Source organism: Copidosoma floridanum, unplaced genomic scaffold, assembly GCF_036245765.1.
Source record: "Copidosoma floridanum isolate Cflo_tuat_1 unplaced genomic scaffold, Cflo_Japanese_pri ptg000001l, whole genome shotgun sequence".
Lineage (NCBI taxonomy): Eukaryota > Metazoa > Arthropoda > Insecta > Hymenoptera > Encyrtidae > Copidosoma > Copidosoma floridanum.
In genome coordinates, this window is record NW_028321878.1 from 5473201 (window position 1) to 5617031 (window position 143831).

A 143831-nucleotide genomic window follows, 5' to 3' on the forward strand; every position below is an offset into this window, starting at 1 on the left:
CGCTCCGATACCACGTGATGGCCAAACGGCAAACAAATAACGTGATTTTCACCGAAGCAAGGATGCATGCGCCATTCTCTCGTCCACGCGAGTACCGGATCCAGTGGGGGAGATCGAATCTCGATTCGCTTCATGATCGGCGGGGTTCGGTTGCATTTTTCCGGAAAATTTCGCAGCCACGCTGAAAATCTACCAGAGGCATGTACATAAAATTAACGTCGAATAGCACATCCTCCGCGGGCGCCGCATCAGCGCCTACGTTGTCGCTAGTTTCGATTTCGTAAATACCGAAAGTCAACTTCATCATGCTGGTACATCGGAGCGTTCTGTATTTTTTCATCCTTGGTCAAGTCATACTCAAACATAGTTCATTTTTTGGAAATATTAAGATTTCCAAGCAAAGTCACCGTGCTCGGCACGAAACGATTTATCTGTTATGCAGAGAAAAACGTCCAGTGCCAAGTCCAACGGACAATATAACGCCAGCCAAAAGTCGAGAGAGCAATACTCGATGGAATGAAATTAGTACAGTCTAGATTGCTTACAGATACAAGTTCTGCCCGAGGAAGTGGACTGCATTACTGCAACTCTGGACACCGGCCCGAGAGATACATCCGAAACCACTGAGCAATGAAAATGGGACCGGCGATGAATATCAGTGCCTGTCATACGCACGCGTTATTGAACGCGTCAAAAATTACCAAACTCGTTTTTTCGACAATGTATCTACGAGTGTGTATTTATTAGGAGACCCGCCAACGCTCGAGGTCCTGTTTTGCACTTCAAAATCCGCAGCATCCCGAGCTAACTTCGACGGGGGCCAATTTTCGCGGTGCGATACTTCTCACGTGCTGCAGCGAATCATCCCCCATCGAAGAGGCTCTTATACTCATGATGATACTTGCCCTGCGATTTTGGATGATTGCACGTCCGGAGATTTTTTCTTCCATAATTTTCGGGTCTAAAATAAAGAGGAGGGGCCCAAACACGCACGCGCTCATTTTATTTCCTTACGAACGCCAACTCGATCTTTGGTCGGATAAATAGAGTTTTGTTTAACATATATATTGTTCTCCATCATTCAAAGTACAAGTCACACACTTTTTGCAGCTCCGTCCGTGCAATTGTACACACGTAAACTTGATTAGAATCTCGTCCGCGGCGCTTTCTCGCATAAATCGTCCAACCGGCTTATTAGAGCCTCCCATACAAAATGGCACTCGCGGGCCAACTTATTTTCAAGCCCCCGGTGCACTCGCATTCATCGATAGCACAACGTCACAGGAAATCACCCCGGTATACACACAGCCGTGTCGTATAGAGATCGGCAAGGATAATGCAGAGATCGACAAGCCCGGGGGCACAATTTGGCTGATCCGCAACACGTGTGAGCTCCCCCCGTTGCCCTCGTAAATTAACCAGCGTCGCTCGCGGAGACGCAAAATCTCTGGGGCTGCGTAATCCAGCCCGTCACGCTGGAAAAATGCAGCGACCGACTGACGGAAGAGCCGGCGTAGCTAGGAATGCGCCTTGCTCCGGAATGCGCTCGACTGCTTTTCCTAACGGTAAGTGCGTCTTTTTTTTCCCTATTATTTTATTACCTCGCCTATGCGGCATTGTCGTTATAAATGTATCTACTGTTTTATTTGTGCCCATCGCGCCTTGCCAATTAAAAAGCACCAAAGGTAAGTTTTGGGTGCTATGGGGCATCCGAAGCTTTGGAAAATATATACATATACTTATGAGATTCGCGAGAAAGGGGTGAACGCGAATTAGCATCGAAACAAAACGGCAGGATTAATCTGGGCCGTGCGATCGTGGATCCTCGGCACATCCGGCCCCGTTGGTCGGGGAGGAGACGTTGGGCCCCGAAATTCTCGAGGCGCGCTTGATTTACGGTGCCCCGATCGAGCTGTCCGATCGGAGGTGCACCGATTTTCGTTGTGCTCGAGCTTTGCCGCTGATGATTACAGCGAGCTCGTGTATCGGGTCTCTGTACCGAGAGAGAAAAAATCGGTATAATTGCGATTTTCGAAAAACCGAGGATTTTCAGTCCCAGAGGGGCGAGCATCGTTAGGAATCTGCGAGAGGCAGTGCCAAGGAATTGCAAAAAGAAGGGGGATAAAAATAAAACCAGCCGACAGGTATGTAGCAGCAACAATGACAGCTAGCAATGCGCCGCACTCCGGGCGAAGGGGCGGCTTTGTAATAATGGTGTAGGGATAGCGATCAGGTGCTCGTTTTATTGCCGACAGATGCAATGGGGGGGAGCTGCACTGGTAACAGCAGGGGCAGCCCCGCAGCTTCTTCTCTCGGCTTCTCTTGTATGGGTAATGGCCGAGGCTTCGGTATAAATGACTGGGCTTTCTGTAGTGCTCTTCTCCAGGTTTTATTATTTTTACGGTTCTTTTTCGGGCTCGTGGTGATGATGTATCTGGCGCAGCGTGAGCCATGATTATTAGGAATTTAGACGCATCGCACTATCTTGTGATTTTTAGGGGGGAGATATTTTGATTTTTTTAGTTCGACTGGGAGAAGTTTAATGGATGATTTTGTTGCTTACGGCCAAACCCCCTGCAGGAATGTTCTTATCTCGTAACTTGATATTGTTACTTGTTATTACCGGTTTAGAAGACTCATGATAATTTTATGATAATGTTACTGTTTTTGGAGTAGGAGCTGGTGAATAAACTTTACAACATTTATACGTATATTTTTTCAAAACTTTTTGTCTTTCTTACTTGTTTGTTTTTTTTTTTTTTTCTAAGTTTATTATTTTTTAAAAAAAGTTTGTGTACATTAAAATGATGTTGTAAACAAATTCTCTACAAAAGATTATCAAACGTCTATAAATTGTCACGAAGATCACAGTATACGTATTTATTATTTTCGAATAGTATTCCTTATCATATCTATAGTTTATTGTTACAAACACCAAGTGCAGTACTATTGATTTGAAATACATTTTAAGTATAATTATTACGAATGTTATTCAACAAACTAGTGGTATTATCTAGCTATGATTTCCCCATTTATCTTGCACTAAACATTCCTTATAGGCAATTTTTAGTTAAAGTATTATGCTGTTTAGAAGGTTGGTAAGTTATCTTTGAATTGTTGAATCGTATCCCAATAAATAGCCAACTCAATGAAAAATATGATTATTTTAGCTACTCAATGTTTTCTGTGCTTGTTCGACAAGCTTTCATTTTTAGATGATCGTTGAGATGGTCAGAATCAGCGAAACTTGTTAAGCAAAAATGACACTTAGGATGTGCGGCCATGTGATTCCAAAGTACATTTTTACTGTCAAATTTTTTTTCGCATAATTTGCAGCTAAAGTGTGTTAACCTGTGGTCCTCGAGACTCTTCTGATCGACAAAAGTTTGCGTGCACACATTGCAGCGTACATGATTTTGTACATGATTATCTAGTTGAATCTTACTACCAAAAGTTATGTTACACATAATGCAGCGGTAATCGTTGCCATCTTGGGTGTTTGACGTCAAACTAGTGGTAATATTTGAAGTTTCTGTATGAGGGTTAGTAGGTTCCATTGTTTGAGAGTATATGGTAAACTTGTCATCTAAGGTAATAGCAGCTCTGTGATTTTTATTGTTGTCGTTAACTTCTTTGATTTGCAGTAGCTCTACGATTTGGGGTTGAAAACAGCTCGCTTAAGAAATTCTCGTCCTGTTGAAAAAAGTACTTATTTGAAACTTTATGAAAAAACATGTTGTTAATTGTGTTATTAAATAATGTTTATTATCCTAAAAATTTCGGGTTATTCAATATTTCAATGTAAAATACTATTCCAAAAGACAATCCAAAGATAATTTGCCTTGAAGGAAATACTACACCTTTTAGATCATAAAATAACTCAACAAACTCGGACTTTCCTGTAAAAATACTTTAACTGTGAAATTTGTCCACGCAACAATACTTTTGCTCCACTAAAAATTAAATTTCCATCGAAAAATTAAGTTTACTTTTTCCCTAGGTGCGTGATTTCTTGTTTTCTTACCTGTATTTTTCGAATTTTCTCGTACCGGAACTACTTCTAACATAAATTTTTATAGTCATTTATTGAAAGTTACCACTGTACTTTATTATAGTGATTTTTCATCATAACACGCCGAAAGAGGACACTACACAGGACTGATAAAAAATAGTATACAACCCACGGGAGGAAACAAAGAACCTCTCTGATCGCATGCTCAGTTATCAATTGTCTGCGATCTGAGGCATTTTTTGTTTTTCCTCCCGAGGTAAATGATGTACTATTTTTGATTTTGCAAACAAAAATATAAAAATATGAACCCCTTTGTTCGATATCAAAGTAAGAAGATATATAATGGTAAATAAAATTCTGTAAGCAAAAACCAAAATTTCGTGTCTCAAAAAATCTCCATCGGTATAGAAAGATATCTGACGAGTAACTAAATCTATGCGTAGTACTTTTAACATCAATGGATATTGTTGTTACATGATAGTGTGCCAAATGATTATCAATCATTGGGTAAATGTAAAATATAAATTTCGTGTACTCGTACCTACACCCTCGAGAGAACAAGTCTTACAATTTCCCACGTAACAGAGTAAACTATAATGCACTTACATGTTTCCTGTCTCGAGAAGTTGAACAAGTTATTTCAACTTTTGTCATTCACATAACCCCAACGTAACTGAACACATGAGTCACAGAAATTAGATGATTATGTTCTGAATCAATGTTTCACGGAGGAATAAAAAATCATGATTCATACGACCAAGCACTAAGAACTTAAGCGAACCTATAATAGGTATAGCTTTTATTTTTTTAACGACGTTGCGTATCTATAGTCTACGTTAATTAATATAATGATTTGGGGTGCTGAGAGTGTCTCTGTCAGGTAACTTGAGTTGTTTTTCTTAAAAAAAAAAAAAAAAAAAAAAAAAAAAAAAAAAAAAAAAAAGGAGAGGGGCGTTGCAATAGCTTAGTATAAAATTAATCGTTTCCAATAGTTTCTTTAATTATTTTTCTATCTCAGAAGATTAATTGCCATATAGCTGATACTGATTAATTTTTGAGTGATTGGTTGAAGTAGATCAGGTGGTTTTTAAGGGCGGGTAAATTTGAAATATTTATTTGAAGAACAATGGAAAAAAATTGAGATTGAAGAAAAAATATCGTGATTCAAAGTCAAACACTGCCAAGGAACGAGGATTTTTAAATTTTGTTTACTGTTTATTCACAAATAATGTGATGAAGATCAAGTAAGCGCTGATTTAGAAACCTTCCTTTGTTCAATATAATTTTCATCAATGGTTCTTGAATGAGTTGGGATTATAATTTGTAGGACCTAAAAATTAATGCATTTTTTGCATTACATACTGGCGAGGTCATTTACTTACGAGCTTAAGGAAAGGAAATTAAATAGCGCTTTTCAGGTACGGGTTCCAAAGTTCTTTGGGATTAAGTAATGCCTAAGATGACGTTTAAAAAAAGGTTGAAAAAAAAAAAAAAAAACGTTTTACGGTCAAGAAATAAGCTTTTAAATTGTATACTATTGTTAAAGGAAGTAATTCTGAAGCGGCAAAACAGAAATTAGATTCACCATGCAAATAGCGATTTTCCTAATTTACCAAGAACGCAAGATGTGTGTTGCTAGTACAACTCAGATTTTTACATTTGTAGTAAGATTAGGTTCAGTTCTCTATTCGGGTTTTTCCCGAGCTACTAGACATATATATCCATATTTCTGTGGTCTAGTATAAAACATAGATATAAATTTACATTAACTTGGAGTCAACTTAAATGCATACTCTAATTACTCTGCCAGGAAATATCGGTTCTGTCAGTCTTTGTTGGTAGTATCAGTAGGAACCTTGTTGTTGGCTACTCATGCAGGAGTAACTCACATGTATTTATCTGTTATACTATATAGTAATAGATAAACTTTTGAGTAAGTTCTAAAAATAACTATTCCTTGTGTAGGTAAAACATTGGTGTAACTTCAATTTTCCAGAAAGTATTAAAAACACATTGATTTGTTTTCGAGTTTGGACACTTGGGTCAGTTTTTTTACATATTTCACAATCACGCACGTTCCAGGAAAGCCTTTTTTTAAGTTTTACAAAAAATTATTCAAACTTTGGTTTCTTTGCTGAGCAAGTCTTATACTGAATTTTAAAAAACCTCATATATGTAAAATTTTTAGTTATTAAAATGTATTATTGATTGTTCGAGTGTAATAATTTCGAAATACAACTGCTTATGACCTACCCCAAGAAAATCTTTATTCCAACTTATTTATTATTACTTTCCGGCTTTCGAAAAATTGTTCTTTGTTTTTTTTGGTGAAGAATTTTGCTCTTATTCCTGCATAAATTATTATTAGTAAGAGATTGGATACAAAATAAAAGAGATCAATAATATGAACATAAAAAAACAGTTTAGTTAAACATTAAAATATTTAATTAAACAAATCGATTTATTTTTTCCCTCAATACATTGAAAGGCGCAAAGCCCAAATGTAAAAACACACAGATTGAGACTTGAATTTAGTACCCCTGGATTTTAAATTGCCTTTTTTTATCATCCAAACTGACGTGGGTGAAATCTTTTTCTTGGCATCTTCTCAGGTGGACGTTGAGACAAAAGGTGTCGAAAAAAGTTAGTAGGCAAATATGACACTTAGGATGTATAGACACGTGGTGCCGAAGAGCCTTGTTGTTGTCGAACTCTCGAGTACAATATTGACAGCCAAAATGTATTTTTCTATGATCTCTGAGACTGTTATTATCAGGGAAAATTTGCGTGCACACGTTGCAGCGAAAATGAATAGACATGTGATTTTGCAGTTGAGTTACACCCGTAAAAATTCTATTGCACTCTTCGCAACAAAAAATGATGCAGCCCTCCATTTTACTCAAGTCAAACCACTGCTCGTGATCTTCAAATATTTTCTGATATTTATAGCAACAGCAGCTTAGGTTTGTGGTTATCGTTGCGGTTGATTGTGTGAGATCGTGTTAGTCGTCCTACAATTGAAGGACTAGGGTGTCATCATAAAAAGTTATTCTGTTGGCGAAAGAAGCAAGATGAATCGTCTTGTCTGCAAGTACTTGATTTTGAGATGGATTTACTTACCTGTATGTATTTCTCTCTCCACCTATACCTTTGATAGTTTGAACGAGTATCTTTCCAAAAATCAACTGGTAAAAAACAAATTCAGCTCATAGTAACTGCTACGATCAACCGTTAAAAACTCGAATACACCTACAATTGGTACTAGTGATGTGTATTTAAGTTCTTTGGTTGTAACTTAAGAATAAGTTGAAACCTTGTACATATATACATCACGTACAAATTAAAACATCATTTTAATAGTGCGTGAGTCTTTATCTACTCGCTTTCGAGGGGAGTGTTTAAAAATTTTAAAAATAACATGTCAAACATTAAAAACAGAAGGATAAATAATATCTCAGGTTACCTATTTATTTTACAAACATCTCTGATGATAAGCAAAAATATTAATTTTTTTGCTATGATGTGTATAAAGTTAATTTTGTCCCTTTGTTCGGCACAAGTATGATTAATATTGCCTCCTCAGCAAAATTTTACTGAAAAAAGATAAATCATTTTTAAAATTCATGGATTTCAATGCGGATGAAGTGAACTAAAGTGAGTTTCTGCAAAATTATTACATGATCGAACACGACCATGTGTGCTTTACGTAAGAATTTAAATATTTTGCCAAATCAAAAACAATCACAGTTTGGAAGAGGAAAATGGCATTGGTCATGCTTAAAAAAACGGCCCCAACGCTATTAAAGTCGCAATTAAAATTGTCGCAAGATGGCTCGGCAGAACATTCAAATGGCCTGTTAAGTTCTCGCTACTGATTCATATGGTACATGGAGCCTAACTACAATCCAAGCAGAATCGGTACGTAGGCATTGCAGAGACGAAGGAGGATTCCAGGGTAATTGTAGTGCAGCGCTTGCTGCTTTTATATTCACCAGAGAAAGAGAAAAAAATATATTCCGAGGCGTTTGCGCCATTCTTCGAACGCTAGTCTCGGAAGCACTAACCCGTTGGAATTTCCTCGGGCCGGCCTCCTTTCGCTCCTCACTTTTCCTTCATCTAGTTATTTTTCTTGTTTCAAACCAAAGCGTCCTTGCACGGCAATGCTCAGGATGATGCTGCTCGAGAAATATGATAAAACTCGGATGTATAGCTCGAGTCTCGCCCGAGGGAAGACGCGGAATCTGTATCCTGTGTAATTTTTATCGAGGACGTAAAAAGATTGTTTCGAGTCGCGGATTCCGTATGGAATTTCCCGTGTAAAAGGCAAACTATGTGTTGATATGATTATTTTTTTTTTTTTTTTAAGAAGAAACAGAATGAAAACATATCCGGAAAAAGACGTAGGAAGCGTCTCGGTCGATCAGTTATTATTCAAATCCCTCGGCGGAAGTGGATAATGAGATTGTTCAACTTTTGCATGAGAGTGAAAAAAAGGCTGCTGCTGGTTTTAAAAACTTGCATCGGCGCTGCCGCATAATACTACGGAGACACGCTCTGGAATCGATGTTTGTTTGCACATTTGCGTTCTGTAAAAAAAAAGAGAGGAAAAAAAATGGAAATCGTTGAGAGGAAACACGTGTGAGGTGTTACGATTGCGCAGCGCTCACCAACGCGTTCTCGTTTTTTTTTTTTTTTTTTTTTTTTTTCGTTAGCCTGTAGCACCTTATACCACCAACATTGACGGAAAACCAAGAGAAAGCACACTCCGATAAGTGGATTGTTTGCTCTCGCGTTTGTGGTCATGACTGCGTGCCAAGATCTCGCACGTACCTATACACATCGGCTTAACAACAAATGCGCTAACGATCGCACGGCAGCCGAGGATATTTAGAGCAAACTCGCTAAGGAGAGATAAAGCCGCGTGGAAAATTGTGCGAAGCTCCGGTGCGGGGCAAGGTCAAGTTCTTTATACTGCCTCGTATGTACCTTGACTTATCGATTTGAAACAGCGTAAGAGTATACCCACACTAGGTAGTACCCGTTCAACTGCGAAGCTATACGATATACGTAGTGTATCAAACGTGGTTCTGTGAACGCACGTAATGACCATTTTTGGATCTGCGTGTACTTGTATGGAAAAAAAAAAAAAAAAAAAAAAAAACCCCCAAGAAAAGAAGACACCGAGCCGAAGCAGGGTAAGAGACGAGCGTGGGCTGGGGGCACGGGCCGGCACGCTAGCCTTGTCGCGAATTAGCAATTTCAATGTTCGCGCTATATAAGTATACGTACGGTACAACAACGCCCGACTAACAGTATATGTGTGTGTACAATAAGGTATAGTATAGGTACCCATACTGGTACACTGGTGCTCCTCTTACTCGTTCAGAGTTGGGGTGTATAATACGGGGGGGCCAAATGAAACGAGAAGAGTTCCGAGTCCTGTGCAAATTAGCATCGCTTATGCGCTCCTCGAACAGTAGCCGTTTCCTTCGTCCTGTTGCGCCCGATCGGCCGTACGGATTAGCTCCAGTTAGCGAGTTTTACCTTTTTATCCTCGCTCACCAGCTGTACGCTCTCCTTTAAACTTTTTTTCCGGCTCGCTTTTTTTGTTTCTCGTGCCTCGTATACTTTGCTGCAGTTCGCTGCTTTTCGAGATTATGCACGGGCGACAAAGGGAGGAGCGTTCGGGACGACGGAATGGCCTCTTTTTTGCCACCTTCGAGGACAGAGAGAACCGGGACGTAACTGTGCTCGGAGCAATGGGAAAAAAATGATCGTCTAAGCGTATCGCCCGTACACCTTACACCGCGGGAATTTCGTTCTTTTTTATTTTACTTTTTCGTCATCTCTCGAGGTGTACCTATGGTGTCGCGCTAAAAAGAAAAAAAAAGGGGCCATTTGCCCGAGTAAGGGTGTGCACGTGTAAGCGCGAATCGGAAACACAGCCGGGAATAAATTAAGCCGGCGGCAGATACGGAGTCCCTGTGGCGATAGGCGGAGAGTATATACTTTTACTTTCGGCCAGCGACGACAACAGCGACACTTGGCGGGTTAATTGCTACGTCGTCAAACTGGTTCCGAAAATCGTATCGCAGAGTAGTGTCCTTTTTTCTTCCCCATCGACGTCCAGAGCGCGCTATAACGTATTCGCCGCTTCTGATTGCTCGAGAAGAGAGAAGTATTCCGCTGTTTTTTGCCCGCGATATCACCGTGTATGTATATTATATTTGCGCTCATTATATCACCAATACGTACTTTCTCTAGCTTACGTTTCTTGGTGCAAAATTTTAGTCATGTACATACACGATTGAAAAAAGTTATATTTATCGGTTATACATATCTGCATTTTCGAGGGAGCAAGTGCCACATCTGGTGGATTGATTTGTCGTTGCTTCATTGTTCCTTGCTTACTAGTTTTTTTTTTTTTTTTTCCCCAAACATCTGAAAAACCTTGAACAATAAAATGCTTCCGAAAGTATAGTGGAGAAAACCGAAACGGTAGATGCGCCAGCAAAACGTGAGAGCAAGAAAGCCATCCTCTCCGTCTGACTAAGCTCTTGATAAGCCAAACAGTGTCACAGGAGCTCTTTCGCCCTGATCGCCCGACTGTTCTCGAAATCTTAACGGTCACGGTCTCCATTGTATAAGTGGGTGTGCTGCCGTACTTGCTACACGTAGCGATGTGCCGAAAAAATTTTTTACCAATTTCAAATGAGAAACGGTGAATTATTGATGATGGCGAGGGATTTAATCGAAGCAGCGATTGCGCTATCGATGCTGGTGCACAAAAGCCGAGCTCTAGATGATTATATACATACGCGTGTGTACGAGCTTGATTACGCGGCCTTTTTTGCTGTTGCTGTACGTCGTACGGAGAAAAATTTACAAAACTGATTAGGCATTACGAAACCCTAAACCGTTTAGTTTCTCTCTCTTTTTTTTTTCTCTTTGCCTCTTTTCTTTTTCCCTTTTTTTCTCTTTGCGTGACGCATGGCCAGTCGGACAATTCGCGGGGCTTGTAACGATAGCTGTTTCACGAAAATAAACAACTGATAAAGAAAGTCAAAGTATCGGCGGGCTGAAACAGCTTACCACTATGTTTGAATTGTGTTTTATAAAACATGCCAGTTATTGTACGACTGGTGATGACGAGACATTTCACCGACGGACCTTTTCTTAACACTTTAATTGTAGTTGCACAAACATTGATTCGTAAGATGATTTTTTCATGCTTTATTTCTTCAATGATATAGTATATAGTTCATGCAACGAATCCTGAAGACAACGCTACCTAATTGATACAAATTTTTTCATATAGCTTCTAACGTGCTAATAATATTTATCCTAATGTTGTTTGTTTCCGCAAACATTTAAACATTTTTGATGTACTTGTTACTCATACGACATACATTTCTAAAACACGCACTTGCGAAGAAATTCCAAAGGTCACATAAAAAATTACGAATAGTTCAAAATGATGATCCATGAATGACATTGTGGTTCGACGATTCGCCGAGTGATGCAGCGGTACCTCTAAATCCGACGCAGTTTAACGAGAAATCAATTAAAAGATTTGCAACTGTGTCGGTGATTAAGATACGAGACGTTGTGCAAGGCGCAGTTTAAGGTGAAGTGACGCTGCGGAGAGAAAGGGCGCGCGAGCAGTCGATACGTGATCCCCGGTGCAAACAGCCAATTCGCTAAAGCGCACGTAAGCAGAGAAAGAGAGAATGGGACGATTATTTTGTAAAATAAGACGCCCAATCGGTTCCATGGTTGGGTCCACGAGCCACGTATACGTGGAAGCGACGGGTGGACAAACAAAATCCAATTTGATTTTAATAAAATGATGAAGCAACGGGGGCTTTATCGCGTGCCAAAAAATATGCAGACCGGTCGGCCAAAGAGCAAAACAAACCCAGTGGAGGCGAGGCCCGTGTTTGTAAACCAGCCGGTCGATAAGGGCAAGCGCGCACTCGCGATAACACGCCATATATATACTCCGAGCTAGCCCGAGTGCGATAAAACGCGAGGAGGCTTCGCGCCAAAATGTACGAAATTTTATTTTAGCCCGTGTATCGGAGCCGAAAAAAAAAAAGAGAGAGAGAAGTCGATTTATCGATTTGCAAATTTAACGATAGCGACGCTTTCGAGGCGGAGCTCCTCGAGGAGTGTTTCAACGCTATCGGCCGCGAGAGCTGATAAGGAGGAGAGAGAGAAATCTATTTTCAGCCGGGAGATTTATGTGGCGCGTTAGCTCTCATAACTCCACACGCGCGTGGTGTCGATGAGGACAAAAAGACGAATCGATAATACTCACATCTTCCGAGCTTTTCGCCGAGAAATCGCCTGTTCACTTTCAGACGCTCGTGGGGCTGTGTCTGATCGACGGGAATAAGTCATATAATGTCAAATGATTCGAGTGATGAGGCTCACCTTCATTTCGCCAATTAAAGGACAATCAACCAAAATGAAAAATCATTTACAATCGACTGCAATTGGCAACTGTATATGTATTATCAGCATCGACAAATTGCTCAACCAATGGCAATTGATATATTCTTACTCGTTTCTTCATTGGAAAATCCATCGAAATGCTTCTAATCGTCGGATCGAGATCGCTATTTCGCTCAAGGTGGAAAACGCATACTCTGCCAATGCACGCGCGTGTATAAAATATACATAATATAATATTATTGTACATGTGTATCGCGAGTCTCGACATTCCGCATATACGTCGCAGCTAATAATGCGATCAAGGATCAATGATATCACCGCGAGGTACGTGTGGTTTCTACGTGTGTGCTCGCAGAGCCGAGATTCATACAAAGGAATCCATTTCTCCCGGTACAGCGAACAGCTCGTACTGTAACATGTTACGATCAATTGAATCGAAACGCAGAGTACACCGACGAGTGATCGTTGAACTATTTATCATTGTAATCCCTTGAAAAATTTTAATTGGAAGACTCCGTGACCCACAAGAGCACGCAAAGAGAGCGGGTCCTCTGGCTCAGCGTTGTATAATATGATACACGAGAGACGTCGAGTTGATTTAGGCGGGCATTCCGCAACGAGTTCACTCATTAGGCCACCCGAGACGTAAGTACAATGCGAACAGGCTCCAATGAAAAAAAAGTCCTGCCGAGCCGTCAGAGTTGGGAGTCGACGTCGCGCGGTCCCTCGTTGCGGTCGCGCGCCATCCTACACGTGCAAGCACGCGAAAACCAACCGCGAATCATCCGAGTGGTTGGCTCTTGCGGTGGGGGGTGAAGCCGCGACAAGAGGGAGCGGCCGATGGGAAACCCTCCCCCTTTCGCGCCCTGACCCCCTGTGGGTCTTTATGCTCCACGCGCTCGAGGAATGCGCGTACATCTACATACGGTACGGACGCGCGGCAGATCGTTTTAAAATCCACTAGTTGGAGATAGTGTTTTTAATTCTCTTCACTTTGGGGCGTCCATCGATCGGGAGGGAGTGTTAAGTTTTGGGAGAACACGGTCATGCTTCAAACTTCTTACTGGATCGATTTGAGGCGGGGATCGCCCGGTTCTTCCCTTTTTTTTCTCGAACTATGTCCACACGTGTGAGTCGAGGGTGTATCTCGATACCCCGGGAGGTATAATCATATATTATCGATCTATGAGGGATCAGAAGAAGAAAAACATACCGAAACTTTACCCCATCAGTTACCTATCGCTTGCTTTTTTCATTTTCATCGTAGATTCCAATGGATCGCGTTGTTGGCAAATTATACCAGCTCACGACTATCGATCTTAAAAACCGTTGCGCACCACGACCCACGTACATCCGATACAAATTCCCGGGCCTACGTTGGTTCTCTCGTAATAACGCGTTTCCCCGACCATCGACCATTGGCAAACTCCCGCAGTTTTCCGATCTCCCGCTCCACGATCTTCCCCCGCAATTGGAGCGCATTTTTTGTGCGTGTATTTTTTTCGTTCTCACGCGCAGGTGTATAATATGCGACAAATCATGAATATTCCGCGTCTGTCATAACCAGCATTGCGGAAACACCGACTGAAACTGAGTATAGGCGGGAGAACGAGTGCTTTATATTTCTCCCCCTCTAGATCGGTATACGCCTCTGTGCAAAGCGTCGTAAGGTATAGAGTACACATTTGGTGTATATATTTCGAAGCCAGAGCTGGGAAAACTCGCCATGACCCCTCGGCCGACCTTTCCTCTTTAGGTAAAAAAAAAAGCTCCCTCGTGTATACCCATATACGCATGCCGCAGCGGACATCAAAAGCTCCCCCCCCTATATATGTGCATGCACCGATAGACCGCACGATCTCGCGTACGAAAATCCCGGCGCATACCAGAAACGGCGCATCGGCAGGGGGCGAGGGGAAAGAAAAGCACGTCCGCGGGATACCGCAAGGTGCATCGCTGCCTATATATACCCTACATGTACACTCACGTATACATCGTGGAGGAAGGAATTTCGCGCGCTGCTGAAAAATCTCGGCTCGTGCAGCCTTTCCTCCCCCCCTTCGCTCGAGTATACCTAGACGCGGTGCTTTTATATATATACACAACTCGCCGAGCTATGCGATCGCTCGATCGGGAAGTTACGATCTCGTGCGCGCTCTCCCTCGCTCTTCTTGCTCGTCCATGGGAATAAGGTACGGAGCAATGCTACTTTGTTCCGGGGCTGGCTGCTTCTTGTCCTCGATGGGGAATAACGCGCGTGTGGGTTGATTTTTAAAAAGACGGAAGCGCGGGAAAAATCTGTCGTTTCCGATGTCACGGTGAACCGCGAGGAATGAGGGGAAACATGCATATTGGCCGGTGATTGACGGGTGTAAGCGTTATTGGTACGCGTAATGTATGCACGGGGGCTCCGATAATGTGTACGTGCGTTGAGAAGGACTGGTATGTAGATGTGCGTGTACGTACTTTTATTGCCGATAATCCGGATCGAGAGGATACGCGTTCGAGTGTACCTACCTGCAACGCGCATCGATCGGTTCGCGGAAAGGACGCTGTGGCTATTGGATACCATATACATATATGTGTATAACATCTGCACAAGCGTAATTGTCGGACTGATTGTCGTAGTTGTCGGACGTGCCGAGTAATTTGTCGTTTGCAAATTGCACGAAGCTGTAGCGTTAAAATGGAACAAAACAAAAAGTCATAGCCGAGCAATTCGTGTCGGTGGTGTGTGTGATACGTGTATATATATGTTACTGCTGCCGTTGTCGCGAGTGCATAAATCATCATAATGACAATGCAATTACAAGAATCGCGACGAGTGCAAATAGCGCAACTTGTGGGTAGTAGATCGCGTCGACAGATTTTAATTAAGATAACATATGCACTATGGATAGTTTGGTTTTCCATTAGGGTTTTGATTTTCCAACCACACGTGCACGCCGTTTGTGTACCCAACGACTCGTTGTATCGGGCTATTAATTTACCCATATGTTGCTTCCAAATGGTTCAGTCGAGTGTGAAGGGAAACAGTGTGTCTTTATTTATACGTAATATTACACAATACGATTGTTCATCTTTTTGACGATGTGAAATATCGCCATGCGACTAAATGCCAATAAGCACGCTTTTCTCGAGCGATGCTACCCTAGAGACATCACCCATAACAAACGCTACCGATTCTTCCGAATATTTCAATCTCAATCCACACTCTGAGGATAAAACGGATGATCCGTGTATTCTAGAGCAGCCCAGCATGCGCCACTTGACGGTATTATTATATTGTGTGCATTGTGTAGGTGGAGCGCGTGAAAAAGCACCAGCAAGGCGCTTAAGAAAAACAGTACTGTCTCGGGCCGGTTTCGCGGAAAAGTCCCGACAACAACAACGTCGATCCCAAATGCGAACGGGGGGGAAGAGTAACTTTTAAAGACTTTCAAATGGCAGAAAGCAAAAGAGAAGCACGCCCTGATCTTCTTTCCATTCTCTGCTCGTGACTTTTGTCATAGCCATCGTACACACACATGACCCGCAGATCGGACAATGGGTATCGATTACAACAGAGTCAAAAACGCGCAGATGTACCTACACGCGTCGAGGATGCTTTCCACCCGCGTGCTTCTCTTCCTCCTTTCATTTCTTTCTTTTTTTTTTTTTTTCTTTTCTTCTCTCTCCTGACGTTGGTTGTCGCCGGTCGACGGGTCTATTTCTGTCCGAGCCTCTCGGGTATTTGATTTTCATACACGTACTCCCTCGCTCGGCGCGCGGGGGTACGTAGCGAACGGAAGTGATGCCCGAGAGAGACAGAGCCGGGGATGCACCGGAATTTCAATCAGCTGGATAAATCTTTGACGAAGCGTCGCACCTTTTTCATACCGATCGATGCGCCTACGCACCGGGGCTCCGTCTATTTTTAAACGCACGACCTATTTTCCCTTTTAAATTTTGGCTGTGCGCTGCTCGCGGCTCTTTCGGCCACGCGTACACGAGGTAATGGAAAGTCGTTGCGCAATTCGGCGCGCCTATCATCATCGCGCAAATCGAGTCGTCATCGGAGCATCGCGCGACGCTCGAGCGACCGAAAACATCATGCGATTTGAAATTTAAACCACCACCCGATGCAAATAAACTTCAAACGAACGCACACCTTTCAGAAAGACGGACTCGTAATGGAAATTTAAAAAAAACTCCGCGGCGCTCGGGAGGAAAAAAAATTGACAACGCCGAAGCGACGATTAAACTACAAACGAGTTGGGACCGTTATAAATCCACACGTCGGGATACACTACGTGCATAATATATATATGCAACATTTTATATCGAGTGATTCTATACCTATGAGTGCTAATTAAAATTTATTGTATTAACTCGATTCGAGACGAGTGGGCGCTAATAAAGCCTCCGAGGATACCTGTACCCGCAAGAGAGAGAGCTACCTATAGTAAATATCGCGCGAGTCGCGTAAAATCGATTAAGTCTGCATTAGAGCCCTGGAAGAAAACCGGTAGCGCGTGGTCGGGCGTATGGAACATCTACATGTATACGTACTACACCGAGGGACCCCCGAACTATGTGTGTTTATGTACAGACCAACGATTGGCCATATATATCGCCGGGCGTTGGAGATGCGCGTCGCGGCATCTGGAAATTTGAGAGTAGCTCCTCTCCGTATACTCGAGTCTTGGAAACGAAGACGACGAGGACGACGAGAAGGAGAGAAAAGGACGAAAGGAAAAAGGACGTGTATATACCGAGCTGTTCTCCTCTAGCTCGGCGTGACTGTGCGCGATGCTCGGGGCAGGCAAAAGGAGGTGCGAGATGAGCGAGAGTGGAGAGGAGGGACGAAGCTCGAGGAACCGGTTGTTTCCTCACGAGCACGGAGAGAAAAAAAAAGAGAAAAAAAAAAAAAAAAAAAAAAAGTGGAGGCCGAGAGAGGTATAAACACGCGATGCCGATGTATATCCCTCCAGCGTACGTGTGTATATACCCACAGCTCTCCTCACGAGCCGAGTGCTACAGACTTCCTTTCTTCCTCTCTCTACACTTATCATAGGTACGTGCTCGTTCTGTTTCTGTCTCCTTGCCTATACCGATTTTTAAAACTCGCTCTCGGCCCGATCGATCGTACATTATATAGGTGCTCCGTTTTTTGCTCCACTTTACGAAGGAAACAACAAATTCTTTTGACAAAGCCAAATTTAACTCACTTTCGTACACGGATTTTTGTAAATTGACTTTGAAATGGTCTCTTCATCGCTGTAGTGTGTGCCTACTTATGCGCGGCTAGTGGAAGCCTCACGAGGAGCGCTACCGATGCCACCGATATCGCCAAGTAACTCGAGCGAGTCGTCCGCACGTTTGTCCGATTCCACCGATCGCCGTCCCGGTCGGTTTGGCACATGCCTCTTTGCGATCATGATCGGCAGAAGAGCCGCTAAAAACAAACATGACCCATGGGTTGCCGATCGGTAAAAATCGAGGCGACAGAAAGAGGGGCTCCTCCAGCCGCAGATTCAAATTGAGCGTACCTGCGTATTTTTTGCGCGGTCAGTCGTAACATTTGAATAAATTTCACGCCTCACCGCGTACTCGTGCGGATACACTCGATCAAAATAAGCTGGAATGGACGTTAGCTCAACCGAGTTTTGGTTGTTTTTCGAAAAAGCCAGTTCATTGCTTATGCAACAGCTTGTATTATACATATATGTATAGGCAAATTCCACGCTTGGACATGTAGGCATATTGTGTATTACCCTCGAGCGAAAGACAACACCTCCGCGTCGTGTGTTTTCAATTACATTGTCCTCCTCTGTCGTTGCATAACCAAAGTGCATCGTGATATTGTACAAGAGATCACACATGATGATTGGTGCTACACTCATCTCCAAATGTGAACAAGAGAATTGACCGATTTTTGGGTTTCTCTTACATTATAATCACAAATAGGTATATCTTTACTTCTTTGTTGGATACTGTGGAGCTAATGAATTATACATTATCCGACGTTTTTTTCCTCCATCGTTGCGTGGTAAAAAGTTGTTGTTTTCGCTGCTACTTTGATCTTTAAAAATACGTTTCACCTCCGAGCGTCGTCGATGTATACATGTTGTCATAACGCGCGCGCAATCACCGTGCGATCGTCGTCTTTTGTTTGTATGTTTATGCTTATAATTGCACCAAGCGAGAACAGGTGCGTCAGTTAGTTATTTTCCTCCATCACTTCGACGTTGTTGTCCAGAAAAAAAGCACATCTAATGTCACGCGATTCGATGCGCTTGGTGCATTATTTCGCGCTTCTGCTGTTGTGCACAATGATCGGCTGCGGAGGTGCTTCGCAAAAGGGTGAAAGCGACGATTCATCGTGATCCCTTTTTTTGGCTTTGATCGAAAGTTGATTGCTCCGTACCCCCCTTCCCTCGTCTACGTAATCGCTAATGAAGCGGTTCAACCGATTCGAGCATCTGATCACACACGCACGATAAGAAATTAATGGGTGCGGTGAGATTTGCAAGTATACGTACAGTATGCGGTCAACAAAAAGTCGTTTTTAAGAAAAGCTCCTCCCCCTCGAAATGATTAAAATAAAAAAAAGTAAAAAATAAAACTAGCCGCATTTGTTGCAGCTACTTGTATATTTGTCTCTTTTTGTTCTCTTCTGTACGAGTATAAGAATAAGCAGGCCACGCGATTTTCGATCGGCATCGCGATCGGCTCTATCGGGAATACATACTTGGGGAGCGTGTATGAAATATCGAAAACTCGTTCCAAGCAGCTCAACTCGAGAGCCAATTCGTCCTGTGGTGCCACGACAGTAAGGAAAAGCCCCGCGTCATTGCGTGAGCTCCGGTACTCTAGAGAGTATAGGTACGTGCACGTGGACGTGGCCGACGAGAGAGAGGGAAAAAGGTAAAAAGAGAGAATCCGGTACACGAGTTGAGCCACTATAGAGTAAGAAAAAAAAGTTTGGGTACAACTATACACACATAGATATACCGCCAAAGGATAACAAACACACATGACTTGGGTATTGGTTCGTCTCGCGAGTGGTATGCTCCACTTATTCAAATATTGGCTGTTTTAGGGAGATAGTCGAAGGACTCACGTGGGAAGCTCGGCTCGTAGGTTCGTAGACGATCGGTCGAGCAAATAAACTGGAAGATGATCGATCGCTGGAACGAAATTTTTTTTTTTTTTTTGCTTATCTTGCACCCAACCGATCGATATTTCTCCGTGGCTTCTACTCGAGATCGAAATCGCGTCTCGCTCTTATCCTTTTCTTTCTCTCATTAGCTTAGAATACACTGGTTGTACATTTGGCAGTTTAAGAGTTAAAGGAAATCGCCGATGTGAGAAATAAAAAATAAAATAAAAATAAAAGCCATATTCATCGCACGAAAACAAAGAGGGGAGAGAGAAATCATCCATCAATTGAAAACTTGTCATTCCCTCCTTGCCCTCGACTATCCATTAATCATCGATTTCCTCCCTTTTTTTCCCCGCTTCGCTCTATAGCCGGCGATTGCATTTTTATTCCTTTTGTTTTACTAATCATTTCCTCCCTCGCATCCGGAATCTGTCGTTCCGAAATCTCGAGACCATACCCATGTTTTTTTTTCCCCCCAACATGTATCCAGCCACGCATACTGATTAGACATAAAAATAGGGAGGAACGAGAAAAGGAGGAGAAGTGTTAAGTAATTAAAACATCAAACCCGAAACAATGAGGCAGGAAGAGCAGCGCACACTATTGAGTACCGCATTATTTGGTCGTGGTGGACTCATACGATGCAAATTAGTTGTCATGCATCGATCGGCACCACACCTTAGTTATCATCTCGAATAATCGAGAAACGAAAAATGACTTTGATTTGCCAAATAATCACCGCGAAATCACTCGTATACGCGTAAAGCTCCAGCGTTCATTTTGGAAAAAAAAAATCAGCTTCCAAACAGCCAAGAGAGAGGTATCGGTAACCAAAAAAAAAAAAAAAAAAAAGAAAAAAGAAAAATCTCCACGTACAGGTAAACCAAAGAGACGCAAGCGAAGGAAGCAGGGGCACGATATTCGGCTCGCGTCCTCATCTCCCATGCAAGATCGGTTCGCGCGCGACGAAGACAAACGCACGCCGGGAATATTCATCACGGCGTGTAGCAGGTAGCCCCGCACGTATGAGCACTTACACGGAATATCTCCCCCCGCAAAAGCGTATACACGCCGTTTTGTAAGTATCTCCTCGTGTAATTTCGCTCCAAAGGTCGCGCGATAAGTGGACCAAAGACGCGTAAATAATTACAGTCGCTGGAAATAGCGGCTGGCGTTCTCGAAGAGTAATTTACGGCACAGATTACCCCGCTGGTGGGGAAGACCGGTATAAGGGGTTGAGTAATGGACCTCTCGGGCTGGAGGCCGCGAATTATATACTCACGGGAGCTGATTTTTTTTTTCTCGCGCAAAATCCATCCCAAATCCTGGTAACGGTTACCATCGCTTAGGTACGTGTGGTGTCAAAGTTCATTGCTCGGCTTGTTGTAATTAAAAACCACTCGGCCAACTGTCGGTGATGAGCTTGCGATCGAGCTTTTTATCGATAATCAGTCACAATTAATAATTTGAGTCAACCAACACTGTAATTGTGCCTGTGGAATGCCAACTCGTCGTCATTATCCTCCAACAGTATATGTACAGGTATCTCTCATTATTCTCGGCAAACCGGAACGAAAACCAAAATTCAAATTTGCCACGGCCAGTGAAAATAACAGTGATTACTAGACCGTGTACACCGATACACGTGTATATACGTAAAGCATATTACAATGTCCATCAGATATGACAAAAGTCACACATGTGTCCCTCTCGCACTTGGCACTGGACCTTGATTAGCACAAACAGGCACACGTACATCATAAATATGCTCCTCTTGGCTCTCCCGTGGCACACACCATTAACGGTCCGGCATCAGCAGAGCAGCTGTGGCTATATCCTTTGTCGTAACCTTGTACATCCGGCTCCCCCCCCCCCCGTGTATATATAGGTACGCTCCGCATCTCGCGGAACGGAAATACCGGAGCAGAGGATCTCGCTCGCGGCCACCCTCGGCGAGCGAACCCCTCCTTTCTCTTTTTTTTTTTTCAATCACCAGCTACAATCAGGATACCTCTCTCTCTCTCCCTCTATCTATGTCTACTTTGGTTGCTCGCTGCTGTACCCCACAACCCAAGTCCTCCCATCTCGCTCGACCGATCGAAGAAAACAGTAATTAGAACAATCCCAATCGGAGCTTTTCGCTAAACTGCACTTGGACGCGGACATGTATGAATATTTATTACTCATCCGAGATATGAAAGAGATTCTCTTACCGCCCAACGAAGCCTTAGTACAATTAAGTACTTTATTCATAAAACAAAAATATTACTTATAATATAATAACATCTCGTTTGAGTGTATACCATGCACTGACGCCCACTCGCGTGACAATTAAAAAACACTCGATCATGCATGAGGCTGTAGGAAACAGAGAGCATAATATAATATATATATACATAGGTATACGTGTAACAAACGATCTCTCCTCTCGCACTCGTTATAAACAACGAGGACGTCCCGCGAGGCGTGTGCGTGTATACAAAGAATAAAACAATAACGCGCTCTTCCTCGATGCGTATAATATATATGTACTGTAATTGAATACGATAAGCCCTCGTTGTTTTCCTGCTCGATTCAAGATCCCGTGCAATCTTCGCCTCGATTCTCTCGCCCCTCGTGCGGTATAATTCTGGAAAACCCGCGTGAGGGAGGGTACGGCGATAAGAGCACCATGTCCTCGCTACGTGCACCTATATAATGCAGTCCGTGTTGTTTCTCGCGAGGCGTCTACATGTATATACTATAACACTGTAGCCGCGCTCTTGGGTGCAGTTGCCGGGGGCTGTGTCTTCCTCCTCCTCCTCCAACAACTAGCTCGTGCAGCTCTCCTGGACTTTTTTTTTTCTTTTTTTTTTTTTTTCACATTTTTCATTTTTCCAACTCTACGATGCTCGTGGATGTTCCTCCCCCGGCTCTCTCAGTTTTATCGCTCTCTCATCCTGGAGCGCACAATAGTCGGTTTTGGCTCGCCAACAACTCTGCAGTCACGAGATCGTGGCGTACGTGCAGGCCCGTTGTATCCGTGCCGGGAGAGGTTCGAAAGGATTTAAAAAAAAAATCATCGTACGAACGATGCAACCGCCAATCCAAATGTACCCGGATTCATTGTCCTTGAGTTTTAAAAAAGCAGTTTTTTTTTCTCATACGAGTATAGGTATAAGTTATGGTGTCCCTCCTACGAGTGAAATACCGTGAAATTGTATGTAGTCCTGCACCCACGAGAGCCAACCGCGGTTGGGTATAAGAGTTGTTTGCGCCTCTGAGCAAAAATCTCGAGCAAACTCCGTCATCGATCACCGCGCGCGTGTGTAATACACTTATATCCCCATATACACGTATTGGGTACACACCCACTCGGCGATTGTTTACCCCCTCGGCCCTTCCGATATTATAGCCCAACCTGTGTAGGTTTGTACGACAAACGCTCACACTCACGAAACACCGGTTGGATACAATAACCCGACGCGGTCGGTCAGAGCTTTCGATTTGGGTCCTACTACTTACATGTATATACATGCACGCGAAAGCGAATCAAGAGACGGAAGAGAGATCGGCCCACGTGAGTGCAGCTCCGCGTGTATCGTATGCGTTGAACCACTTGTTGATCCGGCCACTCTTACATATACCGCCGCCGCGCTGTCTAGAGCTCCGTGTAGCCCCTCCTTCTTCCTCGTTCGATTGATTTTCCGTACCGGTGGGATACATCCGTCGGTTTTTGTTTATGATTTTTTCCTATTTTTGACAGTTGTTACAACGCACCTCCGTTGGGGCAAAGAAAAATCGCGTATTCTTGGGTGTTTTTCCCCAAAGTAAACATTTCCAAGCAAAGTTGGCGAAAACATGTTTTGATCCTCGTTGACGGTTGATTTTGATCCTTCGGAGAGAGAGACGAGTGTTTGTCGGGACTCATTGGAAATGAAACCTGTATGCGACTCCCGAGACTCGAAATAACGTATGATTTACGGTCAACTCTTTCGTTTCGGCTTAGCGATTTTCCCATCGGGTGTACGCGGAAACACTCAGGACCAACCGGGCAATATATTAACAAATCCTTATCGCCCAGCGGTTTTCACTTCCAGGGCCCTTTGGGGAAAAACATTTTGCGGCCAGCCTTTACGACTTGTAGTATACCTACGTGTGGATATATATACCCTCGAGACTTGCAGGTGTTGATCATCGAAAGAATGCGCACGTGCAGTTAAGGGGGAACATTGTTTGTTTTGAGGGGATATTTTGGTCGAATAGTAATAAAACGAAGAAAAAAAAAAAAAAAAAAAAGTAAATAAATTCGAGACAAGGCGCCGTGGAATTTGGCCAAACTAGCGTGTAAATACATCGCAATAAATGTATTATGGGATGAAACTAAAATATAAACACCCATGGCTTTTCGAAAACTCGGGGCATCTCCAACACGTGTATGTATATGTATGCGTGTCGGCATAAATTACGAATTTCGGTAACAGCGGGAGTTGGCGCCAGGGGTGGTGCCCAACTTCTCTCCTACCCTTTTTTTCCCCCTCTAGTGCCCTCGTACCGCACAGAAAAACAACAGCACAGATGCAGGTATGTGATACACCGCGGTCGAAGTGAATAAACGAGCCAAAAGCGTATTTTTTTCTCCACGAGCCAAGGGAAGATTGATAGCTCGGGCCACCTCGGGCGGGGCTTAAACGAACAGTTACACAGTCCTGTGCATCCCTTTTGTCTATACTGTTATTCGTGTAATTGCGCTCTGGATGCCGAGACAGACGGCAAGCGCATCGTCTGCGATGCATAGTTTAGGGTGTATAGGGGAGTGAGGTGAAACAAAAGGTCGAAAGTTAGTAAAGGGGTGCAGTGTCGGGCTTTTCCAATTTTCGATATTTGGGACTAGTTGGGAAAAACAAGTCCGTATACATTTTTTACAATTGCTGATAAAACTAAAACAAAGGCTGTGCGCCAGCGTGTATACAGTAACGATTTTATCCACCCCGTGCGCGCGATTTTTTTCTCTCCTTATGAGTGTCGCGTTACTCGTGCGGTGATTTGTTCGAGGACCATAAATCCGAGGTGAAAGTTCCCTATGCCACTTACTCTGGAATGCGCTGTTACACTAACAGCCCCTCTCTCCCCCATACGTTGGACGTAGTAGAAAAAAAAAAAAAAAAAAAAAACGAAAAAAAGTGTGATACATGCGTGTACGAGCACGTTATGTGGCAGCTATTGAATCGTATGTACGGGGAGATCTCGGAATAGATTTTTAACTCTCGCTTGATGTATATACTCGAAATGTATTTCTCATGCGCCTGGCTGTCATAATTTCAGTCGGACAAACGTATGAAATAAAAATGAGCCAATATTACGCGAGAGTCGTGTCGTGCGTGCATTACGGATGGACTGTATGTATACGACGAAGCAACGCTGTAGGTAGATTGGACACTACAACATGCATACATATAGTGGCGTTAATCCAAAAAATCGAATTGTACTACAACACAAGGAGTGTATATGCATCTCGAGTCGATACCATAGGCGTCCAGCCAACTTGAATAATAACATCTTGCACGCTCCAAAAGCCACGGTCTTCCGTAAGGAGCATTAGAGCCTCTCGAGAGAGCCACTCCACCGGTGCAAACCACGTATACCTCAACATAATGACATTTAAAGTATCCATCTCAAGTGGTGGTGTTGCACACCGGAGTGTATTATATACATAAGAACGCAGTCCTGGGAGACAGGACAAACACATGCCGCGTATAGGTGCGGTCGCGCGGGTGTACATGCGACCTTAGCACCGAGCGCTGTCGTCCTATTGTGGCGCGTCTTCCCGAAGGAGCTCTTCCAGCGTCGGGCCTCCCGCTGTGGGCCTAACAAAGGAGGGGGGAGGGGGGGGCTAGAGTGTGCTCAGTCTCTCGAGGAGGAAAAAAGACTCCTGACAATGGGCGTAGGACCGTACAACCCTCGGGATGGATTATTGTGGGGATGTGTGTGTGTGTTTGCTGCCGGCACCTGCTGCCGCCGACACTGCGATACGTTGCTCTATGGAAATCCCCGTGACTTTCTCGCTGGCGAAAATACAGTTTTCCGATGGAATCTGATACAGCCGAATAGAGGGAGGAATGACGGGTTTTTCTTACATTTCCACTCTCACTTCTCTATATGTACATACATTTTCGGCTGTTTGGACCGGTGTTTACATTTTTTTCTTTTCATTATATATATATTCGACTTTTCGTAGCATTTGTAATTTTTTTATTTACAAAACTATACTTTAGGAAGAAAGGAAAAAAACAAAACCTAGAGGCCAGTGCTTTCGGAAAAGCTACTCAGAAAATATTGTAAAAGTGCCGATTGGCCTGAGAGTTACAAAGTAGTGGCAACAGGAGTCGAAAGGGCACTTGTTTTCGAAAATATTTTTGTTTTGCCGGGCGACCATATTTACCAAAGGGTCCCAAAATAAACGTACTCAGCCCGGGTTGGACAGACACGCCGTATATATATACTTGTTAATTTTCCCGTGTATAAATGATAAGGACAGCGGCATCGATTTCCCACATAGGTTTGGAGAGCACAACGCTGGCATCGAGGGCTGGTCGGAAAAGCCCCTTGGCCCAGCAAACTGCAAATACATTATGAGAGAAGAGGGTAATAAACCATAGTATACATATATATATATATATATATATATATATATATATATATATATATATATATATATATATATAAGCGTAGGAAAAGCACGCTTTGTTTGGCCGCTCTCTGTGTGTGCCCACCGACTCGAGTACCACGAAGAAAAGCCATCGCTGATTTTCTCATATTTTTCCCTCTTCTTCTCCAAGTGTACATTATACGCACCTACATAATATACCTGCTCGCTGTGTATGCTCTCTTGACTCACGTCGGTCGATGCGATCCCACATGTACGCGGTACCTGTATGGGTGCTGCCGTGTACATCAGGTATGGCCTGATGGAAAACCTTACCTTTTCACGGAGTGAGACCCAAAGGCCGAGCGGGGGAGGGTGAGAATAACCGAAAGAGCATCGACAGCGGGAACGATCGCTCATTTCGGAGTCAATTGTTACAACGGGGACCATCGGCCATGCAGGTGATGTACCTGCCCGTGTCCTCACTCACGTATATATACACAGCCAAGCCTATATGTATGTATATATATGTATATATACGCACCCTAGCGCCCCGACACTCGAAATTGATACACACCCGCAACGGGCCCCTCTTCCCTTTCATCTCTTCTCGGGGCATTATTCCGACGCGCTGTTTCCCTCCATTGTTACTCGGGCCCTTTTCTCCGTAACAGTGCCGTACACCTTCTGCGCTCGGCGCTTTTCTCGCTCCATCATAGGCTCGCTGGTATTATTTTCATCCCCTTCGCGCGTACAACCCATGCTACATTCTCATGTATATATGACACATGTATAAATAAATAAATGCATGCGTGTACAAATAAAAAAAAAACATTACATTTATATATTATATCCCACGTAGAGCAACTCGTTACGTTCGCGGAAAAATCTCTTGGCATGTTTTCACGCCGTGGCTCGCGCTTACGTAATCCAGTTGTCGCTGCGCACTTTAAGAGCCACGTATGCGAGTGTGTATAAATGTATATCGTACGTACAATGCGAGCACAATTGTGTTGTACTGCGGAGCGATATCGCGTGTCGCGCGTGATGGCTGCTGGTTTTCAATCTTCGTCTGTACCGCGTACAGTACACTGATACGGGCTCTGCTGCTACTGCACGTAAGTATGTATATGTATATATACACCCGTTTGAACAGTCTGTCGCTTATCGGGCTTTTTTCGCGTTGTAACAATATTCTGGAAGATCTTTTTTTTCCATCAACATTCTTGGAAATATCTCGAGAAGCGCTTCTTACGTACTAGAGATGTAAAAAAAAAAAAAAAAAAAAACACATCATTGTTAAGGTACATGTGGTTTAAAAAGGCCAATATTTTGTTCTCCGCACTCATCACCTCTCGATTTACAATTCCTCCCTGCAACGCGAGTGGAAAGAAAAAAAAAAAAAAAAAAATTGCAGCGGAGAGCGACACCTACACCTCCGAGTGTCGACCGCAGCCAGTATACGAGTAAAAAAGTAGAGCGGCGAACGAAAACCAGATCAATTTTTCTCCCGCGTCCAACGCACGCCCGCCCTCCTGTGATTTTTATTCCCAATGCGTCGAGCATACAAAGTGTATACAACTCTCGGGCCCCTCCGCGAGCGGTTCTCTCCCCTTTCGAGGCTGCACCTCCGTGTGGATCATTAATTTTTCATCGCCTCCCGTCCCCTCTCGCATTGAAATCGAGTGATATTGTACTCGCGCGACGACTTACCTCCCGGAGGATCCTGGCCCAGAGTGTGCGTACGGCCGAAGGAAATTAGGCAGATTTATTCGGTCGTACACGAGAAGGGGACCGTCGATCCGCACCACACGTGTGTACGCTCAATTTGTTCCTCGGGTATAGAGAGAATCACGAGTTTTCGGGTGTGGTTTGGGAATGCTTGTGTAAGTACTCATTGAAAAGTAATCGCGAATGAGCTTCTCGAAAAGGTAATTTGGAAACACAACGAAAAAAAGATCATATTTCCATCACGGGTGGATAAAAGCACCATTGTTTACGGGCCAACACTCGCCGGTGCCGCAAAAATCCATATATCACCGGGAGCACTCGCAGAGACACCCTATACACCGCACGTTTCTCCGCCTGCGGATCCATCATCGTTCACTCGAAGCATATTATAGAGAGCGAAAGAAACAAGAGCCCGATTCCGCGAACAAATTATAATCACCGGGACAAAAGAAGCGTAGGTTCCCCCTCCGATCTACGACACCTCGTCTCCCTCGTGTATGTGTGTGCATATTCTAATCTGGAATACAAAAAAGGACCATCTTTGGGCTCTTTCTGGGTAAGACCAGTGTATATATGTATCTCGAGTGCGCGGTCCCCGAGAGATCGGGAGGAAAAGAAGAACGCGTCGGAGAAAAGACGAGAAACGAGGGGAATGAGAAGTCAGGCGTCCAGGTATATATTATACACTTGGACAGTATTATATGCTGCGGTGGGGATGTTTTGCTTCTACACCGTATCCTTCGAGCCAAAAGGACTACCTATAGATGGCATAGAGAAGAAGATGCTGCACATTTATACAATACACGTTATACCTTAGTAATGTACACACATGCCAGCACCTCGTATATATGGCACTGATGTTGGGACCGCAGTAGGTATGTGGAGATACCCGTGTAGAGCAGGGGCCCCGTGATCCTGGAGAAGGACAACACGGTGGGATGGGAGAGAAAGGTGCCATCAGCAGCTCGATCGCTGCTTGTGCCGGTGTGCCGGCATCATGATGTATATTATATACACGCGTGTACAGGAGCGACACAGGAGAGCGCAGGGGAGGAGCGCCAGGACGACGGAGGGGAGGCTCTCTCTCGGTGGACCCAATGTATAGTTACGGTATATGGTATAGTACGGTGCACCTACACACTTGTAGAGAGAGAGAGAGAGCGTGCGTGTGTGCGAGCGAGAGGTATAGATAGGAGAGGTACCTGTGTAGAGTGTAGAGAGAGACGGCGAGATCCCCGCGAGACCCGTTCCGCAAGGTGAGACGAGCGAGCGAGATTTTTCGAGCGGCGTGAGCGCGCCAGTCGCTCCCCGACACTACTCCGAGCGCGGGGCCCTATACGCACACTTTTGCCTCTCTACCGCTGGCTCTTTGGAAATCGGGCCCCATTATACACCGTTGTTGTTCTTTTCTTTCCTTACATATTTTCCTTTTTTTTTCGGTTCGTTTCTCCGTGGCTTCAGCTGGTTGTGGTTCGGTTGTGCATCGGACTGCCGGTCGTGGATACCGATCTCCCGGTTATCGGTATTCACCATACGCCACGGTGCGCCCCTGTTGTCGTGATCAGTTGTTGTTGTTGCTGCTAAAGTTGTTAATGTTGTTTTTGTCGAATTACAAGTGTCCGTCCGTCTGTTGTGCCGTTGGTGGTTCAAGTGTTAATGTTACAATGTGCAGTGGCAATAACTCTGCAGAGTCGAGTTGAACGGCTGTACACGCATCACCGCTGATCAGCTGTGCGGGCCATCGATCGGTGAGTCTGGTGCATGATGCTTTCGACATGAATCGCTCCTCCCGTTCCCAAATACGATCGCGATCGGCAACGATAAATCGGTAATTTATGGCACAGTTCGGCAACGCGGATCGCTCCGATGACGCGAAGCAAAGTTCCGTAGGTGTCCAATGGGAGTTTTGACACGTCGACCGTCCCGATGCTCGTGCGTGTAATCTAACGTGAACATAAGCGCTGGCTTTACAACATAATACATGTACTTGCGCGTACAGTTGTTTTAACGCTTAGCACGACTCGTTGGAGTTTCACCGAGGCCCCAGCATCATCAGACCCACGAAAACGCGTACCGTTGTGGCAACCAATTTTCAAAACAACGCGCGTCCGCGTGATTTATCACGATCAGCTGGCAACCGAGCACATACTTACGCCGAAGCTGGTGTATACACATATGTACTCACAGGGAGAGCGCTGGAGCCGCTAATGGAGGTGTTAGAAAGGCACTCGAAGGAGACGCAATTGAGTTCACCGGCGCGTGTGACTTGTTAGCGCCCATTAGCTCTTGCTGCTTTGCTTGCACGTATATATGTATGTATACACATCTGAATCGCGGGACCTTTCTCGCGCATTTTCGCGAATTTCACCGGTTTCGCGCTCAACGTGTGTGTACGTGTGTTAGAAAGCGCGCTCGGTTGAATAAAACAAAACAAAAAAAACATCGACAACATTTGCCTGTAATTGGAGAAATCGGTAAGCTCCTTTTTTTCGAACTATTTTGACACACGGCATGTGCATAGGACTCGGGAAAACGCTCACCGGTCTATGAGAGCCCCTAATATTCCCGTATGAAAAGTAGTCAGCTGAAAAACAACTTGCGACTTTTATCGTCGTAAACAATGACCGATGGAAGATTTTTCATTTCATACCGCAATCCTGTTCCCTGTTTACTCGCAAAAAAGCCGTGAGGCTTAGTCAACTGTTTTTTTTTCTCTTTCCCAAAATATTCAACGAGTCAGTGGTCCCGAGGCACTCTCTTGCCGTAACAAAAATTCTAGCTTATACACCGATCGGCAGTGATCGGTAAAATCTCTCCTTCTCTTTCGTTTGCTCTGATTAATTTTTTTTTTCTTCCAATATGCAAATCCACCTCGCAGCTAACTGCGTTTACCATAGGCATCATAGTTTATTTATAGTTGCTGGTTCATAACGCGTTTGAGTAGGTATATGCATCGCTAACCACTGACGTGACAGAGCGCCGTTTCACAATCGTCACGTACATACCGCGGCTCTATAGAAACACCATCCATCAGCGATCGAATTGAGACATCGTAGCGCTACCGAGTCACGATAACAGGTAGTCTTCCGCTTGTTCGCTCCACGTGCGCGTATCAAAGTTATTTTCGTCTGGCTCGATGTGCTTTGTAACCAAAATCATGAAACAGGTAGCTGATGGGGGGAGGGAGGGGGTAAAGAGGGTCTTATGTTTACAGTAATATAATTTTTTTTTTTTTTTTTTTTTTTTTTTTTCTTTTAAAGCTGTACGCATGCAAGTACTTTTGAATAATGTATCAAAACAGTTTTTTCATAGCCTTTCGAGAATTTATAGTCGAAACTCCATCAGCGCGAGATAAGATAACAAAGTGGATGAAACATCGCGTATCCACATTTTTACAGCTGTACTCAAATATATGGCCAGAAAAGCTGTATAGGTACACCTTGGCCCACCTGCCATAAGTACGGGCCCACTCGTGTATGCAGGTACAATAATTATACAGCCGTAGATTGAAATTCAACGATACATGTATAGGAATAAAAGGTGTAAGAGGATGAAAAGAGAGTCGTGTATATGTACCTATACGTACAATATGTATAAAAGAGCTGGTGCTCCGGTGCCGGTTGCACACGCGTGTTCGACTACACGGTGGAATTATTACGCAGGCCAGGAATTTCTTGGGGGCTCTCTCGGGAGGAGGAGAGGCGAACAACGAGGGAAAGAGAGGATCTCCCGTATGGGGGGAGTTTGCGAGCGTGTGAGGGCCGACGTTCACCGGATGGCTAGTACGGGCTCCGAGTGACTTGAACGCCCGGCTAAGAAACCGGCGAGCCCGGCTGGCCTATTGACCGTCTCGGAAACGTCCGTCCCATGTTGTGTCTTTGGGACCTATAGCACCGACGTCACACCACCACCAGCGGCAAGATGCAGCTTGTATACATATACGTACACGTATATACCTAAGTCCCGGGGCCTTGTTCGTTTTTCTCTCTGTTTTTTTTCCCTCCGCGCTTCTTGTCCTTTCGCTTTCGCGGCTCTGCGGATGAAATTTTCGAGACCGCGGACCTCGGGTGGGAGTAACCGGTAAACAGCTCCCAGGCTGTTTTGACACGTTCGTCTGTCCTTATTGTTCTGTTTGTCGATCGAGCAAGGAAAAAATCGGTATCGCCAGCTTGCGATTCTTACCGATCGCGGGTTTTTTGTCGCGATCGCCATGCGGAAAAAGACACGAGTTGGATGTAAAAATCGAGAGTTATATTGTAATTGCGTACCCAACCCTCGTTGCAGCTCCTCGGAGGCGGGCGCGAGAACTGGGACGACAATGACGACGGGCCGTCTCATTGAATTTCCCTCTCGAGATCTCCACGCGAGATGCAAAGAAAAAAAAAAAAAATGCTAGCAAAGTCTCTCTCTATTCTCCTCCTCCGTTTTTTCTCCTTCCTAGCCCCCATGAATATCTCATGAAGTTTTCGGGGGGATACGTATAGGTATGGGTTTGAGTCACGTGCGCGACTCCTCCTTTTCTCTTGTAATAACTTGCATCCTTTTATTTTTTCCTTCGACGCAACTTTGGGGAGCTCGGGATATGCGATGTGCATAGTGAAAATCAAGGGTGTATACCTTCGCTCGTCTCTAGCGTTGTCGGTCGGAACTGGTAGAGCATACGGATGTGGTGGATGGATACGGTGCTCGAAAAAAAAAAAAAAAAAAAAAAAACGAGAAGAAGACACGGGGCGACAGTTAGGTATATGTACAACATGCCCCGGGATGGTCCCCGATCGCGCATAATTTCCTCCTAACGGACCTCTGCATATGTGCACACATGTGTATGGGTGGTGGTGCACGGACGTAATGCACGTTCCGCAAGCTAATTTGCTTTTCTTTTCTTCGCTGCATGCGCGTGTTTTTCTCTTTGTCATCATTTTTCTCAAAAGACTTGTCGTTGATCCTTTGCAAGAAAAAAAAAAGGACAACTGTTTTCTTTTCTCTTGGAAATCACTTTGCATCCACTCGGGTGGGTATTAAAAAAATAAATGAAGCACATAACCCCCCGGACGACTATGTATACATACAAATGAAACGCGTTGGGCCCTCCGTCTCGACACCATACGGGGAAATATTGTACAAGGCGTCGGTCGGATAACATCCGATTCAATGAATTGTCCGCTCGTAAAAAGTCACGCGCTATTCCGAGATATCCAAAATACACGCCACGGTTGTGCGCGGGGGTGCACAACGACGTCCACTGTTATCCCTCCCATGGGGGCGCATTATAAAACTCCTCTCGCTCCAAGCGTATACATTATTATATCATATATAACCCAGGGACAATAATATACACGCACAAGTCGAGGAATCGGCGGTGGACGGTACGAGCGTTGTAGAAAGTGTCAACCCACGAGGCGTTAGATTTTCGCTGACTCTCGAGAGAGACTGCAATATATACAGTACGTGCACCTATAATATCTACTCATGGTCGTAATTCAAAGGCCCAAGTAAAAGCTACTATGCGGAGCTCCTATACGTGCCTCATACGTATATATACTACATACTTGAAACCGATCCGATTCGAAGATTGCCGCAGTAAACGTTTATCTGTCTCCTTGGAGCTCACGAGCTGTGCACCTATATAGCCGTGTCGTATTCTAGTCATCGCTGTCCGGCACGTGTCGTCCTCTCGAGTAATGAGCTCGACAATGCCTCCTCGCTGGGATTTCTATACATTGCGGAGACGCGTTGGAAATTCAATGCATATATTAAACAATTGACGTGTTGTTCAGCCTCGCGTTCCGCGATGTATCATCGCGATTGCGAACAAATATTAATTTGCGTGATTACAATAAAACGATGGCAGTGAACAAATTAAAATCGTCGCTTTAATTGTTTCTACAATGTTTCCGATGGGGAGAAAAACGCCCCGCTCGTTTGATGCACATTTATCTCGTACTCCCAAAGAAGCATATTACATATAAACATAAGACACGGCCAATTACATTGTAAATCCATTTGTTTACAACCAAGTATATACCGTGTATGCGTTTTACAGGGCTAATCGTAAAAATTAATTTGGAAAAATCATAAATCAATCGCGGCATCGCCGTTACTTTGGTAATCAAGCGCTCACAGAGCAAGTATAAAAAAGTAAGTGTCCCGACTGCGTGGAACAATCGGCCTCGACAGCGCAGTTACACCGCCATAAAAGAGAAAAGGAAAAAAAAAAAAAAAAAAACTCGGAGAGCGACAGATCGCTGACGTAGAGAGTAGGGAAGAAAAGGGAGCTAGGGGGGGAGGGGTACAATCGGCAATAATTAGCGATTCCCTGCCCGGCGCGCCTAGCGGTGTATGTATATGTAGGTGCGTGTAAGACACATACACAGCCATGCCAGCTTGTCCCGAGGATGTTGCGCATCCGGCGACGACCTTGCTGGGGAGGAGCTTTTTTTCCTCTCATCCTCTTCGGTATTTCTCTCTCTCTCTCTCGTTCTACCTTCCAGCCTGCGAAATTCTCCCGGGCTGTAAGACCAGAGTCCCCCCCTATGAATTTCGGGGATGAGGTGGCTCGTCCCACCTGCTCTCTTTTTTCCGCCTCCCTCTCCCCTGCCGGCTCACCTGACCACAGTTGTGTACACTGTGTATTAGGCGCACAAGCCATACGTAGGGTGGAAGAGCAAGGCTTGGATGTGTATACACAATGTGTACTTAAAATGCTATACGATGATGTGAGAAAAAATAAGTGCCCCATAGGAGTTGCGCGAATGGCCAACTTGTCACTTTGATCCATTATTTTTAATTTCGTGTTTGAAGCGCGAAGCACGTAATGCTCATAAATATGCAAACGCTCGTGGAATTTCGCGTTGAGACTGATAAATGGGAAAAACGTGGCTTTATGTTTTAATTTTCGATGGGTACACGCAACGCGTATACACTCGAGTACATAATAAAACAAACGTATACGCAGATACGTTATAGACCAAGCTAGTCGTGAATATTTTCCATCTCGTCAACGATACACATCACGCGTTAAGCTTGAAAAACTGCCCCAGCCGCTCTCGTTCAACATCGTTGTCATCGTCTCCCGATCGGTACTAATCCATCGTGTTTTTCCCGCGCGTGATTTGCAAACGCCACGTCCACGCGATTCCTTCATAATTCCAAGGCTCGAGCTCGTCTGCGATGTCGATTTTACCCCCAACCGATTTATTTTAATACGTACGAAAAAAAAGGCAAAAAAGATCGGTTCGCACTTTTATCCCGATAATCAGTTTTTCCCGTAGTGAGCACTAAAAAAAAATAAGGGGATGCCATAACGATCTCATTCGGTGTTGTGAACACGCGTAATTGAACGACAGTATACCTTATCCTCGGGTACTATCGGGCGTACTGCCTCGTTAGCCAGCACACGTATTATCCAAGGATCCATGGAGCAGATTATTATACGGGCAAACAAAGCCGAGGAGCCGTATCAAACATTTTTCAAATCAATAAGAAAAAAAAAAAAAAAAGTCCACTTAGCCGAGAATACCGATCGCAAACGTGTTTGCCGATCGATCGGCCGATATACGTTGCGGGTATACATCGGCCATTATCAGCGCGCAGCGTAATAGACGGTATGCAGCTTCTAATCCCGGTTGCAATGCTCTCTCTCGTTGCCGAGGGAAAGGCAGAGGATACCGTGAAGTCGAGCGGGGTTTGTATTGTGTACACAAGTAGGTACTCGAAGATTGGATGCAGACGATGTCGGGCCCGAGATTTATCGAGGTACTCGGGGAATTTTTGTCGGAATTCGAATTGAGAAACCTTTGGGCTTCGGTTAGATGATGCTTCGGTCTTGGCTCAGACTTACGAGAAGGGATTTGCGTATCAAAACATCGAGAGTCAACTATATGTATTTGTATGACGATTCGATCGCTTATAGTTTTGTTGTTTAAAACAAAAAAAGGATGATCAAACGTAACAAAAATAATGGATACGATCGAGGGAAAACATTATTTCCCAAAGGTTTTTCCACAAGTAAAGAACTGGTTTCGGAATCAAAAGCAGCCACGAGGCCGATGCTGAAATATGTCTTCTTTCAGCTTCGAAAACACACTTACTCGCTATATACCTACGCGTAAATAGAGAAAAAAAGTCAGAGAAGAGCACCAGGAGTAATGTCCCCAGAGTTTGTGTACCCACAACCACGCACACGCACACACACGTCACTCAGACCGGGTTGCCATCAACATATGCAAATTCGTGTGTATAACGGTGTCCCCCACAACGTCAACGGCATCGATGCCGCGTAACATCCATACCAGTAACTCCTCTTTCTTTACCATTCCATGCAAAGTTCCTTTTCGACCTGCGCTTCGACTTTCATCTCACCGCGTCGTTATTAATCGACCACAGCTCGCCCCGTGCAATATCACCGTGATTGGCCGCGTTTACCGATTCTCGCGCCAATTCGCGTGTGTATAACGATACACAACGAAAAAGAGATGTCACCGGCTGTCGTCGTCGACTTGGTTCATTTCGATATCTCGTTTACTCGGTTTATCGAGGAGCACTGCACTTTTGGATACAAGGCAGAGAGGCGCAGGTATCACATATAATACCAACACGCTTGAGAGATTGCGCTGCGTACAAGTGTATAACGTGGTGCGTTACGGGAAGGTGTACATTTATTCTCCGATCGTCTTTGCTTATCTGATGCGGAGAGCAGTAATATACCGAGCGATAACCATTGAAAGAAACGTTCCACCTCTTGTTTGCACAGCGATGTATGTATATGCCTGCACCCATGGTCCCCCGGGGAAACGAAAAGAAGAAATTCCTGGCTCCGAGAAGTGGGGGATGAAAAATTTGTACAAGCGGATCGGCGCACGATATTTACGAAAGAAACAATAGTGCAGTGGTGCGAGCAACAATAGACGGATCCCGCGTGGAAGAAGAATTTCACCGTATACAGTAGCGCTGGGCGCGGAGGGCAAACATAACGAGATCGGCGACTCGTCCGATCGGCTCGGATCTCCCTTGCTGTACAGATCGAATTACATGTGTGTACGTGTAACACAGCGGCACACGTGAAATATACATAATTACATACGTTCTGCATGGGATAAGCCTCCGATCGTGCACTCTACAGACGAACCGATTCTGCGCGTACATATAGACTCCGTACCGATACATACGGCAAGCGCGCGCACCCGTCGTGTTTACTCTGATTGTGTATGTAAGCGAGAGAAATTCCTTCGAGCACACACCTCGATTACGCGAGCTAGACTTTTTTTTTTTTCCCCCTTTCGTACTTATCAACCGACCTGTAAGTGGTCGCTTCTCTCGTTTTTGCCACCTCCATTCTTCTTAGGCTCTCCTTCTCTTTCCCGCTATCGCGAGTAATATTGCACCTCTATGCGTATATACGTAATTCAAGACGATAATGCCCCCAACAACTCATACAAACTCAACCCAACCTACTATACATATACACCCATGTTTAGCTTCTCTGCGGTTGGAAATTAGAGACCGCCCCGGCGCGCTGCAGACGATGTAGGTATATATTTATACCTACATTCAGCTCGGGGAGATTACAAAATTGCAACTATCGCATTTTTGCGTACAGTTAGTATCGTGAGAGGTGGATGTTTGTCGCGAGCCAACAAATTTCGCTCTCTCGCGGGGCTGTATACGTGTAACTTCGAACGAGGAAGAGAGTCGATGTTGAAGAAAAAAAAAAGGGTCGCCAACAAATCATAGCCGGGCGATCGCAAAAAAAAAGGGGGAGCCCCGTCGTCGTCGTCTCCTCGCGAACGAAAGCGATCGAGGGCCCCTATTAAAGTCGCATGGCAAGCGGGGCAAGAAAAGCACGGCCGGACAGCACCACCTCGACTGGCTTGCCCACAGCCTCCTCCAGCATAGAGAGAGAGAGAGAGAAAGACTTTTGCGCAGCTGGCGAGGGACGGAAAGAAAGACGCGCGAGACGCTCTTATCTGCTCCCGGCATCCGCGAGTCTCCCTCTCCCGGAGCCTCGACAGTCCCTTTGTGTGTAGCGTAGGTATTTCTCCGGCTCTCCCGGGCAAGCCGCGCTTTGGGCCTGTATCCTCGACGAGCGGCGTATCTCCGGTAGTCACCATTTGCATCTTCCCTCCCTAAACGTATACGTGTTTTGCCTCGTCCTTCCCCGCCCCGTTTCGCTCGTTCGTATCCTCCCGTCCGCCACGCGTTATCGATCGATTTTAAATTGGTGTATACCATATAGCCTTGGCCGGGCTCTCTTGTTGGTTTTTCGGGGAGACCGCCGCGCAATTGGACCCCCGAGATTCAGTCCCGCTCGAGCACCGTCCACTGCTGGATTTGTAGAGTCGCGGGACAACAAGTTGGAATATTATACGTTATGGTCTCGCCTTTCTTTTTTCTTCGGCACCGAGCTCGTTTCGCCGGCTCCACTGGTCCTATGACTTTACTACACCTACAGCCGACTGGTAATCTACTTATTTTATGCTTCATCGTAGCACATGTGTATACAAAAAGGCTCGCGTGTGTGGTGGAAAAATAAAACATCACAACGAGTTATGAATGCCGTAGCGGCAGGAGTAGTTGATTTCGTTCGTGTGTATAGTGATAGCGAAGAGGAGGTACGACAAAAAAAAAAAAACGATTGATAAATCTGCAGGAGATGGTATAGAGGAAAGGGGGAAGAGGATCCTCTATGCACAAGCTTCTCGTTTCCTCTTCGAGCGAGGGAGGGAGAAAGAGAAACTCGCGTATACGCTGAACCACTTTTCGGGCGCGTGCCCATACCACCCCACCCGTCCCCCCGACCTTTTCCTCTCGCGTGGAACCGGTAAAGACTTTCGCAACGCGCGTATGCCTACCTTTTGTATATACACGTATATATTTACGTATACGTGTACTGCGTGGGCGCGCTTGCACGCTCCTTCTTCCTCTTTTTTCTTCTTCTTCTTCTTCAAGAAGTACCGACGAAAAACAAGCACATCAGATCGTTCCCGTTAATTGTACTTCGGATTCGAGCTCAGCCTTTCGAATAATCGCGAAATAAACGAAGCACCGTGCTACGCCCTGCACCGTCGAAGGGTATACTTACTTACACAAAAGAAGACGAAAACTGACCAGTCGTGTATACATTATTATATTCTACACCACACGCAACACCATTACCATTCATGTACATGTATACATGTACCTGTACCATACGTGAAACACAGATACGTGTATATATAACGTGTGGTGAGAGAGAAGCACACACACAGGCAGTGTTGTTCCCATGTATATATCGCGCTCTGATCTCTCTTCTCTGCTCCTCTTGTGCGCCTCTCTACCTCGGCCCTCTCTCTCTGACCCCGAGAAGAACTGCCCCGAGGACTCGCATATTCTCTCGTTTTGCTCACCCGAGCACGTCGGTACAATATATTATAAGTATACATAAATACATATACATTCAGTACGCTAAGGTTATTTCGCTAGTCACTGGACCGCTCGGAAAGGCCGAATAGATCTCGGCGCTTTTCGAAGAAATCGGTAGCTTGTATATGTATACTGCTGCTCTTGGGGCTAAGAAACTTGAAATTAGATGAATTGTGCTTAACTTTGATATCGAAACAAATGCTGTTGTGCTCTCCTCGTTGAAACTGATCGATCGCAATAACGAATAATCCCTTCAAAAATCGAAACCGATCTTATACCGATCGATCCAGGACAATCGACCATAGTACACCCATACACTCGCAAACAAACGGATGAATGAACGGACGAAGGAACAAGCACCGTTTTACTGCTGCTGTTGCTCGTATTCAATCGTCATTCATTCAAGATCGGCACGGCCTGCAGTTACTGCAACGGGAGCAAAAAGAGGAGGAGGAGGGAACAAAGTACCAGGACAAATTTCTCCTCCCGCGGATGCTATTGTTATCCACACACACATACGCTCACACAAAAGACAGGAGAGAAAGCGCGCGACGAGCCAACACCTTCTCCCCGGCCCTCTCTGTGTGTGCCGATTTGCAATTCTTCCTCTCGGTCTTTTATTTGTCCTCCTCCCTGTTCTCTCCGTCCCCGTCTCGCGGAAGGATATAAGGACAGCTGCGAGCAAAACGGAAGATCGGCTGTTGTGCAACCATTACAGTATTCACAGCTCGGCTTCGGTCTCTCGCTCCGTTGCAGTCACAAAAAGCCTGAACGATCCCCAATCGATTGGCTATACTCATCTTTCACGCAGAAAAGTAACATGCATATATAATTATATCCGAGCGTTATACGCTCACACATGCACAGGGTGGGCGTCGAGGAGCTTAGGCCACGAGCCAGTAGTTCTCGCTCTCCTCCTCCTGTAAGTACACACTTACCCACTTCTCTATACTCTAAAATCGAAGCTAGCGTTTCTCCTGTATCATTACACGGAATAGACGCAGCGCACACGCTCGAGAGCTGCTTTTCCACCAGTCCCCTCCGCTAGGTATATATACATATTCGTAAAGTGCAGTGCAAGCGCTCCACGCGACTGTACAATATATACATATGAATACGATTTCGCGGGAGTGTTTCGGAAAACGATCGCAATCGCTCGCTACGGGGATATAATGGCAACAATTTGACGTGGTTGAATCATAATGAACGAGCTATTACATACATATATACACGTCTACGATTATTTTACAGTAGTTTGTTTACACGGCAAACGGACATGCATTTCGGATAGCCACGGGGTGTATGAGGATATTCGGGATCGAGAGAATCAAAGTTGCCACGAGAAAACTCGCACATACCGATCTTGAACATAATCGTGTTGCCGCGAGTTGATGATTGTGCGTTACTTCAGGGGTAATTAGGAAAAAAATAATCATGCGGCCGTGCGCAGCATCCACGGAGAGCGCAATCACCGTACGCACATATAAGACCTTTTGACGGTATAGGTGTATACCCATACGCGCCTTGACGCGCCTCGCAAGATTAATGCCTCGAAATTGAGTACGGTGAATCGGTGTTTGTGCGTGTACGAGCACATGGAAGTGTGAGCGTTGTAGAGGCAATTACGCATTGTGCGCGGATTGTAATGAGTATTTTTCCACGGTACAACAGCGGGTGACCCCCCACAACCCACCGATGCTCCTCTTCTCTTCGCGGTACTCGTCAAGCGCTGTTTATTAGGTCGTTATGTATATACTCGAGGTAAAGGATTTCATCCCTGATTCGGCTGAGCAGAAAATATAACGAAGGCCCGATTGGTCGCGCGTTTAATGAGAACGTATATAGACGTACGCGAGGAGGAAAAAATTTCCACGTCCCATTGATAGTAGGTGTGTACGTATACCCTCGCGTATGGGGATGCCGGCACGTGTATCATTATACTTATCTTCCAAAAGAGGCACGACGCGTGTTTCGCTCCCGCCCATGGGACCTCGATCGGCTGCACACACACGTAGCGACACAGGAAATTCAACGACTCCGCACAGCGAGCCTGTAATAATGGCACTTTGCCTCCGCGAGCCGTTCCATTTTGCGTAAGCGTCGCGATAATTCTCGGCCGCGCCGGTCATACTTGCTCCTGCAATGTATCTCCGCTGCCGCGTAATTGCGATCTATAAGCGACCGCACGCGTCGATTTCCTATCGATACGACTACTTTTCTCGCTTGTATGGACTTTCCCTTCTGTTTCTCCTTTTCGTCATAGATCAGGCCATATGTGCGTAGATCAATTTCCTCATGTAATACTGTTATCGGCGATTACATTTCCGATTGTCGTAAAAACGCGAACATAACAAAAGAAAAAACAAAAAGAAACCCGACAGTGATGCTCGTCTCGTCCCGCGTAATTGTATTAGACTTCTTTTGGAGCGATGGCAATAAAAAAAAAGCTAAGAAAAGACCCAATTCGTAAGCAATGGCGCACTCGAGCCGTTAACAAGCTCGTTAACACAAATGAAGTTTTTCCCTGGCGCCGGTGGCTTGTTCTCTCTTTTCTCCCCCTCCCCCGATCTGTCGCGATTGTCTAAACCCGATGCTCCTCCGTGTCATTACCGATTCGACTCGTGTACTGCATGCACACACAGTAGGCCCAGCGTGTTGTGTATAATGTTATACCGATGGAGAGGCCCCTCGATTGAGCTACAGAAGAGGGGGGTATCAATCGTCCTCCTCTGCCGCGCCGATGATTCTCGGGAAAGCCTCCCTCGACACCGCGGCCGCCACCTCGGTATGTCCCTCGCTTTCGCTAAATCGGAGCGCGCGTTTTTGTCCCGCCGCGTCGGGGTAATGCGATGCGCATCGATTTGCAATGCAGCCCGTGCGCCGATGCGGCTCGGTGGGTTTTTCGTCGACCACGGCCCCGATGATGCCTCGATGTCCCCTCTAATTGACCGGCGGGTGTCGTCACTCGGTGGAGCCGATCCACGACGATCAACGAGATCGATTTGTTGAATAATTACCAGCTCTTGGCATTTACTCCGTTACACTTTTTAAATTATTTTTTAAGAGATTGATACTGTCTTCGTCCGAAAGTAAAAATTGAAAATGAAAAAAAAAAAAAAAAAAATGTAACCATTATCTTATACAATAACGTGTAAAAAGACGATCCTCGAACTCGTGAAAATACGCCTTCCGCAATGCCCCGTCTCCCGTACCATGCGATCCACACGATCGTACGACGTACGTGATAAAACGAGAGACTCGTACGTTTCAACGCCAGAGCAATTTTAATTCGAGTATACAAGAGGGGCTGAAGCGAAAGACGGCAAGAGTAAAAGGACACCGTGCAAGGGAGGGGGAGATAAGACAAGCCGAACATGTGTCAGAGGTGTCCGCGTAGCCCCTGAAATTTTCGGCCCGAGACAACAGGGCCATCCTTGCGCTCGCAGAGAGAGAATCCTGTCCGCCCATCGGGAGAGAAAAAACCCTGCTCATCCTCAGCTGGACCGTCTCTCCCTTTTGATCCGCACGCTGTCTCTCCGACATTTATCGCGGCGCTCGCTGCAAGAAACAGGGGACGCGTTCCCACGTGCGCGTTTTTTTCGGCAATGGATATTTCGCCGCTCTTTACTTTTGATTATTACTCGCCAAATGCCGGTTGTTGTTGCGTTGGCACAACTCTGCGTACATTTTGCCCAAAAAGATGCTCAGGCGTTGGGATGAAAGGGTGTATGTTTTGCCAGATAGTCGGTGCGATTTCAACGCGAGAGATGTATCATCATCTCAGCTCGAACTGTCTTGTTTGTTGGCCCTGAACAAACACGCAATTATATAGGCACTTTTCCGGTATTTTACAGAAATGAGAGATACCATCTCGCGATTTTCTTGAGATAACGTGTAGGCTGTGTTGCATGTACTTTCACCAATCTGTGCGCGTAGTTTACGTACTCGGGAAAATATTATCATCTTCGTTATATTATCCTTCCGTTCTGAAACATGGTCTCGCCCGCCTACGCTATAGAGGAACTGTTGGATTTTTTTTTGTTCCTACTCGTTGAGCCATTAGCTGCGTGGTGTCGAAATCTCGAGGAAAAGTCGCCTCTTTGTTCCAGCCACGATTGCATCTTCTCTTCCTTCCGTGGCACAATAAGCAGCCTCGACGGCTCTGTTTTAATCTTGATATGCGCGGAATATTTATTCACGATTCAGCGGAGAAAAACGTGAGCTGCCGATCGTCGTGCTCGTTGCGCACTTACCCATAGGGCTTGCTTTTTTATTTTACCGATCCTCGTGCTCGGGTGCAATTAAATCGGTTTTTTCATTGAAACTTTGGATTGTAAAGGGGCACAAATAAAATTATGATTTCTCATACAAACAGTTGGGTTTTTAAAAAATTGGTTGCATCTCTATAATCTTTGATTTTTCTCTCATTTCAGGCGAGTCCCGCCAACAACTGCAATCGGTTGGCTCGAGTGCAACGTCGTGGCTCTATAAATTTACGAGGAGGAAAAAAAATACGACTTCGATGCAACATCAACACCTACAGCTGGGATATTGTGAATAAAGTGAGTATGTTACAATGCATTGATTGATATTTTTATTTCTGTATTGTATTTTTGCGTTTGTTACAAGATGAACATAAATTGCGTAAACTCCTGGGTTGTACTATAAGATGAGTACGTATGGCATGAAATTTTGTTTTTTTCCTCTCATCGCTGGCAAGCCATAAGCGAGAGCCGCCATCAAATAAGACTTGAAAAATACGTCTACGAGCTATTTATGAGCAAACTTCTTTTTTTTCCATTTTGCCGACCGACCGGACTGCCCGCGGTGAACCGGACCACGACTAATTTGACTAGTAATTCGATTTTTATTCCACCGGTTCCCGAATATTCTCGTTCTCCCTCTTTTTTTTTTTTTTTTTTTTTTTTTACGACCCCCACATTTTTTTCCCGCCGTCCCACATATATTACATTTATATTAAGATTACTCCTTTGCGATTTCCAGCTGCGTAGAGCAGAATCTTCATTAATTATCTCCCTCCTTTTATTTTTTCCAATCAGTTATCGCGATGATCTCTAATGGTTTCAGCATAATTTATCATCCGGATTTATTAAAACCTTCCGACAAAACTTGCGTCCCGATTTGCGTCGCATTAGCAGCACATTACGATACATGTACTTGGCCAATCTTTCGTAAGAGTTTTTTTTTTTTTTTGTTTCGTGTGCCAATTCACGAATGATGGGTAACAACACGTAGGTACACTAGAAAAATTGAGCCTTCGACTCTCTCAGCATCTTTGATAGCTCATGCGAAATAAGTGTGCCAGTGCCGTATATATGTACACGTCTCAATAAAATAACAAGCGCGAGTTGCGGATCTCCTGTAACAATCGGGCAAAGAGAAATGGAGGAAGGAAACAACAGAATGATCGACAAAAAAAAAAAAAAAAAAAAAAAAAACACAGCTTCCACTTTATGAGGGGAGAAAAGACAATAAGGCGCGCGCTACATATATGGTTTACCGTAAAGAAGCTCGCGCGTGGGAGAGAAATCATCGATGTGCGTTACAGAGGTGTGTAGGTATAAAAAAAAAAAGAACGAGAGAAGAAACAAAGGAGGAGGCGATCATTGGCTTGTCTTTATTATACTTTGCGTGTGGCTTATTTACGTACACTGCACGCGCGTGCCACTGCGCTTTTTTCCTCCCAAACGCCCATCATATTTAATTTTCGAAGGTATTTTTTTTTTTTTTTTAAATCTCTTAATTGATTAATAAAAACTCTCTTCTTACGGTTTTTTCGTTCGTTATGTACACATAAGTGGGCAGTCGCCGTTATTAACGAGTCTATGTATTTTTTTGTTTTACAAAAATTTCGCAACGTTTTTGTACACGAGCCGGATGCGACCGAGTCGCTGGAGCACGTAATTGCGGCGCGCTAAAATAAACATAAACATTTTTTGATTCGGCGTATACACACACAGGGCGTTCGTTTTAATTGAGGTGCGCGAAAAAAAGGGGTCGTTAAAACGAAAGTAACGGCCCGAGCGTCGATGTGACTTTTTTTCTTGTTTCGTCGCGTTTTGTGTTTTTTGCGCCATCTAGACGGAACCAAGTTTTTTTGCACCACTAGGCCGGGGCTCTTTCAATAAAATTAGCCAATAAAAACATTCGACCGTAAAATTTTTAATACACGGGATAAATAATATAATTTTCCCTCCCGCGTCCCAGAGTCCGCGTTTGCGAAAAATGACCCAGTGGGTATAGAGCCGAAGCTCGTAAAAACCAAATCGCAGCGAGTAAACAAGAGTGAAATGCAACACTACACCGCCCGCGAGTGAATTGCACCTTACACCCATACAGTACCAGCGTCACCCAGAAAAACGAGGAGGAGGCGAGAGAGGAAGCGGCTCTCGCTGCCGTTACCATCACCGTGTGGGCGCGAGTGGGTGTCTCTTTTCTCGCTGGGCGGCCCGTACGCGAGAGTGACATCATCCACCGGTTTTCGCTCGTGTCAGCTGTACGTATATACCCACACACGCTCGAGCGCGGGGGACATTAAAACGTTGCCGCAATCGACTCCCGCGCGCAGGAAGACTTAGATGGAGCGAAAGACCGAGAGAAATCGGCCAAGCGCGCGCTCGATCGGCTGCCGGTTTTCCCGACACGAGATGCTAATGACTCCGGACCCGCGGCTTAACGAGCTTTCCTCCCCCTCCCCCGAAGCCGATATCTCGTCTTCTCAACTGTTGCAGCCTTTTTTCAACGCGCCACGATTATGGACACGCGTTGTCGCGCCATTGACGACTCTGTTCTTGTATACGTATTCTCTTCCTCCCATGCAGCAATGATCGTTCGGTTTATTGATCGGTACAGCTCGGGGTGGTCCTCCGCGTAACGAGGCCTATACGTATCTCGTCTTCTCTTGGCTCCACTCGTCTGAATAAATGCATTCCATTGCATCGGCATACACTCCCTCTCGTCGCGGTATTTTACCATCGGTTGACTCTGCCCTTACATTCATATACACACACCGATGGCTAAGCACGTTGCGACAAGACGGTATACATATATAATAAACGCGTGCGTGGGATCGTGTAGCGGAAGGAAAATTTTAATTTCAAATGCCGAGCGGCCGCAATTCGTGTTTCATGTGTAGATATACATATTTACCAATACCTTTGGCTAAAGAAACGCGGGCGAATATGATATTTACGTTAAATGCCAATCATTAGACGTAAACGCACCGCTGCCGGGAGGGAAGCGGAAACCTAGTACGACGCGTTTAAGGATCGATGGGTGGAAGACATAATCGTGCAGCAATCGCGCGAAAGCCTACGCGACGATTTATTTATCAGTCGTTGCAACCAGAGCAACAGGACGTAGGTGTACACTTAATCGGGAGGAAATCAAATATTTAGAAATCCTCGTTTTTTGCGTGCTGTATTGTTATTATAAGGTGCGCCCACTCGTGCGGGACCCCGAAAGGCAGCTCCGAGTAAATCTACGAAATCTTTCACGCGTACGCGGGGCAAAAGGCAGTAAAAGCACAACCGGGTGGTAGTAGTAGTAGTTGGTGGAGGAAGCTCGATTTTCATTACAGATATGGACCGCCGAGCAAATTGCCTTTCGGCGTGTATACCTACCAGCGGCCGGGAAAAGGACCCCTCGGTGATATAGCTCTGATTATACTCGCGTCGTAATCTTACGCTCGTTTCGCTTTATATTTACAATCTGCGTAGATATATATATGCACTTACGCACTCTCTCTGCAGCGAAATCATTTCATACCTCAGCTTGATGTAAGTGCAGCGAAAACACTCTGTGATGTTGGAGGACTGCGATCTGATCCTTGAAAATCAGAGGGGCCTATGTTTTATTGCTGTTTCATTTTTATACATTTTTCTGACTCAAACCAAAGTGAGCATTCGAATTTGAAAGAGAACAGACTAAAGAGAATGTAATCCATACGGTAGAGAGACAGAGAGAGGGAGAGAGCGTCCTTGACGCGACAATGGTCGATTCATGATTTCACGCGCTCGGTTGAGCGCTAATACGCCACAGCTACCGCGATTCAGCAAAGGGATCGGATGTCCGAGCTGGCTCTCCCCCTCGGCTCCGTACAACCATTTATCTTGGTAACATTTTTCGTTATTGCAAACGTACATATATGTAATGATCTCGACTATGGGTATCGCAACGATCGCGTGTCTCGTGGGCCTCTGACAAATGCCGAGCTAAAAGCAAACGACCGTTCCATGGGAAGAAGAAAGTAATATATGCGCAGCGTCAAGATGATTCGGCACGCGACTAACGATGTGAGCACCGGATGGAGCCAAGCAATTAGCTCCTTTATTGATTATATGCGTACTGCAGGGGCCGTTTGTTGGTTTTGCTGTGCCGATTTATCGGTATGAATTAAATATACGATTCAATCGAGACGTTGCAAAACGAGCCGAGGAAATCAAACAGCGAGTGCGTTTTGCCAACTGTGTGAAAAAAGAGGGTAGGAGAAGGTTGCGAGTGTGGCTTACAAGCGAGTAAAAATGCGAGCAATCCCAGTGGCTGTGTACTCCCCTGCGTCCCTCACCGAGTCCCGAGAGGCCGTCGCGTGGAAACCGGTAGGAGGAAGAAAAGCTGCATTCCGCGGAAGCTGGAGAGCAATCGATTTACGGCCGTGGTATCGGTGCTCACTCAATTAGCCCGTACACACGCGCGCAAGGTCGTTACTAGCGCAGCTTCCGATGCTTTTTGCTCCGATCGCAAGTGCGAAGCTTTTTGCGCCCCAAAGGACGTATTTGAGTTTTTGTCTTTGACACGAGCAAAAGGGAGGGGAAAAAAAACACTCGAGTGTATAAGCTTTCATGCGGCGTCGACCAGCGCTAAAAATTCGCTCCTTCGCCCAAATAAACACTTTCAGGCTGCTTATCTCCACCGTCTCGTGCGTGTTTTTTTTTTTACTTCCACCTCTGGGCCCTTTTCCCCGGAGTCCCGAGATGCGCAGCTGCGCGTATAATGTGTTTTGCGGCGAAATTTTGTGTTTCACGTGTGCGATGCGCATATACGTATACCTGGGACAAGAGCCTCCTTTTATCGTCGCTGCTAAGAGGATTAGGTCGACGTTAGCCTCGGCGATTTTATCGCCCTTTTTTTTTCGACGCCACGCCGACGTTATATATTATATCCCATACGATGGATGGGATTAGCCAGGAGCGTCGTATATTAAAAAAAAAAAACGGGGCCGTGCGCGCAAGAATACCAAAAGTCGCACCGACTGGAATTTTTCGCCGATTTTTCTATTTACGAAACTTTTATCGTCGTCATCATCATCGATGCCGTGTAATGTTTTTTTTGTTTTTTTTTTATTGCACAAGAAATTTCGAGAATTAAGCCGAGGGGACTGTAAAAAGTCCTCCGGGGCTGAAGCAAATGTACGAGTGCCAATTGGGAAGTGTAAATGAGCCGCTCGTGACGCGCTTGGATATTACCGATCGGTGCCACGGACAGGTTTCCCGACTGATAGTACATTCAGGCTGGATCGAAAGTGCAATTTGTTCAGAGCCCAAGGAGACGTAGGATTTTCTTTACTTTTACTCGTGTGAATCGACCATTGCGAGCGATGTTTATCGATACGACCGAAGAAAATAAGTAAATAAAAGTAAATATTGCTGAATTTACGGTGTAATTACTTTAGGTGAATGATTCGTGTCCATTCGAAAGTTGCGTGCGTAAAAAATATAGAGTAGAATATTACGAGTTGGGCTCTCATATCCGTGGCAATAAAGAATCCTTTACATAATATCGTTGGTAAATTATAGATTTTTCGACTTAGAATCCAGTGTAACGTTACACAAGCCGCAGTCGCGACTCTATACTGTTTGTCTCTTTTTCCGATCGGCGTGTGGAATACGAATCAGCACTTGTGGCTGCAGATAAACGCGGCAAACAATACCTGTACGCGTCCTGTAGCAGATATTTATGTTTGCGCTCTAATTTCGTCATAAATCGCATTACATCGACGGATCGAGGGGTGAAGGAAAAAAGGCACCAAAAAAGAGAAAAGAAAAAAAAAAAAAGAGTCAAGGATGAGTATGTAGGTATATATACGCGAACCAAGTGAATTTATGCGACTTTGGCATCTCGGCGAACGATCGGCGAGTCCGCGTCGGAATAAAGCCGGGCCCCGATGCCTATACAATAATTCACGGATGCACGAGAGCCGCGATCGCACATTACCGCGCGCACTGTCGATCGATCACCTCGCCATTTTTCCACTTTGTGTATACACCTATATACACTGTAACGATACTCGGCGCACGAACCGCACATTAATCCACCGCTTCAACGTATACCTATATAGTATACGTACGGGTATAATATGTAAACTGGGAGCCGCGACGAGATCCAACACCGCAGCTTTTATACAATTTTCTATTCAATTGAGTCGCGCTATTTTTCAATACCTTATAACTTGCATTTCGTTTGTTTTTTTCATCGAAGATTTATAAAGACGCTCGCGACGAGACCTCGACTCCGTAGTATTCAAAGCTCGGAGAATCATTAAAAGATGATACTTTTTCCCGTCCAATAACAATATAATTGTCTTCATTATTATTATTATTATTATTATTATTACCATGATCGCCATTGTTGTTCGCTTCGCGATAAAACCGTGTACCATTAATGTTTACAGGATACCTCGGCGTGACACGTAAAATCAATTCCATTTGTGAGTTGAAACGGATTTTTTTTCCTTCAAAGCGCGGTATGTTTGCGTGATACCCCACCTCTGGGCGCGTAATTAAAACAAACAAAGAGCCCCGATACTTACCACCACGTGTGTGCGTACATAAAACACCCCGTTGCACGCGAGATGCAGGAACGAGAGGAGATGAAGAAGAAGAAGAAGAAGAGAGGAGTAAGGCAAGAGCCGCACGCGCGTCCTTGCGCCCAAAGCCCGCGTAGACGAGTACACATGCAAAAAACACATATATAATATATATATGTGTATATATATACGTTCGTACAAGAATAATACATGTATGTATATTGGATATCACGCATAGATGTTTACCTATACGTCACATAAATATGTATATATTATGTTTGTTGCGGTGTAGTTTATATCAAAAGGAAGGCAGCAAGGATCCGGCTGTTCGAAGAGCTAGTAGGTCGTCGCAAGCTCCCTCCTCGCGCACATATAGATGTATGTATTATATGCAGATATAGGTATCGTACAAGTGTATTTACTTGCAACGCATGTGTGTCTTGTGGATATGTACATTTACCAGTGAAACATGTGTACCGACATATATATATATATATATAGTGAGAGAGAACAAATGTATATAAAGAGCGAAGGGCTGACCTCTTGCACCGTTTGCACCCCCGAGTGGGGTCGATTTTCCCCGAGCTATACCACATCGTTGTACGGGCAATATCTCGGGGTAGTTTTCCGCTGGATCAACTATCTAATTTAACATTTATGGGTTTAGCCTACACGTATTTTTTTAAATTTCTTTTTTGGTATTTCTCGGGGTAAATTGGTACGTCGTAAAATGAATCCGGTACGCATCACAATTGAACAAACGCTGAAACAAACAGCAGCGCGAGGGTATATTATACAAAAGTGGAAAAATCGTAGGAACGCGCTTTAAAATGTTCGGGCAGGTATAATATAATATACCTATATAATGCACGTACGGCCACTCGAAAGGAGGAAAACAAAATAAATAGCCCCTGCCCTCCTCGGCCGAAAACTCGAGAGCTGGAAAAACAGGAGTCACCGCCGTTCGGCCCATCCCCCCCCTCCCCTATCGTTTTTCCCTCTATTATTATATTATATATGTATCTACCATCACTGCGTGCATCTTCTCATTTTTTTTTCCCTTCGAATTCCAAAGAGTCGCCTCGGAGAGGGGGAATACTTGGATGCGCGGCAGTAAAAGCGTCTCTAGCCGTTGGTCAGGGTCTCTCTTCGTCTCGGTCCGTCTTATACCTGAGCGTCTCGAGTTTCGGGCTCGACAAAGTCAGCAGGACTCCCGACGACGACGGTAGATCTCCGGAGAGAAAGGGGGCAGGGATATACACGTAGATGTGTGCCATACGCAAGAGACGGCGCGCATATTGCCGCGATAAATCATCAGCCGCAAACTTGGTGGGTTGGAGGAGAGAAGGAGAGAGAGAGAGGAAAGGAACGAGCTGCGGGAGGAGAAAATAATGTATATTATGTACGCTATATACACTCGCGATAACTGGACTCTCGACAATGGTCACTTGAATCCTTCTGTCGCGCGTATCGTCAGATCATCGAAAAGCAGAGCCACCGATTTTGATGCCGGTAGGTGCCCGAGATTTTTTTTCGTGGCCTTAGAGCAAGATGCTCCCTCGCGCTCGTACAGGTGGAAAAATGAAACGTTTATTGCCTTTATGGGTGACTTTTTCCTACAAGTACACGTTGGTATTCGAGGTAATCATTATGTCTATACAAAGAGGGACGAGCTTGTGGTGCACAAGGGAGTTGGGCAAAAACAGAGGGAGACACTTGAATGGTATAACAATGAATATTCGTGCTCGAGCTGTCCTCGAGCTGATAATCCGTACATATACATTGAGCTAAGACCCATTACTACTATACTACACTCCGTAATCTCCTCTCTGGCCACAGTCGCAAAGATCCTGTTTTTATCCGTGACTTTGAAGTAAATCCGTTAAATAATTTACGAGTGACGAAACGTCCATAAATGCGTAATTACGGGCTTTACCCGAAAATACACCCCCATATAGGTAAGTACGATCGCACGATGACTAACCAAAGCGACGCTTGCACATGAAGTGGGTGTCAAAGCAACCTCGTTTAAAACACCCAGTGTTTTGGTTTTTCCTCGTATATTTATTTAACAAAAGCCGTACGGCTGGTGCCGATTTTTATTCGTCCCCACGAAGCACCTGTCGTCGCGCATCAATCGAGCCCCTTGGCCGGTCTACCGTGCTTCCTCGTGTGAAAACGGTTCAGCCAGGCAGAGTAGAGGAGCTCCTTCAGCGACTCCTCGCTCCCCCGTCCGTCACCCTCCGCCGGCTCCATACTCGCTCTCCCGAGAACGTCGCCCCTGTTGTTCCTCGCCTCGCTGTCCGATTTCCCGCGATCCTCGTTTCCAACCAGCGTCAGGTTGCTCCTGCACTGCGGCAGCCACTTCACCTCGGGCCGGTGCACCATCAGCGGGATGCCCGAGCGCCTGCTCGCCGAAATGGTCTTTTTGGGCGTGGTCTCCCCTGGAGTCGAGGGGTCGTGCTTCGGGGAGCTCTTGTCGAGCCTGGGGCGTCGAGTCGGTACCTTGAGCCCGTAGTCGATCAGAGTGTCCTGGTCGAGTCTCTCGATGGGCTTCAGCGGGTCCGGGAGCTTTCGCGTCCTGTATCTTGCCGTGGCATCCCGACCGGTTCCTTTACTCGACGCTTGCGCCCCCTTTTGCAGGACAGGGATGCTCGGCTTTCGATTCGTCACGTCTATCGCTCCAGGGCTGAATCTGACCACTTTCGCCCCGGGTCTTACGTCATCCGCGGGAACTCGAGTGACTGACCTGCCGCTCATTGCCGATCTTTGTCTCTGTTCTTCGATGGGTCGCACGGCGGCTTTCGAGATGCTCGTCGCTTTTTTCCGCCTCTTGGACCTTTGTCCCAGAGACGGGGTCACTTGCTGGTGATTGCTCGGCGACGCTTTTTCCCGACCGATCGCGGCCGATCGGCTTTTATCGTTTGCCGATCTCTCCCGGCTCGGCTGCTGGCGGAGCGAATTTCCTCGCTGATCGGCGGAACTTGCAAGCGCCGGGTTCCCCCTTGGGTTTCTCGTGGTTTCACCTCCTCCTGCTTCTCTCACGTTGTCGGGAATCATCGAGTCGTTAGGCCGAGACACCGCGGCTCTTTTCGCTCCCGAGCTCTTGACGGCGTAAGCCCGTAATTTCCCCGCAAAGGTGTCGAAATACTCTGCCTTCGCTTCGTCCCTTGTGCCCTTTGGCAACGCGTTGGAACCCTTGCCCTGCCGATCATCGTTCGAGATCTTGGGCGGCGAGACCTTCTGGTGCTTGGACCTCCACGACGCAGCCATGGAACCGAACGGCAGCCTCGAGAGCAGGCCCGGGGACTCTTTGCCCCTGGCCATGTCCCTCTCGAGAGCTTCGCTGAAATCGGTAATCATCTTTGCGTAGGTGCGGGGCTTTCGGGCCGAGCTGAAGAACGGGGCTGCCCATTGGCCGCTGTTGCTTATCCCCGTGGACTCGATTACTCTCGGGTCCCTCCCGTTTGGATCGAAGGGAAGCTCCAACGAGTTTCTGTTGCACTGCAGGAGCGCCAGCTTGGCTCGGCCGTGCAAGAATATCTGTCAAGCGCGTCGTGTGTGTGTGTGTGTATATATACTTTGAAAACGAGGGTGGATTGATCGAGCTGTATGTACCTTGGCACTGTCGTTGTTGTTCCATCGAGCGTCGCTGGAAAAAGGTGCCGAGCTTTGGCTGTTGGGTGGTGATTTTGGGCACGGAAAGTGACGGTGACATCCTTGGACGCCCTCCTTGATGGACTGTCGTGCTGAAGCGGCTACCGGTTCTGCGAAGGTCGACACGTTTATTAATTATCATCGTTACCACGTGGGACGTGGTAGGTTATGATGTACTCAACTCGAAGAGACGCGCCGCGGAAGCGAGCCCATGATGTGTTTGATGGGGTTCATGATACGATTACACGATAATTTTGACTGCCAATGGCTGTAACTCTGGTTAAATTTGGCTGAGAGCACGGGTAGTTCGAGTGTTGCGAAAATAATTTTGACCAGATCCGAGGGTTGGCTGAAGTTTGCAGCGAGCCATGGCGACATCGGAAAAATACACATGGAGCGCTCGCAAGAATGGAAGGAACGAGAAATTTGGATGGAGCAACAATGGTCCTTGCAGATGAGGAGAAGCGAAAAAAAAAAAAAAAGAAAAATCCAAAGGCGCGACAAGAAGCTTTGCCCTGGCGGGGAAAAAAAAATGCCAGCGTCATCTCCACTCGGACCACAGTGCGTCGATAGACATCTCCTCCGACTCTCCCTTGCCCTTGTTCTCGTATCCATCGGAAAACCAGCCGCTCGTATCGCAGCCTCGCATCTTCGCCAACGCTATTTTCTGCCGAGCTAGCGGCGTCGTTTCCAACATCGCCAGCCGAGGCTCTCGCTCCTTGCACCACGTCATGCTGTTTTTTTTTTTTTTTTTTTTTTTACTTTGCTGCCAAGCAAAAGCTATTATGCGGAGATATAAGAGCAGCCCTTATCAGGGTGTCGGGGAATCATCTGAAAAACGATGCAGAGCCCGATACGAGAAGCAAAGTAAAAAATACTTCATCGAGGTGGTAAAAATTACGGACGCAAGAGAAGATAACATCCTCTTTACTTGCCGATGATTTTCTTCAGTCCGCAAAGTAAGCAATGTGTAAATGTTAAAAAAAAAAAAAAAAATGTACCACGCAATACACCGATACGACTGTTATCGAGTGCACCGTTGCAAAATACTTTGTGAAACAAACAACCTCACAATCGCACGTGACCCTTGTTGGTGATAGCGAAAAATTTCAATTCTCGTATATGCAAGTGCCAATACTCGATAACACCAGCAGATAATATGTGTATACAACTCGAGCCACCCAGTGGGCCGATCCTCAGCACGACACCACCGAGCCTATTGTATTAAGCGTATTCTCGACGCACTGCCGAGACAGAGAAGGGGGGAAGAAAAAGGACGCTCTTCCCTTTGTCGTTACAGAGCCGTAAATCGGCCGGTGCTTTATTACCACTGCGCCACGGAATCCCCGATCGCGCTCAGGCGCCAACTTGTGTATATGGATCATGGTAAAAAAACTTGGGCTTTTCACGTCCTTGCTCTTTACAAGCAGTGAAATTGTTGAAACAATATTTATACATATACGAATTTTTTATTAAAAGTACTTGTGTTTTTTTTTTATTCCTACGAAAAATTTCGAATCAGGTATGATTTGCAAGCTTGAACAAAGAATATGATGTTAAAGTGCCATTACCGTAACCTGTCTCCAATAAGAATTTCGATTTTCTATACCTTCATTAAGAGAAAATTTCGATTCTTTTAATTTTTTATATCGAGATGTTTTTAAGTGTAATACCTATACTTAACTGCATAGGAAAAAAAATTCTTAAACAATTTTCCGTAGTACATATTGTCTCTCGAATTGTATCTCTCTGTTTTGTTAATTTTAAACTTCTCGCACACATTCTTGCATAGTACAATCGCTTTTTCGACTTCAGTGGTGTCGACACTGGCCTTATCTACCTTTATTTGCAAGCACTATGTTTATAAACCCACAAAGCGGTTTGAAAAATTGAAGTACTCTTTTTTGCGACAGTATTTTTTTTCGTGCACTTGAAAAAATAATGAAATGAAAAATAATGAGCGTCATTACCGTAACCGGCTGTATCTTATCGTCAAGGTGTATGTGCACATTTTAAGTGGTGATGAATCGAATTAGATGGTAAGTACAAGTTATAAATGCGAGGAAAAAATTTTTAAATAATTAATATCAAAATAACCCCCTTAATCACCCAAGTTTTTTTACAATGACCCATATACATCTACAAACGCATACACAACTATGTATACTATCTACGGTGCGCAGCGTCGCCCCGGCTTTTTTCAAGTGATGCAGTATACCGCGTGTATACCCAAATTAAAAGACAACGAGCTGCGCCGACAGATAATCCAATCGCGAGCCCCACTCGTGCGTATTTAAATCGACGCCAGTGCACCGAGGCCAACACAGTCCGTACACTGCCGAACGACTACCATCACCGATCTGCACGATGTAAGTTTTTTGGTTGTCACACTCATCGATATCTGCCGTGTATACATCGCTCTATTTTGTACAAGGTTTTCGCTGTTGGTACCGGTCCTGCTGTCGATCGTCGGCTGCGCGTCAACGGAGCCCAAGGCCCCGATAGTGCACACGCCCCTCGGCGTCGTCAGGGGTACCTACAAGCTGTCCGAGAACGGGAGGTTGTACGCGGCTTACGAGGGCGTGCCATACGCCGAGCCACCCAAGGGCGATCTCCGGTTCAGGGTAATCAATTGCCATGGGTCTAGCTTTAACATTATGATCCAGTGAATGGAAAAAAAAAAAAAAAAAAAAAAAAACGTGCCAAACGTAAATAGGATCCGGTGCCGGTGAAGCCATGGCCGGGGACGCTCATGGCAACGGAGAAGCGCTCGGTGTGCGCCCAGTACGTCGACGTGCCCCCCGGGAAGGACGGCCAGCCAGTGGCGGAGGGCCAGATCCAGGGGGAGGATGACTGCCTCCACTTGAACATCTACGCGCCCGTTTTGCCCCGAAAAAAGAACATGCCCGTCATCTTCTTTATCCACGGTGGGGCCTTCCAGTACGCCAGCGCCAACTACTTCGGGGACAAGTACCTCGCCGATCGCGACGTTGTGTTTGCCGCCGTGAACTATCGCCTGGGCATCATGGGTACACAAAAATAAAAGAAAATAAAAAGTACAAGTACACTAGTGCGTGTCCACGTAAATATGTACGGGTTTCGGTGAAATCCAGGCTTCCTGAGCACGGAGGACGCGTCGCTGCCCGGGAACTATGGGTTGAAGGACCAGGCGTTGGCACTTAGGTGGATCTCGCGGTACATCGGGTACTTTGGCGGTGACCCGAGCCGGGTGATCGTCGTGGGTTTCAGCGCGGGCTCGTCGAGCGTGCAGTACCACTACCTGATGCCCCAGAGCCGGGGGCTGTTCCATGGCTCCATAGGCATGAGTGGCACCTCCGTGAACCCTTGGGGCTTCTCCGCGAGGGGCTCGGCGGAAAAGGCCAAGAAACTCGGTGCCATTTTCGACTGTCCCACCCACAACTCGGCTTGGATGGTCGAGTGCCTGAGACGGGTGCCCGCGCACGAGCTCGTCGCTGCCGAGAAGCACTTCCAAGTACAACACATACGTTCCATCACTTTACCTGCATAAGTACATACACAACATGTAAGCGCATCGTCTGACGAACCCGTAGCCCTGGCAGTACAACCCCATGGCCCCGTTTGCCCCGGTGGTCGACGGCGTCTACGTCACCAAGTCGCCCAAGGAAGCCTTCGAGGCTCGGGAGTTGTACGACGTGCCCGCCATCTACGGCTTCACGAGCGACGAGGGCTGTTATCCGGCTGCAGGTATCGCGCGAGCGTATACACCCACCTATATATGTATTAGGTACATAATAATGTTATGTGCTCGTACGTGTAGCTTACGCCCCGCACGGCAATCTGTTGCGCGAGTTGAACGACAACTGGACGAAGATAGCGCCCCACCTGATGCAGTACAACTACACCTTGCCCCAAAAGATGCACGAGGTGGTGGCCAAGGACGCAAGGAGGGAGTACTTTGGGGGTGCCAGTATAAACAAAAAAAGCGCGTTAAAGTTGATTGAGATGCTGTCGGACCAGCAGTTCCTCGTGGGCATCGAGGCAGGGGTGAGGCTGCAAGCCCAGGCATCCCGTAGTCCGGTGTACCTGTACGAGTACGCGTTCCGGGGCTCCCAGAGCTACAGCGACCACCTGAGTCGCACTACCAACGATTACGGTTGTATTTTCCGTCCTTTGCTTACGAGCTCGTACCTTTTTTTTTCTACAACTGAGCTGGGGGATGGGATTTCTCGGTCATAGGTGTCTGTCACGCGGATGACATGAATCTCATAGTCGAGAATCCAAACGTCGATCCGACCAAGACGAAGGAGGAGTGGAAAATGTCCAACTTTTTGATGGACCTCGTGGAGTACGTCGCGTACCACGGGTTCGTACACACCTAATAATGCATACTTTTTTCCTTTTTCCTAACGAACCCCATGTTGCAGAGTACCGCATGCTGGTCTGAATTGGAAGCCAGTCGACGCCACCGACCCCGAGCTCAAGTACTTGCGCATCTACAAGCCGGGACGGTACAAGATGACGGGCAGCACCAACTTGGGGAACAAGAGATTCTGGAAGAAGTATTTTTTTACCGCGTGAATTATAACTGTACACACGTTGCCTTTGATTGTACGAAATACATATTATCACCTTGCAAAATCTCTCCTCTTTGTATATACATATAGGTGCTTGCAATACGCACGCGTGTATAGGCACACCAGGGGAGATCACAACGAGATAGAGCATGGAAAATGATAAATATATCACACGAGCTACCGGTATGATTATGGTTGCACAATAAATTTAATTCATACTCCCTGGACTGGAAAGAAAGAAAAAAAAAAAAGAAGAGGAAAGAAACGAAATTTCTAATGGCTCGGTGTATACGAGCACGGCGCACAAAGGTACAGGCTTTTCGAAGCCACCATACGTGTCATTACGACGATCATGGTTTTTAATTACAGTCGGAAAATATTTTCGCGCACCAAGAGCTGATTTATATTATATTATATTATACACGCGTTATCTGGCATCGCACGCGAGCGTGTAAGGTGAGCTCCGAAAATGCACGGAGAGAGAAAGCGCGCTCGTATACATGTGTACATTCACAATGGCGCTCGCGAGAGCCGAATCACGGACACTCGATCGGGTTTTTATACATATGTACTCCTTCGCGGATCTGGATGCTCGAACAAATAAAAAAAAAAAAAATGTACAGAAGGGGGATGGGAAGAAGAGGCGCCGAGAGTATATGCCGCGCTGAAATCATCCGCGGCGCATCAGCAGCAGGAGCGCGAGAAAAGGAGCAAGAGGAGCCCGCCGGTCACGATTCGGAATCGCACGAGGTCGACCTCATCCTGGATAACTCGTCGTCCCTTTGCTCTCCCTCGCGTGTGTATGTATATACATACATGTATTATATTTACGTGCACACAGGTCGTGATGCCTCTCTCTCTCTCTCTCTCTCTGCCCTGAAATTCCAAAGGGGCATCTTTCTTTTTTCTTGCTGCCCAACGCCGCGGCTTTTTAACCCCCTCAAGGATACTGCAGCATCGCGCGAACGTGCCCTCTTAAATCTCCCCTTCCCCAACTCGCGGTACCACGGGCATCGCTTACTCCACATTCATCCTTTCCATCTCTCGCTCCTCTTTCGCTTTTTTCCCTCCCACTCGCTGATTTTTTTTTTTTTTTTTTCGCGCTATCTTGATTCGGGGTACACGAAAACACGTGCAGGTAGGTATGGACGAGCCGCGTTGTTTCTTTCCGATGGCCTCCTCGTCCCGATGGGATTTAACGCAGTTTAGCAGCGTGCAAATGCACTAGAGCTGGATCGGCCGATTGATTATCCACCTCAGCCTTTCGAGCTCATATTTTTGTTCGTATATGCCACGGTGAACCACGAGGGAAAAGAAAATCATGGTTCCTCTTGTGTATACCTGTAAATCAACTTATTGGCTGAGGAGATCGGGATTCGCTCTACATCGTATACGAGTGTACATTATCGCGGGATCACGTATGTGCCCAATCAGCGGTGGACACGTGTTTAATGGGACCTTTAACATCATGGTGGGAAAGTATGTATCCCCTCTAATAGGCTCGTGTCACTGTACACCCCTACAACTCCAAGTTGATCGAAATCGTCGATTTCGCTCGAACGTGTGCATGCACATGTTTTTTTTTCCCCTTCCCTCAGTGGTTGTACCATCCGCGTCAAAAATAAAGAGAGGGAAACATTGTTCTTGAAGCTTATCACGCTTGTCGGCTCTGTTACCATACTCGACTAGTTCGAAAAACTACCGAGTATAGTACGATCCTCATTGTCTTCTTGAATGGCAGCTCGTGCTCGCTATACTCTACTGTTACATCGAGAGATTGGGAACTACGAGATATTAGAGACGCTCCCGCGAGCTGGTAGCTTTCGTAAATCAATCCCTGGTTTTTTTTTTACCAGAAGGTTAAAAAGAGTTGTATCCGAGAAATAATAGGATGGACAAACGGTTGAAAAGTTTTGCGAGAGAAAAAACCATCTCGAGTCGTTTTTCTCATTTTCCAAGTATGGATACGCGCATGTGCGGATACTCCCCCGAGTCTCGGCCCAATATATATACTCTTGAAAGGGACCGACGCTGCACAAAACCCACGGAGCGACGTGTATTTACGCGAGTAAAACCGAGAATGTAGAAGGGAGATCGGCTCGAAGATCGGTAAGGGTAAGAAGCAAAGGGAATCGGAAAGAAGGAACGGGCGCCCGGGAAATAAGGGAGATAAACATAAGAGTTGGTAAAAGAGAGGCGAGGCGTCCTCCGCGGATCCTTAATCCTCCGGTCCTTCCCCCTCAGCGCACCTTCCTCCGGCCCGACGCTCTTATCTCGAGCGCGCGGTCTCTCGGCGCTGGAGCACCCTCCTCCCCCTTTCCCCTCGACGTATAGGTAATACACTCTCCCGGATATAATGCACGTACACCCGTGGGGAATACGCCGTGGCTCTTTTTGTGCACTGCGGGCGCGCACACGCCAACGAAGAACTTCCTCTCTCCCATGCCGTGCACCAGATAACGATCACCCGGTCACTGATCGAAATCGCCCCCCCCCCCATATAGCTCTTTTATTTTCCGTTTTCTTTGTATCCACCCTCGTGTGCACGGTACACACACACGCTCGTGTATACCATACACATTGGGTAATTAAAGGTCGCGGGTGCTTGCAAAAAATCGGCAAAAGAGATCGCATAGCGGGGGGTGGCGAAAAATCGTGTACCGCGTGACTAAAGTCGGTATACATGCACCCACGTCGTTTGTTCTCGACTCACACGTGACTAATTAAACCCCATGAATCTGCATGGATAGCGTATGCAAGGGTTTACAACTAATAAATGTTGTCATCTAAACAGAGAGAAATGTTGTCAATACCTTTAGTCGCAAAAAAAAAAAAAAAAAAGTTCAAACCCTTTGACGAGTGTATACACTCGCATGCACCGATCTCGTAAAGTAAGCTCCGCGTACAGTTGCAGCGCGATAGCAGCGATGCTCTGGCGCCTGTCGACCTACACTACCAAGAGAGAAGATCGACCGGAAAGAGCTAGGGAATGCACGTGCAATGTCAGACGTGTATACGTATATATATATATATAGGTGGTACTGCGCTTTTGACGAGGGGGAAAACAAAAATCCCCAACTCCTCGATCTATCAGCCTCTCGTATATCCTACACGTGTCCAGAGTCGCGACTAGTGTGTATACGCACGCAACGCTCGTTTTTTTTTTTTTTTTAAGCCATATCAGAGCAACTGTAGGTACATGTATATATATATATATATACATCCATGTGCATCGCGCATTTATCAAACGCCACGTCGTCCCTCTTCTCTTTGCTCTCGGACGTGTTCTCCCCGAGCTTCTTTCTCCCATTCGCGTGCACATATTCGCTTTCTGCCCCAGGGATAGCCATGTACACGTATATATTATGTGTGTTCCTCGGCGGCGCGCTTTATTTCTCCCGGCTCCTTTTTCCGTCCGTTCGCTCTCCCGCGAGTGGTCAGAGAGGGACTTTTTATCGCTCGGAGGATCGGAGGGGGGCCTTTTTTTTCTTCCGAGGCGCGCACGATGATGATTCGGCCCCTCGGAGTCTCGTTTTCGCGTGGGTGACTCTTTGGAGCCTCGCGGGGAAAACGCGTAGGTGCACCCGCACGCACAGATTAGCTGTCAATCATCGTTGCGAGGAAATAAATGCGCATCACTCGAGGTGAAAAAAAAAAATAAAGTCAAAATTCACCGTTCCCCGAGAGAAAACTCCCTGTCTCTCTTTTTTTCCGTATACTTACCCTACTGCCTAAGCTGTGTATGGTCGGTGCAGCGCGAAGGAACAAACAGCAGCGAAACAAAGGAGAGGAGGATCCTCGGACGCGAGAGGAGAAAGAGCCAACACCTGCTGCATTGTCTTCCCTTTTCACTTCTCGCTCCCTCTCTCTCTCTCTCTGTCCCAAGCTCTTTCTCTTCTTCTGCCTGTTGGCGTATTCGTACCTAGTCGCAGTGCAACAGACCTTGGGGACGCGAAAAAGGGCGCCAGAACACTCGTATGTATATATGTGTATATACACGCGTTTGGATGAACGTGACCTGCTGTTTGTACGCTATGTACGTCGGCGATCGCGTGATACGTATATAATATACGGTACAGTTGTCGAGTAGCTCGTCGAGGACTTTGCTCGTTTATACGTTTTGTCCCCCCACCTTTTTCTTCCACTTCATCTCTGTATGTGGACATTTTTTTGTACATCCTTACTAAGTACAAATGTATTTCTGATGCCCGGAATTGCACTTTTGCTGCAGTTCACCTTTCGATTTTGATACTCGCGGGAACTCCCACGAATACTTACTTACGAATGAATGAATGAATGAATAAATGAATGAACGAATGATTTAAGGGTGGCGAGCCGCGCCTCCACACACCTATAAATCCAATGACGGCTTTTCACGGGTAATCACAAGAGCATGTCTCACGTGGTTTCATTGCGTTGCGTGAGAGCTTTTTCGAAAATACTACTTACATGTATGTGCCCACACCTACGCACGCGTTGACGAAACTTTATAGCTACGTTTGTGAAATTGAAATTGTGATGAAAAAAAAAAAAAAAAAAAAAAAAAAAACTAACATTTTGCCATTGTTGCATTGTTACAGATCCCAACGGAGTCCTGAGACAACTCGCACCCAAGAGTGTCAGCAGCAGCGACGATGGCACCCGGTCCGCGGGAGCTCGTCAGCGACCCCACGTGGACGCACCTGTCCTCGGAATCGTGAGTACACCGGGGAAGCAACAACAGAGAGGACCCGGTGGTATGAGCTCGCCTCATCATGTTCGGCGCACGAGCCCTGCTGTCGACACCGAGAACTCCTGAACCGCACTTTGGTACTCTGGTGCTGCTGATCGCCCTGGTCTTCAATACCTGCCACGATGTCGGGGCCGACCTCAACTCGGAGTTTGTCAAGGGCAAAAGTGAGTTTTTTGGTGGTTTTGCAAGAACCTCGTTGGTGTTCGTCGCTTTCTGCGCACGTATCCCAGGATCGATAGAACGTGGAAAGCGGGGAACATCCTAAGGGCCATTTCCTTCATTCATTTAGTTTTTTAAGAATAATATATACCTTGGGAACATCGATCGATACACTCCATACATGCAAATATTGATTATTTCTGTTACTTGAATAATAATTTGATGATAATAATCAACAATAACTAGCTCAAGTTTGAGTTGTATTTCAGCCTCGACGTGACAACCGACTCGGAAAACATTCAGCTTTTGACGCGAGACTTTTTTTTTCCTTAAAATGATACGTTTCAGACGTACTGCACACACGCCATTGTAAAACAAGCTACGAAGGACACCTACGATTTTTCGAACGACACGTTGTGCATACTTTCGTAATAATACATATTCAAATTTACCGACACGAGGCGACACCACCACACACGTCTTTTGTACAACAACGACGTGGGTGTTGGAGGAAAAAAAAAAAGAGAAGCAAAACCCCTTCTCTCTCTCTCTTTCCCGGCATTTTTTGGAATCCCCCCCTTACATAAATAAAAGAGTATACCGTTTTCCCGGCCAAAAGAGCATAATTAGCCGTGCCACTTTGGACGCATGTGGCCATTATATGGATACTATATCCGTGGTCGTTTCGCGTTTAGAAAGTCTAAAGGAAGTGATGACAGTCTCGGGATCAATAAGAGTGTCTCTTTTGGACTGTGTGCGGTATCGTAAAAAGTGGGCGATACTAGAAACATGGTGTCCCTAAAAAAGTTAATTTAGTTATTCCGAAAAAATGGTCCCTCGGTGCTCATCCACCCTGATGTGGATCATTTGGATACCTATTATAAAAATTTGTGGTTCACTAGCGCACGAAAGAGTGTACAATTGAACTTTATGAGCATCGAAAAATCAAAATCTTTCCATCAGAATTATCTTAATATAGCATATGGAGTAAAAAATACATACGCCGCCCTTTCTTTAATTTTAAATTACTCTTCCCTGTCAGCAACACGTACGTATATATATATAATATAATGTAGCCCAATCGAGGCGTGAAATTCTCTCTCGGAATTTTTGCGCCTCCCCATCCCGTGTCTCTCACAATATTACTCTCCGTCAAAAAGCTAGACAATTCTCTCTCCTCCTCTGCTGTACGCTCATAAATATCAGAGTATTATACACGAGCAGTCACCCACCGCGGCGGGAAGTCTGCAGAGTGTGCTCTCAAAACGCGTGGGCCAATCTCTTTCTTCACGCATACAGTATATGCCCACATGTCTCGCGTGTGGGTTGGACAATGTATACACATACAGGTACAGGTTACACTCGCGGTTCAGGGCGTGACCCACATCGAACTTTACGATCGGTCGATAAAAAATAATACAACCCAGCGAGATTTTTCTCAAATCAGCTCAATGAGCTTTTCCACGCAGGTTGAAAACTATGGGCGTGCAACGCGCCCTCTGAATCGATTCGACAGCCTGTATAAGCGTGTGACGTAAGGTTCCATCGGGATTAGTTTACGGATGGAGAATTTTTTTTTTTTTTACATATTGTCACGAAATTCAGCATAGGGAGGAAAAGAAGTAAAATTTGCCAGGTCCTTGTGCCATTAGCAGATTTACGATCGACAGCGTTGTAAATCGGGAGGGAGGGAAAAAAACCCTGAGCGCGCAAGACTTTGGGATTGCCGCTTGATATGTTTATGTGCACAAATCCCTCCCTGCCCCATCCAACAAAGTCATCCGATTGACGGTAATCTGCGCGAGCGGGAGAAAAAGCACAATTAAAGCGGCAAGAGCATTCCGTCTCCATAAAGTTTCTTGACCGAGGATTAAAATTAAGAAAAAAAAAAAAAAAGGTACAACTCGTCCCGCGATGTGACAGTTATAACGTCGTGAGAGCCGTCGCTCGATTCGCGCCCGAAAAACGCGCTCTCCTCCTCCGTACCCGCATACAACTCCCCGGAGGCGCACGTGCCCGCGGCTTCACATGATAATGCAGCGTCTCTTGGCAATTATCTTTTTTCACCCCTTCAGTATCTCATTGCCCTTCACGTACCTCCATTCAGCTGTAAATTTATGCAACGTCCATTGCGCCCGTACGTCCGTATATTGTACACTTAATGCCGTGGAGGAAGAAATTCTTTGACGTACTTGTAAAAAAGCATTCGTTTTTTTTTTTTTTTTTTTTCCTTTGGTAAACTACAGTTGTTACGAACATGGTTATTATCAAACGGTATTGTTTGCTCTTGCGAGTAAATATATACACGTACCGATCTCGTATCACGCGGTCGATCGAATGCCTGTGCGTTTATGACCGATTAACCAACGCAAAAGTAACGCGCGCGCTCTCAAACGGATTATTTATCGGCAATGTGTACTCCCCGGCTCGCGACTTTTACGCGTTATTACGTTTTTTCCCCCTTGCAAATGCAAAAGTATACCAAGGTTTAACGATCCTGGCTATAACCAAACGAAACTTTATCCATGTCACTACAAAACTGCAACAAATTTAACATAAAGAAATGAAAAAAAAAAAAAAAAAAACATTAAAAATTATCCTAATCCCACGTTACTTTAAGAAAGTAGTAGCATAAAACAACAGATCCTATACACATGCATACACGGCTGCACAGCCGTTCACCTTCTCACGACTCGAGTCCTATATATACGACATAACATACTTGTACACACATGTATACACGCAAACACATACGCGCGCGCTCAAAAACCCTGCGATAGCATAACTCGCCGTCTCGTAAAAAAGAAGAAAAAAAAGAGTTGAAAGCGTGTGCGCAGGAGAGGTTTTTAGGAGCCCCCAAACGATACCTCATCTCGGGAAGGGAAACACCCCACACCCTTTGGACTCTGTACCATTAGAGTGATAAGAGCCACCGTGGGGGGTTGGGGCTTTTATATTATCCACGGAGACCGGCGATACAGGAAACTCTGTGGATTCTCTATACCGTGGAAGCGCGGGAGGGCCGAGAGATAGACGATGGGCGCTGAGTTATGGAATTTATCGCTGCTATTAGTAGAGCTTTTTAAACTTTTTTCTTTTTATTTTTTTTACTCCCCATGCAACAGTAGAGAGACGTGGAGGGCAAGGCAATTAAGATGTTCCCCAAGAGATTACAGGGTTGGCGCTGATTTCGCGATAGTTTCGCGACTCGCGCTCAAACGTATATATATACAATATACAGATCAGCGTCAGCTCCTCTGATGGGTGTGTAATAAACACGCGAGCGTGCAATAATACGTATACGTGGACTCCGGGGGTGGGGTGGGGGGAGTTATTCGATCCGCGATTAGGCAACGCTTGGCGAATTCTCCATCCACGCGAATCGAGAGAAGAAAAAAAAAAAAATCCATTCGGCCGGTCGGTATGTGGAGTAAAGTTTAATCGAGTCGTTAATAACGTCGCGCGGTGTATATCGAGCAACGCGACGATTGTGTCCGAGATTATAGTGCGGCTATATACAGAGAGGAAAAATCGGCTCGTCGTGTCCCCTTGCAATTGTCTCTGTAAAAATGAAATTGAATAATTATTGTACCCCCGATCTCGATCGCAGTCGTGATAATTTACACGCGCGCGTGAGCTCGAAAATATCGCTTGTCTCTTTGCTGCCCGGCCACTATAGATCGGCATGTCATTCTACGACTGTACTTTGCTCGAGAGGTGAGGAGGAGGAGGGAGAAACCCCAAGTGCAAAAAGAAAGAGCGGCACCGTTGCCACCATCAGCGATTAACTTCCGCAAAATCGGCGGAGCGCGAAAGACGAGCATCGCGACTTTTCAATCGCGCGGTAAACGAACGCGACGAGAGCATAAATATATACCAATCCCTCGTCTTGGGTGGCTCGTACATCTTCGCTTTCCCGTATCGCCTCATTTTTCATTTTTATCTCGTCCGTACAAATATATATATACCTACGCATACAAACCGGGTATCGCGAGTCGTCGATCTTTCAGAATCGATATCAGCCTCGTTTTGTGCAATACATCGTATATATACATGCACATTAGTTGGCAAGTTTACAGTACACCAACTTGTTGCGTTGTCAGAGCAGTTGAAAATAAACAGCGACGAGTCTTTATCGGGCGCATGCACACGCGTTTATATGTATATCAAGTCAGGTGTATGGCACTGCAATGTGTTTACGATTTTACCTTTTTTTTTTTTTTTTTTGTTTTCCTCTCCCAAAGGCAAGGAGGGGCTAAGGGGAAACGTTTTTATCGCGTCTACTTCTATCGTGTACACACTTACGCGTTGCGTACTCCAACTCCATCTGCGTTGTACTTTTTGCCGTGGCTAAAATACCCGACCAACTCGCGGTCCATTTGTACGCGTGTACTGTATATTGTATGGGTAGAAACTCAAAAACGCCTTGCCCGTGCATTTCTCGTCGTAAATATCGTAGATAAACGTGGAAAATTTAGGATAGCCGTGGCTGCAATCACACTGGGATTGTACAGCGAAATGCCTTCGAGCACCTGCTTGCACATTCGGATCCTGGGGGGAGAGTGAAAAAAAATTAGAAAAAAAAGCTGGTAGTACCGAGCGATCTCGAAAACGGATTGAGACGTCCGAGTCGTCGTACAAATACACATCCTCTCGCTGCTTTATCTCTCTCTGTTTTGCCTTTCTCCACCTCGCGCTTTCAATGATCTCCCTCCGTCTTGCGGTCGATGCCCATCGGTGAGTTCCGAGCACCGCTCGGCGACGATATTTCATTTACATGCGTAAGTGTGTATAACGCGGAGAGAGAGTCTCTTTTGCGAGAGACGCGCCGGCCAGCCTGACATTGCACGGCCGATGTTTGACGTCGCGGTGAACACGAGTTCGATTATTGCTCGACGACTCGAGAGCCAAACAGGGCAACTGGTTAATTTTTTTTTTTTTTTCTCCTTCGCTCGTACATCGCTCGGACGATGTCTCGGGATGTTATTATATGAGCGGTGGTACGGCCGGCGTGTGTATTATTTATATATACCTGTACCACCACAGTGTCTCGCTCTCGACGATTTCAAAGCTCATTTGAATTTTAATCTTATTGTTGTCGCTGCATCGGAGATTGAAGTATCTCGTGCGCTCGTGTTGTATACGCGAACGAGATCGGAGTAACGTTTTCACGAGGTTGTAGCGAAAAAATTTTTTCCTACAATTACGTGGTTGTCGGGAGATGCGAGACACTGAAATAACACATATCCCGAGACAACAGATGTAAAGTAGATACGACCTGTCCAGCTGTTGGGGAAAAAAGAAAGAAAGAAAACGGACCACCACCACTACTATATACCTCCAAAGAGTCAAGCGTCTCTGGATAGGCGCCCATCCGTCAATATTCGTGTACATGGTAAAATATGCGGAAAAAAGAATCTTGAAAAGCGATCTCGTTCGGATCCACAGGTGCTTGGCTCCCGGCAACTCGCTGCATTAGGTGCACAAGTGAGCGTTTGCCTTTTTGTTTCAAACGTCTAGCGATCAAAATCAACTCCGAGAGGAGGGATGGAAATGGAAAAAAAATAGACGGAGAAACCCAAGCGGCCTCGAGGATTTTTCGATGAATCACTGCGCACGGCAGATATAGCTTATGAAACTGACAGCTCTGAAAAATCGTTCGGCTTAATAAACGCTTTCCAGATCGCCCCCCCCCCCCCTTTGCCTCTAACTCCCCGGGAACGAAGCGATGTTAATTTTCGATAGCGCGCGAGATATCCCATGCAGGTACGTACTCTCCTGCTTGCCTCTTTTTTTAAAAATATTTTTGTATCCCCTGGAGGGTGTATTGACCAACACGGCCAATAAACGCGTGCACACGTATACCATCGAGAAGAGATGTTTCGTTTGTTTTATTCGTCTCACTCTTTCGTGTTTATCACGAGTGGAAAGTCATTGCGGATAAAGAGAATCAATCATTGTTTCACTCAGACGGTATACACGTGAATTACATCGATGGATTTTCAGTGGATGGATACTATAAATTTAAACGAAAAACTGGAAAATCAATTGGCACACGGTTGGTAAAGCCGACATAAACCGCGGTATAGGTGCTCGAGTTGGAGTTTCACGTCGAAAAATGTAAAGAGGCCGGTTAGAGGAGATCGCGGTCAAGTGGACGGTCGACAAACGACCTCCATTCGAGTATAAAATACAACAACCACATTAATTACTTCATTAATAATTGAAAAAAAAAATCATGTAAGTACACTCAAGCTGTGTGTAGGTAGGAAGCGGCTAACGAAAAGTTTATATATCGAGCACGGGGTAAGCTTTTCTCACGGGACGTCTTCTGTATACACGTATGAACGATGTGTGTTGTTGGAGGGGGAGGCATGCAAATGAAATTTTGCGTGCACACACAGAACACGGGCGAAGGAGAGATGGAGGCTCGGAAGCAGATGTTCTTCCGGGATCATGAGAAGAGCGTGTTTGAGCCTCGTGGAAGATTTTTCAATTTTCTTTTTTTTTCGTTTCCTCGCTCTTTTTCTCGTCTTTCCCTTTTTTCCTCCCCAAACGAGTGAAATAAAGACGATCGCGCTCGTGCGGGCGTCGAAATCTTCGGGCCGCACAATGGAAGGGAGGAAAGTCAGTTGTAAAGATTTTTCGAGCCTCGCAGATGCGGGAAATTCATATTTCGGAAGAATGGGCCCCGCGCGGAGGATTTTTCGCCGTGAGAAACATCACAGAGCCTCGGACATGCTCTTTTGTCGTTGTGATCGATTGTTGGTTTTTTTTTCCCCCCTACAGTGAAAATCGCCTTTTTCTCCAAAAACATTTAAATATTAAGCCGAATCGACAACAAAATGTTTAGTTATAATAAGCCCGTGTGTCTTTCTTTCAGCGATGAAAAAAATTAATAAAATAAACGACTATGCGAAATGGTAAGCATTATAAATCACACTTTCTCCCTCCGCGATTTTGATGATGATTTGATTTAAATGAGCAGGCTCGTGATCACTGATCCGGAAAAAAATCTGAGAATCAAGTTGTTCTTGAAACACGAAACAAATCAACGCCCGAAACTTTTGAAAAGCCAATCCTCGCAACAACACCATCAACGACGACAAAAAGGACGAGCACACGTCCTTCCCCCCTCCACCCCCGGATGCACCTCTTGCGTCAGAACAGGGCACGTTTCCCACGTAGCTCAACTGCACAGCGATGGCGCTAATGCATCCCGTATCCATATATTACCTATGTATAAACGTACTCCAACTCAATCTGCGTCCAGCGATCGCTATGGAGAATACTCGGCAGAAAAAGGAGAGCACACGAGTCCTTTCAGAAAGCACCGGTCCTGTCCGAAGATTCTCCCCTCCGGACAGAGGTCTCTCCCTTCTCTGCTTACGATCGCCCCCTCCCCCCACACACAAGCGAGAATAATAGATGCGGAGCACATACGTAATATTCCGTGGGCACAAAAAGCTAGCCAAATGCCAGAAAGATAGACTCTCGGGGGGCAGTATATAATATGTATACGTACGCACGCCCTCCCCGAGCTCCTTTTTACGCAGAAAAGCCAGCGGGAGGGCCCGCGAGTCATTGTAGCCAAGGCATCGATAGATCTGACGGCGAACAAAGGGCCGTAGGGGCCCTCTCTACCTCGTGAACCTTTTTTTTCTATTTTTTCTATTTTTGCACTCGCCGCTCTTCCCTCCTAGACTCTCTTCAAAAAAAAAAGAGCAGTGCTCGTGTGTATTGTATACACACACGGTTTCTTAACGAGATTCCTATGAAGCTCCGTGCCGCGTGCGCATTTTTCTTTTTAATCCCCACCCTCGACGGGGCCATTCATCCTTATCGAGATCATTAGAGCCGATAATTCAGCCGATCCGAGCTTTTGTTCCTTTTCCTCCTCTGTGGTATATACACGCAGGGTCCCGGCGTTTGGTGTACAGATTACGCGCGAAAGAGGAGAAAAAGGGGCCCCATCGGTCTTATTCGCGGACGATGATTTTTCAGATGTATTATCATCACGGCTCCTTCCTCGCGTTTTCACTCCTCGGTTAGATCGGCAACGAAAATCGAGCGACCGTGACTCGCTTGGTTTGGGCCCCTTGCGTGTGAATGTACTCCACCGCGACCATTGTCCAGCACACACTCGATTACTCGTTAAATTCACGCAACAAAGATCGGTATACGTATAAATCGCCCCGTCCCGATCATCTAATGGACCATCGATTCCATCTGTACACCGTGTATGAATAGATCACCCAAAAAGTATACGCACTCCAATTTTCGCCGCGCTTTCGCTCCGTACACGCGTATACATAGATTTACAGATCGAGCGCTCGCATTAAAAGCACATTAACCCGCGCTCGTTTCGAAAAGAGCCTCTCTCTCTCTCTCTCTCTCGCTCGCTCGCGCGATCGGCGCCAATTACATTTCGATGGCTGTACGCGGTGCGTGTTACAATCTCTCACACTTGTACACGTATCGCTGAGAGGCCAAAACTCTCTTTCTCCCTCTCGAGCGTATCTGCGCATGGATACATGTACATACACATACACCTAGTGCCTAAGAACGCTCGACTTGCAAATTACAGCCTCGTTAGGGACAATTTATGCCCCTCTCGGGATATCGCGCTGCTTTGGCAATTTGCAATTACATGACCGTGCACACATATTATAACCTATACGTATATACATGCATATGCCTATGTACTACACGAGCGTAAGCGTTACCATGGCCAAAAGTTTATCGCCGCGACGAAAGTATTTCGTATTATGGGTTTATCTGTAAAAGCACCGACCGCGGTTTGCCTTATATTTCATACCGAACGTGTATACATATTACATAGAACCGATAGCCCGGATAAATCAGAGCTTAAGAGAGCTCGAGCTCATTAATGTATACGCGCGACCATTGCGGGACGATTAGTTGTTTATACTCACCGCGTGTCTGTGGCTTATCGTAACACTGTCAATTTTTAACATCTCTCTCGCGTCCCTCTCTTCAACACAATGGCAAAGGTGATGGCTGTTTAATGGCCCGCTTGTAAATTTTGCGCTCGACAAGGGCTATACACGTCGATTTTTGCATAGTAACGACCGGCAATGTTCACTAGATCAAACGGGGTATACCCGTGGCACTGAAAAAATGGCTTTCGTCTCGGGTAAGGTCAAAAATTTATAATCACACGCAGATAATTCAATACACCGCAGTCCAGCTCTAAAATGTAATATCCGTCCGCATATAAATATACACGCGCCGCAATGATAATAACAACAAAGTTGGAGAGCTGCACCGGCCGGGATATTATTTCAATCCGGTGGCGGTGCAGTGGCTATTAAAATTGTTAATATCCCACGTGATAAGTTTTGCATCGCGTTGAAGGAAAGTGCCGGGGAGAAGCGATTACACACACACGCTCGTGCTCGTCGAAAAGTGCCTTTTAAGCGATGGGCACGAAAGGGGGAGAGAAAAAAAAAGACCCCGGCAAAGACGACCCGAGGAAATATTCAATTTTCTGGGCAATCTGCCTTAATGCTCCCCGAGCCTTTCATTTACACTCGGGCGCAAAAATTAAGCCCAGCCTCGCCTCCGGACGCAACCGAGGGAGATGATCTCGGGGAGGGATTGAAAAACAAAAGCATACGTATAACGTGTATACATGTAAGGAGTTTAATTGCGCCAGTCAGGATCGTTTAATGCACGTTATTTCGAATTTGAGGTTCTGACAAAAAATAACAGAAAAAAACCAAGGGCACGGGCAGTTTGAGGGATTTCACTTTTTTCCTTCCACGAGCCCTGTCACTCCGAAGTACAGTGAAAAACCACGTACGCACACACAACAAATGACGAATGCAAAATTGAGGTGTATATAATACCCATTCAAAGTTAAAATGTATATAAATAACTAAATCTGCACGCGGACACGCGTAAAAGGAAAACTCGTTTCGCGCTCTCGCGTGTACTGCTGCAGGTACGTATAAGATACCCGTGCACTCACGCACCTATATACGCTCGAAAACGCATTTGTTAAGTGTCAGAGCGGAGTATGGGTATGTATACTGCAAGTAAAAGAAGAAGACGAAAAAAGATTGGAAAGGCGCGCAATAATAACGTAGCTGCGAACAAAAGGTAAAAATAAATGAAGCCGAGAAAGAATTTCTCTCTCTCGTATACCCTTGGAGTTTGCTCTTTGGGGGGGAAAGGGAACAGTGGTGGAAAGGACAGCCAAGGTGTGCATAATACTTGGTTGTACGCGAAAAAAAAAAAAAAAAAAAAAGAGTATAATAGAGAGACGGGGATGCTGGAGGTGCAAACTGATAGACGAAGGAGAGAGAGAGAGTGGAAGAGGAGCATTTATCTGTACGCAAGATGGGGGTACGTATACACATAGTGTTGGACACGCGTATACATATACGCGCAGCGAGAAAAGAGCGAAGAAGAGGGAGACGAGCAGGTATAATGGTCCTTCGGAGGAGAGCGCGAGAAGGGAATACCGAACGAAGGAGAGGACGACGGAGGAGCAATTGTAGAGCGCGTTGTTGCGTTCGCGCCCCGAAGGTGGAGGGAACAAAGCGCATTCCATGCTCCCGTCATTTGTTCCTTGTCCATATAGGTCCTCTCTTGCTCTTTCTCATATATTCCTCTCTCTCCCTTTCGCTATACTCACGCATGTTGCGTCCCAGACGATGCAGGTACCTACCACCTCGATCCAAAAGCCTCCTTATTATCATCATTATTTCCACGCGTCTGAGGCTGAATTATTGTTCACGGCAATCACTCCTCCTTCTTTTCTTTTTTTTTCACCTTTTACTTTGCTTCTCTTTCTTCCTTTTTTCATTCAAGTGCAGCCGAAATCAAAACGTGTCGACAGCTCTTATTGTACGTCCTCTTTTGACGAATGCGCGGGGCACGAGTGCACTCGGTGATCAATATACAAGAGATTCTATTGCATCGATCGATTTTTTTAAATTTTTCTTTCCCTTGTATCCTTGTACGCGAGCTTTCACTCGGACAGCACAAGCTAAACTAATCAGGCAGCGGCACTTGGCGTCGTCATTAGGCGTGTGAATATGTTTCTCGTCAGCATGAGCTCGATGTGCGCGGGAGAAAAGCCGACTCGCGGAAAATGATTTGTCGCTGAACGAGCCAAGCTGTGGTGACGGGAAACGGTGAATGTGACTGGGGAAATGTTAAAAAGGCCATAAACCACAATCCCCATTTCGCGTTTCTTAGGGATACAGAGATTTTTTTTCTCTCTCCAAAAGCGTGGCTAATTTTTTAATCGACTCGTGAAATTCTTCGGCTCTCCAACTTGTTGGTTGGTTGTTATTTTTTATTTTATGGTTTCTCGGTACGGAGCAAGTATAGGTGGAGAGTGTAGAAACAATTTTTATTTTGGCGAATTTGAAGATCATTGCATGGTTTTTTTTTTTTTCTTTTTTTTTGCAACCGTCGTTCGGGGAAAAAGAAGTGGTACTTGAGGAATGATAATCGTGAGGCTGAAAATACACATGCCTTCTTCGTAAAGCTTATTTTTTAAGAGGAGTGGTTTCAAGGTAGGATACTTTGCGGAAACTCTTCGTGAAAAAAAAAAAAAAAAAAAAAGAGTAATGTAAGTGATTGTCCGTATCCATCCGATCGCAAATCGTGCACAATATAATAAAAGCTGTCGCAATTTGAGTATATAATACGTATATAAAAAAATCACTTCCCCTCGGATACACTTTTTCTTCCTCCGCTATACTCCCATTGTTTCGTTTTTGCTCGGCCCTTCCCTAAATTATTGTTTACGCAAGCCAAGAGCACAACATGTGCTGCATCGGATATATATATATTTTTTTTTCCCCGACCTCACCTTTTTTCTGCCTCTTCCGAGAGATACATATATAGAGACAAGATGACGCCCAATGGTTATTTCGCGCCTCTGGTGCGCGAAGCCCCTCATTTGTGAAGCCTCGGGTTTTTCGGACCGGCTCCGAAAGGGAGAATATAAGTGAAACTATACATATATACCCGGGGTAGCCATTAGCCTCGTGGGGAGGAGATTATTACAGCGCTGCCGTAGGCGGCTCTCTTGTATGATTTGCGCGAGATTGCGAGAGCCCGTTCCCTCAACAACGATGGCTTTTATCTCGTGTCCCCCTCCCGAGACCCATACGAGGGGTACATATTAATAGCGCGTTTAGCAAAACACTAATGCGAGAGAGTTTCGCGGAAATGTGGATTTGTCGCGCGCGTTTTTATGGATAATTATGGAAATAAAAAAAAAAAAACCCTTGCTCGTTATTTAGCTTCGTTGAAACCTAATCGATGATTGCACTTGGAGGAAGAAAAACGCTTATCCAGACCGTGTTAAACAGGTCGATCGGCATCCATCACCCTCGCGAGAAGCCTCTCTTTTTGTTCGGTACGTATCTTCATGTGTACTGTGCACAGCGCGCAATTTAGTCGAGGGAGACCTTCGTTACGACGCGGTATGATTATTATTAAAAATTTCTCTCGAGGCGCACGCAGGGGAGCCGAGAATCGTTTCTCGCGCGAGTGTCCCGAAACGACGACGCCGCGGGCTGCCGCGAACCGCATATCAGAGAGAGAGAGAGGGGCGCTGTGGGTATACGATGGGTGATGGTGCGCCCCTCGGTATAAGGTATACATAAGTATCGGTGTTTACGGGCTCGGATGAATGGCGCCGGCTGGAGCACACCGACGACGATGGCCATGTACGCACACGCGCATTTGCAAGGTAATAATACGTTCCGAGGGGAGGGTCTTCCCTCTAATGGGGGTCCTAAAGTGCCGCGTAAAAATCTCTCTCTGCGGCGGCGTTACACCTCTCGGGAGAGGAAAAAGATACGGGATGCTGCCTTTGGTTTTAGAAGTGTTATCGGTTGCTGCAGCGCACACCATACGGATGTAAATAAAATACCTATCGGTGTCTCTTTTATGGGCACTCGCATGCGGTGTGGTCGTCCCGGGCATCAATAAAAAGAGTCACGCTTCAATCGGCCTCGCTCCCCCCCGACCGTCTCGGACAATAGCCGTGAAAGGAGTTAAGGGGCAACAAACACAAAAAAAACCATCTCTCGTAGCTATTCTTTTATTTTTTCCTTTTTTCATCACCCTCGAAATGCCTTCCATGCCCCAGGCTTCTCCGTATGAACAGTACGCCGCGACAAGTGTTTTCTTTGTTTCGCGCTTCTCTTACATGCAGTCGTGTGCTTCGAAAGGAAAAAAAAAAAATGCCAACCCTTCGGGACGCCTGACGGATGTATACGGGTCTCGTTAAAAGCCCGCGAAAATCTGACCGCTGCGTGATTACAGGCCGAGGCAGCCGCCGGATCCTCCAATTGCCCCGTTTTCTCTCTTTCGCTCCGTTTGCCGAAATTTACGGACTTGCACACACGCCCTGTAAACCGTGCATCGGCCCCAAAATTACACCAAAAGCCGTGTGTTACGTGCTCGTCGTCAGCTGTTTTTTTGTTTTTGTTTTTTACGCTACTCCAGAGCTGTTTTGGTCTTACAAAACTAATGGACGCGCGTTGAGGTGCGGCAGGAGCAATTGCAAGGTGTCGACTGTTGTACAAGCTGTATCGTGTGTTAATTAACAGAAAAAAAAGCTCGTGACTAACGTTTGGATGATTTTTCTTTCTCCATCGACAATCAAATCGCCCCAACGGATAACAATCACAAGACAAACTTGGAGTCGTCGTGGATGGTCATTACGTATACATGGGTAGGGGAGCGCCGGTTGTATATGTACACTAATTTACGGCTGTCTAGCCTAAGCAAATGAGGCAGGAGGCGCCTGTCGCCGAAAGCGGCGCGGTGCACTTGGCCGTTCTCGGCTTTTGCTTGATTATCGGTGCAATTAAATTTTACGCCAGCCGCGTATATAAGTACAACGAAGCCGATGGAAAACTGGAAACCGGATGTGTGGGCTCTCTACGCGTGTACCTTGATGCGTTTTGCGGATAACCGAGTGGACTTGGGCGGGGAAAACGAAAGCGTACATTTTTTTTTCCCCATCCTCCCCTTATTCCAGCGCATCCGCACGCGTGGTGTAAATAACCACGATAATTGACCATTAGATGAGCACTTTTCAAGTACACACGTCGAAGGATTCGCGTGATTTTAATTGCCAAAGATCATCACTGATATTATTTCATATCGAACGCGAGTAGATATATGTTCGTAGGGAAAAAATAAATTCCGGAGCCTCGACGGCGGCACACAGCGTTCCGAGAGTATCAGGTGCTTTTAATTAGCGATCGGCCTCCTTTTTTCCCCCTCTATCCACGCTAAATACCCCGTCTGACCCATCTCGGCTGTTTCTACTTGATTATCTTTTTTTTTCTCAGTCACGTACGGGGCATTTTTTTGTTTTTGTTTTTTTGTTTCCCAGCAAACAAGCCGGCACGTTTGTAGTGCGCGCAATTCATCGATGAGTGTAATTGCGTCCTTTTTTTGCCTCGCACGGTGTAACTGCACGGCCGATATATATTAGCGTCGAGCGAACGTGCAGGAACGCCGTGTGGCACAGTACGCCATCAGTTACGCTCGTTTGTAACTTTCGGTTCTCGAACCCGAGGAACACGTGTTTTCTGTTCATCCCCAAAATGGCCTCGATTGGCGACGATTGTTACCGCCCGGTACACCGTATTGTCCTCATACCCAGGGAGAAAAACATCAACTAGCGGCTACACGGTAATAACACCGCGTGTGACGATCTTCATCGACTAGTCCCACCAGCGTTGACAACCAAAGTGCATGCAAAACTTGGTTGCACACAGTCGCTCGAGGCGACAACCCGTCCAATGGATCCTCAAGCGCGGAACTGTCGTTAGAGGCAGACATGGGTCCGGGTCCAGCGAAGCTTTGCGAGGGTGGGATGATCGTCGTTGCTGATGGGTTGTATGTTCTCGCGAAATGGCCCTCGTTTGTCGCTCAAGGGCTCGTCGTTTTGCGAGAGCTTAAAGCGACTCGGCACCGTTGTTGCCCCGAAGTGATTTTCTTTTTTCAATCTATAAGTATAGACGGGACGAGCGGTAAATCAATAATCAGCAAACATTTCAGCGAATGGGGCGAAACTAAAAATGGTCACCCGAGAGTACCAACATCACTGAGCTTCTTATCCGAAACTAGTCGCTTACGTGTATAATATACGGTAAGCCTATATAATGGGATGCTGTACAGTACACGTCTGCGACTCTCGCTCTTATGGAAGTGGTTCGCCCACCTTACCAACAACCTTTCGTTGTGTAGTTGTGTACGTACACACAATTACTTGTAGCTCTGCTCGTGTGCGTGGATGTACGTGAATACGATTTCAGGCCTAGAAGGAAGAAAGCCATCGGTATGGATATACGTGGAGGTGCATCTCGCGGAGTCGCGCGCGCGTCCAGCCGAGCCGATGTGGGTGGGTTTGGAGAGTTTCCATTAATGCTTTATCTCGTGTATTTATTCCAGGTATATCTGTGGCCTCTTCTTTTTATTTTTTTATTGCTATTATGTTTTCTGACTAGTTTTTCTGTTTTTTTTTTTTTTTTTTTTTTTTTTACTACCCGTCCTCATTGTAATGATGCCTGTGTTCATTTGTTGCGTATAAAAAACTTTTCCTTTTTTTTTTTTTACTGTTTAAAAATCTCTTACTAGTTAAAAAAACACTTTCTGCGTCACATACGTCGCCAAGTGGGTAAAAATATGACTCTGGTATCGGCACGAAAGTAATATCTGTGCTCGAGTCGACTGTTACGACTACTCGAGACACCGTTTCTCTCCTGAAATAGTAGAAAATTCTTTGAAACCAGATAAAAAAAAAAAGAAAGAAAGAAAAAAAACATTTGTAATAAGGTCGTGCGAAATATGAAATAAGTAGTTCGGAAGTCCTTCTCTATACCCACGTATAAACTCTCAGAACTGGTCTTTCGTCAGCCAACTAGTTTTTCATTACACTCATTACTCGTATCGTGCACGTATGGTCCCCAGTATTTTCTAATCAGAATCTGGGAATAAGAACCCAAATATTTTATATTTTTTTTGCATCACGATTGCCGTCGCGCATACATGCACGCACTCAATGAACCACCGAAGCAGAAAATCACGCAAAAGAAAAATTTTTCATCGACACTTACGAGCTGGTATACTTTGACAAACAGAAAACGTAGGTGTCCAACAGCCGTGTAAAGGTATACTCTCTCTCACAAGCTGACAATGGGTGTTGGGTAATTTGTTGGCCGTCAGGTTCCCTTTGATTTTAATATGAAAGTCTCTCTCAGCCAACGCAAAGATCGCTTGCAGATCTGAAATATCATTGAACGTAATATATTATAATTAAAAAAGAAAAAAGAAACTAAACCGGTTTTCTTTCTCTGAATTTCAGTTTGTATCGGAACTAATGGCCGGCTGTCGGTGCCGTCCAACAAGGACCACCACTACCGTAACCTCCGGGACCGATACACCAACTGCACGTACGTCGACGGCAACCTCGAGATCACCTGGCTCCAGGGCAAGGATTTCGACCTCAGCTTCCTCCACCACATCCGCGAGGTCACCGGCTACGTCCTCATCAGTCACGTCGACGTGCCCAAGGTCGTGCTACCCCGGCTGCAGATCATCCGCGGCCGAACCCTCTTCAAGCTCAACATACAGGAGGACGAGTACGCGCTCTTCGTCACCCTCTGTCAGATGTTCAACCTCGAGATGCCGGCGCTCAGAGGTACAAGTTTTGTCCGACATCCATACATACATGTATACCGTTAGATTATCCAAAATAAGAGAAAAATTAAAATTACCTCCTCGTGACATCGTCCACAGACATTCTTAACGGGAGCGTGGGCATGTTCGACAACTACAACCTGTGCCACATAAAGACCATCAACTGGGACGAGATAATAACGGGGCCGGGGCGCAACTACACGTACATCTACAACTTCACGTCCCCGGAGCGGGTGTGCGGTTGCGACAACAGCTGCGAGCAGGGCTGCTGGGGCGATGGGCCCGAGAACTGCCAGCGCTTCTCCAAGACGAATTGCTCGCCCCAGTGCTGGCAGGGCCGGTGCTTTGGACCCAATCCACGCGAGTGCTGCCACTTGTTCTGCGCGGGGGGCTGCACCGGCCCGAAGCAGAGCGACTGCCTCGCTTGTAAGAACTTTTACGACGACGGGGTCTGCACCCAGGAGTGCCCGCCCATGCAAAAGTACAACCCGACCACGTACTCTTGGGAGACGAATCCGGACGGGAAGTACGCGTACGGGGCGACTTGCGTGCGCAAGTGTCCGGAGCACCTGCTCAAGGACAACGGGGCGTGCGTTAGGTCGTGCCCACCGAAGAAGAAGGCGGTGAACAGCGAGTGCGTGCCGTGCGAGGGTCCGTGTCCAAAGACGTGCCAGGGTGTAAGCGACAGCTCCAACGAGGGCTGGGTCCACTCGGGCAACATCGACAGCTTCAAGGACTGCACGATCATCGAGGGCTCGATCAGCATCCTCGACCAGAGCTTCAAGGGCTACCAGCACATATTCAGCAATTTTTCGTTTGGCTCGCGCTACGAGCCCATGCACCCGGACAGGCTCGAGATCTTCAGCACCCTCAAAGAGATCACCGGCTACCTGAACGTACAGGCCGATCACCGGGAGTTCAAGAACCTCTCGTACTTCCGGAACCTCGAGGTCATTGGCGGCCGGACCCTCACCGAGCTCTTCTCGAGTCTCTACATCGTCAAGTCGTCCCTCGAGTCGCTGGGGCTCAGCTCCCTACGGAAGATCAACTCGGGCGGCGTCGCGATACTCGAGAACAGGCAGCTCTGCTACGCCGAGACCATCAACTGGAACAAAATTCGAAAGTCCTCGGACCACGGGAACCTCATACAGAAGAACAAGAACGAGACCGATTGCAGTAAGTGTTCATCATCACGATCCTATTTATCTGCAGTACTTGTGAAATAGAAATCATTTCTGATTTTTTTTTTTTTTTTTTTTTTTTTTTTTCTCTCTATACGCAGTCAACGATAGCTTGGTTTGCGACGAGCAGTGCTCGCGCGAGGGCTGCTGGGCCCCGGGGGCCGAACAGTGCCTGTCCTGCAAGAACTTTATGCTGGGAAACGTCTGCGTCAGGGACTGCAACGCACCTGGGTAAGCACACACTCGACAAATTTTTCCATTACTTGTTGTTTCACATGAATATACTAACAACCTCGACGTGTACGTTAACTGCCTACCGATGAAAGACCGCCGGGTAAGATGTCGTATCGATATCTAGCTCCTTTTTTTTCCTGATTTTTTTTGTTGTCGTTTGTCACGTATATGCGAGCACGATCTTTGATTTTTGCGCTTCTTTTGTCGCGTCACAATCATGCGAAACAATAAATTAATCGAACAAACGCAGTATCTACCGAGCGGACGACAAGAGCTGCAAGCCGTGCCACGAGGAGTGCAACGGCACCTGCACGGGCCCCACGGCCGAGGACTGCGAGTCGTGCAAGCACGTGCGCGACGGGCCCTACTGCGTTGCCTACTGTCCAGTCTCAAAGTACAGGGAGAACGGCCAGTGCTACGAGTGCCACAAGAACTGCGTCGGCGGCTGCGACGGCCCGGAGAACAACATCGGGCCCAACGGCTGCCACAGCTGCGAGAAGGCCATCGTCAACAGCGACTTTGAGCCCGAGGTCTGTCTGCAGAAGAAGGAGTCCTGTCCCGACGGTAAGATATCACATATATACATACAATGGAAATGACAAACAACTGCAGTTGCAATGAATATAAACAATGTTTCGTGATCATCGTCATTGTAGGCTACTACTACGAGTGGGTGAGCCCCCAGGAGCAGGGTAACCTACAGCAGTTGGCAGGGAAGGCGGTCTGCCGCAAGTGCCACCACCACTGCAACAAGTGCACGGGTTTCGGGACCCACGAGCAGGTCTGCCAGGAGTGCGCCAAGTTCAAACGGGGCGAGCACTGCGAGGAGGAGTGCCCGGCCGACCACTACGTCGAGCCGTACAGCCAGCTCTGCCAGCCTTGTTACCCGGAGTGCCGGGGCTGTTACGGCCCGGCGCCCCACCAGTGCCAAAAGTGCCGCAACCTCAAGATGTACGTCGAGGATGGCGATCCGAACGACAACACCACGGCCTTCAATTGCACGGACCTCTGTCCCCCCGGCTACCCGTACAAGCTCTTCTCGGCCGACAACGACCTCTACTGCTCCCAGGAGCCGGACGAGCAGCAGCACCACCAGGAGTTGAGGCCCGCCATACTCGGGGGCCTGGCCCTCTTCGTCGTAATGTTGCTCGTGGGCGTGGCCTTTTGCGTCTGCCAGTACCACAGTTTCAAGGCCAAGGAGAAAACGGTCAAGATGACGATGGCCCTGACGGGGCTCGACGATAACGAGCCACTGAGGCCAACGGGCGTCAAGCCGAATCTCGCCAAGCTGCGCATCATCAAGGAGGAGGAGATGCGCCGGGGTGGTATCCTGGGCACCGGTGCTTTTGGCCACGTGTACAAGGGCGTGTGGGTGCCCGAGGGCGAGACAGCCAAGATACCCGTGGCCATCAAAGTCCTGCACGAGGGCACCACCAACGCTTCCAAGGAGTTCCTCGACGAGGCGTACATCATGGCCTCGGTCGACCACCCGAATCTCGTTCAACTGCTAGCCGTGTGCATGACCTCGCAGATGATGCTCGTGACGCAGTTGATGCCTCTAGGCTGTCTCCTCGACTTTGTCAAGCAGAACCGGGACAAGATCGGCTCGAAGCACATGCTCAAGTGGTGCACCCAGATTGCCCGGGGCATGGCCTACCTCGAGGAGCACAGGCTCGTGCATCGGGATCTCGCGGCACGCAACGTCCTCGTCAAGAACGGCAACACGGTCAAGATCACGGATTTCGGGCTGGCCAAGCTCCTGGACATCGACGAGGAGCAGTACAAGGCCGCGGGCGGCAAGATGCCGATCAAGTGGTTGGCCCTCGAGTGCATCCAGCACCGGATCTTCACCCACAAGTCCGACGTTTGGGCTTTCGGGATCACGATCTGGGAGGTCCTCACCTATGGCGGCAAGCCGTACGAGAACGTCTCGGCCCGCAACGTGCCCGAGCTACTCGAGAAGGGCGAGCGACTGCCCCAGCCGGTTATATGCACCATCGACGTCTACATGATAATGATCAAGTGTTGGATGCTGGACGCGGAGTCGCGGCCGAGCTTCAAGGAGTTGGCCGAGGAGTTTGACAAGATGTCCAAGGACCCCGGCAGGTACCTGGCCATCGAGGGCGACAAGTACATGAGGCTGCCGACATACGTGCTCCAGGACGAGAAGGAGATGATCCGTAGTTTGGCCACGTCGATAGCCGGGGACCACGAGTCGGCCCTGGTCGAGGCCGAGGAGTACCTGCAGCCAAAGTGCCGGGCCCCGCTGCCCCCGAACTTCCTCTCGAGCAACACTTCGGGCCCGACGCCACCCGGCACGCCCGTCAAAACGTGCTGGTCCAACGGGACCTCCCTCAGTACCGACTCGCCCACGCCCCAGAACCAGCAGAACTGGAACCGCGAGTTGCTGAGGTACGGGGCTGCCGCGGCGGCTGCGGCGGCTGCCATGGCGCGCGCCAATCACGGCGCCGGGGGTAGCTCCGCCGGGGGCAACTCTGGCCCGAGCACCAGTGCCCACGAGGGTGGACAATCCGGTAGCCTCCAACGCTCGCGCCACTACGGCTACATGAACGGACACTGCGGCCAGCAGCAGATGATGGCCGGAGGGACCGTCGGATCCGAGTCGGGAGGCTCGAGGTACTGCTCGGACCCCCTCAAGATGGTCGGCGTCAGAGGTAAGGGATTCATTCTTTTCGTACTCTCTCTCTCTCTCTCTCTCTCTCTCTCTCTCTCTCTCTCTCTCTCTCTCTGTCATCCGCGACGATATTTGTGAATGACTTGTAACGTGGTTACTTTGCCATCAGATTGCGACGTGACGGATGACGGCTTTGCGTCCGAGGGCGCGACGCACCAGCAGGCCCAGGTCGGCGGGGTGAAGCTCGACCTGCCGGTCGACGAGGACGACTACCTGATGCCGTCGCCCCAGCTGCCAGCCGCCAAGACCCAGTACATGGATCTGATAGCCGAAGCCAACTCTGCAGGTAAGCATCTTCGGCTTCGTTGATTCGTGTGTGTAGAATGTGTAGGGGGAGATTAAAGTAATTGTTTAACGTTGGGTGTTTCAGAATCGATGCAGAAGCGCTTCAATAACGGGTACCGCAAGTACCCGGATTTCTTGACGATCGTCGGCAAGACGTCCTTGGACAATCCGGAGTACATAATGTCGCAGGACGACGGGCCCCTGACGCCCCAGCCGCTCGGCATCCCGACGACGCCGACCCAGTTGGAAAAGGCCTTGGCGAACGGTGCCTTCGGCGTGGCTGGGCTACGGCCTCGGAGCTCCGAGGAGGAGTCGGATCACGAGTACTACAACGACTTTGACCGGCTCGAGCGCGAGCTGCAGCCTCTCAAGCCTCTCAGAAAGAACGAAACGACCGTCTGAGAGGCTTACCGGCAAATGCTTCGACAATTTAGATCTCGAAAAAAAAAATACATTTATATATATAAATATTTTTTTTATATTATTACTACTACGTAAACGCGCGTCGACAGCGTTGATGGTCCGCATGACCGGTGAAAGCGTACACGCGTATCGTTGGATTCGTGGAGGGTTGCGTTTTATTTTTGCATTTACGTAGGGAAAACCTTCTTTTTTTTTTTTTTTTCCTCCCAATATTTTGAGTGCGAAATCGTCGACGGATGCAACGATGTGTTATACACGCGTATACTGTAAAATATATTATCGATTAAGCGTTAATCAAGCTCGAGAGTTTATTTAATTTTTCGTTAAAAAATTTACTTTCGTTGAAAATTGACTGATGTGTACATTAGCCGTGATTTTTTTTTTTCTTTCTTTAATTCTCGTTTTAAAATCTTTATTATTAATGAAATTAAATTTTAGTCTGCGGGAACTGAGGGTTCGACAGATTTTTTAATGCATGTTAAACCGACGATTGGTAATTTTGGAAATGAACAAAAAAGTAATACTTATTTGAAAGAACATTTCGCAGTACTTAGAGATTTTTCGGTTTAACAAAAGGTGTGCCGTGTCTGATTGTGATCGTACAATTTAATGTCACGAGTAAATGCATGATGATGATGAGTGTGGCTGTTGAATGAAAAACAATTTTATAATGATTGCGTACGACGATGAACGAGAGCTCACACTCGCGATTGTATCGATTTAACTACTAATATAAGTATAAAAAATATACATCGATATACGTCGTCCGTGTCGGCCCTGCTCAATGAACTGTAGTGCAAATATATTCTTAATGTGCCATCAACGTGGCTTGTAAATAATTGTAACTCATGTAATTAACAAACGAATCAGCACCCGTGTTACACACACACACACACGTTTTTCAACGTACGAACATCTAATTTTTATTTTTCATCAAGTAAGTGAGCAACGAGTTGATTATTGTTTTATAAACCCATCTTTATATACACAATGACAAATTTTATTTTCAAATTATTTCTATTTTTTTCTTTACCACATCTATTGTCCAGTGTCGTTATCACTGATGACTGTGATAAAAAAAAAAGATTTTATATTTCAAGATAAAAAAAAGGCACTTACAATTTTTTTCCTTGCACCGAGGGAGCTAGCATACTGTATCGGATTGTAGTTTTGAGAAGAACTTTTTGTACAAAAATCACTTTTAAAACATAATTTTAGCTCTCTGAAAAAATTTTTTTACGACTATTTAAACGTGAACGTTGACGAAAATTGCACATCTATCATGCCATTATTAGCTTTTTTTTCGTGGACCGATAAAATCGTTATTGGATCCTAGCGATTTTTCCAGCGAAAAAATTTTAATCACAAAAACTCGATTGTACATAGATATTTTAGTTTGTAAAAACATTCTACTTTATTGTAGAAGAAATGTACTTGAATCAACTAGTTAATTACGGGCACATTACAAAATACATATGTTACGACAACACGCGTAATATATCTCGTGATCATAAATATATATAGGGTAGAATGTGCCATTTTTATACAGACGAACGAAATATTGGTAAAAAACGAGAAGCAGAATAATCACTGGTTAAACTTTATACAGGCATATTCGAGTGTAACTGGAAATTGAGTATCAACTATTTTCATCCGAATTTTTAAAAACCAGTGTTTTTATATGAAAAATCAACTATTTTTGAGATTTATATTTAACAATTGTTACGCACAAATCAAATGATTTTGTCGGTTGTAATTCATTCATTTTGGGTTTAGAAGAAAAAAAAAAAAAAAAGAACAAAAACATCATGATAATAAAAAAGTGTATGTAATTTTTTTTTCTAAAGATTGCGAACGCGAAATGCCTTATATACAAGTCAATTACGTATCGTGTAAATTTACGCTAAGTGTTACTAATTATTTTAATTACTATTATCACCTACGGATCACATAAACTACTACGTTAAGATAATACTTATTTTTAGTACACTTTTGAATTTGTAAAATACGAGAATAAATATGATGATAAACAGAAATTATACATAGTATATAGATAAACGACTACACACACACATCGTTAGAGAGTATCAGCACCGAATAATGCAAGAAAAAAAAAAATCTGTATAGTGTATCCAACTTTCGTCTGCGGCCCACACATCCACAGATAAAGCTCTCATCACCCATCAATGACATTAATATATTATGTATATGTATATTACACAGAGTCGCCTGTGTGTTTGCCCGACAAACACAAATTTAACCATGCGACGAATTGTATATTGTAAAAAGAACCGATATCGATCGAGAGTCTACGAGTACGTTTGTGGACACGGGCTTTAAAAGATCTTCATATTGTATATCATATATATATATATATATCGTTACGAAATATTGTAATAAACGAGACGAAAAATCAATAATTTTAAACCATTTGTTTTGATTACATCCTCCTTCTCCCACAATAAACAAACAAACAAACGTAACTTGGATAACTTCGGAGAAACCCGAGAGTGGCATTATCGCAAGTCAGTGCGTTTATTTCTTCACGCAGAGTAAAAGACAATGATTAATTAAGAAAAAGTTAAAGTCATTAACTAGCCTCGTCAGCAGCGCTATTGTTTCACAAAAATCCAGAGGGCAATCGAAGAAAACGAAGGGGTGTTGTGCTGTACCGTAACGTAAAGCTACAAAAGCTTTTATCATACAAGAGGGAAGAGCGCAAAGTAGACGCTGTTTCTAGAACCGGTGCATTTGCCGTGCTGACAGTGCATCGGTATCATCAACGTGCCGTTAAAGTAATAATACAACACCATGGGTACACTCCAACGATCACTGGTGCGGATTTTGCGCAGAGCCATAGCCGAACGGAGCCACTGCCGATCTACCCGTACTAGGACCTTTTCAGCGGTTCCTGGCCCGAGAACTGCTTTTGACGCAGATTATGATAGGTACCGTACGAAGTGCCGTTTTTTTTTCATTCTGTTTGGCTTGAAACTTCTCGGGAAAGATTTTTTTTTTCCCCTTGTATACGTAAAAGTTTTTCTTACCGATTTATAACCGATCTGAATGAAAGTTGCATATTTTAGATGTTAAGTATGCATGATCAAGTGTATACATTAACGACAGTAGGACAACTAATTTAATTCATATTCGATCGTTGGACGGCGAATCGCACGTGAATCATCGGGATCGAGGAACTATCTAAGATGACACAATGAAACAACATCCAATGAAGATAAAAAATATTACGAGTTTCGATAAGTGCCGTCGGACGGCTCTATCAGTTTGAGTAATACAGTTTTCCTGTTTATCTCGTATGCTTAATGAAAGCATTGAATTCTTTCACGATAAGAAAACGACAGTCGTTGATTACACGAGTGTATATAAATTCACTACTCAGCGAAATCGAAAAGTCGGCAAAACAATCGCTTCCCAACAAACTAAAAGACGCTCGACGATTGTTTTCAACAACGAAAAATCGGTATTCACCCAAACAGGTAAGTCATACGGGAAAAATCGCCCATTAACGACATCTGTCGTCGGCATCGCGTTTTATATGACCCTCGCTCTGTAAAAGCTCGTGCTTAGCTGTAAAGCGGCGCGCACCTATCTAATAACGATATCACGAAAGATAAAATAGTCGTCGCACAAGCCTGCAGTAAGTGATCTACATTCGGACGAGGTGTATGATCAGTAATTACGCCAAGCTGACGCGCAAAGTTTTTCATTCCTCCGCAACGTCATCGGCAATGGCCAAGATCCAAGATCCGTACCTGCGACACCTGTTTGACGCTGATCCAGCTTTGAACGTTTACAGCTCGAACGTGGTCAATCTGTCGGTCGGCGCGCCCGGCCCGGATCTTTTGCAGAAGTGCAGCAGCCTACTCGCTAAGGCTACCAAGCACAGATTGGTGAGTTGGCTTTTTTCATGCGAGCACTCGCTGACGATGGTCCCATCAGTTTGAGCTTGCGGAGCTTTTATGGATTGTTCTTTTTCATTCTTGCAAGCTCTTTGCGTTACAACTATAATTTTTAAAAAAACCTTAATTTTCTTACCTCATTTGCACCCGCGAGCAGGAAGAGGAGGAAAAAGAAGGCAAGTACTACCTGTTCCAGTACGGCATAACCGCGGGCCTCTGGGAATGTCGGGACGAGCTGGCGAAATTTCTGACGCGGCGCTACGGTGATCCGGTGTCGCGGGAAAATTTGATCCTCACTTGCGGCGCCACACATGGACTACAGCTGATATTGACCAGCGTCGTGTCGCCAAACGGCGTCATTTTCGTGGACGAGGTCACCTACATGATCGCCCTCGACGCTTTCAAGCAGTTTCCTCTGATACGAGTCATCTCAGGTACCTTAATTCAATAAACTAAACGCCATCTTTTGTTTGTACATGTATATGAGATTCCAATTCCTCTTTTTTTCATTTGGGCGATTTGGGTTTAGTGCCGATGAAGGACGATTTGGTGGATCTCGATGCTTTGGAGGAAATAGTCAGCCAAGAGAAGAACAAGGGGTACATTCTTGGCAACGACAAAGTCTTCTGGGCCATGTACTACACGATACCGACCTTCCACAACCCGACCGGCATGTCCCTGTCACCTGGTAATTGCTTGATTCAAACACATACAGAAAATCATCGTATTCAAAGAGAGAAAATAAAACAAACGTCGTTTTTTCATATTTTCCATCGAGAGATGTCCAAGAGGCTGGTGAAAATGGCTAGGGAAAACGAGTTCGCGGTGGTCTGTGACGACGTGTACAATCTCCTGAACTATGACACTGGGTATCCACCGCATCGGCTGTTCAACTACGATGACTCGGAGGATCCGGGGTACACGGGTGGAAACATCATCTCTAACGGATCGTTTTCGAAAATTCTCTCACCAGCCATCAGAGTGGGCTGGCTCGAGTGTGGACCAAAAGTCGCTAATATACTGAAGGAATCGTGAGTGACGGTTTTCAGGAAAAAACTTTTTTTTTTCCTTCTCAGTTAATGATATTTCGTTTGGGTGTACAGAGGTGTCATGAAAAGCGGAGGGGCGGTGAATCATTACGTGTCCGGTTTGATAGCGAGTCTTTTGCACTTGAAGTTGGAGGATGAGTATTTGGACAATTTGAAAGAAATTTACAAGGTATGTTTTCTTTTTTTGTCGCGCGAATACATGTATGAGCTTTTGTATTTTGAAAAAATGGTTGGATTGATTTTTCGATGGCAGGAAAGAAGGAACGCACTTTGCGATGCGTTGGATAAAAACTTACCACCCAACTGCTCCTACCGATATCCCGAAGGTGGATATTTCGTTTGGATCAAGCTTCAAGAAGGTACTTAGTTTTATACTTTTAAGAATAGTTTTCTTTATAAAGAATAAAGTGAATAAGAAAAAAAATTTTTTTTTTCAAGACATCGATGCGCTTCCCTTTGTGAAATGGTGCCAAGAAGAGTACAAAGTTACAGCTATACCTGGAGCTCGATTTTCAAATCATGGCAAATCAAAGAACTATATCAGGCTTAGTATTGCCTTCCACAGTGCTGATACTATTAGGAAGGCAGTTACAACAATGTGCAAGGCGCTCACAGAATATATAAAAAAATAGTATTACATACCAATTTTTAAAAACTATTAACCGTGTTGTATTATACACGTTTTTTACTGTAAGAACGACTTTTACGTTAATGCAATGTAAAATATGCCAAAGGAGTAATTTTTGCCAATAAAAATAGTTTCTATCAATACTAATGTTATACTTATAGATCTGTCCCTAAATACGGTTGTGATTATTTGCTAAAAAATAAAATAAATCTGTATAAATATTTATGATTTCAACAAGAGTTTACTAAATAACGTATAAATCAGGATGACTGATAAATTGATAAATGCAAATAAAAAATATATATTTGTACAATTTTTACAACATTTAACTGAAAAAGCTGCTTTACTCAGAAGATCCTAACAGTTCGTTCTGCTTGGTTTGTAAAAGCTTTTCAGCTTCTTTGACATACTTATCACAAAGAGCTTCCACTTGAGCAGCAACTCGACGAATCACATCCTCTGATACATCCTTCCTTTTTTTCAGTTCTCTAATTGTAATGTTTCTTGTATCTTTAATTTGATCTCTGTGTATTATAAATATTGCCTTTGCATTCTTTGCAAGATTTTCCCTGTGCTCTTTTGTTACTCTGAAATAAAAACGATTACATGAAATTTTATTGTTTTAATCAGTTGAGTGTACAAACTATTACTTGGGAATGGGTAAGAAAAGTGTGGTTCCATCCTGTTGAGGATTAATATTCAATCCACTAGTCTCAATGGCTTTGATCACTTGAGGTATGGCAGTAGGAAAATTTGCCAGGTTGAGCACTATCAGTTTTTGTTTTCTGGACATCTGGGCAAGTTCTTGCAACTCGTACACCTTGTCATCAACAGTTACATTTATTTGATCCAAAGCACCAGTTGCCGAACGAAGATTGAGATTTTTAATAAATTCGGACTTCATGTTTTCAATGGCTTGGTTCATCTCAACAGTCACTTCATCCACATCAATAAGCTCTGACAGTTCTCTGAGGTCCAGCTTGGCTGCTTTTTGTTTTTTCTTCTCTTTGCCTCCTCTATCTTTACTTTTTGAGCACAATGAACTTGATACAGATAGATTTCTCAACCAGCAAATATTAACTGCATCTTTTCGTACCAACGGGCTGTTGTTGTTAAAAATTGAACATGTTTTGACACTTTTGAGTACCATTGAATTATTGTTACAGTAAGATGAGTAATAACAACGTATTGTTGTTGATCTTATTGCGGATACCTTCAGTGGTTTACAGCTGATTAAACAAATTAAACTACTAATGCCATTCAAATTTCTCATTTTCACTGTTTCTGTTAAAAATCATACACTTGATCAGAAGTAACAATCAGCTAAAGCGAAAGTCGACTTTGAGGTTAGCTTTACCGATTATACTCAATGTTTTCCAATTAAATAATTATTATAACATTCATAATCATTTAACCAAGAATGACACACAGGTACTCTATTTATTTATTTTTTTCATACAAAACGCCTACGTATATTGTACAAATGTTTTTAAAAATAATACTATGCATGCGATTTTCGGATAAAACATAAATTGTAAACTTGGCGCAAATAACACAAACGACGTCAACTTTTTATTTAAATTCTACAAAATTATTTGCGGCTGGTTTACATCTGAGATTAATGGTTCTATTGTAAGTAGCAATAATTATTTGGATCAGCGCCATCTAGCGTTGCAGATTTCTGAATTCTGAATTAAAAAGTGGCCATAAAATTCTGAGTCAGAGCGTTAGCGCTTGGAGCCATTTAATCAATTATAAACCAGCTGCAACTAATTAAATGAATAGAAAATAAAAATATAACACGGTTTATATTATTTGCGGCAAGTTTACAATCTATTTTTAAATCCGAAAATCGACTTTTAAAAGTATAAAAATATAGGAGGTAGATTTTCGGGTAAAGGATAAGTTGTAAACTTGCCGCAATTATCACAAACAATTGTTAGCAAAAACTAACTCTTTACTATACATTATCTATAACATTAGTTGCGGCTGGTTTATAACTGATTAAATGGCTCTAAGCGCTAAAGCTAAAGCTCTGATTTAGAATTTTAGGGCTACTTTTTAGTTTAGAGATCCGCAACGCTAGATGGCGCTGATCCAAATAATTATTACTACTTATAGTATAGCCATGTAATTAATTACAAACCAGCCGCAACTACTTATATAGATATATAATTAAAAGTTAATATGGTCTGTGCTATTAGCGGCAAGTATGGAACTTATTTTTTACCTGAAAATCGATCTCCAAAAGAACAGATGTTCTACTTACATGGTGTAATAAAATCGACCACAATATGGTACTACCTACTTAGTCGGGTACATCTTACACCGTGCTCTGTGCTCTCTCTACCAGATTGATAAAATCAGACTATCAGAGGCTGTATTCTACAAATGTACCATATGGTACGGACCCAGTTAAGTTACGTAGGTTGTGGTAACGCATGGGGTGTAATCCGCAATCACCGCCAGCAGTTACATATATGTAAGACGTGACAACGTTGCGTGGTTGGGGGCGCTACTGTCGATTCACTGGTGATGTGATCCGCAATCCCGCCAGCAGTAAAGCAGACGACGTCAGTCTACTTGCTCTTTTTCGTGACATTTTTTGATTGTAAACAAACCTCATTGTGCTAGACGTAAACAAACACGCAGACCAAAAAAAAAATAGTTTCAAGTGCCAAAAAGAAAAATGTAAATAACAGCTTTACTGCTAGCGGGATTGCGCGCGATCACAGCAAAAATGTCACGAAAAAGAATAAGTAAGATGACCGACGTTGTCTGCTCTACTGCTGGCGGGATTGCGGATCACATCACCAGTAAATCGACAGTAGCGCCCCCAACCACGCAACGTTGTCACGTCTTACATATGTAGCTGCTGGCGGCGAAACTGTCAACAAACTTCGATATTTTCTGCTGTTTTGACTCCCATGAAACATCGATAGGGTACTTCGGAGTTTGTTGCGTGTGCATCGTATATCATATTAGATAATTAAATATTATCATTTGTATGATTGAGAGGTGTATAACAATCAACTGTCGAGTGTACATCAAATCTAACTAATATAACTAATATAGTAGGAGCTGCCACTTTTCTAGCCTTATACTGAGGAGGCTCAACAATAACATACACTTAAGGGCATTGATTATTAAGTTTTGTGTATGTAAGAAGAGCACGCTCAGGTAATAACATCACAAATCGTGATTATTAGTTCAATGAATCAAATATTTTATGAAATTGTACGATTGTTAGCAAAAATTTGCTGATGGATGGTCGTGACTTGATGATGAATGCATTATTTTTAGGCTATCGTCGTTTCAACATGATCAACGCAAAGAAAACACCAGTTTCGGTATTAAATGAATTAATGGTGAAAAAGAGCCAATGTCCAAACTGGGAGCTTATCCACGATGGAGGTGGCACTCACCAGAACCTGTTTATTTGGAGGGTCACTTGTGATGGTCATTCCGTTGAAGGACAGGGTAGAAATAAGAGGGATGCCAAGCACGAAGCTGCTACAAAGATGTTGGAATTAATTGGTCAGCTCAGTAAACTTCCTCAATTGCAGGCTACGCCACAACAGTCGCCAGTCAGAACACCATTACCTGTTGATCCACCAACCTGTCCAAAGTCACCTGCCAATGCTCCTTTTAGAAATACAGTTGGAGAGTTAAAGGTAATCAGTTAATCCACACATTAAATGTTTATTAATAAATTTTGTCATTTACATTTTTGATACATGTATCTTTATTCTTAGGATCTTTGTGGTATGCACCGCTTGGATCAACCGCAGTATAAAGAAACAGGAGATATAGGACCAGCTCATGCGAGAGTTTTTACAATAGAGTGTTCAGTTTTGGCATTCACCGAAGAGGGTACAGCCACAACGAAAAAACAAGCCAAGCACGAAGCTGCTCGTAAAATGATTGATCGTATAACGAGAAATTTGGACTCGGTTAGTGCAAGGACACTTAGTCCCGACAGTGCTGACAGTGGATCTCCACTCTTGGATAACGAGACGGAAGCTTCAATTAAAAAAGCAATTGATAAGTATCCAGAATTAAGTAAACTTCACGCTCTCGAACAAGGAAAATTAAAGGTGAATATGGGTTTGAAAATATGCAAATATTTTTTAAGCTTTCGAGAATTAGTTAATGATTTTTTTTTAACTGAGGAGATGGAGCATGTGTTTGTGAAAGAGTTGGATAATTTAATTGTTTTGGCGAAACAATGCCAAGAAAATTTTGATGAATCAAAAATGACAGTACTGACAGATAAATTTAAAAATTTTTTAGAATCGATTGATGTAAAAGGTTACGAAGTTACTTTACCTAGCCGCGACAATGACATTCATATTGTTGGTGTAAGAATAAACACTGCTCCTGATATTTGCGAAACAGGAATAGGGAAAACTCATCAAGATGCTTTCTTGACAGCTCTGTTGAATGTTTTCTATACTATGAAACTATTTTTAGAGTGAATAACTTTACTTAAAGTAAACTATACATATTATTCAATCAGAGGATTGGTGATGGGTCTCACCAAAGGCATTTTTTATACATTTGTCATAATACTTATTTGAAATAGACAACTAATGTCTGATCTAGATATTTCTTAAATGATTTAATTAACTTGGAACTTTTAAAAGAAAACTATTTACAATTTTTCACTTTTTTAAAACACCTTAGGTATTTTAAAAAGATTCTTTATTCGTGCTTTCAACATTTGCGTGCATTTGTATCGACATGTTTATTTTATGTCACATAGCAAAGCAACACCACGAAGTGTCCAATGTCTAGGGTTGTGATCTGTTTCAAAATCAATTGAACCAACGTATTTTTGATCAGTTCTCTGCGGTTTTCTGTATATAGGACACTCGTAAAGCTTTGGATCTTTGCCCGCGGTAGTGTTGATGGCATAAATGTAAATTACTGGCATCTGCTCGTAGAGAACTTTAGCTTTGCTCTCCACAAGTTTCCCAGTTTTCCGATCCAAAGAAGCGCCTTCCAAAAATAATCCGTGTACATAAACGCCTTCTTGTGGTTGTTCCTTGATATCTTCTTTGTTGAATCGCGTTATCAAGTTTTGCAGAACCACCGAATCCAGAGCCCATCCCTTATGTGCTCTCGTTACCTCCTGCAATTGGAGTATTTGTAAAGACTCGAAAAAAATTGTTAATACGATCGATTGACTTGGATCAATCAAATTATATAAAGTCGCTGTACGAAACTTAGTTTGGTTTAATGACTATTTTTATTGTTATAGAAATGATCATGGACATGATTTTGTTGAAGAAATTTAAATTAATAAAACTTGTTTTTAAATAATTTGAAAAATGAAATTTTTAATATTTACAACTTTTTTTGTATTTGATACAATTTTTTTGCTTCTGTTGAGCATTTACGTGGGGTTTTTTAATGGTGGAAAAAGTTGTCAGTTTTCTAATATCTTGGCTTGGGAAACAGATAACGCCAAGCCACTTTAAGTGATATGATGTCAATTTGACCATCGGTTGGAGTTAAATCAGCACTAACAGATGTAGGAGGTCAATTTGCGATTTAAAATGCTAATGAAACATGTAATTTTGAAAAATCATCAAAGCAACTTGTAATTTACCTCTTGCCCTTTCACGCAATTCTACCCAACAATTGACGTCTTATTTTTTCGCCTTTCTTTTCTCACTCTTTTGAGTACATAAAATAGAAAAAATATTACCTTGGCCCTATCCTACAGACACTTAAACCGTCCACGTGGGTTTTGGTTGGGTAGTAAACAGACCGATAAATTAATAGTACAATTCAATACCGCACATGTATTACCATCAAACTCAAGTCATACGCTTGTTATTGTATTGTTTTTGATCGTCAAAAAATGTATGTATTTCACGATTGAAAGTCACCGATTGTGCAAATTATGATGTTATGTAAGTTTGCAACGATGAAAAAAAATAAACGAAAAATTTTGTCAAACAAAGCATGAAAGAGTTGTATAAAGTGACGCACTTGTCGCATCGCCGTCAAAAAGCCTTGGGGATTGAAAAATCCCGTCATCCAGAAGACATTGGGCCGGCCGTTGTTGCACCAGTTCCTGAACTGAGCGTCCCTCTCGAGGAGCTCGGTAAACCAAAACCCAAGGGTCGCCGACTCCCACGATATCCTCAACCACTTTTCCGGCAGTCTCGCGTCGTACATCGCGTCCAGCGACTCGCGCAGACCCTGGCTCATCACTATTGTACCGTCGATCGCCAGCTTTAGGTTCGTCAAAGTGGTCTTCACCTCCTTTATGACCCTCGTCATCCTAACAACCACACGCCCCCATCATTTCGAACCCCAGAGACTTGGAAAAAAAAAGACAAAACCCATACCGATCAACTTCCTGCCTCAGGAAAATATTCATCGGCAGGAGGGGCCCCATCCTTTGCAGGGCTTCCCTGACCTCAAAGGCGTTGTACTCCTTGGGCAACTTGGCCAGCATGTCGTCGGCCAACCTGTAAACGATGCTCTCTCTGGTCTCGCCACCCTGCGAGCCCCCCTCCTTCGGCTGGACGCTGAGAATCGTGTCCAGGATCCCCTTGGCCGTGTTTATTTGATACGTGATGTCGGCATTGGAGTGCAGACCGAATACCTCGGGCGTGTCGTTCTCGGGCAGACTATTTATGTAATCCACGTAGCCGACAAGGTTCCGGGTCTGGGGCACTCTGTAGCCCTTGTAGAACTCGAAGCCGGCGCGCAACAGCACGTCGCAGAACCACACGTGCGTGAAGGTCGTCAGGAGACGCTTGTCGAAGTCGTCCGTCACGCGGCCGCCGTATTGAACCTTTTTACAAGTGATCGGAAGAGACGTTTTTACGTATACGGAAAGTTTATGGCGAGGCAATAATGCCCCATCTCACCTCGCCGAGCATGTAGCAAACTGTCGGCCACGACACTCCCTTTTTCGGATCCATGTCGTCTAGGTGGTTTTGAATGAATTGCACCGACGCGGCAAAGTCCGCCTGGTTGAATTCGTAGGGAATATTCCTAAATAGCCCAGTTGTCACTCGAATCGATCAGTATCATTATATAAATGGCAATGAAAATTGTCGATTACCAGCCAAGTGGGCCGAATTTGCGACGCTCCTGGACGACGGTGTGGAGAAACGCGACGGCGTAGAGTAGAGGTGGCCACTGCGATTGCGTGCTGTAGTCCAAAGTGTCTTGGGTGACCCCCTGGTACGTGCGCCTCATGCTCGCTCGGATGCCTTGTGGCGGCTCGTTTGTGTATTTTATGGCCATCTGCGGAAGATCTTTCGAGTCATCGGCTGCGCGATTTTTATTTCGAAATTCCGAGAGCCATACCTGAAGCAGACCAATCGGGAACTGAGGATGGACTTCGGTGGTCATCCAGAGTCGGAACGACTCGTGGATTTGGTCCGATTCCACGAGGAGGTCCATAGCCTCCGTGCAAAAGGGCAGGGATAGGTGGATGTTTTGCAACAGCACCCATCCACCGGCGACCATGGCGTCGTTTATCATTTTCCTCGCGTGGTACTCTTGTCCTTGCCCCATCGACACAGATTTGAGTTCTCGAGTGGAAAATGAATAGTTTCTGTTTAGCGAATGTGTAAAACAAAATGGTTCTTTTTTTTAGCTTACGAATGGCCTTTTGCTTGGACAACGCCGTGATCAGCGGACTCGGATCCGATCCGATGGATAATATGCACACCAGGGGAGTCCTCGGCTCGGACTCTGTCCACGTGGCCTCGAGGTCTAGAATTTTCGCCTCTCCGTATTCCTTTCCCAGAGACTCGATGATGTACTTCTTTGCCTGGGAAAGAGTCCGGTCTGGACTCCAGGATCTTATGAGGAGCAGCTTGCGGAACACGTCCAAGCTTTTCTGGTATCCGCACGGCAGATCTTCTTCCTCGGGCTTTTCTTTCTCGTACCAAACTCTCCACTCGCGCTCGCTAAAATGTTTCGGACGTTAGACACAAAAATAAATGTTTACGTCAATTTTCGGAAGATGTTTATCACCTGAACTCGATTTTCGTCAATACTTCGGAGAAGACCTCCAGTTTACTGATTTCCACGAGGTTGAGCCACGTTATGTCTAAAATCCAGCGAAACGGCTTTGGAGTGACGGCGTTCAAGTCCAGGGACGCTCCACCCTTGATAAAAGCCATGAATTCCGCGTGCGATATGAGACCTTGGTAACAGTCGATTTTCATCGCGAGCATAAGAGTAAACAGGGCTTTGTGCCTCTCGTAGAGACTTCGCAGGGTGAAGCTCCAAACTTCGTGGGTCAAGTGCTTGAGGATGATGTTGATTCTATCGTTCGTGATGGAACTCTTTTCCGACTTTGTGATTGAATTATCGAAAATCGTGAGGAATTGTTTCAACGAATTTTGATACATGACGTTGACGTTGCTCATCTCGACGATCAAAAAGTACAAAATCGATCCCCGAGCGGCAACTGCTCTGAACTCTTCCCTCGCCACGTTTATCTTTTTCTCCGTCAATGCTGCCACTTTGAGCTTCTCTTTCACCGATTCTGCCGTAGATTTTGTCTCCCTCAACACTCCTACGATCGTTTAATATTTTAATGCAACAATTAAATTGAAGAACAGGCAATTTGTTCCATTACGTACCTATCAAAGCTTCATCGTCAACGAGGGAACCCTCCGATGATGTCAAGCGATGCAAAAGTGTGCTCTCGAGTTCTTTCATCGATCTCTGGTTGGTCATGACGGATTCGAACAGAGCCACTCGTTCCGCTTCCAAATCGGCCTTTTCCATCAAAATAACGCGACCCAGCAATTGATCCTCCAATCCCTGCATTGTCACCGTGAAATCAATGATTGACGTTTTCGCTGATATTTCAGGGCTGTAAGCTGGATTGGGCAATTTCGTGGTAATGTACAGCATGAAGCCAGGCATTACGTCGCATTCCTTGTCACCAACGATCACTTTTTCAATCGAGCCGGATTTGATGAAATTTTTCTCCAGTACGTTGTCGATCACGGGATCCAGTTCCTCCGCTACGTCTTCTATTAGAAGTGGACGCCCTGTACATTAAAAAAAAAAAATGCATGTCTTTCATACGTATTCTCGATGTAAAAAGTAATGTTCACCTAGAGACAAGCTGTCTTCCAAATGTGTCCTGAAATACTTATGATTCAGAGATGTGATTTGAAGTTCGTTGCTCGCCTCTTTGTGCTTGATCCACATTTTTCCTTGATTTTGCGGATCAACCAAGAGAGGATAGGACGACGACTTGGTAACAATCAGGGCGTTCTGCACCGAAAGCTCGTCATTCGGCAAACCCTGCAAGGTCCACTCGGATACGGTTGCCGAGTCTACGAGCATGTTGGTGATGTTCAATTCTTGAGTAAACGGGATTGCCCTCGATGTCATGACGCTCATCCAAGAATCGATCAATCCAGCCCTGAACGATTGGTTGTAAGGACCGCAGTAGGACAAGAATCCCGTGGCGAGCAGGACATCGCCGACCAACTTTCCCAACTGAACTTTGAACTCTTTGCTCTGCTCGGTCCAGCGTATTTTCTCACCGCCCAATCCACTGATCAGAGCAGTGGCCGCGGTCATTTTACGCAGACACACGTTAGCGTCGTCCATGAGTCTTTGCTTCTCTGCCACTGCCGCGTCGTATTGAGCTTGCGACGGATCAATGCAAAGTTAAAAAATTATTTTCCCTGGAGAAAAAAAAAAAAAAAAAAAAAAACCAAGAAACAACGACTGAACCTTTAACGGCTTGCAACGCCATTTCCCTCTCGGACAGTTCCCTCTCTGCATTCGCGAGATCTTCCATCGCAACTGTTAGCCTGGCTTCCTGCAGCTTCAGATTAGCCTTCAACGGCAAAACTTCCCTATTGACGGAATGAAAAAAAGCCATGGCCTTGGTCCACGACAGCAACCCCGCAACATCCCCGCAAACCCTTCGTGCCGTTTCCATGTTGTAGTCCTCCATTTTAAAATAAGGCTGCAGCAACTCGATCATTTCGTTGTTTATGATGTCCTTGGGGTAATTTTGCAGCTGCAGGAGAAAGGTCGTGCTGGCCATCATTTTCAGCGACTCGGCCCAGGATGGCTTCGGACACGGAGCCGTTGGATCGGGCGCGACGGGTCCGAGCCTCCTCTGGAACATAATGAGCACGCAGTCCATGATCCTCATGATCAAATGCGGTGGTCGTCCAAGTTTCCGGACAGTCGCTATGTGCGCCGGCTTGATCGTGTTCAGCGCTGCCTCCGCCTCCTCCAGGGCTGGTTTGGCCGCCTCGAGTTTTATCTCAGCCAGCGCCTTCTCCTCGGCGATGGACGCGACCAACTGCTCGGCCTTCTCCTTGACCTTTTGGACCTGGTTTTTAAAAGTCTCGGCCTGCATGGCTCGCTCCGTCACTTCGAGCAGTACCGACTCCGCGGTTTTCGACGCTTGGACCAGGTCCTTCTCCATCTCTGCGAGATCGCGCTTCAGTATCTCAACGGATATCGAGGCTTCCTCCAGCTTCGCCAGTCCCGTGTCCATTCTGCGGGCGCCCTCTCCGAGCTCGTGTTGCTTCATTTGGTAGATGTTTTTGTAACCGCCGATGAAATTCAGGTAAGATTTGGGAGTGACGTGGGTTGCCCTTCTGAAACGTTGGAAGTATTCGACCGAATTGACCGAAACGATGTCCTGGATTGAGCCCAGAGCGTTCACCAGTTGATGTTTGACCTCGGCACTGCAGGCGATGTCAAAGTTATGAAGGAAGTGCTCGGCAACGAGGACGAGGGCGTCTCTGGGCCACGGCTGGAACCTGAAAGTTTCATCAAGTTGCAAGATAAGCCACAAAAGATATCGGTCCTTTTTGAAACAAACCAATCTATCGTGCAACCAGATATGAGAGCGGGAAACCTCATGGCTCGACTTCGGAATTTTTCGCCAACCGGTGAAAAGCAAAATACGACGTGCAAGTTTTGACACGTTCTTTGTAAAAAGTACTCCATCACCATTTCGTTGTTTATGGTTTTCTTCGGATTCTCGCGCCTGAGTATGGGCGTCAGCTCGGATGCTATCTCCGTTTGCTCGTCTCTCGTAAAAAGATTGCTTATGACGCCGGAACTCAAAATATTGTTCAGGTATTCTAGAAAACCCTCTTCTTTGATGTCCAAGTCGGAGAAGATGAACGTGGTGCCTTTTCCCTGGCCACCACACGTTCTGTACAAGAATTTCAAGTCTTCCAAGAAATTGGCGACGTTGTACGACCGCGTCAAAGTTATTTGGAAGGTCTTGTAGCCGGCGATGAAAGACGACAACTTTGTCAAGCTCTGCTTTCCCGAGCCCCCAACTCCCACGAGCATGACGTTGCCCTTGGGGTGCCGGATGACGCGAGAAATTTTCACGAGGTGGAGCATCGCGTCGGGGAAAAATACCAGGTCCATGCCGGCGCCGCGTTGCATTTCGTTGAATTGGAAAAGGAACATGTCCAACCGGTCGCGCAGAACTTGATCTTCGAACACTGGCTCGTACACTTTCGGCAGCTCCGTGTCGGCGTCTTCAGTTTCTTCACCCGTGGGTTCCGGAGCATCTCTGAAACCCATTTGTGTGTATTAGTTGTATGCTTTTACAGTATAGGCACAAGACTTAGAAAAATCAATGAACTTTAGTACACCTCATAAAGTCCACGAATGCTGGACTTTTTTGTATCATGTGCGTGTAAGACTCTCCCAACGTATTCGAAACAACTGTAACTAGTTCATTATCGAACCAATCCTTGTCTGCTTGGATCGTCAATCTATCGCTAAATACTCTCTCGCACTCGTGCTTCCAAAGTAACATGAGTATCTCCTCTTTGTCGATGACCGTAGACAGTGTTCCCAGCATACCTTGCCAAATTCTCGACAAATCTCGTAAATTGAAAACGTAATGAAACTTTGCTGGCGTCGGAAGAAGCCTGGCTCTGGTGCTTTGCCACAAGATTCTAGTCAACTCTACCATCTTTTTGACCAAACTCCTGACTTCGGGGGAAAATCCTCGCTTGGAATTGTAGTGGCCCTCTCCCAAGACACTGAAAATTCTGTCTATAGAGGCATCATCCGGCAATGTACAATTGAATATGCAAAATTGCCTTTTCAATCTCGAAGGTATGTCGTTTCGGCCGCCACCTGGTTGTCCCATCGCACCCATGAAAGTAACATCGACGATCGACGTGAAATCTCCGGGCTTCTCTAACGAGTAAAATCCTTTGGTATCCATCGTCTGACGTACGATTTCGTTGGTTATTTGATCCCCCCACTCGTTTATCTCCGGCAAATTTATGTCATCTACGAAAATAAGCATTTTTTTACCACCAGGTGGTCCGAATATACTGCCCATTCTCTTTTCCACGTAGCTCTCTATAGTTTTTTGAAACTGATAGGGAGTCGTGGCAGAACTAAAATTGAACGACCTGTTCAACGTTGTTTCTGGGTTGGCTTTTTTAATGTAAGCCTTCATCATGACTGTTTTTGCAGAGCCCTGTTCGCCCGTCAATAGAACTGCTCTGTCTTGTTTGCCGATCAAATCTATGAGATACTGAATTCTCACGTTGTCGGGAATGGGAATTACAATGCTACCGAAATCCGGCGTTGCGGATTCTGGGTACACGTAGTTTGTCAAAATACTAGTCCATTGGTCCCACTGTCCCTTGTCGTTGACAAAGAAATCGAAAACTGTGTTTTCTTGTTTTTTCTGATCGCAAGGGAGGTCGAGGGATTCGAAATTTTTTCGCAAATATTCGTCATATTTCAGCCGATCCGCTTTTTCCAGCAGAGCTCCGATTCCCCAAACTAGAGCAAACACATAAAAACGACGAAGGTGCTCCGCAGTCATGGATATTGGCTTATGTTGTTCCATGTCGTCTTCTATTTCCACCTTTTCTTCCACAGCTGGTGTTTCAGGTGGCACCAAACCTTCCAATAGACACAGCATTTGACGAACTATGTTGCATTGCAAGACATTGATCGCAAAAACAAGTGATTGCGTACTCCATAAATAAATCTGCAACGTTTATTTAGTTGAATGAATTCACGGTTATTGACTTTGTATTCAATTAGAAAAAAAAATAAAACATAAATCGCGTACCTGGGCAAAAGATTCTTGAAAGCATTGGTCAAACACCTCTTGTTCGAGAGTTGTCCTCCTTTTGAGCCAAGCCGTCACTACTGGATTCCAATCCAGACCCGATGAGCTCATGTAGACCATTCCATTCCTCGAAACAGTTGCAGGACTTGCATTGTCGATGTTGTGCGGCTCAAATATTATCTTACACGTTGGAGACATTGACAAACGATCGCCGTTAGCCAAAGTTAGGGTTTTGTTATCGTCGAGGACCGAGTTTAAATTTTCAATCCATATACTATCCACCGGTCCATCCAATATCAGCCATATGTTCTCGTCTGACTTTGTTTTTAAAGTTTTGCGCCACAAAGCAGAGAATATTCCGTCCGTCCAATCGTTGGTCGCGACATCCAAACGACCAAACATTTGAGCTGCCGTTATACTCTTTGGGTTCATCCTCATTTCTCTGAAAAAACACACAATTTTTTTTTTTTTTTTTTGTTCATAAAGTCCTGTCTCAAAGCGTAAAATCTGACACGCTTTACTTGTGAACTTCTCCACATGCAGTCAATGCTTTCATGAGTATTTGAATGCAAGTAGTTTTTCCAGCCCCCGTAGGGCCCAAAGTCATGATGCCGTGTCTCACTCTTTGAGTCTCGTACAGCTGAATGAGCTTGAGAACCCATGGGGGGTGATAGACCAATCCCTCTTCCTGTACTTGCTGTTCAATGGCTGCCTCAAGCTCCGGATAGGCTGTCTTTTCGAGCAACTGATTCGGAAATAAATCTGCCACCAGTGATATGAAAAGTGGCTCATCCTCATCTAAAAGTGAAAGTTCCATCGTGGAAAGTTTGACTTGAGCAATTTTGTCGTTTAATCATACGATATACCTATGAGCTTGGAAAGATTCATGTCTCTCAAGACTCGCATGACTATCGTACTCTCGGAATCCTTGGAATTGATTCTTTTCGCAGCCCCAAGCGATCTAAGAACCGACAAAATGTTTCTCAAACCAAAGTCATAGTGCACCTGTTTCGTGAGTTGTTCCTCGCAAAGTTTGTACAACGTGTAAAACTTCCGAGCCAAGGTGATGTTTTCGAGGAAGCCGCAACTCGCCAGTTTCACCCTGATGATGATTTGCCGGTCGGGAACCATCATGGCAACAGTCCGAAACTGAATCTTCAAGTTTTCTGGCAGCTCCTTTCTCCCCGCGTAGCCTGGATTCTGTAAATTAAATTTCATCGTAATTCCCACAAATCAAATAACACCACCGATTCTCCAACCCATGATTATCCACCATAGTTATGAATATCCCAAACTCAGGACACATGTCGATTTGATCCCCATCTGTGAACACAAATTGCTTCTTTTTCTCCTTCTTCGCGGACAGTACGACCGCAACTTGCTGTGCTGCCACTGATAGTACGGGCAACTCGATGCGGTTGAACTCGTCGAAACAGCCCCAAGATCCGCTCTGCGCCAATCCCTTGTAAATACGACCCAAGCCTCGATAGTCCATCTGATCGGAGCAATTGAACACGACTACGTACTTGGCCAGGGTCTTGCCCATGTCCTTAACTGTCTCGGTTTTGCCTGTACCGGCCGGGCCGCAAGGCGCTCCACCCATCGACATAGACAATGCTTGGGCCAACGTTATGTAGCAACGATCGGTCAAAGGCGTGATGACCAATCGCTCGGTGCAGCCCAGGTACTCGTTTTGATAAACAAATTGGACGTCGGTTATCGATATCGATGTCTTGTCCGCGTCTTCTTTGAAATAAAATCTGCACTGTTTCAACCACTCGAAATCGTTAACCGAGCGAACGTTCAAACGGCACTGGAACAAACATGAGCAACTTAGGTATCCTTGATCGACAGTCATGATGGATTTCGCGTACAAACCAGAATGTCAAAAATATCCCGCTGATGAACGTGAATGGTGATGAGCGTCTCGAATTTGATCCGGTCGATCTTTGCGAGATCCCTCGTAGTCTGGTCGATCAAAGTGTTCAAGAGCTCGAGGAAGCGATTGTTCGTCTCCCCCATGATTTTCTTGTCAGCTCGGGCCTGCAGCAGCGCCAGTTCGGCGTCCCTCGTCCAAATCATTTGTATGCCCAGGATCCCAACTTGGGCCGGCATCTTGTCGAGGAAACCAAGAAGATTGAAATTTTGGTCGTTCAGCGTTGTGTAGCCCTGTCGTATGATCGAGTGCAACGACTGCTGGGACGTTTGCAGAAGCTGCATCAGCCATGTCTCGACCGAACCCTCGGCTCGAACTGCCCTCTCGAGCTAAAGAACGAAATTTTTCTTTTGTTTTGCTCGCAAACGATTCGGATGGGATTTTAATTTCAACGCAAGTGGACGCACCTGTATCGTTTCTCCCTCCGATGAAACGACAGCTATGATTTTGTTGTACTCGATGTCGTGGAATTTAACGTACCTCGTATTGTCGAAAATGGACAACAAATGGTTTTGAATGGTGTGCGAGTCAGACGCTTGGCCAAGTATTTCCAGCAGAGCCGGGTCGGACACGAAAAAGAATCTCGGAAACATCATGCGCTTCTTTTCCAAGTACCTGCGCGTAAGCATCGAAAAATGTAGTAATCAGCGGTGAAAAAGAATCAAGTATACATGTGTAGGGAGAACGAAGCGATTCTCACCCGCTCAATGATTTCTGGCACAACTCGAGCTGCTCTTGCAAGTGGGGCAGCAGTTGCTTGAGCAGGTCGTCACCGACGCAGCAGGGAACGACACCCGGCGTCTCGTGGGCTCGTTGCATTATTTTCTGCCAGCTTTTGTCGATTTTGCTGAAACGCTTGGCCTCCTTGGGCAGCTGCTTGGCAATGTCCCCACCCACGAACACTGCCTCCAGGTACACCCACATGTTTTGCACGAGGAGCCAGCGCTCGAGTATCTCGTTGGTGCTCGACAAGTCTCCCAGCCATTGCTGAATTTGTTTGCGGAAGGGCGCATTGTAGCGGTTCGACATGAGCGAGCCCAGTATCATCAGGCTGTCCTCTAACGATCAATAGATCTCGGTTTAAACGTTTTATTTTGTAAAGAAAACAAAAAAAAAAAAATTCGAAAATCACGTACCGAGTTGGCTGATGGTCTCGGCGGTGGTGTCACCCCGAAGCAACAGCTCGCCCCTGTTGTTGAAGGTCATGAAGGTCAGCTCGTGCGAGGACCACTCGTTGATGACCTGACGAAGTTTGGCTTCGATGTCCTTTTCCTTCATGGCCGAGATGCAAATGTCTTCGATGTCCTCTTTGTACTTGAGCAGCGGCGCTTCTAGGATATTTTTCAGGCAAAAGCCCTCGCTCTCGAGATCAAAAGTGTGGCTCGTGACTTCGACGATTCGTTGCCAGTGTCGAGGCTTCATGGCTTTGTTGGCCATCAGCTCGAGAAGTGGGCACATGTCGTTAAAATCGTCTATCGTTTTCTTGAGGGCAAAAAACGCCGGCCACTCTTTCAGGCCCTTGGGCAACTTTCGGCACCGATTTTGAAATTCCATCAGTTCGTTGTTTATTTCTTCGATGTTTACCTTTGTTGAAAAAAAGGTATGGAAAGTGATTCACGAATAATTATAAAAAAAAAAAAAAAAAAAAAAAACGAGATAGACATGAAAAGCCCATCACCTCGCCCCACGGTATATCGTAGTAGCTGCTGACTCTGTCGATAACATCATTGTACAGTTTGTACAACTTCTGCAAGAGATTCAATTCCTTCCTAATCTGCGATAGTTCCGGATAGTCGGTGATCGGCAAGCCAAACAGTTCTTCGCCGCTCTGGTAGGCTTGGAGCTTTCGCCACATCCCGTCGAAGCGATTTTGGAATAGGATCTGCCGGTCGGAGGCCTCGCGCGGCGTCAAGCCAGCCTGCATGGGCCCCGACGTCCGGTATTCATCAACGTACGTCTCGTTGTCGGTGCGGAATTTCTCGAGATTGTTGCGCAGCTCTTCCTCGAACGAAGGCTGGAGGTTCAGCAGGTGCACGTGGCTTTCCAGAGCTCGAGCTTGCAGCTGCTGCCACGTGTATCTGATGGTTAAACACATTTTGAATTTGTCCTAGCTCCTGTTGTGATTGGCCGTACCGTAAATTGTCCACTTGTTCGAGACATTCTCGGTCAACTGGTACCTCGTATCGTGTCACGATGTTGAAAGCTTCCTCGATCGGATCGATTTTCAAGTCCATGTCGACTTCTTGTTCCCGAATTTTTCTCAAAGTTTCCATGATCAAACGGACGTCGTCTAAATCCCTGATTTGGCGATCCAACTTTCTGTCCATTTCGTTCATGACGGCGTAAACGTATTCCATTTCTCGGCGATACTTTTTCTTGATGGCTTGGCCAATTTTGTGCGTGGAGCCTAGAAATTCCACAAGTGATCATAAAAACACTCTACGTAATACATGTTTTTCGTTTTCGTATCAACGAATACTTGTATGTACTTTTGATTTCCGTCAACAGGGCGTATTTGAGTTTTTCCGTTGAAACGGCAATGGAGGTGCCAAAATTAATCATGTCAGGCTCGGTCGCCAGTTCGTCCTCGAGCTCCCCGTGTTTTCTCAGCATGTTCTCGAACTCTGTCAACGACACTTGCAAAAGCTCTCTTATACTGCGTTCGTTTGTCCAAAGAAAATTGTAGGGTCTCCAGCGATCCAAGAAATCCGACAAGTCCTACGTGCGGTTGATACAAATTTTCATTGTAAGTATGCGTTGAAAGAAAAAAAAAAAAAACGAAGCATCAATAACAAAATTTCCAACTTGGCGTAGTTCTTGGGTACAAGCACTCAGTATTGAGAACATTTTGACGATTTCCTTGTTATCCATAATCATGGAGAAGAAGTTTCGCTTCTGCACGGGAAACGTGGGTTTTTCTTCCGACATTATTTTGTACAATCTTCGCCTGCGTGCTTTCGGATCCTCCATGGTGCTCTTGTTACGTTTTTCAACTTCCATTTGCGCTTTTGAGACAACGTCCAAGAAATTTCTTTTCGGCGCGTTCGGTAGCGACCGCCAACAAGTCTACAACGTAAAAGAAAAAAAAAAAAAAAAAAAAAAAAAAGAAAAAAAACACTCGAACCATCGTTGATCCACAGCTGCAGCACCCGCCTCTTACTTTTTCGTTTTTCCCGTCCTTGGCACCACCATCCCATTGCGCGACGCCCTTGGCGACCCCAGCTATTGCTTTTCCGGCGATTATCAGCGCTTCCTGCACGTCATCGAGGCTTGGCTTCACCATCACCGATGGTATCATGAGCGTGGCTTGCAGCAGGAACACCGGAGTCGTAGTTTCATCTTTCGGGGGTAAATTGTTACTTTCAGACGACAAAGTTACATATATATATATACATATACTCTTTGGGCCTACCTGCGTCGTATTCGCGCGAGAACCGTCTTCTGATGGTATCGAGAGACGTCTTCGTGACCTTAATAAGCACATCCACGACCTTCCGGGAGTAATACCTCCTCATCTCGGCAACGGCGTTCCCAACCATCTCTTGCATCGCCTTGGACAAGCTTCCGTCCTCGGTGGACAGCAGCTTGTGCGGGTCGTCGAAGCACGCCCACACGATGGACCAATCTTGCTGCTGCTGGGAAACTTCGGACGACTCCAGCTTGTCTGTATCTTTGGCGAGGGTCGTTTGGTCTAATCGGGTGAACAATTCCCCCCCCCTAAGTCTTACCGTTCTCGTCGAGAAACTCAAAGTCATCGGGAGCCACGGACCCTTTGAAACTCGCGGCCGCATTTTTCACCAATTGCAACACCTCCTCGACAGCCTCCTCCACCATGAGGCTCTTGCCGTGAGCTTCCAATGCAGCTGCTCTGCAGGCCTCCTCCGTTCGCTCCACGAACTCCTCCACGCCCCAAGGCTTGTCCTCCGGTAGCGCGTGCATCGTTATTTTGTGCATACTCGCGAGAACTTGCAAGATTCTTCGATGACCGGTATTTTTAAGTATATACATGTATTTTTTTTTTTTTTTTTTCTTTCCAACGGGTCAAAGATGTCTATACCTGTTTGTGTAGACGTCGTGGACTCTGGTTATGAGAACGTCGAAGGTTTTGATTTGGTCGCGAGTGCGCTGGCAAAAATCCCTCCAGTCGGGCTTTGTCCACGTGAGCGTGTAGAGGGCCGGTTTCAGCAGAGAAGCCACGCGGACGAGGTGGGGCAGCAGCAAAGGCCGTACCTCGAGCTTCACGCGTCTGGCCGTGTTGACAAAGTCCTCGATCACCAGGTGCAGCGAGTCCTTCACCAGGACAAAGTGCTCCCTTTTCGCGAGCATCGTTTTCGCGACTATCGGGATGTCGAGGCTCATCTTGGCTAGGCAGTCTGCCTCGCGGAGTAGAAGGTTTATCCGGCTTTCCAAGTTCACTTGGACCTTTCCGCTCGCTTCGTCTATTTTCAATAGGTTTCTGAAATCACCGGTTGGACCGTCATGAGTAAGTAAAACCCCGTTCATCTTGGAAAAATACCACCGAGTACTTTTTGAGGCAGTCTTCGATTATCCAAGAGTTTTGACTAGTCCAGACTTGTTTGATGTCCGATTGATACTGCATTATCACGGAGATGGCGTTGTTGTATCTTTTCACGAGATCCGCAGTTGTCGGTAGTGTTTTCAGTACCGGATGAGAAGAGACCGAGGTCGCCAGCTCGTCCAAGTGTATTCTAAACATTTTTACTTGTGGTAGAGTGATTGTTTTTTCAAGTAAAAGAGGGTTTGCCGTCACCTCAAGGAATTGGCCCAAGTTAGTCTCCCTGCGATCGGTGGCAAATGCCTGGGGATCGGGGGATCATCCTTCAGCTTTTTGAACAGCTTGAGGGTTCGTTCTATCTCTTTGTCGCAGTATTTCACCACCAAATTGTACTTCTCGTCCAACTTTGTCAGAGGAATTTTTTCGCTAACCTGATCGCAAGGAAGAGTTATTTTTTATAATTAATTTCGATACCGAGACCGTTAAAGATCCGATCTAAAGAATTCACATATGTGTCACGTGCTTTTTCGAAGCGGGTGAGAAAACGGATTCCTTGCGGTGTCTCCCAAACGTCTGCGTAATTTTTCTCTATCACGTTGCCGACGTTTCCCTTCAACGCGTCCGTCTCCGACATGAAGGTATCATAGTCGCCGTCAAACTCGGCGTTCCGAGGGTCCAAGTAGTCGTAACTTTTGCTTGTTGCAATCTTTTTTGCTTCCTCGAACGTTTTTATGGTCTCGTCCAGTGCTTTAAAAAAGATGTTGGTTTTTTTTATTCGATCACATGATGAAAACGCGCAACATACCTTCTCCCAGCAACAGACCCTCCATCCTTCGTTCGAACAATTTTTGGTAATCTTCGATCAGATCGAACATTGTCAGGATTTTCCGTATCCTCGCGCAAAACGAGTCAAACCGTCCAAACACGTGGGTCTCGGAAAATGAGAACTCCTCTTCCGTTATAGCCGGCGAACAACGCACCAATCTATAGGTTTGTCGATACGCTCTGCAACAAAGCACGAAATTAAGGAACCACATACTGAAGAACTGCCTGATACATGAATCCTAACTTGTTCAGCCTCAAACAGTGTTTGAGTTTTTGCCGGGCGGTAATTCTGTCTTGGCCCCAAACGGTGTCTCGTCCTCGTTGGGTGACGTAGTCTCTGCAAGCCGCAATCATTTGATTTGTTATCTTCACCATAAGCGAGCTCGTCCTCTCCGACGTGTTGTAGTACCTCGAGACGCTGTATATCAGCCTCACCGTTTGCAACAGAGACACCAAAGAGTCTCGCATTCGTACCTGTACGCACACGTAGCACGATAATTCGTAAAATTTTGTCAACAAGGGGAAAAAAAAACATCGATCTCACCGGGTCGTCCAGGTACAAGCAGTGACAACACTTTTCCAACGCTTGGATGAATTTCGCGTTGTCCTTCGCCTCGTTGAAACAATACATGACCTCCTCTTGAACGTCCGTCCAATCCTTGAGCAACTTGGATCTCGAAACTTGCAAGCACAACAAAGTCATCCTCACCTCGTTGTCCTGAACAATAAAAACACCCAAGAATAAATAGAAAAAAAAGACAATTTTTATAAAACCCTACGCGCTTCACCCACCTGCAACCTCGTTACTAGCTGACTGAACTGGGCTCCTCGTCTCTTCCAGTACTCAAGCTCTTGCTGAGGCCCGGAGCTGTCGTTCTCTCGCCTCACCTGCTTGCACTCGAGCATAAAGTCCTTCAGCCTCTTCATCCAGTCCACCACGCGAGCCTCGATCTTTTCCACGACATCGTCGTTCGTCACGAGGGCTTTGGCACTCTCGGCATCGTGGACATCGTCCATCATGCTCTGACCATCCTCAAAGATGTTACCATCGTTCGACACTTCCTCGCAAACTACATTCAAACAGATTTGATGTTTTCTTACGTTTTTCTTTTTTAATTTTGAGAAATAAAACATCGAAGTTACGGAGCACGAGACCTTTCAAGGCACTGCAGAACGACCTCAAGCCAGGCAGGAGGACGCTCTTGATCATAGGACAATCGTCCTCATCCTCGAGGCCGGGATGTGCCAGAGCGTCCATGAAAACGCGCTCGATAACGCGCTGAATGTAAGGTACTACGCCGACCCTCGTGGCGTCGATCACCCCCGTGTAAAGGTCCTTTTGAAAGCCCTCCTCCGGCAGCTGCTTGGCGATGTTGATGCTGCACGAGACGTGGCGCGAAAATAAAAAGTCAACACAATCACGAAACGTTATTTTTGATAATATAGTGTGTAGATCCCTTGCGTTTTTTTTTTTTTTTTTCCCAGCGCGAATATTGGAAAAAAACTACTCTTGTTATTAGTTTGCCCGTGTGACTTCCCTGAAGTTATTTGCTTATTCGAGAATTGATTAATAACGTGCAACTCAAAATACCACGCGATAAGTAATTTAACCGGTTAATTTACCAGTTTCTATTTAAATGGATTGCAAAGTAGACACGAGACAATTGCTTCGAAATAACCACCCGAACCGTAAAAATACTTTTTCTTCAAGGATATTGTTGAAAAGCTAACGCTCGAGTGGCCAGTTCCACCCTTCTCAATTGAGTGGTCCAATCAACCCTAATCTAGGAACGAACAATTACCGAAACATATAGACACACATGCCGGTGCAAGGGACCTGCCAGCCGTCGGTCAGAAACAATTTTTTCTTGGGCGGCTCCTTGGGCTCCTTGACCTCCTTGACCTTGGCCCCGGTTGTATTCTGCTGCGGACGCGAGCCGCTACTCTTCGCCAGCCCCTAAACACAGATCCACATACAGTTTCGCTTCGACGAAAGACAGTGGCTTCGCGAATCGCCAACCTGGTCGGTGGATCGCTGGATCTCGGGCTCCTCCGTTTCCTGGTAGAACCACATGAGCGTAGCCCTCATGTGCGGCAAAAACAACTGGTTGATCTCGTCCAGCATGTCACCCTCGAACACGTGATCCATCACCTCGTGCCTCGGCAACCCAGTCGCGTCTATCAGCAGCTGGAACGTGAACTCCAGCCTGGGGTCCATCTCCCCCCGTCGCGCCTTCCGCTCGCATTCTTCTCGCCGTCTCTGCAACGTAAGCGGACTTTGGGTGTTTAAATATATGTACACATTTTATTTTTTTTTTTTTTCAAGAAACTGAGGTAGGTATATATTTTTGTCTCTTGAACCTGGATAACGTCTCCAGATCCCTCCTCCTCGCTGGCTTCGTCCGAATTATCGGATCTCTGTGTCGTCACTGTTGGCCCGAGCACAAACATCACTAATCCAAACTTTGAACTATTTTTTTTTTGCAAAATAAGATAAAAAAAAAAATAAAAATAATAGTGTACATCCAACTTGAGTACACCCAAGGCTCTGCTATAGCCAAGCTTCGATCTGTCGCTCAGTATAGAGTAACGCAGTTTTACACTTTCCGTAAGCAACGCAACGAGAGCGAGCAAGAAGGGTAGAAAACAACAGGCGTGCAAGGGGGCGCGTGCGAGTGGAAGTGAGAAAACTGACACGAGTCTAGCTACGTTGGCTACAGTGAGTTGGCCGATTTTTCATGATCGATATTTTCGATCGCGGAATGTGGATGCGTTTAACTAGATCAAGAATTCACTGTTGTACCCAAACCGTGTATCATTCCGTAGAGCAACGAGCAATTTTTACGCGTCTTGCTTTGTATTTTCAATTACATAGGCAGCATTTTCTGTAAGAGAAGAAACCGATGGTAATTGTGTATCAAAAAATTTTCTGTAACTCTTTCTGTATATAGTATTTCATACTTTCATTCCTCATTTCGATTGTATTAAGATTTGTTTATTTGTAGGCATAACACCCTCCACAGCTTTTGTCTACTCAATATGTCTTTAGAATTTTAATTTTTTTCTCATATAATGTTTGTTTGTATTCGTTTATTGACAAGTTCCTTTATTTTTTGAAGATAATTCGTTTTACATTTAATTGGTCGAAAGAGATCTTGATATTCTTGTATTTTGAGCTTGGCTTTTGTTTGTCGAAGAAGCTATTCAAATCAAGTTAGGTCTTCTTTGACGAAAATACTATTTTTAATTTAATTTATGTCGAATAGTTGTACATTTTGTATACCGAAGAAATGATTCTACAAATTATTTGTATCTAGGAATCCGATGATTTAATCGAACGTTTTTTTCAGTTGAAAGAATCACCTCAGTTTTTTAGACCGCAGAAATTTTATTGCGAAAAATAAAAATTGAATTATTTTCAGTTAGGAACTATACAAGGAGCAAAAAATTTAATTCTTTTTTTTTTTATTAGTACATTTTTTAAAATTACAGCTTTGAGGAAATACTTTACCTAATGTGCATTCACGTAAGTATTTGTAATCACTAAGTTACGATTACTTTTAAGAAAAATTTCAAACGTGCTATATATTAATGCAATCTAAGATTCGAGAGCAATAAATTTAATTCCACGTATGTTCACGTATTATTATGAATTTGCCTGAAAAAGTAAATACCTTCATATGCGTATTAATAATAAGAGGATGGTAATAAAAATAAAAATAAAAATAAAGATTTTTTAAATTAACAAGCAAGACAACAAAGAAAGGTTGTACAAACCTTTTTTTTTAATTACTATGAAACAACAGTGACTAAAACTTATGTATTGAAGGTTCCAATTATTGTTATAGATATCTCGAGATATGACACAGAGTGACATAAAAAAGCTTTTTAAATAAAATTTTACTATAGGCAACAACGAAGAAAAAAAATGAAGGCTCCGATATCGAAAAGGACAATCTTACTTTGGCCTCCTCTTGTGTTTCGATCATCGCTGCATCGAAGCCTCAACACCGTGCTGTTTCTCCTCTCTCGGCCCTAAAGTCCCACATCCTCGTACGGTCGAACTTCAAATGCGACAAAAAGCTCGACCCACGTATCTCTATAGGCTCATTCCTCCCTTCTCTTCCACTTCCCATTCTCTGTATCTCCTGTCCTTAAATTTCCGTGCAAACTGTACTCGATCATCGTTTATGTTAATGGCCAATGCGATGTCTGGGGTAGATTTCCGACCGCTTCATTAAGGCTGCATGCAGTCACGCAAGCTCGCATAATGCCTCCTTCTCTTTTATTTTATTTTTTTTTTTTTTTTATACCCAGTATGAAGAAAACTCCATTTGAGAACTTTGGAATATTCAATACGGTGTCTTGGCTTCGTAAAATGTTGTTTTCCCTTTTTGTTTACCAAGTTTTAATTTATTGCAATGCAACAGTAAAAAAGTACAAAAATTAAAATATATAATTCCATTCGCAAATAGATTCGCATGTACATCGCGTCAATCACAATCCTCGAGTATTTAAGTGCATGGATGCGCTGTCGAGTAATCAACAGCGGGCAAATGCAACGAAATCATCTCTATAAGTTGGAAACTTAAATAGAATCGAAAAATGACAACGAACAGTCGGTTGGCGTGCATTCAAGACTTTTAATATACCTAGGAATAAAATGGAGCAAAGCAAGTGGCTTGTCGCACACACACACACATTTATATACATACGTTTCGTGACGGCAAGCTCAATCAGAACTGTTGCGGTGCTCTTTGTGGTTTGATTGTTTGCTTCCCCCTTTCCCTTTCTTTTCTGTAGTTACGGACAACGTTGGGTCCGTTTAATTCGTTACCTGAGCCAGCTTTGTCGGGCTAGTTTTATTTTTCTTTTTACCTCCAAGTGCACCGCTTTACATTGAAAACTTCAAGCTCAAATGGGTTTGGAGTGAGTCGAAAAGTAAAATAACTCTTTGGAGAATCATCAAAACATCATGTGGATGGCACTTGCTGGGTGTTGCTGAAACTTGGAGTTAACAGGGGGTAAAAAAGCAGATTGGGATAATAGAGGCTGAGGAGGACAAAAAAAAAGAGTAATATGCCAGGTGAGGGAGAAAATAACAAAGGTGGCAAGAGAAAATTACATGCTATCGTGTGGTGGCTGGGAAGGAGCTGAGTGGATCTGAAAAAAAGGAATGTGTAATTGTAGCTGTGATGGGTAATATTCGTAGAGCAAAAAGCTGTAGGAGTTTTGGTCTTAAGGTAAGGAATTTTGTCAGCAGCAGCTAGTCGAAGCTTTACCTCCTTTTTGTCTCCCTTCCTTTTGTTCTTTTATTCCTTTGAAGCAAAGGTTTTTTTTATAGCGCAGTCGTTTTTTTTTTTTTTTTTTTTTTTTTTTTTTGTAATGGATGTAGTTGGCCATTTTACGCAAAGCACTGGGAAAATATCAGAGACTGTTTCTACTCAGAAATTAAGGAAGACATAAAGATATAAAGATAAAAGAAAATAACTGCAAATGAAAAAAATTATTTAAAAAAATTACATTTCATGCATTATTGACAATTACAATTATCGATGTACCAAAAATCGAATCAGAAAGTGAACATTTACTTTAATTTAAGAGAATCATGGTTTTTAAAAAGAAGGTGACATTAAGATAGTATGCAAATGAAAAAGTATGCCGTATATTTAAATAATGCAATATAAAAAGGTTAAATAAATTAGACATGAAACGCAGTGAAATTTAATAGTATTGTATAGTGAGAAATTGCAGTTACTACGTTCTCACCGTTTATTATTGGAATCGTACTAATCTAGGCTCTAGGACAATAGTAGTTTTTTTTTTATTTTTTAATACAATACCTTATCGTCGTCATTATCATACTTGATCATCACATTATATTACACATATTTCTTATCCTATTTTCTTCATGCACTCGAAGCGTCTTGATCGCGCGCTCGTCACGATATTCACTTCATTCTTCGGGATGTATAATTTATTTATAACTTTTTTACGTTCTTTTAATTTTTACAGAATTACGAAGAATAGGAATATTAAATATTACGCACTCGATGTTTCTGAGGGCACGAGGCAAAAAACAAGTACTTGTATTTGGCACTGTTCGCAATTAATTTTCTTCATCTTTAAATCAACAACAAAAAAAAAGTTGAAAATATTTTATTTTCATGCAATAAACATTAGATGAAAACAAAATTACAAAGAATCATTAGACCTCATGCCTTCAAAAACGCTCGATGCAACATTTATTTTGTCTAAGAAGAAGAAAAAAAAAGATAAATAACGCTTTCTCGCCAAGCCTGTTTATAATAACTGCGTATAGAAGCGAAGAGCGCGATGAGCGGAAAGTTGCTTCGAGCGAGCTGTTTATTGTAGAACGCTACTGTACTCCTTAGTCGAGCATTGACGATGGTATTTTTGCTCAATTTTTTGTCGTCCGTATATTTTATTTTTATGTCTTGTAAATGTCAATTTTCGTCATTGGATACATTATTTTGTCAAGAAGAATTTTTTTCCTGAAGTGTACATTTTTCAAACTTTAAAGTCAAAAATATTTATAAATATACGTAACGGGTTATACAGAGTATTTTTTTTTTTTTTTTTTCAACATACTTAATAGTATGCAGTAACAGTTTTTCTGTTTTATCACAAAAACTCTCATTGCATAGATATAATTCACAGTTTTTTAGATTTGTAAAATTGCACAGCTCTTAATTTTCGTCTATATTTTTTGCATGTCTATACATAATTTCTTGCGTGTACGAAAGTTTTAACGGCGCTTGAACTAACCATTGCAAAACTTTAAACGGCTGAATTTTCGTTTCAATTTTAATTATATTTTTGTATGTACAATACTTGACATGAGCAGAGCTAAGTGATCATTTAAAATAGTGTAAAAGTATATCATATTTATCTTACATAACAAGAAATATTTTCATCTGTTGTTTTTTATTTCCGTATTGCATGGAATAGTCATATGTTTTTTAATTCAAAAATATTCATCAATGCCATTTTCACACTCCAATACTCGGTATAAAAACTTCTCTTTTTTTACTTTTTGTGAAAAACAAACTTTATTTGTGAGTGATAAGTATAGTTGTATTGGCTCCATGTGCGTTTACATGTAGATTATACAAAAATTTACGTAAATAAACGCAAACTGGCACGAATTTAGGTATAATTCAAACAATGTATTCAAATGAGATACGAAAACAAGTGTATGTACGTGTGTGTTGTAATATACTAAGTATTTGACTACCATATACTTGGATGTATAAAATTGTGATATGTTAAAAATTATATGCTAATAAGTATCTTTATATTTTTTATTACCTAATACATAACAAGCTCAGACCAAAATTAATCTTTTAAATGTGTAATGTTAGCGTTCATAGAGTATACATAATAATTATACTTTTAACGCTCAGTTAATTTTATTGAGGTCTGAAAATATTTCTCTCGTAACACCGTACAGTATATCAATATACACGGATATTTATATATATATATATATATTAATAAAAATAAATTTGACAAGGTCAACAATATACAGATGTATGATAAAAACGATTTTTGCATTATTATAAGCTCTCTACATTTGGCGAGATTTTTTTGGTATTTGTATGTATATTTATTAATTTTTTTATTTTAAACAAAGACTCTAACTCGCTCGAGTACTGTTCTTAAGAACACTATTTTTTTTTTTTTTTTTTTTTTTTTTTTAAATTTTATTAATTATTGAAACATTTATCCTCTTCACTCATTTGCCCCTTTTTGCCCTTGCACATGTGTGTTGTTCGCTGATTTCGGTTCGTACGTGATTCCCATGTTTCGCTTTGGCCTCGAATCAGCGTGTGAATGAAAAAATAAGACGGTCAGAGGCTTATCCAAAGTTTGTTATTCACTAAAACTGCCCGACGTACTACACACGCTTATACCACTGAATTGTTTTCTTTTATTCATATATCACTAGTAGAGAGGGAAAAAAAAAATGTATGTCGATAGAATCTTTTTACAATTTTCGAGACGTTTTTCCATATTTTTACGTAGCGATTTTTACAATTACCACACCAAGTGACGTTTTGGTGTCTGTTGTTTCCACTAAGCGAATTGCTTCAGGTTATCGATTTTCGTATTTATATTCCGCTTTGACAATATGTGCCTGTAAATTATAATATCTTCACACTTATGAAAGAAGTCACACTTATTTTTTATATCAGGTATGCACTCGAACTCAAGTATTTAATTTTAAAAAATGCAAAAAAAAATTCCTTAACGCAACTCTCGTTTCACAATACAAATGAACAAGTACTCATGGCGTGACAATCCATTACTATATAAAACGCAAACAAACTTGATTAACTTATTTTCTAAATAACGTACGAGTCACATACTGTTCGAAGTTCTTCTTTTATTCATATTTATCAGACATACATAATTCACCTCTCCATTTTTGCATTTTTTTTTATTTTTTATTATTATTTTTTTTTTTTTCGTTTCGCTTTAACAATCACTTTTTTTTGAAATATTAATAACAGCACGCCCACAGTGAGGTACGTTTAAAAAACTAGTACAAAACTGCTAGTACAAAAAGGTTATATATTGTTTTAAACATTTTAATATTTTTCCATAATAACGGAGGCCACCCGGGAAACTGCCAGGATCAGCTCTTCCATAGTTCGTCCGCACTTGTTTCGTATTTTCATCCCGTGCGTTTTTCGCTTCGCTTTCTTTCGTCGTCAATTTTTTTATTCCTCTCTCTCTCTGTTTCACTTCTTTTTGTTTAATTCATTTCTCCCGCACATCTGCGGTTGTACTACTGTCTTTCACAATTTATCTTTTTTTTTTGTTTGTCTTCATCGTATATTCTTCATACTTGCACTTTTTCACGTGAATATTATATATACCTATCGCACCCTCCGGTTGCATTGGTTTAATGCGTTTCTATTACACGTACATACTTGTCTGTATATTCCCTGTTTGCATTTTTCTATGAAATATTGCTTTTATAAAACGATAAATCAAATGAAAAAAAAAATATATATATATATATATATGTAATATATATATAAAATAAAAAAATCGTTTTGAGCTAGAAGTAGTTAAAAGGTGTCTCTATGCTGCGTTTAATTTTAAAATTGAAGCACATAATTGAAATCTAAGTATTTGATTCAAACGGTACATAATTTACAGTTTTATTTTTAAATAGTTTTAAAAACAATTAAAGAAGATTTTAATTTCTTTCCTCCTACAAGCATCAAAGCAAAAACACATGTTTACTCACATTTAAGCTCCAGTGCACTTATTATCTCGACTTATAAATGTTTTTCTCGTGAATTTTCTTTGCGTTCGCATGGCTCATTATGTGCAGCTTAAAAATTAGAACCTTTGCAGCTCGTATCGCCGAAAATTTGAAATTTTATAAATTCTAATACTGTCTAATAATTCGCTTACTCAATAAGTACAATAGTGCGCTGCAAAACGACGAGCTTTTTTTTACAAAATTACATTAACGCTTCGCTATATAAATACTAGTATTATCGTTCGATTTTTAATCTTACGTTTGAAAATCGCTGTAAGTTTTTTTTATTTAAAAAAATTTTTTTTATAGCTTACGTATTGTAACTAGTCAACGGAGCGACAAAATGCTAATGATTTGAAAAATGAAATAAAATTAAAAAAAAAAAAAAACTAGTTCCAATCATTTTTACGCGCTAACATAAAATAGATTTTTGCCTACACAAATATTTTGAAGGTGTAAGAAACAGTTATCATGTGCTCGCCGGAGGGTGCAAATGTTTAATCGCTCAGTAGTTACTTGGAAATAAGAATCGCACGATGTACCCTCGATTCGAAGGTCTCAATGTACCTCCTTAGCGTTTGCTATTTTATAGTAATTATAAGTATTACAGTTAATTATTAGTATTACAGTATAGCTGGATATCTGCGACTGTTGATGATTGCGCTACGCGAGAAAGTTTTCATTAAGTACTAAATAGTAGAATATTTTATTTATTTCTCACTCCTTTTTTTTTTTTTTCGTTCGATGACGTGACTCTCGACAATAAATATTATAATACTCGCGAAAATCGATGTTGGCGTTTGTTGAGAAGAATGATTTTGTAACAACGAAAAATGATGCTCACGTTGATGAAAACTTTAAAAAGGTCGTTAGCAAAGTGTAAATCGGTTCTTTTAATATGACTGATTTTATCATGAAGCACGATCGTTACTGAGAAAATAGTAGAAGTGACACACTTAGCTATTGAAAGAGGGACATAATTTGCTCTCGTTTAATAGTTAGTTTATGTGGAATCAGTGATTTTTCACTTATATAAATTTTAAGAATCAACTAATAACTTTGTAGGACTGACGTCAGTAATTGTTAATGTCTTTGAAAAGTTAAATAGTTTAGAAAAAAAAGCTGATGATAAAACTATTGCGGCTAATTTAATTTATGGTTTTGCGGATGCAAAGAAAAAAATTTTTCTCAATAACTTCACGACTTTTTGACTTTCGAATTACTACTTATTTTTTTTTTAGTTTTCGATTATGCCTCACGATAACGACATGATTTTGCATAAAAATAAATGAAAATACAAAGATGTAACAGAAATTTCGGAAAATTTTTCTGCTTATAGCACGCGCTCCGCCGGAAAATTTTTGCGTTAATGTCGCATCACACTGGTAGAGACATCTCTGACGATGATTTAATTTTCATTTCTTTTCATTCTTTTTTTTTTTTCAAGTTAATTGACTAGAATTTTTTGCAAGTTTACCTTTTAAAATTAGTTTCACCTCATGTATTCACATTAATATACATGCATTCGTAACTCGTTCGTCTAAATTAAGCGATTTTTTTCTAGCTAAGTTTGTCATTTGTGCGCTGCCTTTCATGCCAAAAAAAAAAACTGGACTTAACATTCAACAGAATGATGAGTACGTTGATTTATGAAGCACAGAGTGAAATTTTTCTTTTTTAAGGTGTATTTTTATGGTAAATTTACCTTGCCAAGTATTAAATGCTCTTCATTAAAATTTAACGAGAAATCATGTATTTTTACAGTTGAAACGTGTAAAATAGCTCGAATTCAGGTGACCGATAAATTTCTAGGTAGCAAAGTTTTAAATTGCAGTCGAAGAATATCGAAAGACGAAGTTGCGCCGTCGATTTTGTCTAAGCTTTGTTCGATAATAAGCGAATCGAGACAGATAAAAATACCCTAACTAAATGCCACAGATAAAAGCGCGGGTGAATTTATTTATTTATCATTAATTTTTTTTTTTTCCAACCAATTTTCTTTACGTCGCGTATTTTCGTAATAAAAGTTTGCTACACGTTTGCTGTTGTATTTAAAATACAGCTGCGTTTAATTGCGTTTGCGTCTATAGGTGCGAGAAAAAAACTTTCGTGCTTCGTTTACAAAAAACACGGTTCGCTCGACGTGCAACGTATACACCTATATATACACATAGGAATCAAATTGATTTGTCGTACGAGGGAGCAATCAGCGCGAAATTGTGAAATAAAAGGGAAAAAACAACAAGGGGTCCTTCTCCCACTGCCACGTGTACACTCTCGTCTGGATGGCTTTTGATAATCTCGATTTCGAACCGACTCTGGAAAAGCAAAACGAAGCACACGCTTTTTTAAGCGACCGAGGCGCGCGCAAAGTTTGATTGCTCGAACACATTATATGATACACGAAAGCCCGATTCAAGCGGCGGCAAACTCCTTTGGAGCAATACAGAGGATATCTGTCGTAACGTAGTTTCGCAATACCACTTCCTTCCTTTTCTCTCCCTATGTGCCGTTTTCCATCTCCAGCCCACCCTCGTCCTTCGCTTTGTACGTGTGTGTTACGTCGTTAGGTACACCCGCCCTTCGCATGCACATTATATACACGCGAGATCATACACCCGCACACAAAGCTTACACGGAGACACTCGCAGAGACGCGGATGGGAAGCTACGTAATGGCTTTGGTGGCAAAGTAGTTGCGTCACCCTTTGCAATATACATCACAACATTGGAGCAATGCGAGATATGTGTACTTGTAGGCATAAACGAAGGAAAAGTTCAGGCGGTGTTGCGAGTTTGTAGGTATAGGGTATATACAAGATCGGAGTTTCGATTCGTCGAGCGAGTGAGCTTCGAAACGCGCTCGAGTTGAGTATCCGCGATCCAAACACCAGGCGCTATGGCAAAGTGTCGGGCCCAGCGAGAGAGACGCAACGAAGATGCTTGGGATGACTCGTCGTTGTTTGTACCAGCGGGTTTTGACACTGAGTATTATACAAACGAGAGACTGAGCCTGGGTGGACAGATTGTTTTGCTCGACGAGTGGATCAGCACACCATAGTTGCAACGGTGGGTGTGAAGCGGTAGAATAGTCGCAGGGCCAATAGACGCGAGCGAAGGAGGATACAGTGTATTGCACGAAGACAACAGCTGTGGTAGCAATAGTCGTGGTAGGTCCGGGGATGGCGTCGATCAATGTATACTTTGGTAGTATGTATGTCCCGTCGCTCCGTGTAGTCGGTCGTACGGAGTGGTGGTGGGCGGTGTGGTCGCGCGTACGGGGCCGGCTCCTAGTCGTCGTCGTCGAGACCGAGGAGCTCGGGAGGTAGCCTCCTGTGCCGGCAGCAGAGCGTCAGGCAGAGCACGCGCGCCGCCAGCCGGAACTGCGGGCTCAGGGTGCCCAGGATCACCGCCTTCCAGAAACTGTTCAGGATACCGAACCACACGACGCCGAAGTGCAGGAACGGCATCTGAAACAACATGGTACACTGGTGACATTTTTCCTTTCTTATATGTATGAAATATATGGCGAGGGACCACCAACCTGGGGAGGGCCATTAACCGACGACCAGATCCTCAGCCCGGCGTACGGGGCCCACGATATCCAGAAGGCCATCACCAGAACAAAGGACATGATGTGGCTGGGGTTGCTGAGGTTCTCCGACAGGGCGGTCGCGTACTCCTTGTCGTGTATCGGCACGCCGGATCTCAGTTTGCGCATCATCGAGAATATGTAGGTGTAGGTGTAGATGATGGTGATGACCGAGGGCCCGAGCACGAGTATCGACAGGGTTATCGTGTACGCGGCCATGTTGCCCCAGTCGAGCATGCAGATGAAGGCCTCGCGGTCGAAGAGGGGCTTGTTGAAGCCGAGCAGCGGTGGGCAGCACATCATCGCCACGCTTATCCACGTGAAGGCCATCCAGCACTGGCAGCGCGTCTTCGTTTGCACTGTCTCGTAGCGCAGTGGCTTTCTGGTTTGTTTGCGTATATATATATATACACACGCAAGACAACGGCAGCAACATGGATTAACCATCAATGGTCCGTGCAATGTAATCATTGGATATATTGTATACACCTACCTGATGGCCAAGTACCGATCGACCGAGATCCACATGAACGTGTACACGGAAATGGCCCAGAGCGTGACCTCGAGGTAACCGACGAGCCGGCACACCACGTCCCCGTAGACCCATCTTCGGACCAGGGCCGGGTAAACCGAGAATGGCACTACCAGCAGGCCGCACAGAAGATCGGCTAACGCTAGCGACAGCAAGTAGTAGTTCATCACCTCACTGGGACCTGTAAGTCACGAATACACCTTGTTGTTTTATTTTTATCTTATAATATAAGTACATTTAAAGAAGAAGAAGAAAAAAGGTCCAAACGCTTACCGCGGAAATTGAGGTAGGTGGCGATGATGAGGAGGTTCGAGAGAATGATGGCGACGCCGAGCACCAAGATGAAGCCCGCCTGCATGAGAGCCTCCGCGGGGGGCTCCTCCATGCCGCCGTCCTGTCGCGCTGCATCCCCCCGCGCGCGACCTTATTTCAGGTGCCGCGCGCAGCCCCTTTCTTTACCCTCCTCCTCCTCCTTTGCTTATTTTCTGGCCGACTGGTCAGCCCCTCCCCTCTCTCTGTTTTTTTCTTGTTACCTTTCTCTCGTACCCCGATTTTTTAATTACAGGGAAGCTCCGTAGTCACTAGTGCCGTGGTGCCGAGGAGCGTCAGGAGTCTCGTCGCATCGCTGGAATAAAAACACAAAGGGTGTATAGATACTCTGGTAAATTTTTTGCTCACTGCGTAATGGTCGCTGGGGATGGGACTGTCCCGTACGTCCATTGTTACAGGTCCGAGTAATTGCGTTTTATCGTTGCTCGGGGTAAAGGAAAAAAAAAAAAAAAAAAAAAAATACTCGTTCGAGTTTTTAAAACCTTAATTATACCACGTTTAAAAAGGACATTGTTTGGAGCCCTCCGTACTATATATTATACAAAGGTTTGAAAGTCGAACGAGGTAATATATACCTCCGAAATAGGCTATTTAAATTCATTTTCGTGCACCCGCCGCTCAAATAAGCTTCGGAAATCCAATAGTTGATCGCCCCCCCTGCGGGATTTGAATATTCAAGGGAGGAAAGAGTCGTACGAACTTTTTGATTAGTTTGAGGGAGAAAATTACGATACGAGTGAGAACGAAATCATTACATTTTTTTTTCCTTTCAAATTTTCAAGAATGAAACGGTATTTTCGCCACTGCAACATTTAAAATGGGAAGAAAATTTCCTCGAAGCCCGAATCGAAAGAAGTTAAGAATAATTTCGAGCACTCCAATTTCTCCTTACATTTAACGCTTTTTTTTTATAAAATCCTACAAGAGAACGGATGAAAGTGCATCCAACGATGGGGAGGAAGAAAGTACGAGAAGCAAGTAAGTCAAGTCCTCGTGGAAGTTTTTTTGTCTCGCTCCTCGAGGATCGCAAATTTTCCATCCCGCGGTCGGAAGCAATGGAGGATATTGAGAGAGAATCAGGTGGCTGTGAAAGCGCTAAAATGGAAGAGGGGGTTGGCAAGGGGGTGGAGTAGAAGGGCGAGCCTGCAAGGAGACTTTGCAATGCACGAGCGGATCTCGCGCTGCACAAAAGGGCCACTACGTTTTCCTTCTCCTCCTCTTCGGAAAGTGCCATTCCGCGTACTTTACTTGTTCCCCTTTGCCACGTTCTATACCATTTGTGATTGATGCGTGTAACGGCAAAGGCACTTTTGCAATTTATTTAATTAGTTTTATCGAATCAGGAAATGTATAACACGTACACAGACGTTTCACGGACCTACGCATCGGGTAATCGGTTTTTGATTGCGCAATTTCCAATCCACGCGCGTCCGTGGATGAAACAGAAAACCGGTGGCATTGTACTTACGTAAGGGTGCATGCGACGGATTAATCGGTTACATAAATTTAATTGGAGCTTTTCTCTCTGACACGCCCGAGAAAATTGTCTTAGTTGGATTCAACTTGTCTATTTGTTGGTAATTTATCGCGTTGTGAGACACGAGACGCTTGCCCTTGGTCAACAGGAAGAGGGTATAGTGTATCCTATCCTGCAGAATTTACGAGTTTTTCGTATCGTTGATTCCGAAGGGACAACAATTCTAGAATTTAGCCAACTTGAGTCTTGCATAGTATGTCTCGTGAATTAACTTTTGTATCATTACAAGATAATGTTACTTGTATTTTAAATTGATCCAATAAAGTTTATAACGTATACTTGGATCATATTGACGGAGTTTTACGATGAAACGTACCAAAAATTTATTACGTGAAAGTGCTACGTAAAATAGTTGAAAATAAACTATCGGGATATAGTGGAGAAACTCTCTGTTTAGATCTTTTTTTTTTGTCGCGCATTTGCCATTCAAGTAAAAGACCCATGTAAGCAATGATACAGCGTCCCAAAAAATATTTTCGCAGTAAAAAAAAAACCTCTCATAAAATAATAATGCAACAAATACTATCCTCAAAAACACCTTTTAGAATGATGTTATGATGGGCAAAGTATGCAAATGAATCCTACCTCTTCTTTTATCACGAATCATTTGTACGAATCTGACAAAGTACTAAAGAATTCCATCACCTTTCAGAGTAAAGTCGTACCGATTAGTGTTTAAATTGGCTGCAGAAGTAGCAGAGAACAAAAGTATCGCTTAGTACAAGAGGAGTGAAAGAAAAAAAATAGTCGAAACATAAAAATTTCATTTTCGTAGCTATGATTGACCAACTCTTCCTTTCTGACGAAGATAGGCAGGTTTGACGTAATAAGTGAGCTTTCGAAGCATAAAAAAAAGCCCTTACGAGAGCGTTCGAAATGATAGATCCACGTACGTGGATGGACTCTTGTAACGCCGATAAGTAAAAGTGGCAAATACTGCCATGTAAGTCCAGCGTATCTATCGACCACCATTCATAATTAAACTTGAGTCAATTGTGAATGAGCCGTGCGCTCTTGCCTATGGACTGGTGCTGTGTATATATAACACAAGTGTGGGTGTGCTCAATGCGTGTGCACACACAGGCGCCTTGCACCAGTTTTGCAACCCTTACTTTTCCTTACTTTTCTATTTTGTTCGATGCCATTATAGGTAAAAGAAGATTACTTTCCCGGAAAAAAAATACATGTACGAGTTCTTTTTTCCCGCGCTGAAAGTCATTCCGGCTCTCTTTGCCGCAAATACTATAAATAGACTCACGCGAAGCAGCAATGGCATTATTATTTCTGTCGTTCGCGTCTAAAATTGTCGGAATACTTTTCAATTTTATCCTTGTCTCCTCTGCATGAATCAAGTATAGGTACACTTTTTATTTGTTCGATCCAAAAGGAATCTCGAGTTTGTCAATCGACAATTTTTAACAGCCCTTCGTTTTTACCTAATGAGGCACTTGAGTCGACATCGCCCGTTTTTTAGTTTTTAATTAATGAGTCTTCAGCGCACGTATGAGGTCACGTTTCTTTAATTTCCAAGTTGACTCCCTGACCTACACACGCGGCTCTTTGCACTCGTCGAACTGACATTTCGCCCCACGCGTAATTTATTCACGTGGTGACGACCTTAAAAAAAAAAAGCTCGACTCATACCAAGTTTTTGTACAAGCGAACATTTTTTTTTTCTCCTTCACTCCTCGTTCAACGATTAGCAGTCCCGAATTGCACGATTCGTTAATGAGACGGCAAGTGCAGGAAGTCTCGCTCACCAAAACCAGATGCATAATGCATCTGGCATGGAATAACCGACGAGTGGCCGGTTAGCTGTTGAACTTTGCGGGGTACAGCGAAAAAGTAGAAACGGGCCCGTGAACTTACGCCCTTACCCTACCCGCACTTGCCCCGCGGATATGGATTAATTCGAGCCGCGTGCCAAGATCGCCGGGTGCGATTAAAGAAAGATACCTCACGCGTGCTGTACGATGTATCCCGTGAGGTGAGCACGCGGTCGGGCGAGCGATAAGCCGCGAGAGGGTGGGAAAAGTTTATCTCGGGGTCATTTCGGTAAGTGGGTGGGGTAAAAGTGGCGCTCGTGGTGCAAGCAAGAATGACCGGGCGAGCGAGTTCTCTTCGTGGATTATCTCTTATCACGCTATTTGCGCGAAGGTCGTGGGCTGCCAATCGTTTCGAGCGGAAGCGATTTTGTTGGGTGGCTCTGACGGGGATTAGAAAGAGGAAGAGTTGGCTGGCGATGGAGGATGTCTTTTTTTAGCTCAGGAATATATATATATACTGCTATGTCGAGCGTTGGTACTTTTTTTTTAGATAATTTCGTGCATGGCTTAAGGTACGGAAATAAACTCTCGAACCAAAGAGAAATGTTACATACCGCATTTTAGATGTCCTTTGGGTTTATCAGGTTTATACTGTGTCGAGTGACTAATACAAGTTTTTTTTTTCTATTGTACGAATAAATATTTTCATCAGGACATTTTTCAATTCCATCAACAACACCTGCATGGCTGGTTTAAAATATTATGTGTTTAGGAGTAATTTTCAGATATGGAGTTAAAGTTATTCACAACATACTGTACTTTTTGTCAAATGGTATAAAATATTAAAACAATACAAAAAAACACATAAAAATAAGGGTTAAATCAAGCTGACAACCACATCAAGTCGAAACGCGAGTTATTGTCGTGAGGAAAAAAAAAAAAAAAAAAAAAAAACAGCTCCAAGCAAAAACGAAAGTGTTGAGGCTGCTTTCCGTATTACTTAACTCACGATGAAGAGAAAAAAAATGGATAAGAGCGTCAAAGAGACTTAGAGCCTACGAAAGGAGGGATGAATAGCGATCGGAGGATGAAGAGCGCGCAGGAAAGTGCACATGCATGCAGTGTGTAATATTTGCGGGCCGACGCCGGTGGCATCAATCGTAGGCAAATCTCGCCTCGTAGACCCACGACAGGTCGCGGTCAAGTCTATTACGTAAAAAGGAGCTTAACGAAGCCCTTCTCCGGTACGTATTTTTTTGCTCTCTCTGCACGCAGTGGTCGAATCGTGAGGAGTACGTACAAGTCCATCGCACAGTTTCTCGATTGCGGGCGAGCCACGCGGTATATAAATTAGGTGACGAGGAGAAGCGGATTCGATGGACGGGGGCACGTGTGGCTTGGATGGCACGCGATAATCGTGCAACTGTAAGGCTTGGAACACTCGGAGATGGACGCGTTGGTCGCTGTCACAGCTTACCGAGGATTCACTCCGGCTATAAATGTTGTCGCACGTATGGTTGAACCAATCATATTATCAAAAAGACAAAAATGATTTTTAGCTTCAGACAAATATTTCTTACAATTTCGCTCCCATAGACCCTATCGAAAAGATTGCCCATGAAACCCGAATCTACTTTCATCGGGACGATCGATACTCGTGAATATTAGTTGATTATATTGAATATCCATGCGTCGCGGCACATTAGAGATTCGCAATAGTTGTGTTCAGTTTATTCGTACAGCGGCTTCTCAAGGTCCCCCAGTTGAGGAAACAAACGAGGGTGCACTTGACTCGTGTACTCATCCGATAAAAGTAATCCCGGCATCGACGAGACGCCTATTTTCGGGGGTAACAAGGCAATGCAAATTCAAAGGTGCACGCGACGAGCTCCCTAATTTTTCGCGATGTAATTTATAGGAGCGGGTGGGGGGAGGAATCAATAGCAAAGTAAAATTCAAGGTGAACGTGATGTAAAGGTGGAAAACGATGTGTGGACGTATACATATGTATGTATGTACGCACATATATATGTAAGCGGTGTAAACAAAAACGTTTGATGTGCAATTAAACGGCCTCCAAGTGGGCCTATCCAGATCCGAAGCGTACACATTTGAAGAAGCGCGCGGAAGAAGGCGAGACAAGGAGGCACCCCCGGCCCTTGACTGCGGGGAATCGTCGCGTATCGGGAGACAAGTGCGAGCGGAGAGAGAAAAGAGGGCCCCGGGAGTGCGACAAAGAGAAAAGGCATTATTGGGGGCTCGTCCGTACGAGAGTTGCCAGGGAATATACATAAGCGGTGGGTATCGAGCGCGGAGTCTTATTTTCCCGCGGTTCTTGTTTGCGATTGGCCGGTGCTCGATGTCAGGGCCGCCGGTACACCAAGAAATCGCCGACGAATCAGGCCACATTCAAGGAAATCCGCTCGAACGCGGCAAATAATGCAAGTGCCTCTCTCTCTCTCTTTGTCTTTTTTCTATTCTTCTTTTGCAACGGCCAACTCGGACTGTGGGCTCGCGTGCCTTACCCTCGTTGCTGCTTCGACCTTCCGGTGTGTGTGTGTGTGTGTGGGTACGTGTATCAGCATATCGACGAGGGGGCTTGTCTTTTTTTTCCCATTTCCATTGTTGTCTGTAATTTTATTACCGTGGATAGTTTTATCGCTTCGTGATCGCCTTTGCGATACGATTACTCGGCTGTTGACGCTTGCGATGTTTATATTTTTAGATTTACACGCGCGGAAGATTAATGGCCAAGGATCCGGATGAATGAAACATGGGGGAATCGAGTCATGAAGTTAGTCAATTACTGCTCGTATTTTTCGTTAAAAGAATGGGTTATATGGGATGATACTGGTCTTAGATATTTTTCTTTCTGTTTATCGATTGGCTGAAACAACAGTCTCTAATGGATCACGATGAATATTCCGCGAGTCACTTTGGGCATCATCCAATTTTCTTCTAAAAAAAAACTACGGCACGTTGTTTATCGAGATGATGCACGAAATTTCATGGATCATCCAATGGACCAAGTATAAAATAGGCTTGAAGTAGTAATGGTAGTATTTGTTAGATTAATAATTTATTGAACAACTGTTCCACGGATGGTGAGGTGAGTTTCTTGGAATTTAGTGTTTAACTCGTAGTTATAAGATAACTTTTACGGATGATTGTTGTGACAACTATAATTATTAAATCACAGAGAACCGATAACCATTCGTTTTTTTTTTTTCTCAAATACTCAATTCATTTCGATATATTATATTTAATGAAAAATTTTTAGGTATCTGATTAAAGAAGAAAACTTACTTTGAACCATTCAAATTCAACAAGAATCGAATTATTGATTTTTTTAATTTTAATTGATTAATGAATGAAAAATAGACCATTCATCTTTTACATTTATCACAAAACATACACATAATAGCAACAAATAAATAAAAACACGTCTTGAAATTCCTCGAGTGCATGAATCGTTTACTTTTTTTCGAAAAGTTTACTTTTTAGGTTGACTTATGCGTGACAAGGAAGATAAAAGCACCAGTATCTATTAAATTGTATTATAATTGCACAAAAAAAAATTAATGTAAAAAAATATCGTACATGTTTTGAGGTAGCACGAGTCTTTTGCAAACATAATGGTTTATCGTCATTCAACACTTGTTTTGGTGGCCTTTTTTCTACACACATCTCAATTCCAATATGATAATTGTGAGATCAAGATTCGTCCATCATCAATATGATCTGATTGTTTGGAAAATCTATAGTTAGTCTTTTCACTACTCGACCTATAAAGACGATTGGAATTTTACCCTATTAAACAAATCATTAACGTGCTTACTTAAAACTTAAATATCACGAATATACGCCTAGATAAAGTGTAAAATAAAATTAGTTTGAACTTTACACCTGCATTTTCGTTTTTATATTTTGGTTATACGTGTGAATCTATATTTTTCAGGGTACTAGTACGTAATGAAAAATGTTTTGTTTTCAGTATTAATTATTTCTCATTATGCGATACAAGTGATTTTCTAATCTTTAACGTAACAAAAGCTCATGTTACAACGGGAATTTAAAATAAGTTTTCATTCTACCAACCACCACATCTATAATACCGAGAAAGATTTTTTTTTTGCAGATGTAAGCAACTTTTTTAAAGGTGTTATTCGGTTAATAGTATTATCACGTCACGCATAAATCACTGTAATTTAAATCAATCAATGTCTCGACTTTAGAGCTTGATAGTATCGCCATTGATATTGTGTTCGATGTGTTAAAAAATATACTTATTTTACAATACAATAGTGGCTTCTTTTTTAAGCCGTCCCATCGACCTGTAAAACTCACAGTATCGTTTTATCAACCCAACATTAGTTGACCCATCGTCTCGCGAGAGCCAAAGACTACCAATATCCTCATTTAATCGAAAAGCACTTTTCTTGAAAAAATCGAAAAATGCACTCTCAAATACGTATATATGAAGCGTCATCAGAAAATTGTCATCAAAATCACGTCTCACGGCACGTATCCTTGCATTTCAGTGAGAAAGCTCATTCGCACGGGATAATCGACGAACTCGAGAGGTCCCGGCTGAACCTTTACCCTCGTGAATAGAGCCTTGATTTCGAAAGAAGCCCGACACGGTTTTGTGGTACGATGACCGATAGAGAGCACCCGAAGCCCGAAAGAGATCAGACGCGGGGGGGGGGGCGAGAGCCGCGGGCGCCCAATCAATCGTCCTCCCGCTCGCTGACACGGATTTTGGGGAAACGCGAAAAATAGGGAGATACACGTGAAACGAAGCTGCCTTCGGTGGAAGAATGACGGCGCGGTGGGTCCGGAGAGGGAGAACAATCAGAGATGCCGCAATAAGCCACGGACGATACGCGCTAAAAATACCCCCGCGGCCATGCCCAATTTACGTCTTGTCCTGAAATTTCAAAGCCACCTGCCAGTCCCTATCTATACGTGTCGTATGCAGGCGAATGCGGCACTCTGGCCTCGCTTCTTTAGGGGGCTCCGACGAAATAACGCAAATATTGAGTCAGCCAAGAGAAATAAGAGCACACGTGCACACGAGCCCCCGCTTGCGCTGCAAACACCCACCGACTTACGGCGCATTACTCTTTTGAGACGATCTTTGCTCGAGCAACACAATCCGACTAGCGCGAGCACTGAATTTTTTACTCCCCGCTAATACGAGCTGTAACAACCGAACGCGAGTCTATATATATATGTATGTATGTATACCTTTCGGTGAAGGAAAAGGTCGCCGTGTTATCTCTAATATACACGAGTATATTTGGAGGGGTAATGTGTACACTTGATGGGCTTGCGTGTGCTCTCCGAGGGAGTGGACTCCTTTGCGTGCTGGGGATGTTTTATCGCTTCAACATACACACACACACGTGGCTGGCTGAACTTTTTGTCGTGCCCTGAAACATCGGTATTAAAAATGCCGTGGTTGACACGAAGGGTCGTTAAGTAATCTGACGACTGGTGGTGATTTGGAAATTCCTTAGAAAGTGGTACATTATTATTATTATTGTTATTTTTTTTTTTTTTATCAAAAGCACAATGCTGCCTTGACGATTGTGTGTAAGGAGGTGATTGTGATATGTAAAGTATAGATGAAACAAGTGTAAACCTGCTTTTGTCGGGCTCTATAGAAAAAGTGCGTCGGACGTAATCGCCGGGGGTAATCGAGTAGATGCTGGAGATCCGACGCCCTCAGCGCACGCGATCGAGAACGGCAACGAGGGGGTGAGAGGACGAATTGCGCCATAAAGAATAACTCATACGGCCGAGGTGGTGACGTGACGGATACACCTGCCGGGGAGCATAATAAATAGTTTGGACTCGCACCGTCGATCCATTGAAATGTATTTTTAACTTTTTTTTTTTTTCCATCTAAACAGCAGAGTTTGAGTAACAGAGGTAATGGAACATTTTTTAATCAGTCTAAAAATAGTGGAAACGAGCCTGCAAAGCACAGCATAGTAAAGAGAAGAAGGACACGTGCATTAAAAATTCAGCTCCAAAGGAGCGGATAACCGAGGGAGTAAACATCCCCGCGCACCGTCTCAAGCCGACGTATAAATAAACCCAGCCTCGGATCGGGGGGAGGGGGTGATCAGAAATACACGTTGGTTAGTGCACGAGAATTCATCAATCGACCCCTGCTGGAAAAAAAGAAACCAGACGAGGTTAAAACAAAAAAAAAAAACAAAGTCTAGCACGCTCAAGCCACTTCTCGGGAGAGATGCACCAGCCTCGCGCCCGTGTATACACGTAGCACCTAAACACTAGAGTTAACCTTTCGGGAATCACTTTTTTGCCGCAGTGGAGGCCGTGTTGCCAGCAAAAAGTCCATCACCCCTTTCGTTCCCCGTTGGTGGGTTAATCTACACGCCCAGACAGGAAACGCGCTCTCGCGGCACAATGACCTCGAACAACAAGCTCCCCCTGAGACCGAGAGCGAGATAAAACGGCCAGGAAAGGGATGAGAGAGCGAGACAGATCGCATTTCCAATTCAAGCAGAAGGGAACGAGGGGATCTCGTGTACGATGAATATTCACGAAGTAGCAGCAACGGGTCAGGAGAGAAAAAAAAGTGCCTATATGCACAGAGAGACTACTGGGGGAGAGTAGCTGCTTCTGGGCAATACACAAGAAAAGTAGGCGCCTCTCCCCGTCCGTGTGTGTATATGTGCCCTGCCTCCCCCAGCTTCTTTCGCTCGCCGAGGTTGGCACGCGAGAGAGAGAGAGAGTGCCTTTGGCGCTGCTGCACCTTCGCCCGCGGTCCATGCACAGCAGCCCCTTTTTCTGGGTACACAAGCACCATCCCTCGACAGCGCACGGCACAGTAAGTCCCAAAGGGAAAGGGCAGGGGGGGAGGCCTCTTTTACCTCTTTCCTCTCATCCTTTTTTTTTTTCCTCCCCGGGTGAGGCTGCTGGCCTCCTCTGCCTCCTTCGCCACTAGTGATCTCTCGAGGTGGTGAAAGTGTCGCGCGCAGCCTCCCGACCACAGCCCAAACTGGTATCACGTAACGGCTCTTGGAGCCAACACCATCGAGCATCCGCGACTTTGGGCCGAGCTACACCAGCACACGGAGGATCACCGAGGGAGGTGATAGAGCACGCACTGCCCGCGGGCCTCCCGGCTGATCGGGCGGGGAGTTTACTACTGACGCGCTCGCCCTCCGGACTCGGCTACTCTCTCTCGCTCCTCTTTTCCAGTGAATTTTGCACCCTCACCCGAGCCTTCGTTCTCTCCTCGGCGTCATAGCCGCGCTCACACGAAAGACAAGGAGACCGGCACCCAAGGGGGGATGAGGAGAAGGGGGGGGGAAATACACGCGTCTCTCTTTCTCTCGTGTCCGTCTGTGGCGGTGGCACGGCCGACTGTCGTGCCCGGGCGTCGATACCCACCGCGATCGCGCACGCGCCACCACCCCCCCCCTCCCGCCCTCCGTATTTTGTACGTATATATATATGTATTCCCTTACCTTCGCCCTTCCGTCCCGCTTCCACGCGTTGATGCGCCGTTGGGGTGGGTGGACTACTCTCTGTTGTGTACCGTATACCTACCCTCTCGCAGTGGGGGGGGTGTACATCGTGCATTGGATAGCCAGCGCCGTGCGTGACCGACTGCACATGCGACGGCCAGCAGATGCACGCGCATCCATTTCGTCATCTCTTTGGGTGTATATATTCGTATATGTATACCGTACGTGGAGGATCGAGTTGCACGTGCTGGACGCCGGACTTTTTACATTTTTCTCCTCGTGATACTGCACACGTCTGTTTACTGAGCATTGTTTTTTTTTTGTTTTTCAAGGGTAAGATTGAAAATTTTCTTTTACCAAAATTCCGTGGGACGCGTATTTGTGGCTCAGCTCTGGGGGCTTTTTTTCAACTCACTGGGGTGCTGTGGGGGTTTTTCGAGCACTGGAGCCTCCTTCCGATTAATATATAATTGATGAGGGGGGTTTTCATACGACGAGCGTTTGTTTTAAACTTGTTTTAATGGACTCGTGACTGAAACGAAATTTTATGAAAGCCCATGTAAAGTGGTACAATATGTACTTTGATATTCAATGCTGACTTTTATTTTCAAGGCATATAATTGACGGTGATGAGCATTGCACGTGCTTTTAAAAAAAAGAGCTATTGATAATTTATAGGTGGATCGTGCAAAGATTCCCGACGTGTCAGTGCATTTCTCCAACTGAACGTCATGTCTGACCAAACTGGGATATTTCTACTAGTTTCGTTTTTCCAAAAAAGTGCAACAGGATACGCACATTAAAATATTCAACGGACACGTCCTTTTTCAATTACCGAGTCACACTGGAGTATTCATTCACGGGCACCATCGCAAGCATAATATTCACTTTAGAAAAAAAAAAAATAATAATAATAAAATAAAAAAAGTATATGATAAAAGATTTACGATCGCTTGTTCGCTCCGCTCCATGAATCATTACGCTTCGAACAGTAGGTCGTCACGTGTATTTCTCAACAGGCCAATCGATGGGCACGTCTTTTCTGCAGGTACACGACGTGTATTTGTAGGTGTGTGCTATATAAGGTCTTTAGGAGTGCAAATGTCGTTCTCGGTGGTGGGTGTCGATGAGTTATGGCGCGTCACTCCTCTCGGTGGGAGAAGAAAAAGCGACCGAAAGCTTCATTAGGGAGGAGGAACCGATTCAATTACGCTCGCTTGGTTTTTCTTTTTTTTCCTTTTTTGGTTTTTTCGTAACGAGCTTTTAGAGAATTTCGCTACTCAAGGAGATAAACGGGTCTCCTTTTACCCGCACTCTGACGTTTTGTTGTCCAAACAAGCGCGAGTGCAAAATATTTACATTCACAGAGAGACGAAAGAAACGCGAGTCGTAAGTGGTGGACCGTCCCATTTGGACGAAAAGGAGCTAAATAATTCAAGAGCTGCAAATAGAGGTATAGGTCGGCTGGATTTGCGCGTGTTTTTGTTTTTCTCGCACAGACACACACACATGGCGATCGGTCAAGGTGACGAGATTGCCCCTTCGGCACTTGAATTAACGAGTGCATATTAATTGCGTCAAAGTGTTTTTGTTTTGTTTCTCCGTTCTCGGGCTCATCTTTTATAAAAATATAGCTGGCGGATAAAACTTTCTGAATCTCTACTTGGAGAGGTACCAGCTACATTACCATTTTTATAGAGCCTATTACGTTTCTAGGGTATTGTGAGCAATTTGTTTGTAAAAGAAATTAAAAAATACGTATCAAAAAAAAAAAAAAGGTAAATTATTTTTAAGTACGTACGAGCACGTAGAGTCGTACTTATTGTGGGTCCTCAGGAATTTACGTGATGAGAATCAATTTTTATACAAAAATATGAATAAAATCTGTACAAACCTCACTTGACTCTCCGTAGAAGAAAAATGTTAATTTTTTATGGACCAGGTTGAGACAATCTTTTCTTTTTGTAATGTTTTTTTTTAATTATATAATAATCAGCAAATGCAAACCTATGTTTACATATGTAATTTAAGAAAACTAGTCTTTTAAATAGATCGTATTTTTTTAATGCAAACTCAAAATCCCATTGACAACGAATCGAAATTTTGCACCTTTTTTTTAAATATTCAAACTTGAAAAATTCCCCTGACAAGTTTTGTTCATATATACTGGTATATTCAAAAAAGCAAAATTAATTTAAAACATCGATTGCAATTGAATAAGAGTTGCTAGTTGAGATATTTATATCTAACATAAAAAAAGGTCTAATGAAGGATTACAGGTAAGTACATGAAGATTTTTAATTTATTTTAGTCTTATAATTTCCAATGTTACGGTTATCTTTCCAAGTTCATCGAAATTTAGTTTTGAAAACACAGTTCGCTTCTGGAATTCTCACCATAATTTTCGTTCCAAGTTACATTACGTGTTTACCAACTGGTGAATGTCAACAGCGCAGGGTTACGTATAATTGGTGAAACATAATGTTTGAGTTGCAAATATTTGTATTAAGTTATTTTAGTATACATTACAGTTAGTTGTGTTACATAGCTGCTGTAGATCGATTACTGTAAAAATAATTGATTATTGATCGAATAAAATTGAAAAAAAAAACCCCTTAGCAAAAAAAAATAATTTCAAACCAAAAGAATTTAATAACTAAGCATAAAAAATGAATCATTCATCAAGAATTTGCAAGGCCCGAAGGCCCGATCGAAAGTTCGCGCTAAAGCATTTACCGATCAAGTATCTCCCAGAGCACCTTATACTACATCTTTTTAATCCAATCTCAGGTACATCATCCGAGCCATAGCTTATATTCCTTACTCGTTTCTTTCACAGATGTACGGACATCTCAGGCGAATAAAAGGCACAAGAGGAGCGCAATTTACCGATATATCGTCGCGTCTACGTAGGAGTATCCATTTACCTGAGCGTAGGCACCGCCACACGAGATATCGCACCCGAGACGGTGCATCCTTTTTTGCCATGTGCTGGCGCTCTCGTGGAATGTCGACAATCAAGAAATTCCAGAAAAATCGGCATTGCATCGGTACTGCGGAAAACCCCGCCAACCAACCAAGTCTCTCATAGCTATTCACCCACTCACGTAATACAGAGTTTTAAAAATCTCAACACTGCACTGTGTATCTCTGTAGCGCGAGCAGCATAGGTACACTCGAAGCTCTCGTCCTTCGCCCGCGAAACAGAAGACACGGTCATAAATCACGCTGGGGGTGGCGCTCAGGGACCGATCGCGATAAAACCGAGGCACTCTAGAAAATGCGCCGGCTCTAAGAGAGATAAGAAAGAGGGGGGGGGGCTTCTCCCTCGGAGTCGATTCAATTATTTCGCTTGGCTGGTCGCTGTGCTGCATCGGACGGACAAACGAGCGTAAAAGCTACATCGTCTCACATTAATAATCTCTATGTACTCACTTTTTTTTCGGCCACTACAGTGCACGAGCTATCCAATCATGGGATGGACCTTGTTTTTCTCATTCACCTCAGTTTCATCGCGAAACCGACGGAGATCAAGTGACTCCCACTTTTCGCAAAGCCCATCGCACACGCTCTGGTCATCAATGCGACTACGGACAAAAGAGTTTTGACACTCAAGCTCGCGAGCACCACTGGCTCCGGAGGCTCATCCATGCGTGGAACCCAATGGACAAAAAGAAACGATGATATGGAGCACAGAAACGAGGCGGGAGCATGACGCAGTTCACAACGGATCGCCAAAGCGTATACAACGGAAAAGAAGAAAAAAGAGCAGATCGATGCCTTCGGTGGGAGAAAAAGAGACATCGGTTGGCGTGCATTATGCATCGGAGCGCCTTGCCGATAACGTGCGCCCAAACCGAAAAGCCTTCTCCTCTTGCTCGTTCGCTCGCACCGCTCGTTGTCAACGTGCCAAAATCAATACTTTGCCCGATGCATGTGTCGGTACCCATATACATGTATACCCGTGTGAAACAGCTGTAAGGACGCCAACCTCGTGCAGACTAATGGGACATCAGCCGCGTGTGCAGCTGTAACCACTCCCCCCCCCCATTTTCATTTTGCCGGGACTCGCGATCGATCGGTTGGCGCGCGTGCGTGAGAGTTTATGTTTCCACGCAATCATCACGTAGACATCATCCGCGCTAATCTGTTCCATCGACGACGCGATTCTGTCGGAGGGACCGTTGGATAATGAGTTCCATCTCGGCCGTGCAGTCGTGCTCTCTTCGAGGCTGCACGTGTGTTTTTTTTAATTAAGACGAGACTGGGTCATGCTCTCCGGGGATCGATTTCGCATCAGCAATCGGCGTGGACTCTCGAGCTAAGACAATGCCGAGTGTCAAGTTTTTCCATCCCATCCGGGACAGGGAGTGATATACCGCATGGATTTTATCGTCATTGCCGCTGTTATTATTTCATTGCTGCGTGGAGTGTTGAACGATGTTGTCATTCCGTAACGGCTGATTGTGCTTTCAAATTCTGTGTATTTTAATTATCCACGTGAAAATTATCTTCTAAAAGTAATGGCAGGATCGATTAGGTAGAGGCAACAATGTACACTTTCCTTGTAGATGACGCACATTTTTGACGCTGAACGAAGCTTTTTCTTTCCCTCAATAATAATAGTTTACCAGCGCAATTCAGCGATAGAGGAACACGAAGCTAGACGTACAACTATCTCGTCGGAGCAAAAGGTCGCATTGAATAATAGGAAAACTTGGGGGGCCATTTCCACGAGGCAGCATGGCCTGAATTTCCGTGCTGATTCACAGCAAAACTATTTTTCGTCACAGTTATCGTTGTACGCGTGGGCGTTTCCTCTTCGGTTAACTTGCGAAATTGACTTGTCTCAGTTACTGCCGTACGTATATACATATATATATATATGTGTGTGCAGGCCCTTTCAATAACTCCGCGTGGATGCGAGAAAGTTGACGCCAGTGTGCCTATACAGTCGTGAACCAAGTCTCAGAGTTTCACTCGAGTAGGGGGTGAAAAAAAAAACGACAGCCAACACGGCACGTTGATCTATTCGTAGCGATCCAAGACCGATAAAAAAGTGTGTCTGACTCGTAAGTCGCGTTGATTAGCTCTCCCATCGACTTCTTTTCTCAGCTTTTTTCCTTTCTTAGCCTGCAAATACAAGTCTGTGGAAGGTCTACAACGTGATATTTATTTTCAACAAAAAAATACCACCTGGGCGTCGTATACAAAAGAAAAGCAATCGTTTGCCCGGTAATTATACAAACAGGTCGCTGTTTTTTTCAAATTCACACAGTGCCTCTAATTTTAGCTGCTGACCTGTTTGTGAGTCCACGCCACCCCCTAAACAAATGGGACATTAATTCACCGGCCACATAAATCCCCGTTTGACATACACAGCGTGACCTGCGCATTTTCGTCCCTTTTCCATTTGTCCTACTGTGAAAAAATAAATGCGAATTTCGAGGCAACTGGTACAGCAGCTTGTGCGAATGCGCTGGCATTGATGAAACCCTCGAATGCAGCGAGTAGATACAGACAAGTCGAGTGGGACTGTACATTTTTTTCAACTTAATTTCGGACAAAGCAATTGCCTACGAAGGCAAAATCAAGTAAACGCGTATTATCTCAGGCCACTGAACGATTTGCAGAAAAAAAAGGAGGACGCGGAACTTTTATTAGTCCCCCTGAGGGAGATCCTTCAGTTTCTACTTTACCCGACTCTGCGCACCTGTTAATTAGACGCGGGCAGGTATGCTCTTGGTGAAGGGGTTGGAGTCGAGAGACGCGAAACGAGGCGCACACGGGCTGACGCAGACGGGGGAACGGGACGCGCTCGATGAGAAAAATCAACAAGGACAAGTTTGCTTCTCCGAATGTACACACTCGCACAGCGCCGAGCAAACTTTCATCTGAATTTGGCACAGTTTGCTCCCTCTCTATTTTCCTGCTTTTCATTTGTAGTGTATTTTCCAGTGTATCTGTACCTCGAAATTTCCCCTCTCGCTTGTCCTACATCACCCACGGTATCCGGCAAGTATACGTATGGCGCTCGCATATTATTATACTCGAGTACCGATTTCCACTATACGACTCCCTGTATCGCAAGTACTCGGCAGCGATCGTTTCACCGATACAATCCATCAAAACAACTCTGCGTAAAGCCACGTCGTCAGTACGGAAGAATCCGATTAGCCACCCCTTTTCCCCTATGGGCGAGGTGGCCGATCTTACATGTAGCGGTGTATTTGCAGGTACATGTATACGTGCAACGCCAGTGTCGCCCTGTAATGCGATAATCGCGTTTGAGGTGTTCTCTGATTCTCGCTCTCTGTATCAATCGGTCCCCCTCATAACGAGATCAGCGACGGTCGCCCAGTCGCGACGGCGAAGGCTGCGTGGGCCACTAGGCGTCCTAGACCCTTCAAGTGCAAGCGGGGCTTACTTTGATTTTTTCTCCGCCCCTCCCCCTCGAGCGCAGAACAAAAAGCGAGGACGAACTCACTATTTTCCGTTTGGTAGGTTTTCTTTCGATTTCCGCGAACGCGGCGGATTTTGTCGTTTCCGTCGACGCGGGGGGTGCCACCGAGCGACTTCATGCACTTGAGTGTATTTACGGGTGGTGCGACGGAAGAAGCCACGCGTCCTTGAAATGCCAACTGTGTTTCTCTAAAGAGGATTACGTTTTCACTCTTTGCGAGTGTTGGTTGTTTTGGGGGATGAGACGCTGGGGCTGTATGTAGCGGTAGTTCCGGCGAAACAGTCCGTGTCCGAGACCGTGAAACCACAACATGCGCGTATCGATCCTCCTTGGAAGGGACGGCCGACGCGAAGGAGCCAAAAAGCATTTCGGCCGACCTTCCCGCGGATGTCCTGGCACTCGCGTGCACGCGTCGGTGTGTACGTGTGTACCGGCCAGTGGGGGTGGGTCTGTACTTTCGACTTTCTTTGGATTGCGCGGATGAGATAGTGTGCACGGCACGATGCACCGCCGCTTGACTGCTCTTCGATTAAAAAGTTTAACGCGTATTGTTTCCGCGTGGTGTGGAATCGTTTCGATGCGACAGGCTGTCAGAACTTTTGGAAGTGGCTGCGGTTCGCGGAACTTGTTTGCTTTTAATTTCTCTTGTGGTGATTCACTTTGCATATTTCCCCCCCCCCCCCGCGTGACATGGCCCCAATTGTCAGAATTAGAAACTAACTTGTTCTTGTAAAAGTTAGACTTTGTTGTAACGTGATGCTTACGCGTCTCGTAAATTTTTGTGTAATAGTTATAACTACTCAAACATCATTTCAAGTAATACAACAAAATCATTAAAGTTCGTAATTGCTTTTTTTTTGCTGCTGCGATGGAAAACAAAAATAAGAGATGTCCGACCACGCTCGACTGTTTCTACTGAAAGTTTGGTTTTCACATGTTTTACCCAACTTTAACGTAATTACGTACCATATTTGTAAAATGTAATATTCCTGCACAAGTGTAAACCTCGTGAGGGCCAATTGTTTATTTAAAAGTGCAAAATCCACGAGTTTCACGCCACGCGGAGTACAGCACGATTTACAATCCAGGGGCAGCACGTTAGTCATAAAATTGAAATTCCTATAAACGTCGGTCCAAGGATCGGCTACTTGACGCCCGGGTACCTGCCGTAGATGCGCCCGCTCCTCGTCATCCTGTAGTAGATGTGCCTCTTCACGTGAAGGCACTTGCGCGCGCTCGAGCGCACCATGTGCGGTCCGTCGCCGGCTTGCAGCCGCTTCAACCGCGTCCTGACCCCCGTCCTTGGCTCCTTCGACGCGCTGCTACAACTGCTCCGTAGTATCTTGGGCTGCTCAATTATCTGGTCGGGACGAGAAAAAAAAAAAAAAAATTCCACATCAATCATCGGAGCTTTCGACAATCCCTGGGAAAAGCTCACTTTCACGGCACGTGAACGATGGGCCAGTCCGCCGTGTCCCCCCGCAACGATCGGTTTGCCTGGCCTCTGCAGCTGCTCGCTGTGCGGGCGAGGACTGGGCACCCGGTGGGGCTTCGGGATGAGCAGGCCGCCACGCTTGCGCCTGAGGAAACGAAAGGCCGAGTCCGAGCCGAAGGCGAGCCTCGCGAAACGCCTACCGTACCTCCAAAGCAGGACCGCGGTGGTGAACCACGCGAGGTAGGGCCCGGCCTTGGGACTGGCTGCCAGGGCGGCCGGCTGCCGTGACCAGAGAAACAGCATCTGCCGAGGACAACGGGGTTACGTATGTACATCGATCGACGGCTGAGCTGCTTTTCTCTCGAGCAAAGGTGTAAAGCGATTAAGGGGGGAACAAAGAGCTTGATCCACTCGAGGTATCAAAGTCGCGACCGTCGTCCGTTCCGAGGCCCTCCAAGGTTAATGTCAAGCGTAATTCCGGGGGCAAAGGTGGCGGAAGGAGCTCCCCGGTTTTTAATGCCCCCGGAAGGCTCGCTTCTTTCTTTGGCGCTTGAGGCTTTGCGTGCACGTCG

General features: G+C 44.7%; 8 protein-coding genes across 8 annotated transcripts in view; 4 read left to right on the forward strand and 4 right to left on the reverse strand.

The window, feature by feature from the left end:
• The first annotated feature begins 29286 nt into the window (after positions 1 to 29286).
• On the forward strand, positions 29287 to 87256 carry Egfr (epidermal growth factor receptor). Its single transcript, XM_089593921.1, has 10 exons — positions 29287 to 29720; positions 43806 to 43934; positions 62991 to 63306; positions 79677 to 80012; positions 80111 to 81187; positions 81294 to 81423; positions 81677 to 81990; positions 82083 to 84101; positions 84231 to 84407; positions 84492 to 87256. The coding sequence occupies exons 3-10, from the start codon at positions 63165 to 63167 to the stop codon at positions 84806 to 84808; spliced, it is 4512 nt and encodes a 1503-aa protein (XP_089450047.1). The 5' UTR covers positions 29287 to 29720; positions 43806 to 43934; positions 62991 to 63164; the 3' UTR covers positions 84809 to 87256.
• LOC106644393 (venom carboxylesterase-6-like) lies at positions 55877 to 58442 on the forward strand. The gene is made up of 8 exons (XM_089589090.1): positions 55877 to 55893; positions 56289 to 56478; positions 56571 to 56883; positions 56968 to 57347; positions 57427 to 57580; positions 57654 to 57989; positions 58073 to 58199; positions 58261 to 58442. Exons 1-8 carry the CDS (start codon positions 55877 to 55879, stop codon positions 58412 to 58414), a joined length of 1671 nt encoding a protein of 556 aa, XP_089445216.1. The 3' UTR covers positions 58415 to 58442.
• Positions 87257 to 88435: 1179 nt separating the features above from the next.
• Positions 88436 to 90540, forward strand: LOC106644386 (uncharacterized). The gene is made up of 7 exons (XM_014359844.2): positions 88436 to 88740; positions 88907 to 89183; positions 89279 to 89437; positions 89528 to 89780; positions 89853 to 89967; positions 90052 to 90157; positions 90237 to 90540. Exons 1-7 carry the CDS (start codon positions 88516 to 88518, stop codon positions 90428 to 90430), a joined length of 1329 nt encoding a protein of 442 aa, XP_014215330.2. The 5' UTR covers positions 88436 to 88515; the 3' UTR covers positions 90431 to 90540.
• Positions 90541 to 90750: 210 nt separating this feature from the next.
• mRRF1 (mitochondrial ribosome recycling factor 1) lies at positions 90751 to 91766 on the reverse strand. Its single transcript, XM_014359806.2, has 2 exons — positions 91077 to 91766; positions 90751 to 91013 (listed from the first exon to the last, which is right to left on the reverse strand). The coding sequence occupies exons 1-2, from the start codon at positions 91697 to 91699 to the stop codon at positions 90770 to 90772; spliced, it is 867 nt and encodes a 288-aa protein (XP_014215292.2). The 5' UTR covers positions 91700 to 91766; the 3' UTR covers positions 90751 to 90769.
• Positions 91767 to 93324: 1558 nt separating this feature from the next.
• LOC106644368 (RISC-loading complex subunit TARBP2) lies at positions 93325 to 96391 on the forward strand. The gene is made up of 3 exons (XM_014359823.2): positions 93325 to 93606; positions 93730 to 94100; positions 94182 to 96391. The coding sequence occupies exons 2-3, from the start codon at positions 93747 to 93749 to the stop codon at positions 94902 to 94904; spliced, it is 1077 nt and encodes a 358-aa protein (XP_014215309.2). The 5' UTR covers positions 93325 to 93606; positions 93730 to 93746; the 3' UTR covers positions 94905 to 96391.
• Positions 95174 to 113247, reverse strand: Dhc1 (dynein axonemal heavy chain 1). The gene is given in 39 exon segments (XM_089589099.1): positions 95174 to 95560; positions 96427 to 96721; positions 96789 to 97240; positions 97317 to 97443; positions 97514 to 97698; positions 97762 to 97988; positions 98059 to 98369; positions 98437 to 98983; positions 99051 to 99467; positions 99534 to 100076; positions 100165 to 101213; positions 101276 to 101986; positions 102069 to 103435; positions 103520 to 103961; positions 104041 to 104317; positions 104386 to 104719; positions 104793 to 105332; positions 105398 to 105784; positions 105863 to 106070; positions 106156 to 106513; positions 106592 to 107039; positions 107134 to 107533; positions 107589 to 107862; positions 107945 to 108173; positions 108261 to 108486; positions 108572 to 108794; positions 108868 to 109117; positions 109152 to 109431; positions 109513 to 109911; positions 109982 to 110164; positions 110227 to 110402; positions 110495 to 110718; positions 110777 to 110976; positions 111041 to 111270; positions 111341 to 111514; positions 111589 to 111866; positions 111952 to 112175; positions 112599 to 113056; positions 113158 to 113247. Coding segments are annotated over 39 exon segments (14130 nt in total).
• Positions 113248 to 123111: 9864 nt separating this feature from the next.
• Positions 123112 to 124717, reverse strand: DopEcR (G-protein coupled receptor DopEcR). The gene is made up of 4 exons (XM_014359898.3): positions 124494 to 124717; positions 124182 to 124401; positions 123641 to 124070; positions 123112 to 123566 (listed from the first exon to the last, which is right to left on the reverse strand). Exons 1-4 carry the CDS (start codon positions 124603 to 124605, stop codon positions 123387 to 123389), a joined length of 942 nt encoding a protein of 313 aa, XP_014215384.1. The 5' UTR covers positions 124606 to 124717; the 3' UTR covers positions 123112 to 123386.
• Positions 124718 to 142968: 18251 nt separating this feature from the next.
• The window catches only part of LOC106646537 (uncharacterized), a 1707-nt gene continuing 844 nt past the window's right edge, over positions 142969 to 143831 (reverse strand). The window contains exons 2-3 of the mRNA XM_089589108.1: positions 143263 to 143562; positions 142969 to 143184 (exon numbers count right to left, since the gene is read on the reverse strand). Coding sequence (XP_089445234.1) covers positions 142969 to 143184; positions 143263 to 143562 — 516 coding nt within the window. The remainder of the gene's footprint in view (positions 143185 to 143262; positions 143563 to 143831) is intronic.

What these genes read in the sequence shown, in the direction of transcription:
- LOC106644393 (XM_089589090.1), top strand. An exon ending in CTGCCGAGAAGCACTTCCAA is followed by an intron (nt 57,348 to 57,426) that starts GTACAACACATA and finishes ACGAACCCGTAG; the next exon opens with CCCTGGCAGTACAACCCCAT. An exon ending in TCGCACTACCAACGATTACG is followed by an intron (nt 57,990 to 58,072) that starts GTTGTATTTTCC and finishes TCTCGGTCATAG; the next exon opens with GTGTCTGTCACGCGGATGAC.
- Egfr (XM_089593921.1), top strand. Translation starts at nt 63,165, where the DNA reads ATGTTCGGCGCACGAGCCCTGCTGTCGACACCGAGAACTCCTGAACCG. An exon ending in CGAGATGCCGGCGCTCAGAG is followed by an intron (nt 80,013 to 80,110) that starts GTACAAGTTTTG and finishes CATCGTCCACAG; the next exon opens with ACATTCTTAACGGGAGCGTG. An exon ending in AGCCGAAGCCAACTCTGCAG is followed by an intron (nt 84,408 to 84,491) that starts GTAAGCATCTTC and finishes TGGGTGTTTCAG; the next exon opens with AATCGATGCAGAAGCGCTTC.
- LOC106644386 (XM_014359844.2), top strand. Translation starts at nt 88,516, where the DNA reads ATGATCAGTAATTACGCCAAGCTGACGCGCAAAGTTTTTCATTCCTCC. An exon ending in AGGCTACCAAGCACAGATTG is followed by an intron (nt 88,741 to 88,906) that starts GTGAGTTGGCTT and finishes ACCCGCGAGCAG; the next exon opens with GAAGAGGAGGAAAAAGAAGG. An exon ending in ATTTGAAAGAAATTTACAAG is followed by an intron (nt 89,968 to 90,051) that starts GTATGTTTTCTT and finishes TTTCGATGGCAG; the next exon opens with GAAAGAAGGAACGCACTTTG.
- mRRF1 (XM_014359806.2), bottom strand. Translation starts at nt 91,699, where the DNA reads ATGAGAAATTTGAATGGCATTAGTAGTTTAATTTGTTTAATCAGCTGT. An exon ending in CTTTTCTTACCCATTCCCAA is followed by an intron (nt 91,014 to 91,076) that starts GTAATAGTTTGT and finishes TTTTTATTTCAG; the next exon opens with AGTAACAAAAGAGCACAGGG.
- LOC106644368 (XM_014359823.2), top strand. Translation starts at nt 93,747, where the DNA reads ATGATCAACGCAAAGAAAACACCAGTTTCGGTATTAAATGAATTAATG. An exon ending in ATACAGTTGGAGAGTTAAAG is followed by an intron (nt 94,101 to 94,181) that starts GTAATCAGTTAA and finishes CTTTATTCTTAG; the next exon opens with GATCTTTGTGGTATGCACCG.
- DopEcR (XM_014359898.3), bottom strand. Translation starts at nt 124,605, where the DNA reads ATGGAGGAGCCCCCCGCGGAGGCTCTCATGCAGGCGGGCTTCATCTTG. An exon ending in CACCTACCTCAATTTCCGCG is followed by an intron (nt 124,402 to 124,493) that starts GTAAGCGTTTGG and finishes CGTGACTTACAG; the next exon opens with GTCCCAGTGAGGTGATGAAC. An exon ending in CGGTTAATGGCCCTCCCCAG is followed by an intron (nt 123,567 to 123,640) that starts GTTGGTGGTCCC and finishes ATGTTGTTTCAG; the next exon opens with ATGCCGTTCCTGCACTTCGG.